The sequence below is a fragment of the Hibiscus syriacus genome, unplaced genomic scaffold, assembly GCF_006381635.1.
Source record: "Hibiscus syriacus cultivar Baekdansim isolate YM2019G1 unplaced genomic scaffold, ASM638163v2 tig00117034_pilon, whole genome shotgun sequence".
Taxonomy (NCBI): Eukaryota; Viridiplantae; Streptophyta; class Magnoliopsida; order Malvales; family Malvaceae; genus Hibiscus; species Hibiscus syriacus.
Window position 1 is genome coordinate 9,038,918 of NW_024063533.1, and position 144,179 is coordinate 9,183,096.

A 144,179-nucleotide genomic window follows, 5' to 3' on the forward strand; every position below is an offset into this window, starting at 1 on the left:
ACTTTTCAGAGATAGGACCAATCACCCGTGATATCCGGACATTGGCGAGGACCTTCACTCTTTGTTCCTTTCGGTTCTGTGCCAGGAGCTGTAATAGGGCAGTGCGTGCAATGGCGACGGAAGGGCTTTATCGTTCAGCTGACTATTTTTGGGTAGAAGACGCTCCGATTTCCGTTCGACTTATAGCCGCAGATGACAGGTGGTTTCTTGATCCACCGTAGACTTATTGGATCATCTTGTTTGGGGATTCACTTTTCCATTGCTGCTGTGCATATCCCTGTGTTTTTTCTTCTATCATGGTCCTTCATCGTTCATTCTATCATGCAAGATAGAAACTAGTTGGCTGTGTTACTTGCTTTTATCCTTTACGGGCCCCTTCTGATTTTATTGTTTGTTGCCCTTCTTTTATTTTAGAAAATATGATTGTTGTTTCTTTGTCTAATAAAACACAGCCGACTTTTAATCAAAAATAATTATTGAAAACTTGTAAAAAAAATAACATTTCAATAATAACTATATAAACAATATTTACTAATTATTATATATACTAAACACAAAACCATGTTGATTTATATTTTAATAATATATGTTACCACCAAAACATTATTAATATAAAATTAAACCTAAGATCTGTCAAGTTAATCATCAAGAATAAAATACTAAACGCAAAAGTATACCTTAATCATTGATTGAGATCGCTTATAATATGGTCGTGATCTTCTAAGAAGATACATTTGCTCTTTATAAGAGTAATACAAGTTAACATATTTATCGGGGACTACTACCTTTTTATATAAACTAAATACTAAATTAGTATATAAGTATTTATAATTCTACTCCTCATGAAATTATAAATACAACTTAAAAAATCAACACTATTATTTTTATGACACTTTAATACCTATGACAAATGTAACATAATTGATCATTTAATTTTGTGTCATACTTTGTAAAAGCATCATACATTATACATATATATCCACAATTACGAACAATAATCCAACAATATATATAACGATATTATTATTTTAATAATAAATAATGATATTATTTATTGTTTTAATAAAAATATTTAATACTGTAATATTATTCCATATATTATAAAAATATATAATTATCTAATAATAAATGATATTCTTAGTATTTATATTTGAAAATTGTAATAGATAATATTTTCAAAATAATTATATTGATACCAAAATGTATATTAACCCCAAATCTTAATTCAAAATGTAATCAATTTTAAGTATATATTAAAAAAAGTAAAGTACATAAATGATCCTCCGAGTATAGGATGTTATTTGTTGAGTTTCTACATTATTAAAAGTTATAAAACTGTCTTTTGATTATAGTTGTTACTTTGTTGAGTACTTCGACTATTAAAAGTTACAAAATAGTTACTCGACTATTCATTATTTTCCAAACTCGTCCTTTTTTGTTAAAAAAATAAAGGTTGTCTGAGCTGGGCGTTAACATGTTGATTGAGATATAATAGTCGTTTACGGTTATGAGATAAGATTTTATTATATCTCAGTCAGCATGTTAACGTCCAGATCAGATTGTCGTCAATTTTTAACGAAAAATGATGAGTTTGAAATATATAAATAGTTGAGTGATCATTTTGTAACTTTTAATTGTCGGGGACTCAACCAATAGCGGAACACAAGAGGACTAGTGGGAGCCATGGCCCCCAAAATTTAAAAAAATATATATAATTTAGACATTAAATATTTCAAAAATTTTAATTTGACTCCTTCAAAATTTTTAGAAATTCATATTAAACTTAAAAAATTTTAATGTTCTTAATGAAACCTCCTCCCTTGTTTTTTAAAAATTCTCATTAAGCCTCTTAAAATTTTAAAACTTTTAGTTAGACCCTATTTTTTTAAAGGAAAAAAAATAAACTAAACCTCTGAATTTTTTAAAATTTTAAATTATTCTTTAAACTCTATCATCAAGTTCTGTCACTGAACTCAACAAAAAATATCTTTTAATTGGCAAACTATTTGTTTACTTTACCCTTAAGAAAATTAGAAGTAAAAAAAATAAAGTGAACAAATGAGAAGCAAATAGAAAAGTGGACCTTTTTAAAGTATACCAGAACCATGCCTTTCTGATGCAAGGAAGCTCCCTTTCCATGTGGGATTCGAGTTTTTCTCTCTTTATGGGCGGTTAAAGTTGTTCAAATCCATAGCTTTTCTTCAGAATATTCTCTCCATTCTTAAATAAATGGCCTTGTTAGCCGTCGTCATTTCTTGCTTATGTTATACAAACAATTACAATGGCATCTTCGCTTTCATCAATACCCTTCCAAGCACAAGCAGCAACCGGAAGCAGTGCTCCGTCGACGTCGGGGTCTATAAGACCTTTCTTTGCAGTTATCTCGGTTCTGACGTTTCTTGCTGTCCTTTCTTGCATTGTTGGTAGGATTTATAGCCAACGTCGGGCGATGGCGGGGGCGGCGGTGACACCATTGGATACAATCAAGCATGGAGGATGTTTGGGTTTGTTGAAGTTGAAGTGTCGGCGTTGTATGACTGGTGAGGTGGTGGAAATGGGTGCCGAAGTTATGTCGTTTGGTGATGATAAAAGTAATGATACCCATCCCCCTGCACCACCGGTTTGAAATTCAAATGATCTTAATCACAGCTTTATTTGTACAAGATAACATAAATGTATTCATTTTCGTTAATTTAGTTGAGATTTAGTGTTAATTTATGCACATTGTTGTTTTTAAATGTGTTTTTCTAAAATATGTAAATTAAGAATTTTTTTGCCCTCCCGAGTTCTAAGGCTTCACCTTTACTAATCCGAATTTACCCACATCGCGTACTTGTTTTGGTGGGTAAATCTTCTAGCAAAAAATTTCTGCATAAACAATTATTTAAATTCGAGACCTTACTTAAGTGATATCAAATTGTTTACCACTTAAATCAACATCTCTTAATTAAATTAAGAAAATTTTATTCATTATTAAAATTTACCATGCTTAAATGAATACTCAATAAATATATACATAGAAACATTAAAATGCGATAATAATAATTTTATTTTATTTTATAAATTCATCAACTAGTCTCAACAATAAAATAGAATATTATTTTTTCTTATAAGATTTGTGTTTGAACATTTATATATATAGAGTATGTGCATTTCAATATTTGATAAAAAAATATTTAACATATATTATCTTATAATCACTCGAACTACTAGATAAAAGTATTTTTATTTGCAAACAAAACAATCGTAGAAGCTACAATTAATTAAAATTATTATATGACAAGTTCAAATCTCTATGTTTTGTATTATTTTTTTCAAATTCAATCGTTCCTTCATTAATTAAAATTAGTGTTGGAAGCTACAATTGTTAGAATTAAATTATAATAAATATGAAAAAAATCAATCAAGATTTAATCATGTTAAATCATTAAGAATACAAATAAATTAGATTTACGAAAGTGTATCTGAATTAATTGATAGGTTAAAATATTTGAATTTTTATTTGGTTGTGATATTCTAAGAAGATAAAATTCTCTTAAGTATAAACTATCTGACAGGATAATAGTAATACGAGATTATCTATTTCTTGGGGACTATAACTAGTTGATTTAAGAATCAGTTATTGTATGTACTTATAACTATGGCTCTCATCAAATTATAAATACAACTTTAATAGTATTTATACATTTATTTTTATGATACTTCTAATACCTTATGATTTTATAATATAATTGATTACTTAATTTTTTGTCATATCTTATGATAACAATATGTGATTATAATTATGGATTTTAATCAAACAACAATGTAGGAAGAAACTACATTATCAAAATATAAAGGCACAGAAGTGTTCGCAACATGTTAGCTAGAGCGTGGATTGCGCCATTAGCCTAACGATAAATATAGCGAACAGTCACCCTTGGATGCGCATCAAGTGACCAACGTGCCTCGGTCAAGTAGAATCCCAAAACCAATTATCCAAATGGTGATTCTCAAACTGCTTATCCACATTTAAAAAGTCACTCTCGACCACATCACTTGGAAACTCATCTCAATCGTCATACGAACTCCGTGACAGAGCTACTAGAAAGCTTGTATTGCACAAACCAAGAATCGGTAGAGCACGACAGACGAGCACATAACTAGAGCTGTTGCGCACTATAACATCCACATTCGGAGAGCCCAGTCATTTCGGACAAGCACCATCAACGTTTATCTTGATAGTGTCGTGGGGGAGGATTTAACCAGCGACACACCTGCATCACTGAAGTTGAAGCTGCAACTGCATACAAGATAAATGAAATGGCATTTAGGTATGTTAACTGCAATGCCTCACCGGAAGCGATTGTCAGCCAGGCAATCTACAAGACTTGTGGTATAACACATTGCAGCGATATCATATCTTCCAAAGGAGAACCAAAAGGGTTGTGAATCGGGAAATGGACAATAAACCATAAGGTGCTCCAGCCAAGAGCCGAATGAATTGAAGTGTTGCAAGTCATCACCCACAATGAACCCGACACAGGTAAGGATGAAGCGTACTTCAACACAATCATGTAATGCATGGGAATCAGTTTCCTTCGTTGAACCACAAAGACAACAACCATCAAATATACCGGTAAGGAACAAACGACTATCAACAGAGAGCGCCTCATGGGACGCTCACCACCCAAACATGTGAACTTGAGACAGGGTCAGCAACGTGATAAGAAGAGCCACAATCGAGACGTTGGGAGCAGACTAAACTAACTGCGTAGAAACCAATTATACCTCGATCTCACTGAATAAGAACCTAATGAGTGGCCACTCCAAATTAGGGTGTCGGCTTCCACCGTGGAGATAAGGCACTACAAAATAACTTGTGTATCAACCACGAAAAATACCGCTGAACCTGCAAAGAATTCCATCAGGGAAAGCTACGTAGCATGTAATCACCGCAAAGGTTCGGTGGGGAAACAATATCATAAAAGGGTCCCCAAAGTGTAGAGGCGATGTACAACCCCAACCCCTGATAGACAGGAACCTAAATATTGCTGTCGATACACCGGAAAAAGCTATCACGCAACTCTTGGAGAGTGTAGACGCGATGTACCACCCCAACCCCCCATAGATAGGAACCTAACTATTGATGCCGATACACCGGAAAGAACCCTCACGCAACTCTTGGAGAGTAGTGAAAATACTTTACCAAGCAAAAGATGGACGATCACCAAGTAAGACATCAAAAGCATTACCCGATTTGTAATAATTTTATTCCACGGACATTTTAAAACAATTTATAATATTCTAATATATATATATATATATATATATATATATATATATATATATATATATATAATAAAATTAGTAATCAAGTTAGACATCAATCCGAGGCTAAAGCGTTATTTTAATCAATTTAAAAAACATTTTGAAACTATTAGTGGTGAAGACTTGAAGGCTGATTATATGGTCAGGTTTTGTAGCATAAAACATTTCCATTTTCAATATATAACTTTGTTTTAGGTGCACAATAGAGTTTTCTTATAGCCCTTTTTTGCTTCACTTTAACAGATGATTGAATCTACATTATTATAACATTCATTCGTACGAGTCTTACCAAAACAATCCTAATATAGTTCAAACATTTGAGATAGAATTTAGCCCAAATAAGTAAGTCAAGATTAAATATTTGAATATTGTACATTCTATTTTATGCTATAGACACCATTCGTGAATCACTATACTGATGAATACCGACATCCCAATCCAATGCAGACTTCCTTAGACATCCAACCTAAAGCTAATTAACAATGACTGAAGGACTCAATTTGAATATATATATGAATAAAATTATGTTACATAATATAAAACTCTTTTAATTTTACATAAATTTAAAACCGTTGGATGAGTGAAAATAAATGACTAAGACTAACTATAAGAAATAAGAAAATATTCACTAAAAAAATAAGAAATCAATCTCAACCATCTATTTTCACTCATCCAAAACTCCTAAATTTGTGTAAAATTAAAGAATTTTATATTATGTAACTAAATTATAACCCTTATATATATACAGGGACGGTTATTGAACCGAGGGATGAAATCACGATTTACTTGGGGTCCATTTAACTCCCGAACTAGAGAAGCAACCAACCACCACTTTCTGGGATGTTATCGTAAAACATCATTCACAGGAAATGATGACCCTCGAACTAGAATCCATATTGTACCTTAAGATATGATTAACCTAGGAGGAAGTGAAACCAAATAATGCATGCATGCTAATGCCAGCAAATGGTTCATAGATTCATTGACCAGTTGATTTCAAATGTAGAACCGAAAAGATGCCTTCATACAGCATCAGCATCGTTTCTAAAAGTTCATAAACTGTATGTATGCCTCCGCAGATCATAACTCAGTCACAACAACATCTGGACGCGAAAAGGGCAGCCCTGACATAAGCACCATACTACTTAAGGATCTCTATCAACATTTCATGGTGAGAACCTTCCCCAAAACAAAAACAAACTAATGATCAGTCAAATTTCGGGTGTTGGGTCGATGAAGCTGTATGGAGATGGGAATGGAAACAAGTTATAGAGGCTTAAGTTCAATTCCTCCGTTTGCTTTTTTCTTTCCTGACTTCTGAATGTTTCCTCTCCAAACCACGATGGGACCTGCTGGGAGAGTCCCTGCTGGGAGAGTCCCTGCTTCGGTGCTTATGATGTTTCGAGTGTTTTCTGCTGGAACTACTCTTTCCCTTGGATGATCTTCTCTCTTTTCCTTTTGACCTAGAACGGTAGTGTTCACGGTCATCACTGGACGGATCACTATATGAATCACTGCTTCTATATCGATGTCGTTTAGAATGTTTTCTACTCCTTTCATCTTCTGATGAGGAACTGCTGCTCCAATTTCTCTTACGGCTGGAGGGTGATTTGACTTTCTTATCCTCTTCAGCAAACTTATCTTTGTTGACTTTAGCAGACATGTTCTCAGATAAGCCAACAGTATGCTTGCTACCATAACCCACAGACCAGCCAGGAACGGATTCATTTTCTGGGGATTCAATGTCCTGAGCAGTTCCATTTCCAGGGTTTAGAGAAGTTCCACTGCTGAGTTTAGGATTTCCAGAATCACTGTTTGGTGTTTCTATCCGAGGAACGTCGACTTTATTAGTTGAGTAGGGCGTGTCAGGGGGGACCTCAAAACCCAGTTCTTTTCCAAGCGATTCTAGAAAGTCACCTGCTATCAAACGGTTCAGTGTTGTAGTTGCCACTTCAGTCTTCTTCTCCGGATCCTCCACTTTTTTGGTGTTCGAGTCTTCTACATCATCATCAGAATCATCAGAAAAAATTGCCTGCATAGAACGAAGATCAGTGCAACAGAATAAGTAGGCGGTTCAGTCATTTAAAGATATTAAAGATTCTGTATGTATGAATAATAGTACACCTGCCAATTGTTAGCCACATGCAAACATAAAAAGCATTACGGTAAAACAGGAAGGACATGCACATACTCTAGTGGTACAAACAAAAAATATATAAAAAATAATTGCAGCACAAGAGCCAACTTCCACTCAGGTAAAACAAGGCTTCATGATTTAGAAGATAAATAAAGACAGTGAATGATGAGCAGAGGCAGCAATTTATCGAACATTCTTCAGCAACCAGCCAAGGATATCCTTGTAGCATAAAGTTCCATTACGAATGCAGAATATAAAAATTTGTTAAAATGGGAAAAGAGAAACTCTAACTATTCAGCAAAACAAATTCATACAAGAGACAACACTTATGACTAACTCTTTAAACTCAAATAAGAACAAAGAAAGCGGTATGGTAGCATTCTGCTAGCTTTTCTGAACACTAGATGCAACAAAAGTGACAAATTTTGAAGAGCTCCAAACTAAAAACCTAAAATATAATTTTTGGACTTTCTGTTAAAAAGGAATTTCCACTTGAAACCGACTGTACAAAATTGTGGCAAAGAACATCGTAGCCCACAACTAACAGTATAAAGCCTCGGTGATTAAAAAGAAAGTAGTGAAAATGAGGTCAGCTGGATAAATAAGTTCATTACAAATTCTGAGATTAACCATTTCTAGTTGAAATATCTAGTTTGTCTCATGGAGCAAGGGCTACAACAAGAGACGATTAACTGGCACTAGAATCAAAAAGAGATGTATACACCGACTTTGAATTGAAAACAAATAAAATCACAAATAGATTTCAACTGAACAAAGAATACCTTATAGAGATCAACAGGCCTTTCAACATTTTCAGCTACGATTTCAATTTCCTTTTCAGCTGCATCTTCAATAGTCATTTGAGCACCAGTTTGAGGAGCAGGAACATCTCTATTTGTAACAGTATCTTCTTCCGGTTTAGCACCTTTAACAGAATCTGGAATGAAAAGTAGAGAATCAATCTTACTTCTCATGCGTGGAGCTGGTGGTGGCTGCAAACAGAAATATTTATTTTTAGAACAGAAATTGCAATTAATATATTGAAAATTTTGCACTAACCCCTCATTTCTAGGAGAGAACAATAATCAGAGTAAACCTCTTAGAAAATAAGTAAAACCAGCAAAGGTTTCTCACCACAAATTTCAGATAGGATGGGTGGGAAGATGGAGAACCACACCCATGTTTGTGCATACAAACATGTTCATACATCATAAAATCTTCATAAACTGTTTCTACCAACTCCGGTTTATGAAAAGAAAACAGCAGAAGAGAAGCAAGAATCTAAGACTACCTTCCCCATAAAAGGATCAATGAGATCAAAGCGTTTGCATAAAACAGGTGAAGGTCGCCATTGGAACTCCTCCCTTTTCGGATACTTTTTCTTTGTCGCCAAATCCTCAGCATGAACATCTTTAACTTCCTGTTAAATTTATCGATATGTCAAAATCCTGCATAAAGATTCAGTAACTAAAAAGTCACCACCTTAAATATACCTCTAGTCCACCAGAAGTGAACTGCATTCCACTAGCTAAAATGTCCAATCGCTGCGTTGAAACCATGCTTTCCTTTCCCCGTTTTCCTTTAGCTATTGCTTCAGCAACTGCCTCGAAGTCCAGTTTTTCACGAGCACGAACTGCTTCTGACATATTACTAGCAGCAGTAAACCCTGCAGAGCGAAGCCCTCCTTCATACTTTTCCTTGAGAAACTGCTCAAATCTTTCTTGCTTTGCAGGGTCATCTTTGAATGGTTTTGCAACTTCTGGCAACTTACTCTATAATAGAAAGAGAGCAGAAGTCTGAATTATGCAGTCTGTATAAACGATATGGTGAAGTGTAAAAGATAGAAAACTGAGATATAAGAAAATGAAAAAATTGAAAGAACCTGTAGAAAAAAGAAAATCTGGGATACTTTATCTGTATCACTTAGATGAAAACAGGGATAAGCAGAGAAGTATGGTACTTACAAATGAATTAGAATTTTGAAATGTATCAGAAAGGTTGAATTGAAACTGAAACTCCCCAGAAGCGACTGATGAGCTTGTGGTCTCTCTTGAGCTTCTTTCCAAAGGTTTTTCTCCTAATAATTTTCCACGGCTCTCTGCCGTCATCTTCTGCATACTTGGGGAAAGTTTTCCATCCAATAACAGTTTGGCTTGATCACCAAATTTCTGATGCTCCTCCCACAGTCTCCTTTCATAATAATCATGTCCATTTCCTCCAGAAAGAAAACTGAACAATGGATTTGACTGATTCTTCTTTCTGGAGAGATCCTCAAATAATTTACCACATCGAGCTACTAATTTTGCAACCCCCTCAATTAAGAGCTTCAGATTACAATCATCTGGGGGAAGAACCTCAGGTGGAGAGGGAACATCGAGCTTCTTCAGAGTCTCAAGAGGTCCAGGAAATTTGTGGTGTGGAACAAAATCCTTTGGGATTACGGGAGGATCAAACCTGAATAACAATTTGCAAACTGGTATTAACAATTCTGTTAAAGAAAAATACAAAGAAATATGACAATTTTTTTTTAAATCTCTACCAAACAGGATTGCAAGGAAATAGAATTGGTAAGGGTATGTACTAAATGAGACACAAAAGTTGAGCTACAAGCAAATTAACATAAATATTTATATGGTACATATTACACACTTCAAGTATGTGTACTATCATTATTTAAACAAGTATCTTTATTTCTTTTGGTTTTATTGACATTTCATTATACGATTAATGTGATACGGAAAAACCTAACTATTGATGTAGGAGACCCTACGTCCAAATAAACCCCACAAGGAAACCCATATTTTTCCCATGTGGGATCCAAGTCCCATACCTTGCAATTGGACACATCAATCCACCGTGCTCCGCAGTCCTAGTGTCCACGTGGGCTGGCTTTGCGCTAGCTTAATCTAGCCCTGGACGAACACTACAATATCGACACCAGCACCACACAATCGCAACTGTGAGACATGATGATTGGCTCTTATACCAATTGATACGGACCTTTGGAGAACCACTTCCCAAAAGTTAGCTATTGAAATAGCCTAGGTCCATACAAGCCCCACAAGAAAACTCATATTTTTCCCATGGGCATCTAAGTCGCATAGCTTGCAATTGGACACATATAATAACGAGTTCCACTTAAAAAATAATATTTTTTTTGATAGGAAAAGTAGGTCTCATAAAAACCTCCTTCTAAGTAGCCCTTACCATGAGGTCAGAACCTACTAGGGGAAGGAGGAATAGAGAACCTTAATATATTGATAATGTAAAAATTACATAAAACTAGAACCACTCCTTTAAGATACATAAAACTTAAGCACACTCTTATAACGCCTTGATTAAAAACCTCCGAACTCAGTACTAAAAAAGTGACCCACTACCCAATCCCCTCCTTTGCAAGCAAATCTGCCTCGCAATTACATCTTCTCGGAATCCACCTCACAATGACCTCATACTCAGAAACCGCATCCGCAATATCCTTGACAAAATTTAAAAGAAAAGGAGGAACTGACTCCTGATATTTCAACCACTCCACAGCTAGCTTGCAATCAGATTCAATAATAAGCCTTCCCTTCAATACCCATTCTGATGACACAAAGATGTCTATTCCTCTTTTGATAGCTTTTAACTCTGCTAAAATAATAGGAGTAGGCCCTATTTTTTCTGAAAACGACATCAATTTAATCCGATTCCAATCTCTAAGAATGCCCCAATTCCTGCTAACAACCCAACCCTACTAACTGCTCCATCCACGTTAAACTTAAAAAAATCGACTGGAGGAGGACTCCAGTAAACCACAGGCCTGTTCGAATCAAGAGAAGCTGAAATATTATCAGCCAATGAAGGATCACCAATTAGAGAGTCCACTTGAATAGAGGATAAAGGATACTTAGCTAGGAACCATTTCGCAAGCCTTAACCTGACTGTGAAAAACAATGAGGATGTGTCCAGCTTGCCTCTTTCAAAAACAATTTCGTTTCTCATCTTCCAAATCGACCATAAAACAGCCCCCGGAATAAACTTCCACATATTAGAAAATGGCCTAAGAACAGACCATGAAATTAGAATTGATGAAGGATCAGTAGGTAAGGCTAACTTGATACCCCAGTAGGCTATGATTCTGTTCCATAGTACCCAGGAAAACTGGCAGTAATAAACAGATGCTGAACTGATTCCTCTGCTTGATTGCAAAAGGGGCATAGAGAGTCCTCCCCTAAGTGAACCCCCCTTTTCTTCAATTCCCCTCTAACCGCTACTTTATTAAGTGATAGTTGCCAAAGGAAAACCTCTACTCTAGGAGGAACCAGACCTTGCCAAACACATTTGTTCCACCTAAAGTTATCCTCATCCACTGAGTAGAAAGATTTCGTGCAAGCTTTAACGGAATACAAACCCTCGCCCGCACCAACCCAAAGCATGCAATCCTCCAAAGATTCATTTAATTTGATAACATTGAGCTTGTCCAATAGATCAACCAGCTGAGCCACTTCCCAATCGCATAGATTCCTCCTAGTCTTAATATTCCACTCCCAACCATTCAAATCAAAACTACCAAATTCAGCAACCTTACCCCCTTGATTTGTTGACAGAGCAAAAATCCTAGGAAAAAGAACTTTCAATGGAAAATCCCCCAACCATGTATCTTTCCAAAAGAAAATCGAATTGCCATTCCCAACTTGTAACCTCGCATGAGATCTAATGCATCCTCCAAAGAAATCATCCTTCATGTAGCTATTCACAATACCTCTCCAAATCCAAGAGTCCTTATGGGAGGAGACTTTATTGACATCCATAGAAAGACAACTAACACTATGTTTAGAACATAAGAACTTTTTCCACAAAGATTCTTTTTCGTTGGCAAACTTCCACACCCACTTTCCCAATAGTGCTCTATTAATAAGCTTCAAATCAACAACTCCTAGACCACCTCCACACTTCGGTTTACAAATTTTATTCCAACTCACCCAATGCATTTTCTTCTTTTCTTCTCCTCCACCCCATAAAAATTCGCCATCAAAGAGTTTAATTTTTGACAGATTTTAGCTGGAATCTTGAAAATAGCGAGATAAAAGATAGGTAAAGAGGATAAAACCGACTTAATAAGCACCAATCTACCGGCCATAGACAAAGAAGAAGCTTTCCATCCCGCCAATTTCTTATCAAAGTTAGCTAGGACTGGCTCCCACAGTTTCTCACAGTTTCTTTTAGCCCCTAGCGGAAGGCCTAAATAGACTGTCGGAAATGAACCAATAGAGCAGCCAATGTCCCTAGCCCAAATTCTCAGTGTGTCCTCCTCCACATTAATACCATACAATTTACTCTTAACTAAATTAAGATGAAGCCCCGTCATAAAACTAAAAATCATCAACACTCGTCTAACGTTTTTAATTTGAGTGATGGAGGCTCGACAAAAAATAATTAGGTCATCCGCAAACTGAAGATGGGTCAAATTGAAACTGTTTTGCACATTTCCAAAAGAAAACCCTTGAAATAATCCTAATTCCACAGCTTTATTTAACATCATATGAAGGAGTTCACCAACCACATTAAACAAAAGAGGAGAAAGACTACATCCTTGTCGCAAACCTTTAGCAATATGAAACTCTTTTGTAGGAGACCCATTCAGTAGAATAGATATAGAAGCTGTAGAAATACACTTATTTATCCAAGAACACCACCTTAAAAAATAATATTTAATTTAATGTCCACGTTAATGTCGTCCCTTTTATTATTTTTCTTAGCATAAATATATAAATGAAGAATTCACACCTTTAAGAAAACACAAGTTCCACCAGCAAGCTATTAAAATATCCATCACCTATCCTTCTAATTCTTTCCTGTTTAATTAGCATTATTTTCACATACTATATTTTTCATTTGCCAAGTACTCCAGCATTATCCGCAGATCAATGACATAAGCACCAAGACCATTCTTAAAACTCAATTTTACCTACCACACTCGACAAATCCTACAAGATTTCCAAATAATTTCAGACTTAAACCCTTACCTGCATAATCCCCACCTTTCAAAAAATAAATAACTTACTTCATTTCTTCAGTATCAGTATTAAATTAAAGATTTTGGTAATGCATCATAACCCCCACTACCAAGGAAGAGGATATGTGAATGAAGAATTTACTCAGTTCCATAATGTGCTACAGGAATTACAGATGGCATATTACTTCTCCAAATAAAAAAGGCAAATTACAAATTCTATACAATGAGAAAAATGTGGCATCAAGCATGCAGCATCAACTACTTTACAAGTACCTTTCTAACTGGCAGACAGAAACTGATGCAATTTTGAAACCAGGCAGAACACCCTCATCTCTTGCAACCACCTTTTGTTTACTCTCTATGCTCAATCTTGATGGTTGTTTACTCTCTATGCTCAAACTTGATGGCTCTTCATCCTCTTCCATGCATGTTTCTTGAAAGTCGTAACCTAAGATAGGCAAATTAAACTAATAACCTCAGGATAAATAGGCAAATTAATGATACAATTAGTCCCCATGAATACCAGCAACTAATGAAATTTTTTGGCAGTCGTTATATTAACATCAAGAAGAGAAACATCAGTTTTCATCACAGTATGAAAAATAAGAAACATTCCACCAAGAGAACCTTATAGCTATAAGAAAAGGATTTCAGAATAGTTTTGAACACAAAAGCACAGATAGAGAAGGAATGTAATAGCACATTCTGAAGAAACATCTCCAATGAATGCATGCAGCTCCAAACCCTTCATTTGGAAAGGAGAAAAAAATGAAAAATGAAAACAGAAATGAGTTATTGACTCCCACATTGACCAATATAACTGATTTCTTCATATGGTAGCATTGGCGACCAGTTTTTCTAAGGGGAATAAAAGAAGACATGTGATTACAAGATGGAGGCTCACAAAAAGTGAACTTACCAGCAGCATAGATATCCTCATCTTCAGCATCATATTCTTCAAGTGCACCAATTCCAAATCCAGGAGCAGCTTTTCCTGCTGGTGTAGAATTAAATTCTATTAAGACATAATTCATGCATGCAAGGAAATATGGAGAAAGGTGAATCATTATAAAAATGCATGCACAAGGACTTTAAAAGACATGCTCGTTAGAAATTAGAACCTACACTTGGAACCAAAGAGACTATCTTTTAATGACATAGCTTTCCTGTACCCATGCTGCTTATCATTCGACAAGTCCAATCTCTTCTTTTCTGAAAGCATTTGCAAACAAAAGAAATAAAAATCCAGTAAGAAATAATTCCTCTTAGAATGATAGAAATGGTTAATAAACAGCGGTCTTTCAAGAAATCACATACCCCTGAATTCAGGAGCATGCTTGAATGGATCATACCCTAAACCATGCAAGTCCTGCTTAGGGTTGCACACAAAAGCCTGCAGCACAAAATAATTACAGAAAAATAACTTGATTGATTTCAAGGTGTCAAAAAACCGATCTCTCTCTCTAGATGTGTTTTTTTTTTTTTGGGGGGTGGGGGGGAGGAACAGTTGCAAATGAATAGAATTAGGACTGAACAAACGGGTAAGAAAGATGGAACTTCAGAAAACATAGGGTTATCTATTTACTCAGGAAAATAATAAGAATAATCATGTTGGCTATAAAGCCTAAAGCTTATTTATACAAGCTTTCTTTCTTGCAATTAAAGTTAGTAGGCTTTCTTGCAACTAAAGTTAGTAGGCTTTCTTGCACATAAAGTTTTTAATTCAAACCCTAGATTTGAACCCTAAAGATAACTAATAACATGAAAATATTTAATAGTTCTAACCTTATCTGTCTATGTCAAATAATTAATAAATATTATAAAATGAAACTGAAATAATAAAATATTATAACATAAATAAAGCTCCTACATCATTCTCCCAGGCTAGGAAAACTCAACTTCGACGATAAAAGTTCCACCGCTTCAGCATAATTTTTTTTTATCACACACTTTCAACTCTCCAACCACCCAAGAACTTTGACCAACTGTTTTGCCTACCTGCGTAACCAAAAATTTATTATATTGATTCCCCTTCTAAACCTAGCTTCTTTAACATTGACCACATCTTCCATAACCTCTGTCTTAGCTTTAGGAAGCTGCTGCACCCAGTCAGAAATTTCAGCAACATCATATGGACCCTTCATCACAGAAGCAGTATACTAAAATCTTTCTAGGCCCCTTTTGTTTAAGACAGGAAGGATAGTTGACTTAGTTTGCTTATATTTTTCTAACTCATTCTGTGGAAGGTCACCAAAAATAGAATCTGGGGGAGTCTCCTAAGAGATGCAAATGTTTAATAGTCCGAGAAACTTAGGTTGAACAACATTTTCCAAGACCATGAAAACAATCACAGAAAAAAAAACTCCAATCTCTACTTTCAGGCCAACTCGAATCCTTGACACCAAATTAATTGAAATGGAGCAAGAAAACTGAAAAACAATCATAAGAGTTGAAGAACTGTTCCTCAATAGCACTAGAGATGAATATTGCTTTATGGAACCTAAAAACCACACACAAGTGTTGTCTCAGAGTGAAAATGTCATTCAAACCACTTTCATGAATTTCATCCACTAGCAACTGACTTTCTTGAAAAACAAATAGAACTCAATTTACAGCAAAAACTTTCATGTTGTTTGCTGGTAGTTTTCTCTAAAAGACTGCATCGTCTTCTCATCATTATTAGCCTTCAAGTATTCTTGCTCTTTTTATTCCACAATCATCATCTGACATTGTGTCCTTTGAGATATCAAAAAGATTTCAGACTCACTTCCAATCCTCCCCTTCTTTTGAGGCTTTGGTTGTCGTCACTCTATGAAAAACCAAAAAACTCTCTTTAAACCAGATACACATCAACTTCTTCAGTTTCCTCAAGATATTCATCATAGATTGGTACTAACATATCATAATCTTTCTCGTCCAGATGCATCTTGCCATGAAAAGCATTAACTTCAATGTTAATTGCACACTCTCTTAATTCAAGGTCATGCACCAATTGCCCCTCCAATCCACCTCAAACTGCACGATTGCAGGTACAACATCATGGAAGGGGTTTTCTACATCATCACAATTAGATTTATAAACAAGCCTCCCTTCCAGTATGTTAAACTGGTTGTGGGCTGCTCCTACTTGTTCATGCCACAGTCGAGCATAAATTGCATACAACAATTCCTCATTAGTACATTGTACTGCAGCCAATTCTATTTCCTGAGTCCTGACACTAATTTCCTCTTCCTCAACCACTAACACATCCAATAATGGCTTAAAAGCAAACCCAAGGATCTAATTAGGCTATAAAATTACTAGGCTTTCTTCCAAATAAAGTTTTAATCCTAGCAATAGATTTAAACCCTACATCAATAACCCTAAAAATATTTAATAGTCCTGGCCTTAGTCATCTATCATATGTCCAATAATTAATAAATCTTATAAGCTTAAACTGAAAGAATAAAATAAATAAAGCTCATGCATCATCTCTTATTCAAGCCCACAAAAGCAAGCATATTAATAGCAATTTTAACCTCCAAAGCTTAGGAAGATGGTAGTTGCAAATTCTAGTATATATACATATGTACCAAACTTAAACACTACATATATTCTCCCCCAGCATTACAAATGAAAAAATAAATAAAATATCCTTCCACTATTTCAACATTCCCACAAATGAAGCAAGATTTAATGGGCCAAGAGAATCTACTTATAAGCTTGTTATAACACAACCCCCCTCCCAACACACATTATTATAAACCACTTTCACGGTTAGGTAAAGGGTCATAAAGATCAAAGCAAGAGTAATGATACTGGTAACAAGGAGAACTTCTCACAGGTAAGCTTTGAGAAGACCGTGTATCATTGTCAGCAGGCTGTACAGTGAAGCTTTCAGGTTCTTCAACAGGCTCATCAGCAGGATTTGGTGCCTTCGCATCCTCAGAAGAAAATGCTAGAAAAGCTTTTCTAGCTTCTCTACGAGCACCTGTAGTAAATATAAAGATAAGAATATTCAGCCAGAAATTTATCCCCTCAAATACAAAAGTCTCACACAAAGAAAAGCATATAAACATCGATCTTTGCTATATAACATAATGGAATCAGCAAGTACATGAAGAGGGTCCCATCAATAAATAGATCGAAGTCAATATAGTTATTTTTTTAAGAGGTGTGAAGATAGGATAGCAGCTTAAGACTGAAAAATGGTAAAGAACAAACAGTTGAAAATCTAATAATTCATCGTATTATCATGGAACATGTAGGTCTTAATACATTTAAATTGTATGTTTAACCTATGTTGCTCGGACTCAAATATGCATCTAGGTGTCCAACTCGTCAATTGAATTAAACTCAAGTCAAAGGAATACGACACAAAAGGAATCGAGAGGAAACAGGTACAAGGACTCCTTTTATATGTACTGAAATATGAAATATGTCTATAATACATCAATATTTTATATATAAAACTACTTCTAAATAATGGAGTGTATTTAATTAACAATTTTTTTTATACTTTATATACTACTTTCCACTTCAAAAACCAAGACTTCAACCTATTCTTATCTCTTCTCGCCCAGTCACCAAGAGTCCAACAGATCCAACCCATATCCCATACCCTTATCTTATCCTTTTTGTGTTGTGTCAACAACTCGACATGGGTGAGGCTCCCATTTTGTCGAGTCCAAGCAGCAGAGGGTTTAACATAAAGCTTCTCAAAATAATTCTGCCAGAAGAGCTAGAAATCGGACAATATGAATTAAATACAATGTGAACATAAACCAAATTACCATATAATGAAGTAGCATGCGAGTCATTGATTGCACGGCCATGTCGCCATCCCATCTTCCGTAGTAATTTTAAACCTTATCAGAAAAGTAAGATGAGCTCTAAGTTGCTGATTTCTCGGCTAAACTACTTGGTCGCTAAGCATTCATAAATTCATAAATCACAGCAAACCTATAGACTCAGAAGCTGGAAGGACAAGTTCGTCGGGAACAGGACCAGGAATTGCAGATGGCCTACAGGAAACACAGAGAACTAAGAAGCCAGTATATAATTGAAAATATTTATGTAAGTACAAAGGACATGCAAATCAAACAGTTTGCAGATGCATGATTGCACATGCCATGAGATGCAAATTCATGAGCACACATGTCCACAGTGAAGAAGAAGAATTGATAATAAAGGTGGTCTTGAGGATGTTGAACAATGATAATAATGATTATGGTAATGAAAAAAGATGTCATCAAGAGACCGATACCAAATAACATGAATATTGGTGTGATATGAGACATTGGCTGCCTTAAGTCAGGAATAATAGTTTTTTTTTTTTGATAAAAAGGAAGGCCTCATTAAAAACCCCCTTCATAACCGTCAAGCAACAAAGACTCAACGGACATTGGAAGGAGGAAAAGTGTCTTTGAAGTTTTATTGCATATTAACCAAGTACGATAAGATCACACTACCATCCAAAAACGATGGTATTCCACTTAACACAATGCAAAACAACACTTCCTACGCAAATAAGTTTATACCCTACAACAAAACAACCTCATAGGTTAATCAACCAATTACAAACAAATATAATTCCCTAATGATCCCGATATACCAATAATAGACAAACAACAACCCAATTTAATCCCCATCATTTAACCAATCCCTTGTTTGGCAAATTCATCCGCTTCACAATTAGCTGCTCTCGCCACATGACGGATAATGACCCCTTTATTGACCACAATGTCTTCTATATCTTTAACAATTGATAGAAAGATTGGAGTGGAGCTTGCTTGATTTTTTATCCACTTCACCGCCATAGCACTATCAGACTCCAAAATAAGCCTTCGATTTAGCAACAAATCCGACTCCAGGAACAGGTTCAAGCCTCTCCTCACTGCCATCAATTCTGCCATAATAGGAGGATCGGATCCCACTTTTTCTGAGAATGAACCCAACATCACTCCTTTCTCATCTCTGATAAGACCACCAATTCCTCCCTTCGACCAACACCTGTCCATAGCACCATCTACATTCAATTTAACAAAACCAATTGGAGGAGGAGACCTACTGACTACCTTTTGTGATATTCTTTCAGCAGACATAACACGATCAGCTAGCACCAGATCCCCCACAAGACTATCAAAAGAGACCATCAATTTAGGAAATTTTGAAGAAAATCATGATGCCACTCTCTACCTTGTTAGAAAGGATAACAAAGTGCAATCTAATTTCCCTTTATTAAAAATAATATCGTTCCGCATTTTCCAAATTGACTACAAAACCGCTCCTGGTATGAAGGTCCAAACGCATGAGCGAGGCACAAGATCAAACCAAACAAAAAATAATGCTATAGGGCAGTCTGGAATTGCAAAGGAAACATCCCACCGGTGCAAAAAGCTAGACCATAACCCCCAAGACACTTTGTATGAAATGAATAGATGAAAAACCGTTTCTTGAACCAGCCCACAGAACGGACAATAAGGATCTCCTATACCTTGCACCCCACGTTTTATTAGCTCTACCTTGACCGCAACCTTCTTGTGAACCACTTGCCAAATAAAATATTCAACCTTAGGAGGAGCTACACCGGCCCAAACATTTCATTCCCAGGGAAAACTAGAGAACGAGTTCCCAAGGAATATTTCAAGACAAGATTTCACTGAAAACCTCCCATCTCCTTCTCCCACCCATACGAGACTATCATCCATCGTAGACGAAGGATTTAAATTATACAGCAATGCCATAAGCTCATTTCATTGCATCAACTCCCAATTGGCAAGATTTCTCCTCATGGCAATATCCCAGAAATAGCCTGACGAATTAATTTTCCTGAAATCGACGATCTTCCCCTCCTTGTTGATTAATAATGTAAACAAACGAGGAAAACGTACTCTCAATGAAACACCGTCCAACCAAGCGTCATGCCAGAATCTTATTGAGTCCCCATTGCCCGCCTTCAGCAGATAGTTGCTTCGCAAACATACCCCAAACTCGTCATCGGAACAACAATTCTTCACAACCCCTTTCCATATCCAAGAAGCTTTGTAAGAGGCCGAACCATCCACCCCTATAGTATTCGGATGAATATTGTTTTTGCAACAGATGATCCTTTTCCACCAGGAGTTTTTCTCGTTTGCAAACTTCCAGGTCCATTTTCCTAATAAAGCTCTATTCATAAGCTCAAGATTTGGAGCCCCAATCCCTCCCAACGCCTTAGGCTTGCAGACAATCTCCCAATTAACCCAATGAATTTTGTTTTTAATACTCTACTTCCCCCAAAGAAAATTTGCCATAATTGAGTTGAGCCTCTTCAGAACACACCTCGGTAATATAAAAATCGACATGAAGTATATTGGTAAGGAGCAAAGGACCGACTTAATCAACACCACTCTACTAGCAATGGACAGGGAGGTAGACTTCCCTCCGGTTAATTTTTTGTAAAACTTTTGAATAATCGGATCCCAAAGAGAAACTGAGTATTTCTTCGGCCCAAGAGGAAGCCCCAAGTATTCCGTTGGAAGAGAACCCACTGTGCACCCTATTGTAGTTGCCCACTCTGAAATAATCTCGTCATTGACGTTGATACTGAATAACCTGCTCTTTGAAAGATTAATCTTCAATCCTGACATCAACTCAAAAATCAGAAACACCCTTCTCACATTTTTCAATTCCCCAATAGATGCATTACAAAAAATCAACAAATCATCTGCGAATTGAAGCTAAGATACCTGAAAAGAATCTCCTGGACTCCCAATCTCAAAACCTCTAAACAAGCCTAACTTCACAACTTTCGACAACATCAAGCTCAACAGTTCGGCAACTAAATTGAAAAGGAGTGGTGAAAGAGAGCACCCTGACGAAGACCCCTCGCAATCCGAAATTCATCTGAAGGAGAACCATTTACCAACACCGAAATGGAAGCAGTAGAAACACACATATTCATCCAAGATCTCCATCTCTGACCAAACCCCATGCAATCCATTAATTTCAATAGCAAATTCCAGTCAATTGATACATACGCTCTTCTAAAGTCGACCTTAAACGCTACTCCTTGAAGACCATTCCTTCTCCAACAGTCGATTCCCTCATTCGCGATAAAGGAACAATCCGTGATTTGCCAACCCGGAATGAAAGCAATTTGGGAAGGGCCAACTACTGCATCCATACATTGGCTTAATCTTCTAGATAACACCTTTGAAAAGATCTTATTTAGTCCACCCACAAGGCTTATTGGTCTAAAATCCTCAACATTTTCCGAATTCGATTTTTTCGGGATTAAGGTAATGAATGAATGATTAGCCCCTTTTTCCCAAATTTTCTCTGCATAAAAATCACAAAAAAACTTCATGATGTCATCTTTTAGTTCCTGCCAAAACTTTTTGAAGAACCCCATTGTCAATCCATCTGGTCTCGTTGCCTTATTGCTATCCGACGACGAAATTGCATCCCAAACTTCTTCCACTGAGAAGGGTCTTTCTAGAAACAAATTATGATCCGTTGATATCCTGGAGAAATTAAACTCCAACGCCTCCACCTCCACTATAGTGTTCTTATTGAACGCTTCTTTGAAATATATAACCACATTAGCTTTAATCTCATCCAGATCCGAAGTCAAACGTCCCCCCACTTTAAGCACTTTAATAGCATTCACCCTTCCTCTGTTTGTGGAAACACATATGGAAAAATCTAGTGCTACGATCACCCTCCAAGCACCACCTAACACGTGGTTTCTGTAACCACACTGCCTCTTCTTTTTTGTATAGATCCCAAAGCTTCCTTCTAGCTGGAACCAAAGATTCCATAGAGATAGTAGTGGAACCTTGTTGCATTTGCAGCTCCGATTCGTGAATTATTTTTTCCAACTCCACAATTGATCGTTGCGTATTGCTGAAACCATAGTCACAGAAATCGCTCAACAGCCCACGATCTACGTACCGTACGCTGCGATCCAAAACATGGTACAAACGCGTCAAAATCGCAATTCGGTACGACGATCCAAAATTGACTATGGAATGAGCTATTCATCGTTTTTTTTAGATTTCGAAGGTATTAAGTGTGTGTGTGTGTGTGTGTGTTTATTTTGAAAGAAAGGAAAAGAAAAAACCGCAAACGAGATTCACCCATCAACCATTATTTTGCAGCAAAAATAAAAAAAAAATACGAGAGAAAAAAAAGAGAAAGGAAAAGAGAAAGATGAAAGCTTATCTGCTTTAGGCGTCAGAAAACTCGAAGGTCGCCGCATTCAAAAGGGGTCGAGAGGTAATTTCTTAGATCTAAAGTTCTTTTTCTTGGTTTTTGGGGAAAAGGGTTGTAGATCCAAGTTTAGGAGGTTGAGAGGGTTGTTTTGGGCCTTTTATGTCAAGTTCCGACCGTCGTGGATCACGCCGTTGAGTGGCGGTGCTCTCTCTATCGATAGAGAATGCAGAGAACTCCCAAGTTCTTTTTTTATGGTTTGTTGAACAAAATGAAGGCTTATGGTTTTCTGAAACCCAAAAAAATGATTTATATTACTATGGATACATCTTTTAGAACCTGATTCTAATAGGGGTTTAATCACGTAAAGGCTCCCTTTAGTTTCAAGTTGTGTTTTGGTCCTTGCTCAGAGGTTCTGTAACTTTCCAATATGGTTCTTAAGTTTTACATGCATTTCATTTCGATCCCAAGTTTTTTTTTTATTTATGTTGTTTCAGGCATTTGACCTTCAAGTTTTGCATGTTCTATTTTAGTTATCTTTATACATTAGGTGGCAATATATACACACACTTAATACCTTCGAAATCGTGTTCTAGAGCGATCCGAAAGTAGTCTACCCCACCTCGTACCGAATTTTAGGGACCTAGCGAATTGCGATCCCGTTCCACGTTCCCGTACCGAGCGTACCGCGATCCATGTGACTATGGCTGAAACTGTCTTTTGACCATTCCTTCATTACCGGTTTGGAGCTTTTAAGAATATTGTATATTCCTTTCCTTTTACTACCAAGCCTTGCTCTCTGGAATTCCTCGACCATTCTATCTTTGAAGCCATCTTCGTCCAGCACGTAATTGAACAATCTGAAAGGTTTCAGCCCCCAATCCACGCCTTTACTTTCCAAACTAATTGCATTGTGGTCCGATAATGATCTCATGAGCAAAATCTAATTCACAACTGGGAACACCGACAAGAAGTTAATATCCACTAAAAACCTGTCCAATCTGACAAATGTTGGACAATCCCTATTATTGCTACAAGTAAAGTTACCACCCGCCATAGGGAGATCATTCAGGTTAGCCTTTTGAACAAACTCATTAAAGATTGTCATCGATAACCTGTTATGACCTCTCTCAATTTTCTCTTCTTCTGAGAGGTATGCATTAAAATCTCCTCCCAAACAAATAGGACCTTCCAATTGCCACACAAAGGCTAACAATGCCTCAAAAAAAGATTAATTTTCCATATCAACAGACGCTCCATAGACGTTAATGAACCAACAAGAAATAGACATTTCTTTCAGATTACCTTTAACTGCAATAAACCTGTCCTGTACATATTCAATCTCCACCTCCAATTGACTTTCAGCCCAAAGCATTAACAATCCACCTGATGACTCGACTGTCGGAGAATTTACAAACCCGTTCCTCCTCCTTAAGGAAGGAATGATACTCTCCAACTTCGTTCCTTGTATGAACATAAGCGTTGGCCTCTTCCCTACGATGATATTCCTCACAGCCCTAGACTTTTCTTTCCTGCCCAACCCCCGCACATTCCATGTTATCATACTAAAACTCGACATAAAAAGAAAAGAAAAAACACCGACTTCCCACAGAACATCAGAGTCCATCCGATATCCTCTCTTCCTCAAACACTGCCTTTGTTTTTTCCATGAAAGCTTTTTTTCCTCCTCGGAATGTAACACCCATCAAGTTGCTTACTTCCCAACTAGCCCGAGCTTTTTCCTCCTCATCTGAACAATGCCCTAAGGACTTTGATTTTTCCTTCATTTTCTCTCTCGAATTTCTCATTCCCCTGCTTCTACTATATACTCTGTTATAGGATTTATTTCCGATTCTGCTGGATGACGCCTTCCTTTCTATTGATCGACCACGATTTGGAGGAGAGCCCACTGACCTAAAATTCCAGCGAGCATCAAGCTAAATCGAACCTCCTTCTATGTATCCTAGAGCAGTCCGCAAGTTGGAAGTATTTTTGATAGGAGAATTATATCTGATAGACGCGATCTCACAATCTCGAGTATGCTCGTTATTCTCCTTATTTGAACCCGACAATTTCTGCATCATTAGGTTTTCACAATTGTCCTGCTTAGTAATATCCACCTCCATCGAATTTTGATTTCTCGGAACCAGTTCCTCAATATTACCGGAAATAAAAGCAAGGACGCCACCTGTCAACAAATCTGGATCACACAGAACCATACTCGCCTTGTTCATCACTCCAACCTCTTGGGCAACAAAGTCCCTCAAAACCCCCTCAACATCACACCGATTATCCGGTGATTCTTCAACTCATTCATCAGAAAAGTCTCCATCGCTCTCCTCATTCGTTACCTCTGAATAACCATCAGTCGGCAGCTCAACTCGAACTTTTATCACGTATATCCTACCATTGGTGTTTATTGAAATTGACTCTGGGAGATCAAACGGACTACCCACTGTAATCACCATCTTTGTTATTGTGCAGTCCAGCATCATCAAAGTTTTCTTCCTATTCTCTATTAACTCCCCCCACCGTGATGCTAGGCTTGAAAAGAAGACCTCATTCCAGCAATTTAGAGGAACTCCAATTAACGAAACTTCACAAAAGGCCAAAGGGCCTCCTCCTTCCGATAATACTGGTCTCAACCAATCGAACCAATAGTTAAGCTCCAAGGCATTTTCACTCAGGGCCTTCAACTTGTCCTCCTCCAACAGAAAAGTAACTAGGCAGGAGTTCCTGGCGTACCCCACTTCGCAACATTAACGACAATGCCTTCACTGTGTAACGCTCTCTGTATTAATTCCACGTCGTACGATTGCTTATGAATACCTGTCATCGACCTCCTTAACCATTTTCTTTCTTCCACCGAAATGAAAACATATGGCTCTTTCGCATATCTCCCCTCATTTGCTTGTTCGGCACCAAAATATCTTTGTTCGATCTATTATCCCTGTAGCTTCCTGAATACTCTCGTGTTTTCCTCGAATTTCCTACCGTGTCACCACCATTCTTCTCTGCAATCCTCTGAACGTTTCGGTTAACCTCTACCTCCTTCCTAAATCTCTGATATTTGGCGACCCCCACAGAAACTCTCAAACCATCAATCCAGGTTCCATTGATTTTCTCAATGGCATTCCTCATTCCATTTTCAGTCGCAAGCTGGACGAACGCAAATGTAGACGTTTTATATCTTGGTTTATTTAAGACATTCGGGATAAAGATCCTAACAACAACACCATGACACAGGAACAGATCCCTTAAATCTCTTCTAGTTACTCTCTTGGAAAGGTTGTTGACAAAAATTGTCCATTCTTCAGATGAGGAAGAACGACTTTTCATATGCCATACCACTCTTTCTCGATTCTGCTCACTCATATTGAAACGCAGCAACCAAATCTTAGACTAATCCACCACCCAACGTACAAACAGCAGCAAAGAAATCCTATGCGCTTCCAACCACCGACAATAATGTCTGACGATGAAACCGGCTGCAATGGACTACCGTTTCAGACAGATTCTAAGCGGACAGCCATGAGAAAATATAATGCAATAAGTTTGTGCTGAAAAAGTCAGTTGAAAGATCGAAAAAACAGAGGAAACAGAGTGGCAGCTAAGGTTTCGACAAGGCTTGAACGGCTTTTGTCCGGCAGACGACGGTTCTTTTCTACAAATCAACAGAGGGGTTTTTGTCGGAATGCACCGGCGGTTCAAATGGGAAGGGAGGTGAAGAGCACCACTGGCCGGGGCAAGGAGGATCGGCTCCGATGGGAAATGGTCGGTAATAGGCTTTCTAGGGCAGATCTGCGCAGATTTAGTGATTATCTTGAAAAAATAATCTCGGAAATGGATTCAGTGAGACCAAGCGAAGTTCCCTGTTAAAAACAGTAGCAAAAGGTTGTCGAAATGTGGTGGCGGACGGTGGACGGCGGACCAAAATATGATATCAACAGTTGAGTGTTCAGTCAAACCCACGTGACTTTTTTTTAAAAAAAACTAGAATCTAGAGAGAAGCGAGACATTCTCTCACTAAAGAACCAAACATGGAATTGAAGCACCATAATAATAGTCAGGAATAATAGTAATCATATGAAATGTTTTCATATCCAACCAAATGAATTCAAAAGTCTTCTTCAGAAAAAGTAGGAGCAAAATGGAACAAGAGATATTGGGTTGGACTCAATAAAATGAAAAATTAATTCATTTGAAGCCAAAAAATAAGTCTTGATAATGGCAAAAACAAACAGTATTTTACGAGCACTTAATTTTCAAAATATGGATTTCTATTGAGAACCAAGACCCTGAACAAGTTGCAATTTTAAGACTCATATTTAATGCTAATATTATTACTGATAAGATGCACATACAAACATTTGACAGACCTTTGTTTTTGCTCCTTATCAGCTTGTTTGCGAGCATACTCAGCTGTTGTAAATCCAAATGTGTCAAACTGTGAAGATGTGCCCAAAGCACCTTCCAATTCCTAAAATACAAAAGCATGAACTATCGTAAACTAAAAAATAATCAGCATCGTCGTAATAATAATAACAATAATAATTCTAACAGGTAGAAAAAAAATGAAAACATCTTATCAAACCCTTATCATCTATCTATAAATGTAGATGAGAGGATGATGTAATTAATAAACTGATTCTTGTTCAAACACCAACAATGTCTTAAAAGACAAAATATTGAGAGGCACATATAACAATAATCAGTGAACACATTGAATAGGTAGTAAAACTACTTTCAAAGACTTGTATATGGAAAAAGCATGAAATGACCATCCAGCTCAGTTGGTAGAGCACAAGGTTCTTAACCTTAAGGTCGTGGGATCGAGTCCCATGGAGGGCATTTCATAATTCGGAGGTCTCCTACGGAAGCTGCACTCAACCTAGTGTTGGGGGCAGCCTACTATCTTACCTCCCCCTTACCCCATTACATATTGGAACAAGGGACAATCATCATTATGAGCTACACAAAATATCATGTAAATATCTCTGTTAGAGAACTTTTCATTAATGAATGCACAAAACGGATGTTTTAAAACATATATGTGAATTGGAAAGATGCTTTAGCATTTATCCCTTCTTTCGATGCATATGAAAGGTTTAAGCAGCAATTTAGTAGATAGCAGGAAACATTGATAACCATGAAACCATGTCAGAGTTGTAAAAGTACATAAAGAGAAAAAACTTTAAAGATATACTAGAAGTAGGTGCACCATACTGGCAAATATGCATTAAATCTCAGGCACATATGAATTATAAAGAAATCGTGCAACTCAATCTATGCAAATATCAGACCAATATATATGCATATAAATTCTTCACAGTGAAATAACAAATTATCCTAAATAAAAGTACAAACATAAGTATTGCTGAAAATTAATAGGACAGACATGTTTCCATAGCTAAACTTCAAAATCATGAAGGTCTAAAACTTTATTGGATGCCACACGTCAGAGTTTGACTTTGGAATTTCTGATTTAGCAAAGGCAGCAAGAATTTTTCAAAAAAAAATCTAAACTAGATTGTAAAGTATTAAGGAAATAACCAATCAAATGTAATTTTGGCATAGAGCATGTCAAAACCTAACAGAAACAGTAACGCCCCTATCTGCAGTAAGAAAATCATAAAAAATGGGAAAATTAAATAGAACATACAGTTTTCTCATCTTCATCTAAAAAGCTGAAAATGCTCTGCTGTTTGACTTCAGCTCTGTTCTTCCGGGATGATGTAAATGATTGTGGGGCCCAACCTGCAAATAAGTTTCAAAACCCATTGGGCATGCTAGATGATTTCATTGCAAGTGAATGGAAGAAATCTAGTTAAAATGAATAAAGAGACATACCCTCTTTCGTGCCCACTGTATTGAAGTAACCAGCAGAAAATCCACCTGTAAATGCACCATGGAATCTTCTACGTCCTTCTTCATCTCTAACCTGGAAAATTATAATTCAAAGATGATAGAAAGGCTTTCGACCATGTATAACTAATAAACACTTACATGATTACATAATATACCTTATCTATATTATTTTATAATGGAAGTCAAAGATTTATTGAAGTATGGATAACGCCACAAGAGTAACACATAAATGTTCTCTTCATTTTAAAGCAATTCCAAGACAGTTTGTTTAGAATCAACTGGAAGGAATGCGAAATCCATAAAAGGCTTCCAGTCTGTCAAGGAACTGATTTAGCTTCAAATACAACCTAAAAGGGAACAATTCTCTTTGATAATGATATGTATCCAATTAATACAAAGAAACCTAAAAAAAAGCAAGCAGGTATAGATACATATATAACACTTATTTATAAAGAAAAAGTAAAAAGTCAAGTTTCATCCGCTTTCATCCCTGATTTCTTAAATTTTTTCCCCAAAATTTTCACGGATTCCAAACAGTGTCTGAAAGTCACAACTTCTGCCTTATGGGAAAAAAGGATAAAAAACCGGGGATAGGTTCTAGGAAAGTTCAAATTCCTCACTTATAATCTCAACAAGAAAATTTTACCAAAAAACCAAAAGGAGGATGAAATTTGTACCTCTTGCTTCCAGGGAGGGAGGGCGCGGAGGTTACCAGAAGCTTCAGCGGCGGCTTTTTTCCGACGGTTGGTGATCTCTTCCTCCCGCTGAATGGGTGTACCAAAGAACACGAAATCCTCCTCGTCTGAATCCATAGTTTCTTTTCCTAATCGATTGATTTAAGTGTCTAAATGAGAGAGAGAGAGTAAAAAAATATGGGCAAATGGCGGTTGATTGATTAAAAAGGGAATTATTTTGAGGGATTGCTGAGCTCCTGAAAACTCAGATTGCAGTAGGGGCCCGGTATCCCTTCCCAGATTATGAAAGGCCGGGCCCTGGCACCAAGACCCAATTCAGAGGGAACCAGACAACAAGCAGGTTGAGTCGGAGTTTTTGTTAATTTAATCTGACCTAAAATATATATATTTTCATTTGAATTTAAAATTAATCCGAATATAATATTTTTTTCTATCCGAACTCAATTCGATCCGATTTTTTAAAGTATAAATTCGACCTGATCCAATCCAACATAAAATAAACACCTAATTATAAAAAATTATAGAGAGAAGGGAATTATAACAATTATCCATACATTTATATGAAATAATTATAATATTAATCTCGGGTCGGGTTAAATAATTTTCACTCTCCACTCGAACTTAACCCAACCTTTCCGCCCCTATATAAATTCAATCCAACCTAGCCCGATTTTTTTTTTAAATCCAATCCTATTAAATTAGATCATAGATTAAATTACCTATCTCTGGCAACAATGGCTCATAGTGGAATGTTTCCTTGGGCAGTAACATCTCAGTAGCAAAATCAATTTTACTCACTTGGGCCTGACATACACGACCAACACATGTGTTTCTAGAGTGTCTTGTATATCAGTTATATTATACGATAACTAATTTAAAGTTGGTTTCAAAACGATTTTCAATCTAAAATATTTTTATATTTAACTTAAAAGATTATATAAATTTATAATATTTTCGGTTGTAACTGAAAAATTACATTACGGAATTTAAAGCTTATAATCGAAAATATTATGAAGTATAAAATTTTCAGTTACAACTGAAAATGTTACTATGTACAATCTAAAAAGTTACGCTCTTGATAAGAAACCAATTGTTTTGTCGTATTTTAGCTTTATATTAACAAGTTGTATTTTAGAATTTTCATTATTTATGACATGACTTTGTAAGGGTAACAATGATGAAGATACCAAAATAGGAATACAATCATAATTCAATGATTAAATATATAATTTATTATTTTTAATTAACATGTATATTTGTTTGGAACTTTAGATCATATATTCTCTTTAAGTAGGTTGATTTAAAACTCAAATTATTTTGGATTAATCGGTCAATATATCAGATATCAATGATTAATTCAAAAAAAATCATATTATTTGTTTAAGTTCTAAAATATTTAATATGGCTTGCATCTCACTTAAAAATGTTATTTAATATAAAAATATAGAAAATCTCATTTCAAGTCAGATTAAAATTGATATTGACACAAACTTTAGATTATTTAAGTATGACATAATAATTGTGAAATAATTATTCTAGGAAAATCATTGTTATCAAGGTTTCATGCAAATTACAAATGTGAATATTGTCTTGAAAGGGTGGAATGGAACATCCCATTATCATATATTTTTGGGTAAACTATAATGGAATTCATTTTTATTTGGGGTTCTTTTGAGTTTGAACACTAAATTTTGAAAAGTAACATTTCAGTTACTTACGTGATCGACTTGTTACACTTTGATCATTGAATCGTTAACTCATGTTACATTGATGATTTGTTGTGTTAACAAAAATAGTTAATATATAATTTAACCACTGAACTTTAAATAAAATATCAACTTGGCCCTGTCATCTTTCTTCACCTCATCGCGCCTTCTACATCATCAATAATCACTTCCTTCAATCATTGACGATGTCAAACCAATTCTCTCGTCATCCACTTTTTTTATAGATTGTATTAACTCGAAACCATTTGAAAATCCGTAAAAGTAAACCTAAAGTTTGTACTTCTCATTTTCCAAATCTAACTCGACAATCCAGATTAAAATCAGAGTCGACTCTAATATTTTTCTCATCAAACAAATGATGTCTCTAAGCCTCTTAACTGGGTTAGGCTAAAGCTTGCCTTATTCTTCCTCTTCTCTACTCTTTTTTTTATTTGTTTCTTTATTTTGATGTTAAATCTTTATTTGTTTGTTGAGTTTATTGAATTTGATTGTGTGCAAATTTAATTTGGTTTTTATCACCACCGTCAATTGATCAACGAACCTACAAAACTCACCCCACAATCAACATAACATCATCAGTTCCCATTCTTCTCCATTTTCAATCATCAAATCTTTCATCATATACCATTTTCTAAACCATAACCAAAAACATCCCCAAAACCATCACCAATACCTCTTCTAGAAAACCAAATAATCCTTCTTACTTGAAACTCAAACCTACCCTAAACCTAAATATAAGACAGAGAAACAAAAAAGAAAGAGAACAACTCGTTATCTTTACCTCGTTAGAGTATTAAATTTCAGAGACTTTCATCGTGAATTCGAATGGTGAGACGATGGAAGATGTCATAGAGAAAAACATAGTTTTGATGGGGTCCCATCGAACTATCAACCATAATAGATTGATCATGTTGGCTTTTGTTTTTTAGGTGGATTTTTGTAGGCTTTGACGATTCTTTATTTAGATCATAAATCGTGCATTAGAAAGAGGTTGAGAAAAGAAATATTTTGGTGTCATAAGTAGCCAAAGGAAATACTAAACGACAGTAGGTTTAATAATGTTAATGAAAAGTGACGATTAGGATTCTTGGGAGAGAATGAAACAAAGAGAAAGAAGAGAAGACAAAGAGGTTGAGAGAGTAATGAAAAAAATGGAAGAGATAGATTTTGTTGGTTCCATCATCAGTAGGAAAAGGTGGTTGAAGAAACATCGACAGTAAACAACGATAACGTTACTTTTAAACATTTAATAATCAACCTCTGTCACAACCTATCATATCAAATATAACAAATCGACAATGTAAATGCCCGAACATTACTTTTAAACATTTAATAATCAAGACATGAGAAAATCCAAACAAAAGTAACCTCTGTCACAACCTATCATATAGTTTTTATAATTATTATTTTTATCATATAAGGATTCAAATAAGTTTCATAAACGATGAGTAAGCATATTTGATCAGTTAGTCAAGCTGCTCATATTTGTTCTCTCGTATTTCCTTAAGTCACGAGTTGTAGATCCACCTAATTTAAATATTTCAAAGCTCGTTACAAGTAGTTCACAAACTTAATTAATATTCTTTTGATATATATATTTTATTTAAATTAATACTAAATGAATTCTAACTCGAATTCGAACTCAATCACCTCAAACAACTAGGTTGTATTAGTTCCCGAAAAAGATAATTATCAAGGGGAATAATCTTTTCCGAAATTGCATTTCCATGTTTGGTTCATGAAAAATATAATTACCAGATAATAACTTATTACCGATAGTAGCAATTTTTGGTTAAAATTGTGTAAATGTTATTACCTCCAAATTCCTAGGTATTACACAATGTGCAACTTTGCACAATAATACCCTCGAAATAAGGATTTTTTTTCTTCATATGGATCATTATCAATTCTATTATTCGTGTTTTACTCAAAACTATAAATATAATAATAATAATATATAAAAAGTTTGATTTAATAAAATATTAATAAATTTGAGTTAACCTTATTTTATATTTTTAATATTTAATATATTAATTATTTATAATTTTATAAGGTAAAAAGTGATATTATTGTAAAATATGTAATTATTTAAAATAATATCTAACTTTGAGTTATTAAAAAAATAGATCTTATACGTTAAAAAATAATATCTTTGACCACTCGAGACTATGATAATTATTTTTTTCATATTATATTATATTTTATTTAAGTAAATATCATACTTAAAATTTAAAAATATAAATTTGATATACTAATTATATGCTAAATGTATTTTTTTTCTCAAAAATTAGATAGTATAACAATTAAAATATTTTATAGTTTTTCATTCAAATATTTATAAGTTAATATTAAAGTTTAACTTGTTGGAAAAAACATATATCGCAAGGATAATTTGATAAAATATAAATACAAACAATCTTATATTTCTTTAATCAAATACTACAATCTTACATTTATGCTAAATAAACCAAACAATGTAATATAATATTCCTAAATAATATTGCATTTAAATAATTTTATTCACAAAGATAAACTTATGTTTCGTGAACCAAACACCCCTATTTATATGTATTTCCCAGGCCTTTTATGAAGCCCAACCTTCACTGCAGGCCGAAGGCCGAATAATACGTTACAAAAATGTCAAAATCTCTAACATCAACTCGGCCGAGTCAGTCCATCAACTTAAATAGATTAGGGTTTAAGGATATCAAGTCGCAGCAACCCCAGAAGAAGCTAAGAAGCCTAGAACTCCTAAATTTTTTGGTCAATCTTAGTCTGGGTTCATCAACAATGGCGGTGACAGAAGAGAAAACCCCCAAATCTCCCTCTCTTGAAGATAGCAAGAAGAAAATGAAGCGAAAGCGAAACCGAGTTAAGAGTTTGGAGCCCAAAAACCCTGATAACAACACGGATAGAGAAGGAGAAGGAGAAGAAGAAGCAAATGAAGAACTTGAAGAGGATGAAGTACACGCGAGAGAAGTTGAAGTTGACGCGAAAAAGAAAGAGAAGAAGAAGAGGAAGAAAAAGAAGAAGGTGAAGGGTGAAGATGATGAGAAACTATTAGGAAAGCAAACTGATGACGGAGAAGAAGAAAAGGAAACTAATGAAGAAGGAGAGAAGGAAAAGGGGAGAATACAGGATGGGGGAAGTGGGATAATGAGCATCGAGTCATTTGAGTCCGTAGGATTGTCTGAATCAACTTTTAAGGCTATCAAAGAAATGGGTTTTCAGTATATGACTCAGGTATCCTTTTTTACCCACTATTTTTCTTTTAGCTTAGTCATTTGTATCGAATTAGATTGGGTAGTTTTCTAAATGCGTTCTTCTGTAGTTGGTTTAGTTCAATTCAGAGTTCCGTCACACGTGATTGTCTAACAAGCAGAGGGATATGGTGGGGATTTTCTAGAAGGGACAATTATCTGTTATTTTGCTTTGTAGCATTTAACCATAGGCAATGACTTAAAAAAGAACAACGGATTTGTAACTAATGCTTTCCACTATGTCACTCTTGTCTCTTCATATTTTTGAACCGTGCCTCATCCAGATATGAGTCCGAAGATTTGATTAATCCCAGTACATGAAAACTCAACGTCGAACACATCCTCATATCCAAACATCACATGCAAGTCTGGATAACATAGGCCTTTTGACAATGTGTATACTAAGTTTCCCTTATATATTTTTACCCAAATGCATTTGATGGTTTTTAGGCTATGTATTAAGCTTGTTTTAGATTTATATGCTACTATATTTTCATTTGGTTATTTTATGTAAGACTTATGATCTTAAAATTTACCTGTCAAACTAAAAAACACAGATTCAAGCCAGAGCAATTCCACCACTTATGATTGGCAAAAATGTTCTTGGGGCTGCAAGGACGGGTTCTGGGAAAACCCTTGCATTCTTGGTACCTGCTGTTGAGTTGTTATATAATGTCCGATTCACTCCCCGTAATGGAACAGGTGTTATTGTTATTTGTCCCACAAGGGAGCTTGCCATTCAGGTAAAAATGTAAAATTCTTGTCGCTATCAATGTTCTTCTTTGGGTCAAAACTTATTTTCTTTTCCTGTAATTTCCACAGACTTCTCATCAGAGCAATAGTATAACCTTGCTTCACTATTATGCCGCCTACAGCTAATACTGATTGTTCTAAGTGTGGGGTTCATTTTGTCTATTAAGATATTATATTTCTGTTTGAGCTGAAAATCAGTTCTTGAAAGAAAAGAATGTAGCTAACCTATTTTTAGTAGATATGCAGTATGGTGTTCTGAATTGTAAGTTGATAAATCACTTATTAGGAAGATGCTTAGAGTGAAAAGATAATGAATTTCTAATGGCTGTTTCTTTGGTATAAATATCTATAATTTCAAATGGTATTGAATGCTCAGCTTTTCTTAGTAGCATGTACTATCTGCAACCTAATCTTATTATATGGGAATAAAATTATTTAAGAAAACTATTTTAATAGATATTGAGCATTGAGTTAATGGAATAAGTTGGTAAATCATATAGTTAGAAGGTGTACCATGGAAAAAGTATGTATTTTTTAATGGCTGGTTGAAGCAGGTGCATTGAGTTTAATTTAATTATTTGAAGTTTGATTTTTACAATAGTTTAAGTCTAGGGTTTGCGCTCTTTTTATATTATTATTAAATTTTTATGTGATTAGCATAGATTCTCAGTAACAGTTTTAGTATAACTGTTCTACAAGAGTTTTAAGTTTTAAGGGGACTGTTGGCTAGAGTTCTTATAAATACTCTACTAGTTATTAAGATTAAATTTATTATTATTATTGGAGAGTTTTAGTGCAAAAGGTTGCTGGAAAATTCCAGAACCAAGAGTTTCAATTTTCTTTGCCGTTTCAGATTTTTCTGTCCTTCACTTGTTTTTGGCATTAATTTTGTATGATCTGAATGTTCTGCTTTTCTTAATAGTATGGTACTATCTGACCCACTCTCATTATATGGGAATGGAAGAATTTGATTAAGGACTTGTTTTAGTTTCTTTTTTCTCTTTTGATGTCAGCAAAATCGATTTCTGTAAGATTTGGTCTTTGATATTTGAACTACTCCGTTCATGACTAAGCAATGGAACCTTCAAAATTTTCAGACTCATGCAGTAGCAAAGGATCTTCTCAAATACCACTCTCAAACCCTTGGATTAGTTATTGGTGGTTCAGCCAGAAGAGGAGAAGCGGAGCGGATTGTTAAGGGAGTAAATTTGTTAGTGGCTACTCCTGGTCGGCTTCTTGACCATCTTCAAAATACGAAGGGATTCATTTATAAAAATCTGAAGGTAACATGAACATTTCTGAACTTCTGTAATATATTTGTTTTTGTTTTCTGTTTTTCCTGGCTGACATTGTCATTTGTAATGTCATCTGATTAAGATTTATAATCTATTTACTTAAACTCAATTCCCTTGATTTTAATTTCTTCTTGGTTTATTAGCTTTTTGGGACTATTATTAACTAGAATGTTTGGTAATTTGCCGAAGCCACCTTTATTACTTAGAAGCATGTGGTTTCTTCCATGTATTACTTTCTTTGGAAGCAACAGAGAGGTGACATCATACTACCTTAGTTTTCAAAAGCGCGCCTAAGGAGTAGGCAAAACATAATATATTAAATTTTTAGATATTTTAAATTAAACTATTAATAATATTAACATTTATATGTTGTTCTTTTTTTAAAAATATAATATAAGACTTTCATTTACTTAAGGTTCAGATTCAAGCTCGAGTTTGAGCTTTAGTCAAGCTAAGTATGAGAACATTTCGAATTTAAGTTTTTTCGATCAAGCTTCAATTTTTCATTTCGAGTTGAGCTTGAAAATTTTAAGCTCGTGAGCTTTCAAGTCGAGTTGAGCTTCAATTTTTTATTTCGAGTTCGAGTTGAGCTTGACTGTTAAACTCGTGAGTTTTCGAGTTGACTTGAGCTCGGTTTTACACTTTTCGAGTCGAATCGAGCTCAACAATGCTCGTGTTTGACTCGGCTTGTTTACAGTCCTACGAGCCAACCAGCCCACCCCTAGCCCGAAATGCATAGAGCCCCAGCGTTAAGACTTGCAGATTGAATAATTGAATTTCCTAAAATTTCACGAGTCAAAATTCAGTTATTCACCGCCCAAATTAAGCCAAAATCCCGGAATTTCCATCTAAATTTATATAGGCAGAAGCCAGCAATTGTTGTGCACAGCAGTACCTATGATTGTTGTTCTCTTATGCATGAGGTTATATAATGTTTGTTAGTTAAATGCTACTAATTGAAGATATTGAACTGTAGGCAGTTTGCTAAGTTTATATTGTTCTGGTGTTCTAGGCATTAATATCTATTATTGATTTCTTGTTCTTCCTTTTTCAACTTTTAGATTATATGATTTCCAAGCCTTGAAATGACACATCAAGAGCTTGTCTTGGAATTGTTCAAATATGTTTTGATAAATATATATAGTAGAGGTATAGAATATGTTGCATAAAGTCACAAAATATAAAATCTAAATCTGATTTTTTTTGTCAAATTAAAGTTTGTATTCCGATCCGGATATCCGATCCGAAATTTCAGATATCCGGTTTTTCGGATTGGATACGGATCACAATTTTAGTGGCCCAAATTTTCAGATATTAAAAAATTTGGATCGGATAATATTCGATATCCAAAAATGCACACCCCTAATTCACGATGCAATTGTTGGAAGAAGAATTTTGGTAGTTATTATGATTTGGTTATAGTAGCCGGTGCTCTTTAACCTATGTTCATTTTGAATTTATTTCTGGTGAATTGTTATTTAATGCATAAACCAATATAGAAATGCATTAGCTTACAGTTACTTCATGTAGATAACTTGAAAACCCTCTACTCCCTGACAAGATTAAATCAGATTCAGACTTGTAGTTATACATCATGTAAATTAATTTTTTTTTTGGGGAGAAATTCTCCATCTGCAGTGTCTTATTATTGATGAAGCCGACAGGATATTGGAAGCGAACTTTGAGGAAGAAATGAAACAAATTATCAAGCATCTTCCTAAGGTGAATCTCTTAGCCCTTTATATTGTAGATTATAATTACATGAGGAATTTTATAACTTCGAATTATTTGAATTAAATCATCTCTATGATTTCTGAAGATGAAATGGATGGAAACCAAAATAGTGGTAGTAATAGTTTTATTCAGTGATATTGCTTTTGAATGTTAAAAAATACTTTGTGAAGTAGTACATGACTGGGGTTAAAAGCTTAGCTTTCTGAAGAACTAGGTCCAGTCGCTCAACTTTTCTTAAAAGTTATGAAGGATAACCAAATTAATTAGCTTAATGGTTGAATGGAAGGGGTTTGAACTATAGAATGTATATTGCAATTTGCAGAATAATGTGTATATCTGGGAGTAACAGACTTTGCTCTTTTGAATAATATTATTAAGCTCAGTAGCATACATATTTTTTATTGCAACTGCAACCTGTAATAAATTATTCCAAAAATGTTAGCAAGCTCGCAAACTTTGGTGCATTTATCTACAAGAAAAATGATGATAGTAGATTGTTGATTATGACATTAGACCGATATCGATGCCTCTTACTTGAATTGCAGTATTTGGTTTCTCCCTCCAGTAGAAATCAATCAGTCTTAGATTTGGCAACTCCTAAGGTGTTTAAAGCTTACTAAATTCCTCTTTGATGAGCAGGAAAACAGGCAAACAGCTTTATTTTCAGCTACCCAAACTAAGAAGGTTTGTCCTTCACTCTTGTTTTTTTACCATTTTTATCTTGTCTTGCTATTTATTGATGATCACATTTATGCTAGCTTTCTTCAGAAAGTTGTTTATCAAGCTTATATTTTCTCACGTTGAAAGTCGCAACTGTCTTCACTTTTTGGAGTGAAATTCTGGGTATTTTTGTGTGACCATCTGACGGTTCCCTGAATTTGTAGGTTGAGGACCTTGCTCGTTTGTCATTTCAGACAAGTCCTATTTATATTGATGTAGATGATGGGAGAAAGAAGGTGGGCACAGTCCAAATTTAATCTATAGATACACTCTCAAGTGTACTGGCTGCCTATCCTTTGACTTAACAAGATGCTTTCATCATTATAGGTCACCAATGAAGGTCTGCAGCAAGGCTATTGTGTTGTGCATAGTTCCAAAAGATTTATCCTTTTGTATTCATTTTTGAAGAGGAATCTGTCCAAGAAAGTGATGGTCTTTTTCTCTTCTTGCAACTCAGTCACGTTTCATGCTGAACTTCTTAGATATATTCATGTGGATTGCCTTGATATCCATGGAAAGCAGAATCAGCAAAAGCGAACCACTACCTTCTTTGACTTCTGCAAAGCAGAAAAGGGAATTTTGCTTAGCACTGATGTTGCTGCTCGTGGACTTGATATTCCTGCTGTGGTATGTTCCTAGTTTTAATTGGGTTGCCTATGGTATTTGGTATTTGTGACTTATGTTTATGTTTTCTGCTTCTTGTTGGAACATCTATACTATAATGTTAGTGTAGTTATGGTTTAAGCTTAACTGACTATCCATTAGGAATTTTCCCCCATTTTAATAAAAATTCTGTACATGGTTGTGTTACTTGTGTATAGGTCAATGTTGAGTACTTCATTCAATTTAAACTTGAGAAAAAATCATTTTGACTGAATTTTCCCTTTCTATTCTCACCTGTAGGATTGGATTCTGCAGTATGATCCTCCTGATGAACCCAAGGTGCATGCTGTATATATATATATATATATATATAATTGCTATTCATGTATTTTACTGTTTTCCCATCCATGTTGACTGTTGAGTAAACATTTGGCTTCGGAATGTTGCTTTCAGGAATATATTCATAGGGTTGGTCGAACTGCCCGTGGGGAAGGTGCAAAAGGAAATGCTCTTCTTTTCCTGATCCCCGAGGAACTGCAATTTCTTCGCTATCTCAAGGTGCATTATTTTTTCCGAATAACCAGGAAGAAAGTGGCAGCATGGAGATAAGGCTATGTTTCCCTGTCTTTTCAATTTCTTGAGGTATCCGTGTAGGATACCTGTGTCTGACCAATATCTGGACATATGAGGATATTGCTTTTCAATGACCCTCTAAATACATTTGAAAACTTCAAAAAATTTGAATATACCTTTATCCGACAATAACACAGTCCGAGTATCATAGGGTTGAGGACCTTAATATGCCTTTGCAAGAGATTGGAGTACAAATAACAAGCCTCCTAGAAATTTCTGGCTAGCAGTCAGTTGAAATGATTCTAATTTGATTCTTTCTTGTCTATATTTTTCTAATGACAGGCTGCGAAAGTCCCAGTTAAGGAATACGAATTTGATCAGAAAAAGCTGGCGAATGTGCACTCTCATCTGGTATCCTTTCTACTCTGTTCCATATAACTCGCTTGAACTAATGAAGTTTGGAGGAGCTTAGAGTGTTTGCTTGGAATGATGCAGGAGAAATTGGTGGCGAACAACTATTATCTAAACAAGTCAGCTAAAGATGCGTATCGATCTTACATTCTAGCATACAATTCACACTCGATGAAAGATATATTTAATGTGCATCGCCTTGATCTGCAGGTACAACCTTTCTTCCGTCCTACTAAAGTGGAATCTCTACTCTATTCTTTCCATGTTTCTGGAATGTGTTAGAATCTTAATAAAATTTTATCCGGAAATAGAATGTGTTAGATATGGAATTTTCTACATAACTATGTGTATTTAGCTGACCTGCAAGAAACTGGAAATCGTGTTTTCAAGCAGGCTGTTGCTGCATCCTTCTGTTTTTCATGCCCTCCGAAGGTTAATCTGAACATAGACAGCAATGCATCCAAGTTTAGAAAGAAAATGCGTAAAGTTGAAGGAGCACGGAACAATTTCAGCGAAAGCAATCCGTATGGGAGGCAGATAAGTGAAGAGGATAAACGGCATCTTGTAAGGTTTTAATGAATTGAATGCAGGGGTCTGCTACAATTTTGAATCTGTACAATTTGTTCTTGAAAGAAAATGCTAATCAGCTGAGGATTTAGATGCAAGTTTTGATGTGCTTACAATGAATGTTGAGATCCTTGGTTGGAGGCTGAATCACTGTTGTTTACTTTGAATTTAAATTTTAATTAAAGAATTAACGGAATGGTTAATAGACATGTTATTGCCTGAACTGAGTAAAGATGGGACAACATATTTTCCTAATTGTGGTTGAACCAACTTGGATTACAATTTGGCCAAATAATTTTATCTCAGCCAAGAGAAAACACTGAATCAAACAAGATAATCAGAAGAATTTCTGTGCCAAATGATTTTGATCCCCAACTATTTCTTTTACAATGGGGAAAATTTTGAAATATGCAAGTCCTTGAAAATTATCTTGGGATTTAAGTCACTTATTACGCTTGAAATTCGTCATGAGGTCAGAGAATGATGAGTTCTATAAAATATAATAAATAATTAGAATTTGTTATTCTCTTTTCCGGTTCATATGATGAGATCTATTCTTTTTAATGTATTTTACGACATTCTTTCATGACAATTTTCGTGAGTACTATAACAAATGATCTAAATCTCAAAATAATTTTTAAACACCTGTAATTTTTTTAAAAAAGTTTCGTACCTATCTTATTTTCAAATTTTATTGACACGTTATTTCTTCTTTTATATAAAATATAAATATACAAAAGATTATATGAGAGCATTCATATTGTTTCTTATATAGTAAAGCTTGGCTCTTCTTACTTTTTTATTGTCCGCAACTTTTTTGTCATTTATATTAGGGGAAACCTTTTGTTAGGATTTGTGAGTAGTTTGAATTTGATTCTTTTAAAGATTGATCAATACTTGATTCGAGTTGATTCGATTTAAGTTTAAGTTTAACTCGAAACTTTAACGAGTCAAGTCGAATAAGATTTAACTACTCGATAAGTTTGTGAGTAGGACAAATTTTTTTTGAATAATGATGTTGAAATTTTTTTCTCAAATAATGCTGCCAGACAATTATTTGCTCGAATAAGACGATCGCTACAGTGGGAGGCTAAGACACTCTGCGTCGGGCGACATTGGTGTGCCACATGAAACACTATGCGACTTTGGGGGTTTCAAATAGGGGGACACATGGCTTCTAATGCGTCTTTGAGGGGTTTTGGTGAATATCACCTGGCTTTCCATGCGTCTCCCGGCTAACATACCTGCATACCCCATGCATTCGTATCATGTAGCTGTAGCTGGCCATTGATTCCTATAACTACATCTATATTGATATTCCCCATATCATAATTCATATCATGCCAACTACAACTTGAACATAATTTTTTTCGAATTATATATATGTATAAATAAACGGGAATGATCATCACAAAACTAAAGAAAGGAGCATCAATTATAAGTAGTACAATTGATAGAGAGCAATTGCAAAGAAAATTAATAGAGAGAGCATTTCAGAAAATTCGGTACGTATTTTCTTCCATTATTCTGATTTGATTATGTATTATATGGTTGATTTGTTTAAATTCTTATTGTTTTGTCTAAATTCTTATTATTTTGTCTAAATTATTTAGTTTTTGCAAGGCAAAGATAGAAAGATTTTTTTTCTTCAAATCAAGTTGTTAAAAGAAACGATAAAGTAAGTCTAAAGAAATTTTATTTGAAGTATTTTACGATTTATTGTTATGTTAATATTATTTTTATAATATTTGTAGTTGTGTTTTACTTTTACGAATTTATTATTGTTATGTTAATATTATTTTTAATTTTTATATTGTATAATATCATTTTTTATTCTAAATACAAATTTTAAATTTGTAGAGAAAATGAGAAACAACATTTTCACGATAATCCACTATAATGGACATATTATAGAAAATGAGGTCGGAGTTATTTTCAGTCTGAAAGGCCTATAAATATGATGTTAAAAAGGGAGATTACATTTGTATAAATGAAGCAGAGGATAGAAAGAAAAATTTGAGCTGCAGTTGATAGTTTGAAGTACAGGTTTATGGTATGTCCCAATCCAGTTAGCTATGTTGCAATACCAATTGAAGATGATGATGATTTTAGAACCATGATTGGATTACACGAGTTAACAAATATTGCAGTTATTGAGTTATTTGTTGATGTGCGTAAGATATCTGATGTTCCTAGGTCATCAAGAAATGTGGTCGGAAGTGAGTTTGAGGACCCGACATACATGTCGATAAACAGTTTTGTGACGTTATTGAAATGTGGAAATGAAATTAGTGGGACATTCGCAACAGAGTATGGAGTGAGAAGCATAAATGATGCGGAATTGATTGTTGATGTTGATGCTGAAAATCAATGAGGAGAAAAACATGATGATTCCAGTGAAGATGAAGAAACCGATGAACATGTTTTGGCCGGTGATGATAATTTTTACGGTGGGGTGCACCTAACTTGGTTGTTGATGAAGTTTTGACACTGTATCAACCTACCCCTCACATGTACGAGATAGATTATGATATGATGAGGGCATTAGGATTCCCAGACATGCCACATTTACCTCCATACCACATGGTTGAATCATTCGGAAACTATGGTGAATTTTCAGTTAGGATGCAATTTAGAGGAAAAAATGAAACTATGTTGGCGAATAAAGAGTATTGCATCAAAGGCCATATTGATGTCCATGTTGCAGAGTCCAACCAGAAAACCATATATGTGAAGTGTGTTAAATATGGCCCAGAGTGCAAGTGGAAGATCAGATTGTTGAAAATTCATAGGCACGATGCTTGGGTCATCACAAGGTACAATGGTCCTCGCACATGTTTGCGAAACTCCATCAAACAAGACCACCAACTATTGAACTCTGATGTAATATGCAAATACGTGAAGGTGTTGGTTGAAAAGAATCCAAGTATCCCTTATTCAGTGTTAGCTGTGTCTATTCAAAGCAAATTTGGACACCATGTAAAATATGACAAGGTTTGGAATACGAAGATGAAGGCAATGAAGCTGACATGTAGAGATTGGGATACATCATACAATGAGCTACCATATTTGTTACAAGCAATGAAGCGGTTCATCTTGAGAACCATAGTGAAGTCTCAAACCATGCCTGCATATGACGAAGAAGGTCAATGTAATACCCCAAACATCGGGTCAGTGATGAAAATGTAATAATTTAAAATTTAGTTGTTTAAGTTGAATAAATTGAAAAGTTCAATGACTAATTTTGAAAATTATACTTAGGACTTAATTGCAAAGATGAGAGAATGGAAAGGCAAAGAGGTCTTTTACCATGATATGAATTTAAAATTCATTTTAAAAGATATTTAAGCCTATGAAGATGGGAAAAGAAGAAGTATCCGGAAAAGTTTGGCTCATTTCTCTTCTTCTTCTTTCTTTTTGTGTTGTGAACCTCCATTTCCAAGGTGAGTGATTTATAATTTGATTGTTTCTTGAATTTTGAAGTTTGTTTTTGGTCTTTGGGTGATACATAAGCTTAAGGAAAGCTTTAGGTTGATTAAAACTAAGAGATGAGTGAATTAATGATGAATTTGAAAAATGGATCTTTAATGGATTTGTTGATATGGTTTAGTATTTAGATTTCTAATGATAAATTTGACTTGTCAAGGGTCTAATTAAGGAGTTAGAAGTATTAGAAATGATTAAGATCATGTTTGAATAATTGGTGTGATCGTTAGTTCTAAGTATTCTAAGGAGAAATTTGGGTGTTATAAGAGAAATTATGGAGGTAAGTTAGCTAGGATAAGAAATAATGAGTTTGAGAGTATGAATGAGGTTTAAAGCTTGATATTTAGGTGAAGAGTGAGTAAAATTTAAATTAAAATAAGGGAAATCTAGGTAAGAGTATCGGTACGGGAAGAACAGTACCGATACTAGAAGGGTAAACTGAAGAAAAAACGTATGAATCTGATGAACAATATCAATACTGACTGAAGAAGTATCGATACTGAGGTGGAGGTATCGATACCAAGAGGAAGGCATCGATACTATTTTTTAAATGAAATTCCAGAATGCCAAAATGGCATCGATACCGAAGTGGGTATCGATACCATAGAAAAGAAGTATCGGTACTATAGGAGGGGTATCGATACTATTTAGCCTGAAATGTTGAATTAGGCGTTTCATTTCCAGTTATGTTTATGTAAATTGGTTATTCATTATTGGGAAGTTGGTATTGATCTTAGATATATTGATGTGTAGATTTGGAATGAAAACGTATTAATCGAAGCAATATAGCAAGAGACTGAACAAAAGTTAAAAAGGATTTTGTTTAGGACTTCAGTAAGGCAAAGGTGAGTGTAACTCATTTGTTTTATATTAGATTCGAGGGCGGCTTGTGATAAGCCAACCTCAGAGTTTTCGATCAAAAACCATTCTATTTCTTTTATGCAATGTTTTTACAATGTTTTATTCAAGTTGTAATTCTTAAACTATGTTTTGATTGGTATATGTACATGATTATGAATATGTGATGCGTGAATATGCTTGATGTGAAAGTGCCTATGTGAACAAGACACACTCTGAATAATGAAATGAAAAATAATTATGTGGTTAAAAGCCCAAGGTATATGTATGAGAATTATAGGTATAGTTGGCATGCCAAGAGTCGAGGGTTCTATGTGGTCTTTCGGGACAAAACTATGTAGTCCTTCGGGACAAAACTATGTGGTCATTTAGGACAAATATGTGGCACTTCGGTGCAATTTATGTGAGTAGTGGCGACTACATCAGTGCACAATCTCAATGTACTCAAATACCTATAGTTTTCAGTAGTATGCATTGGGCTATTAAAAAAAAGTTATATAAACCGAACTGTAACATCCTCAATACCGGGTTAGTGACCAAAATGTGAAATTTTAAAATTTTAGTGACCAAATTAAATAAATTGAGAAATTCAAGGATTTAATTGAAGTATTTGGTGTAGGATGAATTAACAAATGAAGGAGAAGTAAAAAGGTAAAAAGGTCATTGATCAAATGATAGCATAAAATAATAATTGTGGGGTTATTTTATAACCCACATGGATCATGTTTTGGGAAACATAGTTTCCAGATAACTCTTCTCTCTTCTTTCTTCATCTCCTTCTCCTTCTTCACCGTGAAGCATACAAGCAAAGGTGAGTTTCTTAATTAGTTGATTCTTTGTTGAACTAAAGGTTGGGTTATGATCCTTAGGTGACACTTAAGCTTAAGGAAAGCTTAAGTTGTCTTATAATCAAAAGATGAAGAAGTTATGAAAGATTAAATAGAATGGGTTTTAAAGTGAAATTTTGAATAAGAGTGTTTAAATGAATTTGGAGGTTGAATTTGACTTGTTATCTATGAGAATAAGAAGTTATAAGTGTAAGAATTAAGTTTGGATAACATGGAAAATTTGGTATGATTATTAGCCTTAAGAATTTGGATGAAATATGAGAGATTATAAAGTGTTGGAATGATAAAAGTTAGCTAAAATGGTTGTAGTTGAGTTTAGTGGTATGAAAGGAGTTTTATATAAGGAAATTTAATGAAAAGTTATGGAATTTTCGGGTGAAACCAATTTATTATTGACAGGTGCATCGATATATTATGAATGGGTACCGATGCACTAAGACTAATTTTGAAGGTGCATTGATACATTAAGGGGTGCATCGATGCATGGAAAATTCGAAGCTATTTTGGGTATCGATACACCCATAGTGCATCGGTACACTACTAAAGGAAAATAGGAATTTTAGCTCATTCAATTAGTTTAAGCTGTTAGTATCAAATTACAAGGTTTAGGCATTTGATAATCATCTTGAAAATTATATTTATGTAGATACAGAGCCTAAATGAATTCCGGAATAATCGAAGGATTAGGATTTATTCAAAGCAAGCAAGGCTAAGGTGAGTGCAATTTTAATTGTACTTATGTTATTGAACGAATATTGGCTTACGATGAGCCTGTGATAGAGTTACTATGGTAAGAAGTGACTCCTAAAATGTTATTTGATTTTTGATTCTTATATGTGCATGAATACATGAAAATGGGTATAGTATATTATATGTGACATGATATACATGCTTACATGAATATGTGATATGTATTACATGTTATATGAAATGACATAGATATTTACACATACATGTGGTATGTGACAGAAGAAAAATGTATATGTGATCACAAGAGAAATGACATGAGTACATGAGCATATGAAACATAAAAATAATGCCCATGGTATATGATACGAGAGCTATATGTATAGTTGGCATGCCAAGAGTAGAGGGTCTACGCGGTCCTTCGGGACATATACAGAGGTCCTTCGGGACAAATACATAGGTCATTCGGGAAAAATTTCACATGCCCCTAGTGGGACCCCATATGAGCTGTGGTGACAGTAATAGTGCACAACCTCAATGTACTCGAATACCTTGAGTTCTCAGTAATGTACATGGGCTTACAAAAGGTATAAAAAGTGTTTGCATTATTATATGTTAGCATGTTATTATTATTTACATGGAATCATATATGACATGATTGAATAAGTAGATGATATGTTAATATGTATATGAAATGCATTATTATTATTATATGTTATGCCTCACTAAGTCTATGACTTAGCGTGAAAGTGATTTACACGTAGGTACTGAAAAGCGAGAGGATCAAAGCTAAACAACAGAATAACATATCTCTACTTGAAGATCAGATCAGAAGTAAAGTACACAGTATGTATTATCATGTTATAAATAGGTTGACATGTAAACAAAGTCACTAAATTAAGTATTTACGCTATGATTGAGTTTTGTAATGTTTTAAACATATTTATGTAAATGGTAACTGTATAGTGATGAACGATTAAATTTTTATGAGTTTTATATAATTTGAGCTGAAGTTACTGTAGTAGCACTGTAATAGTGCATCGGTACACTGTAGCAGTGCATAAAAATGTATTTTCCTTAAATTTGTTGTAACGAACATAATTCAATGATATATTATCATATTTTCTTAATATAAGTCGAAACATTTTGTTATTTTGTAAGAATATTGCTTTAAAAAGTCAATGTGATATCTCGGACTCGTATCCGGGTTGGGTATGGGTTGAGGGCGTTACAAATGTATAAAAGTATACATTCTTGTTATGAAATGAAAATTTGAACCCCTTACGAAATGTTTCTATGAAGTGAATAAGAATGTATTTTATAATGTTTTATTTTACTCGTGCTTGCCCCACTAAGTCAACGACTTAGCGTGTGATTGTTTCATACGTAGGTTTGAAGAAAACATAAGAGTAAAGCTAGGAGAGGACAACATACTCCTGAAGAGGATCAGATCAGAACAATTTGAACGTAGGTTCTTTATTTTGAAATTTTGTTGGCATGTATTATAAAATTTTAAATTGTAATGCTCTGATCCATTTTGTAATCATATACCTTTATATTTATGCAAATTATTGAATGATGTATTTTTAGTTTGAACTTTTAAATAAAAATTTTATTAGAAGGATTCCACCACTAAATTACAATTTAGAGTTTAAATTTTTATACATTTTTCAAGAGCAAATGTTTTGAAAAGTTGATGTGACACCTCAGATTCGTATCAGAGTCGGGTACGGGTTAGGGGTGTTACAATCAACTTGTTCTAGGGAAGAAAATATTTCATAGACTTTTTTTGGGCATTTAAGTCATGCATAGAAGGATTTCCATTTTGCAAACGTATGGTCCAAGTAGATGGTACGTGGTTGTATGATCAATATAAACATGTATTGTTGATAGCAGCTGCGTAGGATGGTGAACAAAATATATTCCCAATTGCATTCATCATTGTTAAATGAGGGACAACTGAGGCTTATGATTTCTTTTTAACCAATCTATGTCAATATGTCGTTCGAGAAGGTGGAGTTTGCTTGATATCTGATCGAGGAACGGGCATTTTGGCAATAATTGAATGATTAGGAAGTCGTTGGATACCTCCGCATGCATATCTCACATTTTGTATTCATCGATTTCATAATGCCCGCATTCGTAGCGAAATAGTATGCATGAGTAAGTTTTATTTTCAACATGTGTGTATTGATTTATATGGTTTTTAAATTGATGTTTAACAATATATATATTATGAAACATAATACGAACTACGCCGACCAAATTTTCATAAGATGTTGGAGAATTTGAAGGTATTTTATGATGATCAGCGTGTTTAGAAGTGGGCTTCAAAAATACCGTGGGTAAAATGGTCGCAAGCTTACGATGAGGGTCGGCGATACAGACACATGACAACAAACCTTGCTAAGGCTATTAATCCAGTACTAAAAGGTACACATCATCTCTCAATAGTGAGTGTAGTGAAAGAGACGTACTTTAGGTTGGTTAAGGTTTGGTCTAATAAAGGGAAGGAGATCGAGTGTCTCATAAATAAAGGTAAAACTTGGGCTCTTATAGTGATGGAAGCGATGTAAACAAACGAGCGATTGTCAACCTCAATGCTTGTTCATAATTTTGACCGAATTGGTTATACTTTTTTTGTGTCATGCATATGATGCAACGAAGAAGGAGAAGACCAAACATTTAGAGTTGATTTACGACACATACATTGTGATTGTGGTCGCTTTCAGGTATGGAGATATTTCTATGCTCATGCAATCGCTAAATGTATGTATACTGGTGTAAGCACATTCACTTATGTTGATGAGTGTTTTCACCTACATATGATATTAAATATCTACAACAATGCATTCAGACAGATCCCAAATGAATCATCATGATGAATGATTGTCAAATCCAATGCTTTGTAGAAGTCCTAAAGGTCGACCCGAGTCTAGTCGTATTTATACCAATAAGAATTTCCATGGTAGAGAGAAAGGTCAACCAAAGAGAAGCGGATTGTGTAGGAGTGAAGGTCATTCATAAAAAAAGTGTCCAAATCTACCAAGATATACACCTTATCAGTAATCATATATGTATTTGTATTTCAACGAATACTTGAATTTCTTTTTTATTTCAATTTGAATGAGTGTTATAAACTAAAATATTTTAATATTATTTAGATAATATTTAGATAATATCAAAATAATTTTATTTTTAATATTTAATAACAAAAGAAATATTAAAAATAATATTTAGATAAATTTAAATACTAAAATATTTAGATAAATTTAAATTATTTAGATAAATTTAAAAGTCAAAAAATAATTAAAACTTAAAATAATAATAAATTTTTTAAATAAACTAAAATATTTTATTTTTCGCGTTAATGTTATAAATATTTAAACTACACGTGTCACCAACCTGATTAGAAAAAAACTTGGGGGAAAATGCCCTCAGGAGAGATTTGCTTTTGCTTGGATTCAAACCCAGCACACTTGGCGGTAGGCTTAGCGCTAAACCATCTAAGCAAGGAAATCATTAGTTCTAAATTCCCAAAGTATATATTTAATTTATATTAAACTACCATTATAAAATACAAGAAATTGATTTTATTACTAATAAGGTGGTTGAATAAAATTAATTTAATAATAATATACATAATGATTTAAGAATTAAAAATAATAATAAAATCAATTAAATAATAGTATATATTTAATAAAAAGTAATATAATTAATTTAAAAAAAAAATTCTGATGTGTCATCCATGTGGACATCACACATCAGCATTTCAATCCACATGGATATTCCATGTCAGCATTTCAATCCTATTTATTTATTTTTGAAACAATGTGATTGATTTCCATATTTTTTATTGAGTGTGATAAATTAAACAAAATTAAATCACTTAATTTGAATAAATATATTTAATATTATTTTTTTATACAAATAACAATGAACTTTATAGTTATTGTATATATTGAATTTATATTAAACTACCACTATAAAATACAAGAAATTGGTTAGATCTACGATTTAAACGGACATCTCAGAAAAATATTCAAATATTTAACCACTAAATCAGATTAAGAATTAATTTAATACATATTAAAATTATTATTAATTTATATAAATATTAAATTTAAATTAAATAATTTCTCATTTGATTTAAAAATAAGAAATTAATTACATAACTATTTAAAATTATCATTTATATTTAATTAATCAATTAAAAATTAATTAAATTTCATATTGAAATTAATATTCTATTCTTGATCTCGAAATTATTTTAATAATTTTTAATATAATTTTATAAATAATTATAAAATATAATTGTATATTTAAATTTTAATAATTCAATAAATATTAAATTTTAAAAATATAATTGATATAATTGTATATTGATTTGAATAATTTTAAACTATATTTATTTAAAATTTGAAAAATTAAATAAATATAATTTAAAACTTATTCACTTAGTACTATAAGGTAAATATAAACTTTTGGTTGAGCGTTGTCTCTTCTAACCGCAGACCTAGGTTTGAGACCATGGAGGTGTCTCTTTAGGTAAAATTTTCTTAATTTTATTACTAATAAGGTGGTGACACTAATTACTTGAATAACATTAATTAAATAATAATTTAAAAATTTAAAAATTAAACAAAATTAAACAAAATTAGTTAACACATGGTTATGAATGTTTTGTTTGTTTGTTTGTTTGTTTTTGAATCAGTGTGATGAATTTCTACATCTTATTTAATATTAATTTTTATACAAATAACAACAGACTTTATAGTTCTTGTCGATGTTGGGGTGTTGTGGAATAATAATGTTGAAGCGGACGTCTAGTGCATTGTGGCCGTTTTGGTTGCTTAGGAGTGTAGTAGTCATCATCCTCATTCATTGTGGGCATATGACCCGGCGTTGTAAATATATGCCAACCACTATGCTTTCCCATCCCACCACTTTGCTCTCTAATCTCTACTAGAAACGTAGACGGACAAATAGTCGTATTTGACATCATGGACGTCATGTGCTCAAAATCTTACGTTGATTCAAACATTGGAGAGTATACGGGTGTCTGAGGAAGCATAAACTCGGGTATGCATCCGGAACAGCAGAACCATCAAACATTTGATGAAACTAACCCACATCGCATGTCGGTTGTGTTGGGCTATCATCCACATGTGTTGTTTTCGCTTCATGTTGTTGAGATGAACTCCCACTCGGTATAGATTTTTCGTATTTTCCAAATTTTTTCTTAAATTTTAAAATTGTCGTCTTTCTCCCAACGTTGTCAAGTACGACTTTCCATTATCTCAATAATAATGAAGGTAAGCCGAAGCCTGAGAATCAAAGTCATCACCTTGAATGAGATCAAGAGTTGGCAAGTATGAAGCTCTGTTGTTCCAAGCTTTAATGTAGTTTACATGCTTCACAACCCAGTACACGTTGTGCTTACCACGTCCATCTAATCTATGGAGGTGGTAATGATCCCATGGAATATGAGGAATTGGCTGGTGAAAGTCGAACTACCTCAACACTCTATTCAAAAACTGCATCTCAACAAAATCAAAATGAATCAATGGTGTAATAGCACACCAATATTGACAACCATCCGAAATATATTTCGGCACACACGCAATAAATTTTTCCTCTATGTACGATCTCCAATTAAACTATAAAATTAAAATTTATCAAAATTAATTAGGCGAAATTATAAATAAATAAATAAATTTAAATAAAATAAAATAATTATAATAATATAGTATATTATAATATATTCCTCCTTTTTGCTATAAATGTCGATTTTCAGCCTAAACTCTTTAATATTATTGTGCACTAACCCCATTTTTTCTATTTTATGCCTTCATCTATATATCAATCAAAACATATTTGTTAATTATTTTTAATCAAAAGAAATAAATTCTAATTAAGATTTAAAATTAAAATAGAGAAATATTACCTTCTGGCAAGAGGAAAGTCAATCGCAGTTTGACTAATCGGTGTTAAAAATGGAAGTTTGTGCCAAGCCCATGATTGTAGCAACATTAGACATCCATTGATTTCTGCTGTATTAATATTATTTACAATTAATGACGCCTTGCACATCTCACGGTACAAGAATGCCAATATCGCATATCTCCAACTATATTGACGTGTATTCTGAAAATTTCTCAAAAACGGAAAATACTACGTATGAACCAGATTACCGGATTTATTCGACATCAAAACTCCTCCAATCAACTGCAATATATATGCTCGAGTTACATATATAATTTCTTGTTGGGTACTATTTTGTTAGAGCTTAAATTGATTCTTCAACCACGTTAGCCTCAAACGCCACCCTTTTAAATTGGGCTTACTGTTGTATGCCCAAGAAACTCATTGCAAAGTATTTCCACATTATTGTAATCATTTCTCATCACCACAGACATCAAATTTTTGGGACCCCGAGTTGCAAGGCCACATTCTCTAGAGTTATCGTGCATTCTCCGCACGAAAAATGAAATGTATGTGTTTCTGGCCTCCAACGTTGAATCAACGCACTAATCAAACCCATGACCAACTTGTACTCACGAACAAATGTGACATAATACAATCCATCCTCTTGCAGGTAATCTTTAATCAAAGAGAAAATAACCTCAGTGACCAAAAATCCCAGATAATATACGATTTTGACCAACTTTTTTTGGATTTGCGAAAATGACCAACAAAATCGCAATGCGATCTCTAATTCGCATTGCGATCTCCACTATCGCAAATTCGCGTTGCATTTCGCGTTGCGATAGTTGAAAATCGCGTTGCGATTTTCCATTTCGTGTTGCGATTTTCCATTTCGCGTTGCGATAGTTGAAAATCGCGTTGCGATAGTTGAAAATCGCGTTGCGATTTTCCATTTCGCGTTGCGATAGTTGAAATTCGCGTTGCGATAGTCTACAGTTGTCGTTGCGATAGTCTACAGTTGTCGTTGCGATTTTCCAAATTCGTTGTGATAGTTAAAAAAAAAGATTTTGTTTCTTAAGAATTTTCTCTAAAAAGATAGTATCCGCGCGGACGTGTCGAAGACACGTATTACCACGACCACGACCACGACCCGACCCGACCCGACCCGAGACGAGACGGACGGCGGCGGCGGCGCACGAGAGTCTCCCTTGTTCTCTATCACTCAACAAGGAAGTGGGAAAGCCAAGCCTTAAATACCATTCCCAATAGTGTTTCCAATACTATGTGGGATTTGAGCATTACCAACACTTGTTCCCAATACTATGTGGGATTAAGCCTTAAATAGTGATATTATTTTTGAATGTTTTTCTTAAAATTGCAATAATCGCGATTGATTGTAGATTGACTTTTAATTATGACATATTTAATCGTATAATACTAATGCAATTGGTTGCTGATTCAGTTGTTTTAAGGTGCATGATTGTTAATTATTTCCTGAATATTCACATTGTATTGGAAACAAGTGTTGGTAATGCTCAATCCCACATTGTATTGGAAACACTATTGGGAATGGTATTTAAGGCTTGGCTTTCCCACTTCCTTGTTGAGTGATAGAGAACAAGGGGGACTCTCGCGCACCGCCGCCGCCGTCCGTCTCGTCTCGTCTCGTGGTCGTGGTCGTGGTCGTGGTCGTGGTCGTGGTCGTGGTCGTGGTCGTGGTAATACGTGTCTTCGACACGTCCGCGCGGATACTATCTTTTTAGAGAAACAAAATCTTTTTTTTCAACGAATTTGGAAAATCGCAACGACAATTGTAGACTGTCGCAACGCGATTTTCAACTATCGCAACGCGAATTTGCGATAGTGGAGATCGCGTTGCGATTTCAACTATCGCAACGCGATTTTCAACTATCGCAACGCGAAATGGAAAAACGCAACGCGATTTTCAACTATCGCAATACGAAATGCAACGTGAATTTGAGATAGTGGAGATCGCAATGCGAATTAGAGATCGCATTGCGATTTTCTTGGTCATTTTCGCAAATCCAAAAAAAGTTGGTCAAAATCGTATATTATCTAGGATTTTTGGTCACTGAGGTTATTTTCTCTTAATCAAAGGGTGTGACTTATCAGGAATATTGAGCCGATGACGAAAAGACTCGCTGCTCGTCTTCTTACAATTATAATATTCATGAAATTAATCAATTAATCATAAAATAAACCTCTACCATTTAATAATAATAATTCATTCTCAAATAATAACATTTTATTAAATAATAATAACACCATCGATACCAAATTGCTAGAAATATGTTGAGCATCAAGATGAAGTAGTTAATTTTGTTATGCCATTTGAACGAATCTATAGAAAAAATAATTTTAATAACATTAATAATTTAATATACACATGAATGTAAACAAAATAATTTAATCTAAACTAGCTAGCAGATTAAAACAACAACAAAAAAAAATTAAAATTAAAATTTACCTAATTATTTCTTTCCTTCTTCTTCCTTTCTTTTTTCTTCTTCCTTTCGTTCTTCTCCTCTTCTTCTTTACTCCTGGTGATAACCCTCCCATAACCCATATATATTACAAACCCAACCAACCCCATTATTGCTGCAATTATTGCATCCAATATTACTGCCCATTGCAGCTATATTATTGCCCCTATGCAAGGAGCAGACTGTCATGCAGGGAGCAGTTTCACGGGTGAGCATTCACGGGGGAGCAGGCATGCATGCATGCAAATGGGAGACACATGGAAATCTATGCGACTCCTTGGTTGAAACACGCATGGAACACCATGTGACTCTGATGGTGAAAAACGCATGGAACACCATGTGTGGAACACCGTGCGACTTACCCGGGTTTTGCTTAGACGTAGGGAGTACAATGCGTCTTCAATTTTTACTGTAGCATTTGTCTTATTCGAGCAATTAATCCACGGGTACCATTATTTTATAATTTATTCCATATGCATTATTCAAAAAATTTGCCCGTGAGCAGTTTTTTAATTTTTTAAAATATATTTTAAGATATAATTTGTATTAATTTTAAGATTGATTATGTATTTTTGAACTTTTTTTTAAAGAATGATTTATAATACGTTAGTTTGGTGTATTTTTGGACTATTACTTTGGAGTTTAAACTTTGGAATTGTTTTACACATTATCTTGATAATTGTTTTTGTTAAAATTTTTAATTTATGTTTATATTGAGCTCTATATAATATTATTAGATTTTACATATATTAAAAAAAGCTAAAAATTTTGACGAGAAATGAGTCATACAACAATTTTTTCCAACATGCATTAGTTGAATAAAATTTTATTAAACTTATCAAATATCGAATCGAGTATGAGTCAAATAATTTTTGAGTCGAAATATATTACAAGGCGATAAGTGATGTGATTTTTACCGCCTTATCCTACAGGTTGTCCCATGAGAGTAATATGCTTTCTTTCCTGTTTGATTCGTCAAAAGTTAACATGCAAAACTCATACTTCATAACTTTACTCATGGGTCAGTAGCGGAACACAAGAGAGATTAACGAGTAATACCTCAAAATTTTTTAAAAATATATTTTAAATCTTTAAAGATTTTAGTTTGATTCCCCCAAAATTTTTAGAAATTCAGATTAGATTTTAAATTTTTTAAATGTTCTTAATTATACCCCTTCCATAATTTTTAAAATTTCTTATTAAGTCTCTCAAAATTTTAAAAATTTTAGTAAGATCTTAATTTTGGAAAAAAATATAAACTAAACCTTTCAAAAATTTTAATTTAAATCTCTGAATATTTTAAAGTTTTAAGTTAGCCCCCTAAAACTCTATCATTAAGTTTCGTCACTAACTTTATTTTTGTCCTCCATTTACAACTCTCTTTTAATTCACTTAGACGCAATTAAGATATACAACTCGTGCACGCATATATAAACACACTAATAACGAACGTAATAATGTTTCTGCCAACACAAACATATTTTTCATGTGATTTCTACATAAAATTTATACATCAATCTAAGCCACCCTACTTTTGTTAACTTAAAAGTTCAAATTTAGTTTGAAAGATAATTAAGAGTTTGAGTTAAATTTAAACTTCAATACTTCATGCCATAAAAGTTGACTTAAGACTTAAATTAAATTCAATCTTCATTTCTTCAACCACACGTATGAATCAGAAGTTAAATTATATGAAAATCCTTCAATTGTAAAAATATTATACAACTTTAGTAAATTTAATCTAATCCAGAATCACTTAAGATATAAGGGATTTAAATCAAAATAAATTATTGGTTAATTTAATACTTTACAATAAAAATTAAATAAAATATAACCTATCAAGTGGTTATAATAATTTTTTCTTTAAAAGTATTAAGGTCGAGTAGTTGCATCTGCAACATGGTCGGTCCTGGGCCAGGGCAAAAGGGGCATCCGCCCAGGGCCCAAAAATTAAAATATATTATTAGTATAAAAATAAAATAGTTCAACTTCCCAAAAAAACTCTAATTAAAATTTTATATTACATATTTTTATATGTAATATAAAAATAAAATAGTTCAACTTCCCAAAAACTCTAATTAAAATATATTATTAGTATAAAAATAAAATAGTTCAACTTCCCAAAAAAACTCTAATTAAAATATATTAAAATTTTATATTATTAGTATAAAAATAAAATAGTTCAACTTCCCAAAAAAAACTCTAAATAAAATAGTTCAACATGGCCGGTCCTGGGCCAGGTCAAAAGGGGCATCCGCCCATGGCCCAAAAATTAAAATATATTATTAGTATAAAAATAAAATAATTTTTGATAAGAAATTTAAAAAAAATTATAAAAATAAAATAATATTTAAAAAACTGTAAAATAAAATAATAGAGCCTATAAATTTATTAAGGCGTCAATTGTAATTATATAATTTTTATATTAATGTTAATAAATAGTTCAACTTCCCAAAAAAACTCTAATTAAAATTTTATATTACATATTTTTTAATTAAGTGCCCAGTTTTTTAGTTTTGTCCCGGGCTAAAAATAGTCAGGACTGACCCTGGTCTGTAGGATGTATGTATTGCTAATTATTTAAAATTTTAAACAAATACTATCTTATAATCATCTTAGACTATTAAAAAATTAAATAAAAAAAATGATAAGTTAGATCATATATAATATATAAATAAATACATATTCCACCCTGTCTACTGGTAAAAGAAAGGGAAGTTGAATGAATTTTCAAATTAAACCAATCGCTTAACATCCGAGCCTTGCCACTCCCATGATCTAAGAGATGGGTCCACATTCATCTTACAACCCTTAACTTGGATCTGAAACAGATCTCCTCAATTATATATATATATATATATATATATATATATATATATATATATATATATATAAGGTTTTGTTACCTAATGTAAAACACTTTTAGTTTTACACAGGTTTAGTATCGTTAAATGAGTGAAAATAGATGACTGAGATTAACAGTAGAAAATAAGAATATATTCATTAAAAAAAGAGTCAACCTCAATCATCTATTTTCACTCATCCAATGATCCTAAATATATGTAAAACTAAAGAATTTTGTATTGTGGAAGTAAATCCTTACTCATATACATTGTGTAAGTGAAGCAACTTCAGTGATAGTCTTGGAGTCTCCAGTTCGAGCATCATGTATGTAAGGATATGTGAGCATTCAATGTTAAATGGTTGAGTCTTTAAATATATATTATTTTGTGTTCACCCTAGACTAATCATTTGACATTAAACGTTCAAACAACTATGCACACGTGGTCTCCGATCTCGAGAGCTTAAGATATAACAATAATCCCTTAATTAATGGTCAAATTTGAGGTCTAATCCCTCTATTATGATCCGATTTGAAATCTAATATATATATATATATATATATATATATATATTTAATTTGATTTGTTTTATCCTCTATTCTAATGATGTCCTTAATTAATTTTAAAAAATACACTATTGTTTATCAAACTTTATTTTTCGAGCATTATGTTGTCGTGGATTTCCCCCATTAAAAACATCTCTCCAAAAATTAAATTAGTTGAGAATGTATTTTTTAGGATAATTACATATTTAGTCACCTAATCATTCTTATGATTTCGTTTTAGTCATCCAACTATTTTTTTAAATCATACATAAAATTATGTTTTTGTTCCATTTTAGTTACACACCGTTGAAAAATAAATAGAACTCTTGACGTGGTAATTTTTTTGATATTATCTTATGGTGACACTTTAGCATCACCGTTAATTTTTTAACGGAAAGTGACAAAATAGAATCGAAACGTACTTTAGCTATGATTTTTTTTTTAAAAAGTTTGGTGATCAAAACGAAATCGTGAAATTAGTTGAATGACTAAATATGTAGTTTACCCTTTTTAAACTAACTAATGACATTACATACATAAAAAGTAAAATTAATGGTAAAGTACACAAATAATCCCCAAAATATAGGACGTTGCTTTGTTAAGTCCATCGACTATTAAAAGTTACAAAATGATATCTCGACTGTCTAACTTTGACGACCATCAATTTTTAATGGAAAAAGATCGAGTTTGGAACATATGAATATTCGAGTGATCATTTTGTACCTTTTAATAGTCGGGGGACTCAACAAAATAACGCCTTATAGCCAAATGATAATTTTGTAACTTTTCGGGCAACTCAATACAGAGGAACTCTATAATCTGAGGACCATTTGTGTAATTTGCCCTCAAATTAAATATATAAGGACTAAATGTAAAATTTAGAAGACCAAATCCCGGACAATTGAGATTCTCTCTTCCTAAAATTCATTTTTAAAATCAAAAGTCCAATATCCATGTGATTTTTGAGTTGTGTGCAGATCATAGTGCAGAAATTTTACTTCTTTTTCTCTATCATGTTCAAGCTATAACAGCAAAATAATCGGTGTTAATTGTATTATATGTAGTCAAACTAAAACTTTCATTGTAAATTAATCTTTAAACTTTTGAATATTTTAAATTTCATCCTAAAACTATGACTTTTATTCTAAATTAATCCTTAAGCTTATGAGCATTCTAATTTCATCCCTAAACTAGGACTCTCTTTTTAAATTGGTCCTCAAACTTTTAAATATTTCAATTTTATCCCTAAATTCATCCAAATATGTAATTAGTTTCAACCGTAATTTAACCTAATTTTTTTCAAACATACAATAACATAACTTGGTCTAATGTTTTTATTAACAAGGGATGTGATTAGTATATACTTATAGTATGGGGTGAATTTGGAATATTCAAAATGTTTAGGGACCAATTAAAAATGAAGGTCATAGTTTGGGGATGAAATTGAAATGTTCAAAAGTTTGTTGACTAATTTAAAATGATAGTCATAGTTTAAGAATAAAATTGTAATATTTAAATGTTTAAGGACCAATTTAAAATAAAGATCATAATTTGAGGACATGTTATGCAATTAACTCAAATAATCGTCTCCCTTCCTTTCTTCATTGATTCCAAGAATACAAATGCTAAATCTGCTTTCTTTAGAGCAGAAAAGCAATCATGAACCCATCAATGTTATTGCAGCAATGGTGGCAACAATTCGATCCTGTCATCTTCTTTACTTTTCTCTTCGCCATTCTTTATCTCTTCAAGTTTTCAAGATCCTGGAATCGCAATCTGCCGCCATCTCCACCAAAGCTTCCCATCATTGGCAACATTCACCAAGTTGGGAAATTGCCCCACCGATCTTTCCGAGCCTTGTCTGAGAAATATGGCCCTTTGATGCTTTTACACATGGGGCAAACTCCAACACTCGTGGTCTCATCTGCTGAATTAGGCAGGGAGGTCATTGTTGAACACGATGTGTTCGTAGAAAGGCCTCAAATAAGAGTTACTCATACTCTCTTCTGTGGCTGCACCGACATTGCGTTTTCTAGTTACGGTGATTACTGGAGACAAGCAAAGAAAATCTGTGTTGTTGAACTTCTGAGCCAGAGGAGGGTTAAAATGTTTCAGCTCGTGAGAGAACAAGAGGTTTCGAGAATGATTGAGAATATAACAGAGTGTTGTCACAATGGGTCTGAAATTGCTGCTTGTGAAATGTTTGAAACCATTGCGAACAACATCATCAGCAGATCTGTTCTTGGTCAAGTATATGAAAGAGAACATGGGAATAAAGGGTTTGGGGAGCTATCAAGGAAGGCAATGGATCTTATAGGATCCTTTTGCTTTGAAGATTTCTTTCCATATTTGGGATGGGTTGATGCTCTTACAGGCTTGACTTCAGAACTGGAAAAGGTTTCCAGTGAACTACATGCTTTTATTGATCAAATAATAGAAGATCGCCTGGTTATGATGAATGATGGAGATAATTATACATCGGATAACAAAAGTTTCGTTGATATTCTTCTTCATCTTCAGCTGGATGGCAAGCTTGACATCAGTCTAACTCAAGATAACCTCAGGGCTATCCTACTGGTATACTTCTCTTCTCCTCCCCTTTCTCTCTCAAATGCATAAATCCGGATTTATGTTGTTCCAACACTAATTTTACTCGAAATATCCTTTTCGATGTTTATGTCAGATAAAAATTTGGATATGAACTGCTAAAAAAACCCTTTAAGGAATGAACATACACACTTACTCATATCTAACATTGAGTATCATCCTATTACAGGACATGTTTATTGGCGGAACCGATAATATAGCTGCCACACTGGAATGGGCAATGGCAGAACTTATGAAAAACCCCGACATAATGAAGAAAGCTCAAGAAGAGGTAAGAACAGTAGTGGGTAGAATGAAGAAAGCTCAAGAAGAGGTAAGAACAGTGGTGGGTAGAAAACCAAGTGTGATTGGGATGGATGTCAATGAAATGCACTACTTGAAATGTGTTGTGAAAGAGACTCTGAGACTCCATGCTCCTGTTATGGTCTCAAGACAAAATCCCACAGCTACTAAATTGGCAGGTTACGATATTCCTGCTAAAACAATAGTATTGGTGAATACATGGGCAATTCAGAGGGATCCCAAGTTGTGGGACAAGGCTGAAGAGTTCATCCCAGACAGGTTTTTGAACAGTTCAGTTGAATTCAAGGGCCAACATATTGAGTTTATGCCATTTGGTGCCGGTAGAAGAGGTTGTCCCGGGATTACGTTTGCAGTTGCCGGAGCTGAATATGTTTTGGCCAATCTTTTGTACTGGTTTGATTGGGAGTTGCCTGATTCGCAAAGGTGTGAAGATTTAGACATGAGTGATTATTATGCTCTCGTCGTTCGCAAGAAGGTACCCCTTCGTCTTGTACCAGTACTGCATTCTTTTTCAAAAACCTGCAATCCATTTGTGTGCTCTTCAGGATCTTAGGGTAGATGTAATGTTTTGCTATTCATATAAATGCTGCTGAAGTTCATGAAAACTTGTTACCATTTATTGAAGAGTGATAAACAACTAAATTCCTCTCTGTAATGCTATGAGCTTGTTTGTACGACAGATTCAACGCAATGTTGCGTTCTCGTTTCGGTCTTTTCCTTTAAGATCACTTTAACTTAAACATTTACTCAAAAATTCAGATCGTTACATTAACATTCCCAAGAAAGGATGACATGAGCATTCTTGGCCACTCGGTCAATTAATTAATAGATAAAATAAAAAATAATTACTACAAAAATATAATTAATCATTTTTCGTTGATGAAGGCTTGTCAGTTGCCACCACATTATATTTTCATAAGCAATTACAATATCGCTGAAAGGATCCCATTTACTCTTTATTCGAGCTGTGGTTCTATATCTGTAAATGCATCTACATCATATATGAGTAACATAGTCAACATATCATCTTCAAACTTACTATTCTGAGACTTCAGATCTTGATATATCAAATTATGTAAGTCGCATACACGTAATCCTTATTTCTGATTAACGTAAATATATTTTAAATATCACAAGTAATCTAATATTTAAGCATATTTAAGATCTTAATTCATCTAGGATCCAGTCTAATGATTTGTCAGTCTAGACTAACACATCTATGCCTATACTCGGGAGTCAACCATTCCGACAACCAAGACAAATTATTTCTACATTTGGACTTTAGACAATGTAATAATTCTTTAGAATTATTTGTTCATGATAATTCTATGAACTACGTACATGTTTGGATTACTAACTAATATAAATTATTTTCTATAATATAATCAAACTTATAATACATTTCTATTCAATTAAATTCAGGTGATGAATAAGGTATAACATGATGCATAACCAAACATGAATGTATTGATATAATCTTGTATTCAAAATACCTAATAAATATCTTGTTAATCATAATTATATTAGACATTCATGTTGTTAATCATAATTATATTAGACATTCATGTTTAAATCCAAATAACAGAAGATGAAGTTCTTAGTAAGTTTATTTGCTTGATCTGATTTGGCTTGTGTATATATGCATCAACTACTGTTGAGCCTTTCTTCCCTTTCTTTTCTCGGCAAAAAAGAAGCCCATCAAGGCAACAATTGAGAAAACGCTGAAGCAAATGGATGCGATATCGAGGGAGACATGGCGTCCGATGACGGCCTGGATTTCAAAGAGGTTGGTAGTTTTCTTGGCATCGGTAGTTTGACCGTAGGCCCACTTGTTGGTCGCCGGCATCTAATGCGTAGGCTCGGACGAAGTAGGTGGCGATTGGCACTTCTTGCTCTATTTTCCATTCGAAAGTTTGGGTGGCGGTGGTGATGTAGGGTCTTTTCACGATCTTGAATTGGCATGTTTTGTCTTTGGAAAGATTGTCCTCGGTTTTGCTCCAAGCTCGGTCAACTTGGCTGATTGGTGCGTAGCATAACTGAACCTTGATGGTTTTATAGGCTGAATCGGTCCCTGCTGGGAAACTTTGATTCAACCCCCATGTCACTGTGATTTTGTCTTCTCTGGCTTTCAAAACTGCACAATTTAATCAATCAAACCTTTTTAATATCTTTAAAGTCACATTGAGCTTTCCCAATAATTTGAAGTTGAACTAGGTTCGGATGTTTGAATCTCAACGTTATATTAATCCATCAATAAATTTGGTATTAATGGTAAAGAAATTAAATAAACATTTAGGGAAAATTACATGTTTAGTATCTTAATTATCACTGTTATTATGTTTTTGTCATCAACTTATTTTCTCTCCAAAATCATACCTAATGTTAGGTTTTGCTAACCCACCATTAAAAACATTAACAGAACTATTGATATAATATTTTTTTTATTTTGTATTTCAATAATGATTTGACATTACTTTACTATGATATATCAACATTAATTTTTAACGGCGGGTGACTAAAATGAAACTATAATAAAACATTAAGTATGATTTTGGAATAGTTGAATGACCAAAATAAAATAAAAGTGATAGTTAAGGTACTAAATGTATAGTTTATCCAAAAATTATTAAGAAAACTTAACACCCTTTGTTCTGAGTTTCGAAATTTTTACATCTCTAATTTTCAATTATGTAATATATTATTTAATTTATATGGTACGAAAATATAACAATATATTACAACATTATTTATATTTTAAAAAGAAAAAATATTAAAGATGAATTAAAAATATATATTTCTAAAAATATTAGGGTAAAGTACATAAATGATCCCCCAATTATAGGATACTACTTTGTTGAGTTCCTCGACTATTAAAAGTCGTAAAATGATCTCCTGGCCATAAGCTATAGCTTTGTTGAGTCCCTAGACTATTAAAAATGGTAATCCGACTATTCATATGTTTCAAACTCATCATTTTTCGTTAAAAAATTAACGACAATCTAGGCTAGATGTTATCGTGCTGACTGATATATAATAAAATCCGATCTTATAATCTCAAACGACTGTCATATCTTAGTCAACATGTTAACGTATAACTCATACAACCATTAATTTTTTAACGAAAAATGATTGAGTTTGGAACATAATAAATAGTCAGGTGACCATCATGTAACTTTTAATAATTGAGGGACTCAACAAAGCAACGCTATAGTTGAGAGATCATTTTGTAATTTTTAATCGTCGATGGACTCAACAAAGTAATATTCTATAATCGGGGGACCATTTATGTGCTTTACGCAAAAAATAATGAATTGTATAAACATATTTATTTCAAAAATAAAATCTGGAGCTGATGAATCTACGATATTAAGTTAATACTTAAACCTAACTCAACCCCATCTCCCCCCGAAAAATAAGAACACATAAACAAAAAGTAAAAGTATAAATTATTTAGTACATAAACTATCAATTTTAGTCCGTTTTAGTATTTAAACTTTTAATTTTTTCAATATCATACTAATGTTTAGTTTTTGTTTCATTTTAGTATCTTACCGTTAAAAACTTAACAACACTGCATTTTTATGGGTAAATCACATAATTCATCACTCAACTATCTTCTCACTCCTATTTTGGTACAAATTTGAAAAATATTCAATTTAACTACTCAACTTTCAAATTTCTCCTATTTTAATCACTCTAATTTATTTTATTACTAATATTTTTTGTGACATGACATTTTTTTATATTTTTTATCACTATATAATTAAAAATAAAATATTTGAAAGTTAGAGTGATTAAATCAGAAGTAATTTAAAAATTAAGTAATTAAATTAAAAAAATTAAACTTTAGTGACCAAAATAAGAGTGAGAAGATAATTGAATGATGAATGATGTAATTTACCCACAAAAAAGGTGCCACGTGCAAATCACCAGTTAAGTTTTTAACGGCGAGATACTAAAACGAAACAAAAACTAAACGTTAAGTATAGTTTTGAAAAAAATTAAGAGTTTAGGTATTAAAACAGGCTAAACTGATAGTTTAAGTACTAAATACGTAATTTATCCAAAATAAAATCACAGAGTAAGATTAATTAAAAGATTTTCTCTTTTATTTTCTAATGGATAATCCATAACTTACAGAAGTATATGAATAGAAATGGAGACAAAATATGGAAAAACAGGGAATTTGATTTACTCGCGTCGTTGTGGATGAGCAGTGACAACAAGTGCTCTTTGCAGCAAAGAGAAAGTGATGAACGCAAAGCAAGTTTCTGAAAAGCAAGCGAAACCAACAATTAAACCCAGAAGAAGATCTCCTCCTGCCATTGATGATTCTTCTGCTTGCTTTCTCAGAGGCTATGGATTCTCCTTGACGATGAACAATGCCATTGGTCTTATATAGAAAACTCCGTTTGTTTAATAAATGCTTCTAGGAAAAGTCAAAAAGCCTTCTTAAGAATAGGAGGAGATATTATTAACGCGGTTAATTTAAGTGATAATTGTTTGATATCGTTTAAGTATATATTAAGTTTAAGGTTTTGTATACATATAAAATTTATGTCGGAGACTCATCTATTAAAATCAGATGTATGACGCGGGATGATCTAAATTAATTAGAGCAAAACTATGAAACTGGGAAGGGAAAAAGGAAAAAGAATTGGAAGAGATATTATTAATTTATTATTACTAATTTGAATTAATAAATAAGATTGTAATGGCCCTTGTACTTTGATTAAGAGCTTTTTGGACTTTTGGATTCATTGACTTTGTTTTAAGTAGTTGGCATGTGGAAACATTGCTCGGCAATGTTTTCTTTTCTTTTTCTTTTGGTAAATTGCTTTTTTTTATAGCATTGTTTTAAAATGGTTAAACTACATGTTTAGTCACTAAATTGGGTAAGCTACATAAATGGTCCCCTGATTATAGGGTATTGCTTTGTTGAGTCTCTTGACTATTAAAAGTTACAAAATGGTCCTTTAACTATTGGGTGTTACTTTGTTTAGTCCCTCGACTACAATAATTATTTTATGATTTTTAAAAATTTATGAATGAGACAAAATTTAGTGGGATAAAGTATACAAACGATCTCTCAATTATAGTGTATTTCGTTGTTGAGTCCCCGATTATTAAAAGTTACAAAATGGTCATCCAATTATTCATATGTTCCAAACTCTCCCTTTTCGTTAAAAAGTTGATAGTCGACTAAGCTGGACGTTAACATGTTGATTGAGATATGATATTCATTTGAGATTCTGAGATCATATTTTTATCATATCCCATTTAGCAGGTTAACATCCAACTCAGGCTGTCATCAATTTTTTAATGGAAAAGGATGATAACATATGAATAGTCAGTTGACCATTTTGTAACTTTTAATAATCAGGTACTCAACAACGAAATACCCAATAATTGGGGAACCGTTTGTGTACTTTATCCCACTAAATTTTGTTTCAATCATAAATTTTTTAAAATTATAAAATAATTATTAAAGTTATTGAAAAGTTGTGTTTTAGTCACTTAACAACTACCTCATCAGTCTCACGCCTATTCAAATAAGTTCAATCGTCTTTTTTATTTATTGAATTATAAATTTAGGACTAAAATTGGATAAAAATTAAATTTTTGGGGATGCTTTTTTTTTTGGAAAATATAGAAGTTTTTTTTGTGTTAACTCATGAATCCTAGTTTATTTTGGGGACCGAAGGGTTAATTTTCCCTATTCGAATTATATATATAATATTTTATTTCTAGCCTAACCCTAGGTTATCATCCGCCGTTTCCAGAAGCCCCGCGCGGCGCCGCCTCATGTTTCCAGAAGAGCTCAGCTGCCACCTCCAGGTGTTCCACCCCGCTGTAGCCATGACATCACCGCCTCTTCGAAGACTCCAGAAACATCACGTCGGCCGTCCACGTTTCAGCTATGGGGTGAGTCACCACATAGTTTGGTGACTCACCAAATTTCCACTCTTTAACCAGTAAGAGAGGAGCACCGTGGTGGCTATAAAAGCCACCGTTACCTGCAAAATAAAGGAGGGGGCAACAGAGACGAGCCACGAACCCACAACCAGCAGTAAACCAAAACAGAAAACAAAGAAAGAAGAAAGAAACTTACCCTTGGAGCCTTGACCATCGCCGGAAGCACTAAACATCGCCGGAGAACAGAAAATATTGAAGGTATTTTCGTAGATTTACTCCGATTAGGAGTCTTTTTGGGGAAACAAAGGCCGGACTCGACCTTGGGGAAATTAGGGCTGTATTTTAGTGTAAAATATTTTTCCCGGCCACCGAAGGCGGTGGCCGGCGGTGGAGTTCACGGCAGCGTGTGGCTGCCGGAATTCCCTCAGATGAGGGAAATACAGAGAAAAACGAGAGGTTCTCTCTCTGAAGAGAGAGAACCAAAAAGAAAAAAGAGAAAAGAATGGCCCTTTGGGCGGTTTAATGGGTATATATAACCTCACCAAAACGACGTCGTTTTGGTGAGGGTGTTTCTGTAATTTCTCATAGGGGTAAACCCTATCCGCAGTACTTCATGTCTGTACACTTTGCAATTTAGTCACTGAAATTAATTTCTGATTATTTTAATTTAGTCTTTTAATTTTATTTTATTTTAATTTAGTCTTTATCAGCATATATATATTTAAGGTAAATATCAAATTTAGTCCCTCATAGTTTAGTAATTTTTATTTTAATCCCGTATTATGAATTATGGTTAAATCACACTGTTAGCACTCAAGTTTTATAATATTTCGAATTAGGACTTTAGTTTTATAATCTTACATTTTAATTATTAATTTCATTAGTTTTTATTTTTTTACTATGATTTTTAATATTTTACATTTTAATACTATATTTTTATTTCCTTTTATTTTAATCATTATTTATTTTATTATTATTATTATTTTTTATTGTTTTAATTATTATTTCATTATTATTTTATTATTTATAAAAATAAATAAATATATATATATATATATATAAATAAATAATATATATATTTTTTATTAAAATCCTATATTTCATAAATTACTTTTAATAATTATGTTTTAATATATATTTATTTATTTTTCAATATTAAGAAATTGCAGTATTAAAATAATTGGATGTCCATTTTCTGATATTTTTAAATAAATAAATATCCTATTGTTTTAAAATTATATATTAATTGTTATTTTATTTTTTAATATCGAAGAAAAGAGCTGTCTTAAGGCACCTAGAAGTCATTTTCTGATATTTCTAAATAAATAAATATTTTATATATAAATATATTTTTATAACTTTGAAATAATAGGATTATAAATTAAATATATTTTTGAACTTTTAATTTTCTAATAATAGAGACAATTTATAATTAATAAAGTACCAATTTTGGGCGTTGTAGGGGTGCTAATCCTTCCCTAAACGTAACCGACCACGAATCCCTTTTTATTTCTAAAAAGAATGAATTTTTGGTTAAAACGCAGATCAGTTTATCTTTTAACTGATGTTTTCTTAAAAACTCTTTTAAAAGATAATTTTTAGGTAATCGACCTACCTGACCCAAAAGGCCGATGGCGACTCCCAAATCATTTATTCACATTATTTTCCCGCCGAGTATTTAAAATTTGTGCCCGGACGAAAAACGGTTACGACAGCTTGGCGACTCCGCTGGGGACTCAGTCATGCTTTGAAATTAATTATAAATTGTCTCTATTAATTAGAAATTAAAAAAAAATCATTTATTTAATTTTTAATTCTTTTATTTCAAAATTTTTTATTACATACTATTTTCATATACTTATCATTAATTTTTTTATTTTATTTATCTGTTAGAAGTTTGAACATTTCTCCTCACACACAACACTTGCATTGCATAACATAAAGCTCTATAATTGAGTTTGTCCCTTTTAAGTGGGAGTGAAAGCGACGTCTTCGTGAGAATTTATTCTCCGTGTCAGACCTAGCAAGTAACTTTCGGGGTTCATATGCTCTATGTCTCTGTGAGAATTTATTCTCCGTGTCAGGTATAGAGAAATGTATCCCCTCGAATTGAACTCGATCCACTTAAATCTGTAATGGACTAGGATTGAGGGTTGACAGCCCAAGGGGGCACTAACAAGGACAATTCGAGTACCTTTACTCCTAGAACTAAAACCCTACATGTAATAAACCTTAGAACTTCTCCTGATCTAAGACAGTACTGAACCTCTGTCCTTAGGTGTACACAAAAGAGAAATAAGCTTTAGCTTTTAATTTTTTAATTTATTATTTTTTCTGAATAAATGCCTGCGAACTAAAAATCATGCGGTTAGGTTAAATTTTCCAAACAAAGCATGGAACTAGAAAGCATGAGGTTAAGATTTATACCTTGATAGATAGATTTTTTTCATTAGTTGATACTAACTATTTTATTTTTTTTCTCATTTTTTTTGTTTGCATTACATGATCATAGCATAACCAAAAGGTGTTTACTTGAAAGACTGTTCATCATATTGGAAAGAAATTGTAAATTGACAAAAAGTTTTATGATCAAACAAAATATGATGCGGCCAAAGAAAGACATCCTGAGGAAACTCTGAGGATAGAAGCAAGCTATGCACCCAAAGATCGTATGACCATTGAAGAGCAAAAGGAGATACGAGAAATAAGAGAGCAGATGACCAAGATGATGGATAGAATATCTGTTTTGGCCAAAGGAAAAGAGATTCCAGCACAGAAAGAGAGAGAGCTCAATAAACCTAACTCTGCAGTTTTAGATACGCAAGGGACTTCGATTCTTAACCAATTTGAGAAATTACAGACAGTCATCATTCGTATTCACAAATCGTCTGGAGATACCAAAGAAATGGTGACGACTGTACAAGCTCCCAGAGAAGAGAAGAAATCATGTAATCAGAAATCATCAAAGTTTGGTCTGCTCCCGATGTCTAAAACTCAGGTTCAATCCAAGACAAAAGGTGGTTCTCATCTTGATACTATCCCCATATCATATAAAGAGTTGTATGAAAAGCTACTTGAAGCACGAGAAGTGGATCCATATTATATAAAACCGTTCCAACCTCTGTATCCAAATTGGTATGACATCAACGTTCATTGTGAATATCATGCCGGAGCTCAAGGACATACCATCGAGAATTGTCTTGCCTTCAAACGCCGAGTCCAAAGTCTTTTGGATCATGGAACCTTATAATTTATGGTAAATGATCGACCTAGTTTGGTAACCGAGGGTCCTGATAGATTAATACCAAAAGTCTTCAAAGGTAAGAATATCAGTAGGGGCGCCCAGAGAGAAGAAGATTTGCTGAGGTTTGAAGCTCAAATACGTCATTTGAAGATTGAAAATGATAAATTGAGCACCAAAATGGAAACCATACATGAAGACTTCCAGAAGGTCAGTCAAGCCTTTCAAAATGCTGGTATAGGAAACACCCCAGAAGAGTGGATAGCAGGGGCCACCAAACTGAAAAAGAGTTGCAACATACATGAAGATCTTGTCCAAAAACTTTTTGAACACAAATGTTCTCTCACAAAGGAAAATGATCAACTCCAAGAATTGACATAGGAGATGAAAGAACATCAGAATGTCATGGAAGAAGCTGCAGTCCAGACAAGCAATATGGCCCATAAGCTGATAAACTAACTTGGTTTTAGAGAAGAAAATGGGAAAGTTATTCCCTATATGTAAAGTTTTTTTGAAGTTAGGACTGAAAGTTGTCCCCTACATGTAAAAGTTTTGTTTGATGTACTGAAGCTTTTGTGTTCAATGAAATCTGTTCTAAGATGATCACTCTTAAGTAACACCTTTTCATACATGCATTTACATTTTGTATCTGTGCATTTTCATTTTGTATTTTTATTTTTTATCTTTGAATTGCACATTTTGCATTCTTATTTTTCCATTTATGCATTTTTCAAATTTTTATTTAAGTACTGTCATGTACTTTAATTATAAAAACATGTTAATAATTAATGAAAGGTTTTGTAACAATAAAACCAAGGTCATTCATTCATATTACTTTACTGTCATCATGAAAACAATGGAGCAATCTTATAAGGGACTACAAGACCAGTGGCTAGAACAATTGACAGGGTTACCTCCGGATATAAGGAAAGAAACATCAGATTCAGTACCAGATGGATCAAATCAAATTATTCAGTATGTGACATCTGATAAAGAAGAGATAATTGATAAAGAGCAACCATGCTGTCAGATTGAAGAGTCGAAAATGGTAAAACCCTCTGGGGCATCCTAATTGAATCCAAAGAATAGCCTTGTTCATTATTCACAATATGAGGAAAGATTCAAGAAGATGGATGAAGCAATCAAAAATATGAAATGTGTTGATACTTCCCACAAAGAATTAGAAGCAAGAGAGCTTAGCTTGGTTCCAGATTTGATTATTCCCCATGAATTCAAAATGCATGATTTTGAGAAATATGATGGCACAAGTTGTCCCCTAATCCACCTGAGAATGTTTTGCAGAAAAATGGGAGGATATTTAAATTCTGATGACCTTTTAATTCACTCTTTCCATGATAGCCTTGTTAACCCAGCAGTAGTCTGGTACAATCAGTTGACCCAAGAACAAATCAAGAAATGGGTAGATTTAGCTGATGCATTTTTGGGACAATATCGGTATGTTAAAGGCTTAGCTCCAACACGTATGGATCTTCGAAGAGTAAAGAAGAAAACCAATGAAAGATTTCAAGAATATGCCTTAAGATGGAGAAGAGTGGCAGCACAAGTTCAACCTCCCATGTTAGAAGAAGAGATATCACGTATGTTTCGTGATTCCCTTCCAGCGCCTTTCTTCGAGTTAATGCAGGCAAATCCGACAAAGGAATTCGAGAATCTTGTGACAAGTGGAGATTTAATTGAGAATGTAATCAATGAAGAAAACTCAAAAGTCACATCCAAGAGCCCAACGGATCAAAAAGCGAAAGCTGATGATGTGAATGTATGTCGCATCCAGAATCCCCGAAACTGCAAAAGAAAAAGAGCAAGTAACTGTTCGGATCGACCAAAGAAAGTCATGCGATCAAGAAAAACTTTGGAAGTGTTCCAAACTTCTATTTCAGACTTATACCCTCATTTGGTTAAAGGTCAGTACATCACACCAAGACCAATGAAAATGTCACCAAACCCTTATGCTCATAGCTATGATCAAAGTAGTGTTTGTGATTTTCACTTGGGAGTATTTGGGCATTCCACGGGCAATTGTAGGCAACTGTTAAAAGAAATAGAGATGCTTGTTGACAAAAGAGTCTTGACACAAAAAATGATCAAGAAATGGGGGGCAAATGAAGACAATGACTCTGATCTTATTACACAACCGACATTAAAGGAGTGATGATGCATGAACAAGTGGAAGTGTTATCTACCACTGTAGTACCTTTCTATTTTCAGCATCTTGTTTGAACTTGTTTTTTGTTCCTTTCTCCGCTTTTTATGCAATAAATAAATGTGTGTTGCTTATTAAGGTTATGAGCAAGGAATCAAGTTTTAACCTTAAGATTATTGAGTATCGAGTAGATTAAATATTCTTTTAAATTTGCAAGAGTTATAGATCTATTGGCAAGTGATAAAATTATATCTTCCATATCCCATCCAACACCAATTACTCAACCCTTACCAAAACCAAATCCTGACACTGCATTTATCTGAGACTCTGAAGAAATGTCTCTACCTGTTTTTGAGACACCAACTCTAGATGTTTACCTTATCGGATAGAGTTGATTGATGATATTACCTTCCACCATATATACATTACTTTAAAAGTCACACATTTATCCTTCCAAACAAAAAACCATCATAAACCAAAAGACCTCAAAAGAACCAAACTTTCAATTATCCGTGAATCTTACTGCAAGAAGAGACGAGATGAGGCATCATGGACCAACTTATTGAAGATAATTTCGAGTGATTAGGTCATACTTAAAGAAGAAGGGAAGAGTGATTGATTGAAATAAATATATCATGCATTAATTACATTTTTCATGTAAGTAAAATTGATCTTGAATATTCATCCCCTGGAGATATCGCTTTTTACAAGGACTTCTATGAGATGACTAAACTTCGCGCACAAATCAAGCATGCCAACTCAGTGACATATCGCCCTAAGATGAATGGGGCTTTTGCATGAGCAAATAAGAACCTTAAGAGGATCATTACAAAGACCACTAAAGCTTACAAGGATTGACACGAGAAGCTACCTTTTGCCTTATATGCATATTGAATTACTGTGCGAACATCTACTGGGGCAACACCTTATTGTTTAGTCTATGGGATGGTAGCAATATTACCAATTGAAGTTGAGATCCCATTATTTTGTATCCTCAAGGAGGAAAAATTGGAGAAGACTGAATGTATCCAATTTCGATTTGATTAATTAAACCTTATTGATAAGAACCAATTGAAAGCTATTTGCCATAGGCAGATGTATCAGAAATAGACGATGAAAGGTCACGAACAGAAATCCGCGAGAGTTCCAAAAGGGTGATCTAATGCTGAAAATGATCTTGTTTGTACATAAAGATTTCCGTGGGAAATAGGCCTTTTCCAGAGAAGCATTGATTTTGGCATAAATGAATAAGAAAGTTATGAGAAACCAAATAAACTCAGATTCTGTCAAGAAATATTATACTTGAAAAAAAAACAACAAAAAGAAAAAAGAAAGAAAAAAGGAAAAAAAGGGGGAGAAATTGAATCAAGATAAGTGACTCGTGGAGCCTCAAGTTACACAATGGATCGAGTACAATTAATTTGAAGATTCATATTCAATAAGAAGAGCAAGAAATGATGAAGATATGAGAAAATGGAAATGAATCCAAAATTTGGCAGTCTAGAGGGATCCAGTTGATGGAAAATTCCCCAGCAAGGCAGATCTAAGTCAAACAAAACAAGATTGATGGCATCAGAATGAATTGATCCTTGGTTTGATGACCCTTAAACACTTATTTGGGCCTTTTTATCCCTTTTTTTCATAACCATAAGCCATGGCCTACGTTACGTACCTGAAAAGTCCATTTTAATCGTACATGGATTTCTAAGTAAAAGAGAATTTCTTCAGAATTCATTCCGCCTCTCAAGATTGATTTTTATTTGCAAAAATTGGTTTTTTAAAATCTTTAATGCATGATATGAAAAATGATAAAAAGAGGGTTCAAGATATAAATTTTTTTTTAAAAAAAAAACATCTTTGAAACCAAAGGAGGATTCGAGTTGAAAACATGAAAAGGCGGCTCGAATATTGAATGGTGCAACAACGACATAAGAGACGATCTTAAGCTCTTAATGAATCACCACACATCTCAAAAACGTTCCTGAGATTCTGGAAACGAGAAGCATCTCTACAAGATGAGCATAACAACCATTTCTTCAAGTTAGTGGAAGCCCGAAGCGACATACTGAACCAACTTGAAAGAACCTACTTTACCAAAATCAACCTACACTTCAAATCAGTCAATAATTTTGACACTTGCCATAGAACTATGATTTTTGAATGATTTAAAAGTGTAGTTGATTTATTTGATATTCATTAAACTCATTGTTTATGATTCGATTATATTGTGAACCTGAAAGGGGTAATACTTTGCAAAATTCTTTCATTCTTCAATAAAGAAAGGAGAAAAAACATTTTCAAATAGTACAGTCTCAAATGAGGAAGGTCCTTAAAGCAATTGTTGCTTATTCTACCTCTGTTGTAGAAAAAAAAGAATGAACGAGGCTAGAATAATGAAGCACTTCACATTTTTGAAGGCAAGTGGTCCAAAAAGCCAGAAAGTCTGGAGAATTGAAATTATGACACTCTCCTATGACATTATTAGCAGCTCATCAAGAAAGATTATCGTTTATCTCATGCTGAGGGCAATAAGCGTCACCAGACAGATTATTTTCCCCAACCATCAATTCATGTTCTCTAAAAGATTACATCATAGAGCCATGAACAAGCCACTACCTGCACTCTGGTGTTGGCTCAAGTCTTGATACATCATTGCTACTTTTTCTATGATGATCATTTTCTTTGTCAAGATGATATCCATTATGTCCTTCAGAAGATTGCTGAATTTGAATTGGAGGACTTAGGGCACAGAACAAGACATTGGAATAGAATCTACCCTTATAGGACTTTTATATAGGGTAACATTGGTTACAAGATTCCAAAAGTTAAAGATGACCAGTTTTACTGTCAACTAAACCGTTCCATAATTTGAAAAGAGTGGGATATATTGGAGCAGCAGAAGAGATAGTTGTCATAGCATTCATTGCAAGAAAATTCACCAACAAAAATCTTCTATTTCATCCTGATGATGTTTATTTCTTCAAGTAAGGTTGTTACGCTGGATGCCACCGACAACAAGGTCGAATTCGACAAATCTACTCATCAATTGCTCCAACCGATCATCATTTAGTTCTTGCACATCTGTTTTCAAAGATATGCCAAGACAGTAGAAGACAACCTCTGCATCACTGATCCCAGAAGAAAAAAAGACAGGACATGGATATCACCGGAGAACATGTCTCTAGCAGCTCCTTGTGTATGGGTTTTAGGGAAACCTAGAAGCATTTCCACCTCATCAGGTTCAAGTGGAGTAACTTTATTCCTTCCAACCCATACCAGATTCCATTTTCAGCACTCATCAAGAACATACTTTTGGACACTCGAAGGTGGCTCATCGTCATAAGCTTCAAGAACCTTGCGGATCCTTTCTGTCAATTTGGCACTTCCTGTACATGTTTGTAAACAGTTCAACTTTGTTCTTGGATCCCAGGAAGGCCATTATTTCTTTGTCAATGGAAAAATATCATGTCTAGTGCGTGGAGAAAACATGATAAGAGTAAATCTATTCTCAATTGGCAGATTATGAATATAGCCCTTTTTAGTGTAGTAGCATGAAAATGCATCGAATCTACAAATTCTGGCTCTACATCGAATAAGTACTGTGATATTCCAGTCCAAACATTAACTGGAGCAAGTGCCATGTGATCATAGTTAGAAATAAGAAGACTCAATAGCATCTTTTGGAAGTGTTCTTTGAGTTATCTGATCTGATTTGGTATGAACCCCAAAACCAATCATTGAATTTGAAAGATGAAGTTGCTCATAGTAGAAATAAGGAGACCCAATAGCATCTTCTGGAAATGTTCTTTGAGTTATCTGATCTGGTTCGGTAGGAACCCCATAACCAATCATTGGAATTGAAAGATGAACTGCATGATCGTCTTTATTAAGAAGCTTCTTTTCAAACTTCCTATGCTTCTTCCTTTTCCACAAATCATAGCCCAAGTTTCGCCTTTGCTTGTAATTAGGATCATTGCATAATGGTTTCCTATCTTCTACCAGAAGAAGTGCGTCAGCAGCCTTTGATATTTGAGCAGCACATATAAAATCTGTTAACTCTATAATTGATAAATTCAGACCACATATATCCATGGTTATTGAAGCCTTAGCCTCTGAGTATCCCATTTTTGTCAAGTATAACAGTTTAATCTTCTCATCAGAATCAGAATTCATGATTTCCTCGATATCAGAAGAACTATCAATATCTGTGAAATTATCCTGAAAGATCGCTTCATAATCAGATGAGTTGTTATCAGAATCAACATGTTGCATGGGTGCGAATTTTTGATGAGCTTGTACCATTGTATATATAGTCTTGCCATTGCATCAGATTACTGTTCGCGTAAATTGGTTTCTCTCCCACATAAAAGTATATTTCAGAGATGGCCTTCACTGAAAGATGATAAGCCACTGTGTCAGCCTGGAATGGATTACCAAGTAATTTATACTGCTCTGTCTGACTAAATCCCTCCAGATACAAAAAATGGTTACCTCATTCAGAAGACACATATCTCAGACATTTTTGTCAGAATGATTGAATACTTCTTAAGTTTGTGACAACATGAAGAGAATTCCTCCAGTTACTAGACAACACTGCTGTTTAGTGATACCATAATGAGAGCATTCAAGATAAACAGATTTGGGGCACGAATAAATCCACACAATGCATTGTCAAAATTGGACCTCATAGGGATCATGAGATTCAAGTCAAACAGACATTGAAAATAAACCAGAATTAAAATGTTGGTGGCATTTTGAAAGTCCAAGTCAGACAGATCCATGTGGGGCATTTTGAAGGCTCAGATTAACAAGAAATAAATGTTGGGGCATGCTGAAAACCCTTGTCAATCAGAATCAGGAATGTTGATGTATCCTGGACGTTTATATCAGCAAAATGCTAGGGCATGCTGAAAGCCCCTTTCAATCAGAATGAAGAATGTTGATGTATTTTGAACGCTCATATCAGCCAATATTGGGTCATGCTGAAGGCCCACAACATCCTGTGTCAAGATCATTGATTTGAACAAATATTTCCAATGAGACAGAAAGATATGAAAAATGAAAATGATAAAATAGTGACAGTCGAGCTGACTATACATAATTGCTTCGTTCATCAAGCAGTTGCATCAGAATCTTTTTGTTGAACAAATATATACTCTTCAAGTATGGTTTCAAATACCCAATCTTCTTAAACCATATATCACATGACAGTGTGTTAAACTACAAAGATGGTCCCTTTGTAGACCATTCGATCCAAGGATCAGTTCATCGAGACCTCAAACTCTGAATTTGGCCTTTTGTGTGTCGGTGATAATTAAAAATATTTCTTTGAGGTTCCTGGCAGTTAGTTTCAACCATACTATTGAGGTTATGAAGCTGTTTTTCACATCAGTTTTTGTTTACTTGATGACATTGAAGAGAGAAGCTCGACTTACACATATTACCCATTCCCGCTGTTACTAGGGTTATCATTTTCAAGCCAGGCTGAACTGAATTTTTATCTATTTTGGGGTTTTATCATATGTGTTTCATCCCCAGCATCAAGAATTCTACGGATATCTTTCCATACATGGCTCTTATAGTGGGTCTGTTTCTAATTCCTACAACGCTCATTACAGAAGAAAATGTGATCGATATCACACTTACCCTTGCCTGAGACAATATCAAGATCAGTTAGTATTTCCTATTCAATTCAACACCAGCACATTTTGTGAATTTGACCAACTTTTTGGTCATACCAACATATCACTTGTATCCCCATTGAGTTTTGTTCTCAAATGGTCTTGTGACATCATACAAAAGCTTTGAACACTAGGCAAAGAGCTTCAATAATTGAGAAATCTTGGCAGAAGCCACAAAAAAGGATGAATGTGTTGTCAAATGCTTCATTGACCAATAATCCGAGCAGAAACCACAGGAAAAGATGAATGTATTGTCAAATGTTTTACGAACCAGTGATTATGGTGCTGAACCAATGTTGCAATCATATGGTTTCCATTTATTGATCCAAGATGAAGTTTGTTTTCTTCAACCCCAAGATTAAAAGTGAGATATAATGAAGATTTCTTTCCAAGGAAAGTTGAAATTTTAAACAAGAAACTAATGGGGTCAACTAAGGTTGAACTATAGGTTGTTGTTAAGCATCTCGACATGATATTGGTCCAAGTTGCCTTATTCGAGATCTGATTATATGTGGAGACATGAAAGGAATTGGAATAAATCTTCCTTGTGATGTTTCAAGAGTTAAATTAGAACAGACTCTACTCTCCTAATTAATCCATGCTGAGTCAGATGATAGATTCTCTTTTCAAAGATGAAAGCTTTATGGGATTTCTACACAAGTCCAAGCAAAGAAAATTGGTTTTATCCAAGACAAAATGGGACATCAAGGTCATAGTTCTGACTACGGCAAGAGTTCCACAAATGAAACATTTCTTCTGAGACCTTCATGAAGCAAAGAAGACAGCAAAGATACAAGTTGATCAGATGATTCTGCAGAAATGCAAGCTTGATAGCATAAATTGCTACACTGATATCCAGAGGTAACCCTGGCAATAAATGATAAACTAGAGGAAGACCAAGTTCACCACTTTGAAGACAAATAAATATTGCATCAACATTCATGCATTCATAAAATCATCATTTACACAATAAACAATGCATTACATTGATACATTTGAGTGCATTCAAACATGAAGTTTTACAGATCTTCGGAATAACAAGAAGATTCATGGTAAGAAATACCTTACAAGAAGAAGGTATTCAAAACCGCAAATACAGGAATCATGCAAACATCTGAAGAAGTGATGGATGCAATCCACAAGAATGAAAATTATCTTGAGATTGGGGCATGTTACCCAATCAACATGTTATTTCAAAAAAAAAAATAATAATAATGAGAAAACGATTTCCATAGTTTCTCATTTTATCTTTTCTAAAATGAAATTGTTGAAAAGTAAGAAAACGATTTCCTTAGTTTTTTTACTTAGTAAACTATTTCCAACCCTTATCTTGAGATTGGGGCATGTTACCCAATCAACATATTATTTTGAAACATAATGAGAAAACGATTTCCATAGTTTCTCATTCAATCTTTTTTAAAAATAAAATTGTTGAAAAGTAAGAAAACGATTTCCTTAGTTTTTTACTTAGTAAACTATTTCCCACATCTGTAAGTCCTGCAGTGCATGATGTCTCCAAAAAGCCTTCGGGAGCTTTTTGATGTTTTCAAACCCTCAAGGTCATCTGTAAGTCCTGCAGTGCATGATGTCTCCAAAAAGCCTTCGGGAGCTTTTTGATGTTTTCAAACCCTCAGGGTCATCTGTAAGTCCTGCAGTGCATGATGTCTCCAAAAAGCCTTCGGGAGCTTTTTGACGTTTTCAAACCCTCAGGGTCATCTGTAAGTCCTGCAGTGCATGATGTTTTCAAAAAGCCTTCGGGAGCTTTTTGATGTTCTCAAAGCCTCAGGGTCATCTGTAAGTCCTACAGTGCATGATGTTTTCAAAAAGCCTTCGGGAGCTTTTTGATGTTTTCAAACCCTCAGGGTCATCTGTAAGTCCTACAGTGCATGATGTTTTCAAAAATCCTTCGGGAGCTTTTTAATGTTTTCAAACCCCCAGGGTCATCTGTAAGTCCTACAGTGCATGATGTTTCCAAAAAGCCTTCGGGAGCTTTTTGATGTTTTCAAACCCTCAGGGTCATTCATAAGACCTCTGGGCAGAATGTTTTCAACATTTCCATATTACTCAAAATAAGCTAAATGAAAAAATTATTGTCTTTTTCGTCTTTGCTCTATTCTTGTTAACACAAGAATGAGCAAAGAGGGGCATCTGTAGACACTAATTTTTCAATTTCATTAAAATTATTTTTAATTATTATTATTATTAAAATTATTTTTATTATTATTATTAATATATATATATTACAAGCCCAAAGGACCCGGAGGCCCATTTTACAAGCCCAAAACCCGAAGCACGTTTACAATTCCAATCAGAAATGGCCTAACAGAAACCCTAAACCCAATTAGGGTTTCATTCTTCTCAGCCAGCCGCCAATGATCTCAGCCGTTGGATCTGAGAGATCCAATGGTCCACAGATGGTTCCAGCAAAGGAAACCATAGGGTTTCCTAACCCTAGGTTATCATCCGCCATTTCCAGAAGCCCCGCGCGACGCCGCCTCATGTTTCCAGAAGAGCTCAGCTGCCACCTCCAGGTGTTCCACCCCGCTGTAGCCATGACATCACCGCCTCTTCGAAGACTCCAGAAACATCACGCCGGCCGTCCACGTTTCAGCTATGGGGTGAGTCACCACATAGTTTGGTGACTCACCAAAGTTTCCACTCTTTAACCAGTAAGAGAGGAGCACCATGGTGGCTATAAAAGCCACCGTTACCTGCAAAATAAAGGAGGGGGCAACAGAGACGAGCCACGAACCCACAACCAGCAGTAAACCAAAACAGAAAACAAAGAAAGAAGAAAGAAACTTACCCTTAGAGCCTTGACCATCGCCGGAAGCACTAAACATCGCCGGAGAACAGAAAATACCGAAGGTATTTTCGTAGATTTACTCCGATTAGGAGTCTTTTTGGGGAAACAAAGGTCGAACTCGACCTTGGGGAAATTAGGGCTGTATTTTAGTGTAAAAAATTTTTCCCGGCCACCGAAGGCGGTGGCCGGCGGTGGAGTTCGCGGCAGCGTGTGGCTGCCGGAATTCCCTCAGATGAGGGAAATACAGAGAAAAACGAGAGGTTCTCTCTCTGAAGAGAGAGAACCAAAAAGAAAAATGAGAAAAGAATGGCCCTTTAGGCCGGTTTAATGGGTATATATAACCTCACCAAAACGACGTCGTTTTGGTGAGGATGTTTATGTAATTTCTCATAGGGGTAAACCCTATCCGCAGTACTTCATGTCTGTACACTTTGCAATTTAGTCACTGAAATTAATTTCTGATTATTTTAATTTAGTCTTTTAATTTTATTTTATTTTAATTTAGTCTTTATCAGCATATATATATTTAAGGTAAATATCAAATTTAGTCCCTCATAGTTTAGTAATTTTTATTTTAATCCCGTATTATGAATTATGGTTAAATCACACTGTTAGCACTCAAGTTTTATAATATTTCGAATTAGGACTTTAGTTTTATAATCTTACATTTTAATTATTAATTTCATTAGTTTTTATTTTTTTACTATGATTTTTAATATTTTACATTTTAATACTATATTTTTATTTCCTTTTATTTTAATCATTATTTATTTTATTATTATTATTTTTTATTGTTTTAATTATTATTTTATTATTTATAAATATATATATATATATATATATATATATAATAAATAATATATATTTTTTTTTATTAAAATCCTATATTTCATAAATTACTTTTAATAATTATGTTTTAATATATATTTATTTATTTTTCAATATTAAGAAATTGTATTATTAAAATAATTGGATGTCCATTTTCTGATATTTTTAAATAAATAAATATCCTATTGTTTTAAAATTATATATTAATTGTTATTTTATTTTTTAATATCAAAGAAAAGAGCTGTCTTAAGGCACCTAGAAGTCTTTTTCTGATATTTCTAAATAAATAAATATTTTATATATAAATATATTTTTATAACTTTGAAATAATAGGATTATAAATTAAATATATTTTTGAACTTTTAATTTTCTAATAATAGAGACAATTTATAATTAATAAAGTACCAATTTTGGGCGTTGTAGGGGTGCTAATCCTTCCCTAAACGTAACCGACCACGAATCCCTTTTTATTTCTAAAAAGAATGAATTTTTGGTTAAAACGCAGATCAGTTTATCTTTTAACTGATGTTTTCTTAAAAACTCTTTTAAAAGATAATTTTTAGGTAATCGACCTACCTGACCCAAAAGGCCGATGGCGACTCCCAAATCATTTATTCACATTATTTTCCCACCGAGTATTTAAAATTCGTGCCCGGACGAAAAACGGTTACGACAAGGTGCATACATGTGATATGTTTTACAAGGAAATGATACATAATTTTACATGAATTTCCAGCAGTGAATTGGTGAATCTAAAATTGGATTTAAACGTGTTAAACATGTATCTATTAGCTATTGATTCCTTTGAGACACTTTGGATATATTAATATGCCATAAGATATCGAGTATACTCTACATGTACAGGTACGAGATTATATGTTTGGAGACATAAGGTGAATCTTTTTGTGTGCATCGTTCTGCCGGATTTTATAGTCATATCGGACTCTTCGTATCATATTGGTGGCTATTAATTATTTTTAATAATAAAATACGCAAACTCATTTGGGTACTTATTTTATTATAATAAAAACTTTGAGTAAAATAAGAAATCTTACATTCACATGTGTATTCAATTTATATTAAAAACATTTAAAACTGTTTCTATATTCTCAACATTCTATGGTGTATATGTTTAAAAGTTCTCACACATCTTATTTTCTCTAGGTTGTGAATTTAATATCCATTAAGAACTAAATTTTCCTTCCCCTTCCCTAAGTAGAAATTGTTCAAAAAAATGTTTCTATATTTTATATAAATTTAAATTCGAATCGATATATTAAATTAAAAATCATTGTTGTAAAGGTTTAAAAACAATAATGTATAATCAATATCAATAAATTGAATTACATCCATCCCAATATATATATATATATATATATATGTATATATGACATGTTATCAATAATAAAAAAGATATATATATATATATATATATATATATGTATATATGACATGTTATCAATAATAAAAAAGGTAAATTTGCTGAATAAAGTAGTGAGAAAATAAATTTGTTGACAAAATTATTATTTTTAAATAGGATGAATGTTACAGTGTCAAATGAAAGTTGCGTAAATTATTTGACATCTTTGAGAAGACGCACGAAGGACACAATATCTTATCGCATTAGTTCTTGTGTTTGTTTTTTTATCTTTCCAAACTCTATGTAGAAAACGTCAAATCTTTTGTGTGTCTTTATAAAGATGTTAAACGTACCATACATTTGTCATTGTACACCGTAAAATTCATCAAATTTAAGAAAATAAATTAAATTGGTCATTATATGAGGAATTATTGCAGTAGTTTTGCCAATAAAAAATAAGTTGATATGCCACTGCCGTTTATTTTTGATTAGTTATTTTTTTTATTATTAATATGAGAATACGATATAACATATGTTCAAAGATAACTCTAAATTATTTGATATTGAATATTCATACTCCTGACATTCTTTATGCTCGAATCTAAGACTTTAAAGAATAACAATAATTCATTTACCACCAATATCGGTGCGTGGGCTTCTTTATAGTAACAAAAAATATATAATTAACTCATAATAAACATGTAATCAATACATTAAATATAATTTATATATGTAATATAAAAAAATTTAATCTTGAAAAGAAAGTACATAAACGTTCCTTTTTCTTTTTAAATATAAAATAAATTGATATTCTGGAAAAGTCTAGAATATATAGAGCTAAATATGAATCGATAGGTGTGGTGAGGGATTTAAATAGAAGTTTGCTATCGCAATAGCGTTTGTTATATAACGTTAACGGTATCATTCAATTATCTTATGATCGTAATATTTGTAATTACCTTAATAGCGTCGGTTATGTAATTACGATAAACATAATACAACCGAAAATATTGAGTTGGGGAAATGCAAAGAATAGGAAGGGTTTGCCGATTGCCGTCGATGGCTGTCAACCTGGATATCACAACACAAAAGACAAGTCCTATTAGTTACTCCAACAAAAAAGACATCATCTGAAAGTGCCGGCCAACATTGTTGCCTAATGATATTACCAACGCTTAGCTAGCTTTTTAAAACCAACACTTCAACATTACACCCTCTTTTTCATCGGTACCGAATCTATCCCAGCTCTGGCGTTGCCCCCATGGATCACAGGAAACTCAGCAGAGACTCATCGTTGCAAAAGAAAGCATTTGAGAATCGACGCAAAGCCGAAGAGAATCAGCAACATGTCCCCGACCTCACTGATTTCATCAACGACATGTTCTTTGGCACTGTCAACGACGACAAGAAAACTTTTTATAATTTAACTGGTAATGCTGGTGGTGGTAGTGGTGTTGTTGGTAAGTTAATGGATGAAGATGATGACGATTTTGATTCCAGCACTAGGAGTAATAGCAGCAAGTTAACCGAGGAATGGCTTGAAGAAGCTAGGCGTATGGTGGCTTCATCTCCTCGGTGTGGTTCTCCTTCTAGCTTAAATGGTTCCCCTCGGTTCGCCGCCACTCAACCAGGTCGGCTTTCCCTGTCATCATCATTTGAACGCCGCGACCCTCTCTCTAGGTCTGCTAGAAGGTATTTCTTTTCTTCACGTTTCCTTTACAATTATATATATGCGTATATACTATATATACATGTATGTGTATCTTAATTACAGGCACAGGCAGTTGGAAGGAATCAGTGGAGAAATTCTATCAAAATCAGCAAAACACAGCCGCAACAAATCAGAAACACTAGACACAGACAATTCACCTGCTGCTGATCAAATATCGCCAGCAGAGACCGGCCGTAAATGGTTCTCCAACATCCTTAAACCAACCAATCACACACCACCGTCTAATGGACCACCTTCCCCGACAGCCGGACATGATGTAACCGCATCCCCAGCCTCCACTTTGCCGCCTAGGCAATCAACCTTTCGCAGATCACGGTTCCAAGCAGACCCATCTGCACAAGGATTCCAAGTCCCAGCCCCCTCCTTTAGAACTACTCTCAAACCTCAGCCTCCATTGGAAGAAACCCAGTTTCTTTCTCCCCCAAAAAACCTCATTGAATCGTCTCAAAGGAGGTCGATATCGTCTTCCACGTGTTTCTTTCAGCAGAACAAACCTCTTTCCCCTCCAAGGAACTTGGTGGAGTCTGCTCAGAGGAGATCTATATCCAAATCCACGTGTTCTTTAGAGAAAATTCAACCGAGTAATGAAAATGGATGGTCAAGGGAAGATGATGAAACTCGAGAAATCAGCCTTAATGGATTTCTAAAAGATCAGAGAGCTAAGTTTGAGGTGATCTTGAGTGGAGAGGGTGAATCCAAGGCCAAGATTATCCTCTCTGGACCTTCTAACAGTTAAGTATCCAATGTCTTATGCTCCAACTTTATGAACTGCAGGAAAATTTATGGGTTTTTTTTGTTGCAGGTACGAGTTCAATGGTGGCAGCTATATGCTATGCATGGCTATTAGATAAGAGAGGTAAGAAAAGTAAAGGAGGAGATGAAGTTATTGTACCAGTGATGAATGTTAGAAGGGAAAGAATGTGGAAACATAGGCAGGCGGCTTGGCTCTTTCACCATGTTGGCCTTGATGCTACCTCACTTCTCTTTGCCGATGAGGTACTCTTGAACTTGCAAGTTTCAATGGGAGGAACTTGTAAATACATTTCAGGGGAAAGAAAATAAATTTTTAATAAAAAATATATAAAAATTAAAATATATATGATAATTTTAAATTTTTAAGGGACGACTGTCCTACCCACTCCTTCGATCCTACCTTATATATGTAGTTAGTTTTAATTTGAAATCATGTCACCAAAACAAAAAATGGTGGACTATGAATCAAACGGCCTTTATGGACTCATGAATTGATGTAGTTAACAAGAAATAGTCTTGTCAGGTGGATGTGGAGACTCTAATGATGGCTGGGCAGTTAAGCATCCTTGTAGTTGGCCAAGATGTTCTCAAAACAAATGGGGAGGTCAGTAATATTAACCATGGATATATGCTTAAAACCCTCATTTCTTTGAAATTGCACAAATTTAAGATGTCAAAAAAATCCTTGATTAATTTTTTTTTAGAATATTTTGACCCTCCAACAATTCATTTTAAGCAAAAAAAACTTTTATGCGGATGGAAACTAATAGTTAACAAATGACTAACGCTCTAAAATAAGAGTTTTTTTTAGTTTAAAATGAAACGTTGAGGGCCAAAATACTCCAAAAAAAAGGAATAAGAATCAAAGTGACTATTCAATCAAATATTAGGTGTCTTTTTGTCCTAAAATAAAACGTTAGGGTCAAAATGCTCCAAAAAAGAATAGAGGCTAAAATGATCATTTTAATAAACGTTGGTGGCTAATTTTAGTATTACGCCTTTTATTTATAGGTTGGATCTCAGTGTACGCTTCTAACAGATAATTATTGTGAAGACGCATATGAACTACTGCAAACCACAATGCTGAAAAAGCTTTTGGTAAACTTACATTCACCATATCCTTCATACAACTTTGTTAAACTGAAGAGCATAAATTATAAATTTGATAATTAAACTTTATTCTCTTTCTTATTTCACTCTTTGTACTTTAAATCTTTTTAATTTCCTCGCTCAACTTAATATATTGAGGTTTTTTTTTCTTCACACAACTGTTGTTTCACTAACAACATTATAAATTAGCTGTTATTTAGATGCAAAACGACGTCGCTTTGATGAAAATTTTGTTTTTTTTAAACGTCATCGTTTTAACGCCGTTAACTATTTAACGACGGAGTGACAAAAAAAATCAATATATTAAGTTTAATGAGGAAATTGAGATTTTTTAAACTCTAGTGAGCAAAATAGGAGAGAGAATAAAGTTTAGTGATGAAATTTGTAATTCACCCAACTGAAACTTCTAGTCAGGGATTCTAAACTTGTTTTCCCCCCAGCTTTCTGGCATCCTTTTAGATACACAAAATCTGAATGCTTATGCTAAACAGTCCATAGCTAGAGATGCCGAGGCAATTCAACTTCTTATAGTCGGTTCGGCCCCGAATTATCGACATGCACTTTTCGATCAATGTAAGAGCTTTCATATTCTATCATCGTACATAACATCAGTGACTGAAATCATCTAATGTATGGGCTGTTTTCTTAGTAATGCAAGATGAAAGGGACAGTTCCTTCACTGAAGCATTGCAACATAACTATGGAAAGCCTCCTAATGATGGTAATTAAGGCAATCTGTGTATGTAGTTAAAGTCCTTAAACAACATCGTTCTAAAATTGGTGGTGGTGATCATATAGGTGATGGTGATAATAGACCAGGAGCAGAGAGCACGCCCTCTAATTCGCGTCTTGAAGCTTCTGCAACAAATTCTGATAAGAATTTTAATCATGCAAGGACCGGAAAAGTTAACAAGTCTCCAAGACCAGGTTATGGTTTGTTTTTACACATGTTGGATCATGTTACAAGCTTACAAGTTATATCATGTTCAGTGTTTTCCTTGGTGTTTTTGTTGTTCGAATGAAATGAAGCCATTAACATCATGTTTAAACCTTTGCAGCAAAACCTGGTGCATCGCCAGCACCTGAAGCATCTCGCGGAAAAAGCAAGTTCTTTCTGGCAAAATGGTTCGGTTTTGGATCGAAATGAAAACTGTCTTCGTGTTTTTTTGGCATATATTTCCAATGATCCACACATAGTCTTGTTCTTAGGTTATATTCTTTGACTCGCTTGTCAATCGAGAGCTTTTAACTATTTATTTTAAAATTATTGATATTGAAAGGAATTCTTTTATATGTTAATCAAGTTTATGATTTTAAGAGTGTTTATGATTTACATGATATGTTGTATTATCGGTACGGAAAGGATTATTGGAGTTTAAAATTATTTGATAAGTTATTGGAGATGATATATCATCTTATTTGGTTATTTAGTTGGAATGCAGTTAAAAATAGACTTAAAAATATGAATGAATTGAAGAAATAAAAAAAATTATACAAGTTGAGAGACTACACTAAAAAAAGATACTTGTTACCAAAAAAGGAATTGAAAATACATAAGTATTGTATGATAGTTTAGGATTATATGTTTAAATTTAATAAAAAAAATTTAAAATGAAGGAGGAATTGAATAAACAAAGAAATCAGGGTCTAAATCATAAATCTGTCAAAATATTCAACCAAATGTTCGATTTTTTTAATGATTCGAAATTTTCATATATAAACTAAACCCGAACTCAAAAACTAACTCGATAATTCAAATTAACTCAGATAATTCGAAATTAAAAAAAATCGATTTTTCAAGTTAATAGAATCCTAATCCACTGCATTAATTTGATCTGCTTGCGCCAAAAATAACTTTTAGCATCGAGAAACTCATCATAATTGCGATTTTGTGCAAGGAGATTGTCTTTTTGTAAGAAATTGACGTGCTTATTTTCGGTATATGGAACGCATAGCTTTTAAAAATATATATATAGTGCACGAATCAAAGTAACCTCAATGATAAACAAATTTTTGTTATTTCTTGTGATCCAAGTTCGAATATCAAGAATGTCAGAGTACGAGCATTCTATGTCAAATGACTGAAAGTTATATTTAAACATATATTACTTTATACTTACCCCGATTAATAAAAAAAATGTACAACGTCATCACCAATGGGAAAGCATTTACCACTATTCAAGATTAGCTGTTTCTTATCAAAGACATTCAGGAATTATAGTCCTTTCTTTGACCTTTCTCATAATATTCCTAAGCATATCCAACATGTTTATGTACTTCTCTGATTGTTCAAAGAGTTGATGTGTTGTCTTGGTGCTTCTTTACATGCATGTAAAGCAAGGGGAAGAAGAAGCTGTTGCAAAATCTAGAGTATGGAATCTATCCTTTCAAATACCACACATGCTGATTATTAACTATAGTCGGTTTGCATGGATGACCTTGATTTCATTATGCAGAAAGTTCACAATTTCCTGATATATTAATATCACTCATCATGTTATGCATCATTTGGAAAATCAAATCCATAATGTGCATTTCCATTCCTTTACAGAGCTTGGCTATAAGTACCCATACCCAGCTACCCCCTTTTTCTTGCCTTATAAACACTGTTCAATGTTTTTTCTTCTTATTTTTTTCCTAATTATTTTGTATGCCTAAGCTTGGATCCTTTCGAGCTCCTCCACGACCATATTCATATTCAACCTCTGTTTTCCAGGAAAACACATGCATTTTAGTTGTCAGCTTGATCAAATCCTTAAAGCTATCTGTCGACACCGATTTTCGCCCGAGAGGGGAAAAACTTTAGTACGACTTGGGGTTTTCTTTGAAAATGTTTTGGAATTGTCATCGACCTTTTGAGTTAGGTAGGTCGAATATATAAACATTTTCTTTTAAAAGAGTTTTTAATAATACATCATTTTAAAAGATAAATCATTTTAAAAGATAAATCAGTCTACGTGTAACCAAAAATTCATTCTTTTTTTGTAATAAAAAGGGGTTTGGGGATCAATTACGCGTGGGGAAGGATAAGCACCTCCACAACGCCCAAAAAGTGGTATCCCATCGATTATAAATTGTCTCTAATAGCGGAAATCTAATAATTCAAATACAAATTTATATTACGATCCAATTATTCCAAATTCAACCATGCAATGTTTATTGAACGAAAAATTCTAAGAAGGAATAGAAAATATTTCAATATTTCCAATCGAAGAGAAAATAATCACCAAAATACTTTAGGACAAATATTTCTCTTTCCAACTGAAATAAAAGGAATATAACAATTTCTCCCAAGAATTCGAGATTAAAATAATTTGATTCGACCAAATAAAAATCAATTAATCCAAATTACAAATTTAATTCGAAAAGATAAGGGATGTTCAATTATTTAAAAATATTGAGACTTAATCCCTAATAAAATTAGGCGAATTGTCTCGATAAGTTTAAATAAAAGAACATTTCATTTTCCATGTAATCTTGATTAAATTAAGCAAACTCTATTTTTTAGGTTATTTTAGTAGGGTATTTATTTATTTTAAAATATCAAAATAGGACATCTAATTACTTTAAGACGGTCATTTCTTAATATTTTAAAATAAATAAATACTACCTTTAATCTTGTTATGAAATCAGTCGAGTTATGCTTATGAGGCTTTCATACATATTTGAAATGTAGATCTAAATGCACAAAAAAATTTACATGGAAAAGGAGGAAAATTAAGTATTAGCAAATTAAATGTAATATTACAATATATCTACTATGAACATAACTAAAGTGAAATCCAAATTTCTAAGCTTGATTCGAATGTTAATCTAATTTAAAACTAAAATCTAAGAATTAAAGCTATGGAAAAAAATAATAAACTTAATTAAAATAATTGACACAACAAATAAATATAAAAAAAATAAAAATAGTAAAAAACAATATAAAATAAAAAAATAAAATAAAATATTACAAAGACCTAATTACAATAAAATCTAATTACATTGATTAAAATGCAATAAAATAAAAGTTAGTATTTAAATCCTAAATTAAAAATTGACTAAAATGAATAAATCGTAAATATCACATCCAAATCATAATAAAATAAGAAGCATAATCAAAATAGTGACCAAAATGAATAAATGTAAAATTCAGTGACTAAATTTGAACAAATCAGAATAATAATATTGACTAAATTAAAATAAAATAAAACAGAATGATAAGCGTGCAATAAATTATAAACAAAAGGTACAGTGACCAAAATACTACAGATAATAAAAAAACAACTAAATTATAATGAATAAAATAGCAAATGTAACCCTCTAGACCCGGTCTATGCGTTTCGACTAAGTCTAGTGGATCACATTCATGATTCTTAAAGATATTGTTCCGAAACCATTATTCAATCATGATAAAATCACATTATAAATGACGTTTATGAAATTATAATAATTTATACAATAAAAATACAAATTAATTTAAACATGTCTTAAAAATCCAAATTTACGATAAACCAAATATAAATAGCAAAGGAGTAATCATTATAAAATCCAATACTTTAAAATAAGGCCCATGTTACCAAACTAGTGTCAACTTAAAAGATAAAACATTAAAATACGATATACTTCAAGAGATATGTTGATCCTCCAAGTGCTTGATCCGAGTATCTAACCAACAGTATCCGAAAGGAGAAAATATTTTCGAAAAGTGAGCTAGGCTCAGTGTGTCCCAATAGTACAATAAAATTTTAGTAGGTACAGTAATTGAGTAATAGTTCAGAAATTCATCATCAAACCATAATGAAGTTTAGCTTTTGAAACTCGTAATTTAAAACCCTTCTCCTGTACACCATCCGCAATTCCCCAGAACTGCGTCCATAGGGCTTACCTTAAGCACACAATAGAAAAGAAGCCAACTTAAAGATAGGGTTTGAGGCATGTATCCTTAAGTCCGTAAGTCCGTAGGGCTTACCCTAAGCACACAACAAAGGGAGCCAACCTAACGAAGCATCTTGAGGCTCGTGGGCCTACCCAAGAGTCGCATTAGGTCCATAAGGTTTACCAGCGTGATTAAAGTTGTACCTCCGTAATGCAATCCAACCCAAAATCAGTATTTCAAAAATACTATTTATGCAATAAGCATAATTTCCATAATTTCATAATCAATATTATCATATACCAATGAAAACCAATCATATATCAGTCATATTCCATAAACCATCACTAGTAAATAGGTGGATTAATAAAACATTAAACCATAGCTTTCAATGTACCATATTTCAAAACATATAAAACAATCAAGTAGTACACAGGGAACACACCTCGACAATAGGTTCAAATAGTAGATCTAGTGATTGCTGGTCTCGTCACGCTCTGCTACTGTTTTCGAACCTAATCCATAATAACATTATATTACTAATCGGTAACAAAATTAATTTCTGAAATCATAAAATTTACGGGTCTTACGGGTGAATATTGGCACACGTGGTTTAACTGATCTAGAAGAGATGGGTCGAGCTGTCGAACGATCCGGAGAGTCTCTTGTACCTTCAAACAATAATAATTTATCAACTCCAAGTCTTACTTAATTGATCAAAGCTAAAATTCTTAAGTATATAAGCATTTTCCGGGTTTGACTATCAATCTGGAGGCTTTCGAGTCTGAATTTGATCAAACAAAGTGCGGAATCGGAATCAGGGCGTCGAACAACATAAAGTATCACTTTTCAAATATTTAAATTCTTGGTCAAAATTAAAGTCAACAGGTTTGACTGATGATTTGGAGGCTTTCGGGTTTGAATTTGGAAAAACAGACTTCGGAAACGGATTCGGCACGTCGAAAAATATCAGAATAGGTATACTCGAACAAAATCAAAGGTCGTTTAATGGCCGTTTAAAGCCGGTCAAAGTTATGGTCAAAGGGGTTCAATAGTCCACATTCAAAAATTCCCAAAATGTCACATTTTTCAAAATAATTCCCAGAATGTCACATTTTTTAAATAATTCCCAGAATATCACCTTTTTCAAAATATTTCCCCGAATGTCACATTTTTCAAAATATTTCCCAAAATGTCACCTTTTCAAAATATTTCCCAGAATGTCATCATTTTTAAAATAATTCTCAAAATGTCACCGGGTCGTGTCAACGGGTCGAGTCGGTCAACGGTCGGGTCGGGTCAGATCGGTTCGGACCGTTCAAACCGGTTAAGTCGGTTTAGACCGGTCAAGCCGACCAACTATAATAAACCCCATTTCGAATCTTCCCCACGCGCAGGGGCGGCGCGTGGGGGCGTGTGAGTCGTCTTCCGGTATCCAAAAATTCCTGCAAAAATTTCCAAAAATTATTTTAAGCGATTTTGAGTCACTTACCAACCTCGGTTCAAATTTTTGAACGATGGAGAGCTCAATTTCAACTTGGACGAATCTTTGACCGCTCCACCTCCCACACGCGCCGCCGCCTACGGAGACAAGGACGACACCGTCAGACTCAGAACGACACCAGGAACACGATGGTGCGGGAGGTGTCGAAAACCGATCAACGATCAGAGATGAATTTAAGATTTTCCCGGCTGTGGTGCTAAAAAAATGTCGATACTTTGACTCGAAATTCACGGCGTTTGGCAGCGTTTCGCTAAAATTGGTTTACTGGGTTTTGTTCACGGGTCGACGATGAACACGATGGTGGTTTCAATTTTACGATTGGAAGTCGGACGGCGTCGGAATTGAGCTTGAAAGTTGAGGTACGGGAGGAAGAAATTTTTTGTAAATAAAGCAAGTGTTTTCTGATTTCAATCAGAAAACACGCTTATAATGCAAGCCTGTCGACACTCCTTGGAGGAATTCAGGGCTTGGTCCCTGAATTTCCTTCAACTTCTAAAATGGTCTATAATTTTGAAAACTTTTAATTTAGTCACCAAATTTCACCAAATTACACCGATTTAAATATTTTTTTTTTCGAGTTGTTACAGCAAAAATAATGACCAAATCGAAAGTTAATAACATCAATATGCATATTCGAAACAAATAACAAAGTACATAAACATAGTGCAAAAGAATATAAAATACAGGGAGTTTAAAGATAATTTTACCCTGATAGTGACCAAAGCGTAAAACACGCTGAAACTGGGAGGACCTGGGCTACAATTAACCTCCTAAAATAGATGAACAAAACAGAAAACTCCTAGAAATCGGGGACCTTATACGTGATTAACCCAAGAAATAGGTGAACAAAGCAGGAATTGCACTGGAATATGAGGACCTGACGCGTGATTTCCTCAAAAAAGTTTAAAATTTAAACCCCCATTTGCTTTTCCAAAAACACGTGAAGGCCAAACAGAAAAATAAAGCTATGTATTTCTTTCATTTTTTTAAGAACCAAACTCTCCTTCCCACGTCCATGGCTCGGCCGAGAGCCACTCCAAGCTAGACGCCGGCCACCATATACTAGTTGTGAAACGAAACTACTACAATCCTCCGATCACCCCAACGACGATCAACTTAACCACTAGCTAGACCTAAACCAAAAGAAATTCTTTTCACTTAAAACCCAAAAATCAAAAGCTTAAAAGCCCAAACCGACCCCCTTTTCGACTGGCTCATCAACATCCAACGACCCAACGACCTCGACGAAGGACTCACCTGACTCAGGTAACCAACCTCTCATCCCTACTATTTTTCTTTGATTCGAAAATCACTAGAAATAGGCTGCTAAAAATGTTAAAAAAAACCTTTCGTTTGAAATGTTGTGTTGTATTGTTTCTTCTTACTATTACAAAGTATTCTCTCATTTGCCGAGAGAGAAGAGGAAACCCCGGGGACAAATTCTCTGTTTTTTCCCAAAAGGACAAGAGAAAGCCAAGAATCCCCCGTTACATTCCTTTTTGGTTGGGTTATATAACCCATTTACATAAAAAAGAAACTGTTATTGATGGTTGATGCATTTAGTGAGGAAATGATATTGCTGCATAGGATGGTAGGGGTTGGTGTGCAGCAACAGGGTATGGCAGCGTGTTGGTGTTACTTGGAGTGTTGGATAACACAGTATGGGGCTGTTGTAACCAGGAACGGTTGATGGCGTGGAAGGTGGGATATCAGGGCATGATAGTCTGTTGGTAGTGGCAGGGTGGTTCACGTGGGTGATGTCCCTAACTGGGTCCGGGTCACGTTGCAACCGGATAGAACTTGGGCTGCTAAGTCACTGATTGAGCTTGTAGTGGGTTGAAAATTGGTGATTACAGCTACCCTTCTTTTCTCGTTGTTGTAAAACAAGAATAAAGAAAAGACGTAAAGCACCAATTTTCATATGTTTGGCCCATCAGTGAAATTTAGAGTTCCAAGTTCTTCTTATTATGAACTTTTCACTTTTCTGTTCGGATGAGTTATTCTCATTATGAACCCTTCCATTGAAATGTTGATTTACTCCCTTTGTGATGGTTGTGCCAAGGTGATACTGATCCAACTCTTTATGTGAGGGACTAGCAAAATGATTATGTTGATCCAACTCCTTATGTGATGGATGAGCAAAAGTCAGTGATGTTCCAACTCCTTATACGATGGAAACAAGATAAGGTTGAACAAGTTCTTCTCATTATGAACTTCTTCTCCCTTATTGGATGAGTTGTTCTCATTATGAACTCTCAATTGAAAAGGTTGATCCCTCGAGTGAGGTGTTGCTGATTCAACTCCAAATGTGACGAATCGAGCTAAAGTTGAACAAGTTCTTCTCATTATGAACTTCTTCTTCTTCATCGGATGAGTTCTTCTCATTATGAACTCTCCATTGGAAATGTTGATCCCTCGAGTGAGGTGTTGCTGATTTAACTCCATATGTGATGAATCGAGCTAAGGTTGAACAAGTTCTTCTTATTATGAACTTCTTCTCCCTCATCGAATGAGTTCTTCTCATTATGAACTCTCCATTTGAAATATTGATCCCTCAAGTGAGGCATCACTGATTCGAAATGTTGTGAATCGAGTGATAGGTCAAACAAGCTCTTCTCATTATGAACTTCTTCTCCCTCTATTGGATGAGTTCTTCTCATTATAAACTTTCCTTTGGAAATGTTGATTGGGTTTCCCTCTCTTTGAAGAGTTTTAAACCTGCAAAAGAATATCATATGTCAGTAATAATGGCGTTTGAAGTACCTAAAGGTCTTAACCCAAAGGCCCTCGAATTTTGCTGAGATCCATTTCTTTCAATGTTGAAAAATATGGATTGATTCTTTGCTGAAGTCGTGAAATGAAATCTTTATTGGCTCTTTGAAATCCTTAATATTGCAGATTGCTGAGTTTTTTCCTTTCTTGGGTCCATTGATAACTCCGTAAAAAGACTTAATTTATAGTCTTTTAAATTAAGTTATTGCTCGTCTAAACAAAGTATGCATTGAATTTTTAGTTGCATTTAGTTGCATATAGGTTATATTTGTTTGTCGTGGATAAGTTTTGCCTAGGCAAGATTTATTTGGCTTAACTGATGCTGCTGAGGAGAAGGGGTTGTTTGAGTTGTGTTTGTGAAGGAACTCTACAGAGGAAGAACATTTCAGTCGTGACAATGAAAAGTTGTAAAGGCCAATGGAGCAGATGAAAGCATGAGGAGCAGATTTATCTCGCCAAGGCAAGATTTATCTGAAGAAGTTTGAAGCACATGTGGCGAAACCGCCTATGTCACATACTAGATGGATGACTTACTTCACGTGCAAGCAAGCCTTGATTATTCTGACAGTCGCCAGCCGCCTTTCCTTTTTAAGTTTGGGAAATTAATAACGGCTAGTTAAGGAAACTCCAAAATCATGCAAAGCCCTAGGATATTCTCCCTATAATTACCAGCCGTAGCCGAAAAAAGAAGGAGGCAAGGAAGAAGAAATAAGAGCTTTACCTTAGGCGTGAGCAAGCAGCTGTAGTGCTTTCCCTCCGTCTACCCCCCAGTCTTCCTTGGTGTCATCCATAGCCAGACGATAGCAGAGCGCTGATCAGGCCTCGAGAGAGGGTGATCACCGAGGCAGGCGTGGTGCTGATCAGGATTGTAGTGACAGAGCCCCGACTTTGGGAGTCATTCTTTTTTTGTTCCTAAACTCTAATTCTATTTGGGGTTGTATTAAACGGTTTAATCTTGGATGATCTTTGATAACATCATGAATGCTTTACTTGGTGTTAAACTTTGTTTGCCTGAACAATATTTTTATGTTTATGAATGATGAATTATGTTTGCTTATGACTGTTTTGCTCATAGTTTAAATATTTTGCCTTAACACGGTAAGAGCATCAAGAGATCGCCTGGGGTTTCGGTAAAACATGCATGGGCATTGTAAGAGCATCAAGAGATAGCCTTTTGTCTAGAAAGTGATTCTTAAATTCGAGAGAATTAAGATAGATCAACGTGAGCAAATGAATGAATCTGGGATGGTGAAGTTCTAACTTGTCTACCTTAGAGATAAGGAGTGAGTTTCAAATGACTAAAAGGGATAAAGGCTAGAGTAGGTTAAGACAACGTCTATAGTTAATGCCGAGAGGTATTGCCATAGCAACCATCTAAGAATACCTAGTAATCCTGTCGGGTTGTTTAGTGAGTCATAATAATTTATTTTAGGCTTAAAATAATTGTTACCGAGACAATAATTTAGCATCAGTTCTTTGTGACACGTCTGAATATGTGAGGTTGTTTGCATTATATTTAATCAATACTTGTTTTGTTTTGTTTTATCTGTCTGCATATTTTCTTTGTCTCGACCACACTTGTCTTCAATCATTGAATCATTATTCTTAGCTCCTTAATATTAGTTCTTAGCTTTAATACTTAGTAGGATTAATTTGTGGCATTAGTTCTAGTTGTGGTGAAATGATATTTCTAATCCAATCCATGTGGAGACGATACTCACTCACTACTATATTACTTGCATCGATTGTGTATACTTGCACAGATTAGCTTGCCTTAGCATATACATTCACAAGCGATCAAGTTTTTGGCGCCGTTGCCAGGGTTTGACAACTGACGAAATTTCTAGCCATAACAAGTTCTTTGTGTCACTTTATAATTATTTAGTCCAACGTAGTTTATTATTTTCTTTTATAGGTTTTTATTATTGCATGACTTTGAGATCTGCTGGTAAGCCTTTGGAACCATTCGACCCCGAAGTTGTGCAATCGTTCAGACAAAGGTTGCGTGCCCAAAGAACCAGAGAACAATTGAATCAAATGCAAAACGACATGGGAGATTTACGAGATCAAGTTGCAAGACCAAGAGCTATACGAGATCACTTGAAACCAATTCTCGATGACCTCAATCCTGGCATAGTGGCACCTGAGATACAAGCCACTCATTTTGAACTCAAACCAATGATGTTTAATATGCTGAACTCTATCAGCCAATTTGGTGGTACACCTAATGAATACTCTAGACAACATGTGCGTGCTTTCCTTGAAGTATGCGATTTATTTAGACAACAAGGAGTACATGAAGATGTGCTTAAATTGAAGCTTTTTCCTTACTCCTTACGTGATAGAGCAAGAGCTTTGCTCAGTGGAGTTCCTTCCGGATCAATGGAGTCATGGGCAGATTTATGCAAGAGTTTCTTACTCTGAAATAATCCGCCCAATATGAATACACAGCTTCAGAATGACATTGCAAGTTTTCGCCAAAGCGATGATGAATCAATGTACGAATATTGGGATAGATATAAAAGTTTACTTCGTAAATGTGTTAATCATGGATTTCATGATTCGACGCAAGTGGTGATGTTTTACAATGGAGTCAATGCACCAACTCGAATGATGCTGGATGCCTCAACAAATGGCACCCTACTAGATAAATTACCCAAGGAAGCTTTTGAAATCCTCGACAGGATAGAGAATAATGACTATCAATTTCTAAGTGCAAGATTGGGAATCAGCAGAAAAACCTCTGGAGCATATGAATTATAAAGCAAAGATTCGGTAGCAGCCCAACTTTCTGCCATAACCAATATGTTGAAAAATTTGCAACGTCCTAATGAGGTAAGAGAAGTCAAGGCGACCAATAATATGTGTCTATTCTATCACAGCAACCATCATTAGAGTGAATGTCCTAAAAACCATAAGTCAACTAATTTTGTGGGCAACTATAATCGAAATAACAATAATCTCTATTCCAACACGTACAACCCTGGTTGGAGACATCATTCAAATTTTTCATGGAATAATCAAGGGAACAACAACAATCAAGCCACAAATTACAGGCCACAGTAAAATATTTCGGACCATCAATATATTCAGAATCAGCATCATCATCAGCCTTGGCAGAACAATAAAGGTATAGCTTCTTCCTCTAACACTCATTTCAATACTAACTCATTGGAATTATGCTTGCAGGAATTCATGGCCTCGATAAAAGATTTCATGGCGTCTACAAAGACCTTGATGCACGAACATTCTGCAACAATACAAAATCAAGGAAATTTGTTACAAAGCCATAGTTCATCTCTCAGAGCATTGGAGAATCAAGTGGGACAGATTGCCACGTCATTACATTCTCGCCCACACAGAAATCTCCCTAGTGATACTGAAATCACTAAGCATCACGGAAAGAAGAAATGCAATGTACTTAAGCTAAGGAGTGGAAAACAAGTTGATCAAGATGACAAGTTTGGGGGGAGAACATCTGAACAATTCTCTCCAAGGCGTAACACAACCGAAGGAGGAATCTGAGAATGCTGAACAAAAGAAAGCGCATGAAGAGAAGGAAAGAAGTGAAGGCTCAGAAAAACATCAACTGGATAACAAGAAATTCATGGTCAAGGCCAACGATTACCCTGCACCATCAATAGTTATTGTAAGACCTCCACCACCGTTCCCTCAACGGTTGAAGAAACATGATGATGACATCCAGTTCAAGAAATTCGTTGATGTTCTAGACCAGTTGTGTATCAGTGTGCCCCTACTCGAAGCCATCGAGCAAATGCCTTCCTATGCCAAGTATATGAAAGAAATTGTTACAAAGAAAAGAAATGTAGAACGTGTCACCACGGCAACAGAAATCTACTCAGCAGTGATCAAACTCCCACCAAAGCAAAAAGACCTTGGCAGCTATGTAATACCATGTTCCATTGGTAATGACTTCATCGGACGAGCTCTCATTGACTTAGGATCAAATGTAAACTTGATACCAAAATTGATATTTATGAAACTAGACGGGCATCATGCCCATCCCACCTCGGTCATTCTACAGTTAGCTGATCGATCTTATGTGTGACCCGAGGCCAAAATTGAAGACGTTGCAGTAAAGGTGGATAAATTTATATTTCCAGTGGATTTTCTCATTCTGGATTGCGAAGCCGATGAAAATGCATCAATCATTTTAGGACGCCAATTCTTAGCCACCGAGAGAATTTTAATAGATTGTGAAAAGGGAGAATTCACCATGAAAGTTGGCAAGCAAAGCGTCACGATCAATGTTTTCAACTCTATGAAATACGCAGATGATCTAGAGGAATGTCAATGCATTAGTAAGATTGAAGAAAAGGCAATCCTTGGGCGAGGTGAATCCCTAAGGCTCAATGAGTACAGTACTTTGTACCATGAACCTACAACCGAGATGCATAAAGCAAAACTTTGGCCCAGACGAACTATTTTCAGAAGATGGTTATGAAAATCATTGCCACGACTACAAAATTCTGCACAATGAACACCCTGAAAGCGATGACAATGTAAAACACGGAGGAAAGACAAATGACCAATTGGGATTTCTTCATAGGTCAGGTATGAAATTCGAACCTTTAGATTATGATGAAGTTAAATCTTAAGAGTCATTTTCACAATATGCACCGAAATTGGAGCTTAAGACTTTACCATCACATTTGAAATATGCTTATCTAGGAGTTGATAAAACTTTACCAGTGATAATCTCTGCCAACCTAACCTCCGAAATGAGAAGAGTTTGTTGCATGTTTTTTCATAGCACAAAAAAGCTATAGGATAGACGATGAATGACTTGAAAGGAATCAGTCCAACCATATGCATGCACAAATTCAATCTTGAAGATAGCCATAGCACCTCGATGGAACCCCAAATACGGCTCAACCCGATCATGAAGAAGGTTGTCATGAAAGAAATAATAAAATGGCTGGATGTGGGAGTGATTTATCCTATATCTGATAGTTCATGGGTTAGCCCAGTCCAATGCGTGCCAAAGAAAGGTGGTGTAACCGTGGTTAAAAGTGAGCATGATGAGTTAGTCACCACGAGAACAGTCACGGGCTAGCGCATATGCATGGATTATAGGAAGCTCAACAAAGCCACAAAGAATGATCATTTTCCCCTCCCTTTCATCGATCAAATGTTGGATAGATTAGCAGGAAATGCATTTTATTACTTCCTCGATGGATACTCGGGGTATAATCAAATTGCCATAGCACCCGAAGACCAAGATAAAACAACGTTCACATACCTGTATGGTACCTATGCATTTAGGCGAATGCTGTTTGGATTGTGTAACGCTCCAGCTACGTTCCAACTATGCATGATGACAATCTTTTCAGAAATGGTGGAAGAGTACATGGAAATATTTATGGACGACTTCTCCGTTTCAGGTGATGACTTTGACCGATGCCTCGGTAATTTATCCAAGGTGTTGAAACGTTGTGAAGAAGCCAACCTAGTACTTAATTGGGAAAAATGCCATTTTATGGTAACTGAAGGAATAGTATTGGGACACAAAATTTCAAGCCATGGCATCGAAGTCGACAAAGCCAAGGTGGATGTAATTGTAAATCTTCCCCCACCCACTAATGTACGAGGTGTATGCAGTTTCCTTAGACATGCAGGATTCTATAGGCGGTTCATAAAAGACTTTTCTCAAATCTCTAAACCTTTATGTCTTTTGCTTAAACAAAATCATCCATTTAAGTTTACTAATGATTGTTTGAATGCCTTCACAGGTTTAAAGAAAAAGTTTTCAGCAGCGCCAATAGTTATCCCACCAGACTGGAATGAACCATATGTGTGACGCTAGTGACTATGCAGTCGGAGCAGTGATGGGTCAACGAAAAAGTAAAATTTTTCATGTTATCTTCTATGCAAGCCGAACGCTTAATGATGCTCAAGTGAACTATACCACCACTGAAAAGGAACTCTTAGCAGTAGTATTTGCATTCGATAAGTTTAGGCCATATCTAATAGGCACTAAGGTAATTGTGCACACATATCACTCAGTTATTAAATATCTAATTAATAAAAAAGATGCAAAGCCTAGATTAATTCGGTGGATATTATTACTGCAAGAATTTGATTTAAAGATCAATGATAGAAAAGGTATACAAAATCAAGTAGCATACTATTTGTATAGGCTAGATAACAAACATGATTATCCTGACATCACAGATATTAAAAAGGATTTCCCTGATGAAAAAATATTATTTGTCACGGCTTCACCGTTGTATGCTAACATCGTTAATTTTCTTGTTAGTGGTACTGTTCCTCTTGATTTATCTAGCCAGGGAAAACGGAAATTTCGACACGATGTGCGACATTACTAATGAGACGAACCACTTCTATTCAAGCAGTGCGGAGACCAAATAATCCGAAGGTGCATTCCAGAAGAAGAGCAGTAAGATATCATACTTCAATGCCACTCGTCACCATATGGAGGGCATTTTGGTGGGATGAGAACAGCAGCAAAAGTTCTTTAGTCAGGATTTTATTAGACAACCTTGTTCAAAGACACGCATGAATTCTATAAGTCATGTGATAGATGCCAACGAATAGGATACATCTCGAAATGGCATGAGATGCCATGGCAAAACATTATGGAGATCGAACCTTTCGACGTATAGGGCATAGATTTCATGGGACCTTTTCCAACATCATTCGGAGATATGCACATTCTCTTAGCAGTGGATTACGTATCAAAATGGGTTTAAGCCATTGCAATACCTAAGAACAATTCCAAGACGGTGTTAAATTTTTTGCACAAAAATATATTCATCCGTTTTGGGACACCATGAGTTCTCATTAGCGATGAAGGGACACATTTTGATAATAAATTGATTGCCAAGGAAATGAAAAGATATGGAGTACGACATAGAATTACTATGGCGTATCACCCTTAGACGAATGGACAAGCCGAAGTATCTAACCAAGAAATCAAGCAGATCATCGAAAAAGTGGTCAACCCAAGTCGAAAAGTTGGTCACCGAAGCTAGATGAAGCATTATGGGCCTATCGCACAACATTCAAGACACCGCTAGGAATGTCCCCGTTCAAGCTAGTCTATGGAAAGGAATGTCATCTACATATTGAACTCGAACACAAAGCTTATTGGGCCATCAAAAAGATAAACATGGATGCTCAGCTTGCTTGAGAAAGAAGACTATTGGAACTAAATGAGATGGATGAATTTAGAGCACATACATACGAGAATGCCCTCCTTTACAAGGAGAAAACAAAACGATGGCATGATAGAAAAACACTGCCGAGACAATTTTATTCTGGACAACAAGTACTGCTCTACAATTCATGCCTTAAGTTATTCCCAGGCAAGCTAAAATCACGATGATCATGACCATTTATCATACACCAAGTCCATGACAATGGAGCTATTGAAATTCAGAACCAAAATGATGGTTCCATCTTCAAAGTGAATGGGCAGAGACTCAAGGAGTACAAAGGAGCCCAGTCATGCGCGACAAACCGGCATCGTTAGCACACGATGCCCAAGAGTTTGCTTCTCTTAATTGAGGAAATATTCGTTGCCTAGGCAACGAAAATCTGAATTCTGTACATAAATAAGTTAAGTTATTTTATGCTTTAATCCATTTTATTTTATTATTCTATTCTCTCATATTGTAGGCAAACAAGGAACACGTGGCAGCATGGGGAGTTGAAGCATGCATGAAGGAGAAAGAACGAACTAGGGCAAAAGGTTTTGGCTGCAGAACAAAAGGGAAAGAAATCTTTTCCCCTCCTTTACATCAAATCACATATTTCTCATTTAATGAGAAATCTTTTCCCCACCGAGAAAAGACGTAAATACCCTGAAACCAACCATCACTATCCAAGAAAAAAAACTACCCACTATTTTTCTTCTTCTTCATCGTGTTTCCCTCTTTCTCTACAAACCATAAAATTTGTTTTATTTCTCTAAAAAATACCTCCCCATCGCCACTACTAAAATTAGCCAAGAAAAATGATGAGCTCGAGACTGACCCCACCTCCAGACAGAGTTTTGAACGTTTTCAAACAGCCAAAGTAGAGGCACGCTTCAAAACCATTCAGCAACGCCAAGTCTATTTGGAAGATGGATTCATTTTTCCAGCCGAGTTAGAATAGCAGTTTGGCCTTGAGGTGATGGACGTCATAAAGAAACATAACTGGGAGAAGTTTTCTCGTAATCCTAACGCCGTAGCACCGACAATGGTAAGGGAGTTTTATGCCCACCTCGCAGACACTTCAAACCATACTGTATATGTTTGAGGAAACCTCATTCATTTTTCCCTTCCGCACTTAACAAATACTTTAAGTTGGGGAAGGTGAATGATCAATACAACAAATTTGTGGCTGAGGTAGATCAAGAAACGTACAGTGGAGTTCTACAGGATTTATGTTTTGGGTGGGCCAAGTTCGAAGGGAATGCCCCCACAAGAAAGCGAGTAGATCGCCGAGCCCTTAAGCCATATGTGAAACTGTGGAACTATTTTCTTAAAGGCAAGTTGATGCCAACATCCCACAATACCACTGTCCTCGTCAAGAGGCTGATGCTGTTGTACTCGATCATATACGATAGGACGATCAATGTGGGTGAAATCATCTTTGAGCAGATCCATGACTGTGCCAAGAGGAACCGTGGTAACATACTGTTCCCAAACCTTATAATCGCGCTGTGCAAAAACAAAAAGGTTCCTGAGGACCCATTCGAAGACTTCATCAAACCCAAGGAGGGTATTACAAAGAAAAAGGTCCCCGAGTTAATGAGTTTCAATGATAACGACCCAAAGAAGGGTCTGGAGCGAGGAGAAAAATCGGTTACCGTGGCTAGAATGGTCGCTGTGGTAACACACGCGTGAGATGCGTGAAAAGATCGGGTGCCTGGAGGACCACGTGAAAATTCACTTTGAATACGCCAAGGCAAGGGACATGAAACTCAACGTCTTCATCAAGGAGTTGCTCCCAACCACAATGATTAGACTGCCAACCTTCCCCAGTGTCATCCTCAACTACAATACGGGCGACAGCAAATTCCATGCCTCGACATCTTATGTCCCTCCAGATGTTCCACCAGGAGTACCCACTGATGTGCCACCATTGGCAACCCATGTCTCACCCGTACCAGAAGAAAGCACGGTGACACAGAGGAGTTCCTCAGTTCCTCATCCTTCTCCACCACCGAAAGTAACAGTGATACTCGACCCCACTTCTTCGCTGATGAAGATTTCACACCAGCACCGAAGCAGCCTGAGCAGGATCTCATTCCATCCCCAGTTCAATCGACACCACCAGCCCCAACAGAAGCTCCTAGTCGACCACCAGTTCCAGCACAAACGACTCCCGCGACCAAGCAGTCCACTCCAGCTTGCGCTTCGACCATCAAGAAGTGATACAAGAGAACGATGGGCCGTATAATTCAACCATCTTCTTCTCGGCCAGAATCAGTAGACTCGGGATCCGAGAACCCTTCCCCTCCCAAACGACACCGTATGAGGGTATCAAGTCAAGCCGTACGAGGGCGTCAGGTCAAGCCAAACCACCACAATAAGTTTTTTTAGTCTTCATTTTTTTTTATTTTCGTATTTGCATATAATAACATTTAGTGTAGTTTTCATGCATTGAGGATAATGCATCCCTCAAGTTTAGGGGAGGTGTTGTCCATTCTGCCATACTTTGTTAAATAATAATTGATGTTAATTGGTTGAAAATTTTGGTTGTCATGACATAAGCATGTTAATATTATTGTTAGGAATGAATTAGGGATGCCCAATGATGAATGCAAAATTCTATTGCGTATGTCAGAATTATTGTAAAGACTGTCTGAAGAAGAGAACCAACCATAGGCTTGATCCTTTGAAACTTATAAACACGATTGTAGGTTGTCTTTGCTCTAGGTAATCTGTAAAAGTTTAGGGAAAGAACTTTCTAATTGCTGAGACTTTAAAAATATTCTAAGGTTAAGGTAAAAACTCTCTAGTGTTTAAAAACTTGAAAACTCGAAAAATACAAAGGGACACTCCTCTGTGCAAAGGCATGAATAATAAAAAAAACTCCAAAAGAAATTAAGAGTAGCCAAGGCATATGAGTGAATGAAAGTAGTCACAGGATGACTCTGCCCGACTAGCTTGGGGGTGAAAGGTATGCTCCCTTTCACCTAGATTCTGGAACGGTAGTTGTGATGAGCTGACTCCCCTATAACAAATGTAAATAAAGAGAATAAAAGTTGATAAATAACTAGGAGTATAAACTAAGCCTGATGAATAATTTGTTGCCTTGACAACCTAGAAGTGCTTACTTTAAGTTTTCTAATTACCTCTATGCATAGACTGGTTACAATCACGCATACGCAATAGAAAAGGATCCTGACTAGGGAGGGGACTTAACTAATATGATTGTCGAACATGTTGAGACCACATATTTTTACTGAGGGCTGAAATCTCAAACCTGATGATGTTCTTGATACTGCTTTGTATGACAATTTTAATTTTCTTCTAGCTATTATCCATTGCTTGAGGACAAGCAATAGCTTAAGTTTGGGGGTGTGATAACTCCGTAAAAAGACTTAATTTATAGTATTTTCACTTAAGTTATTGCTCGTCTAAACAAAGTATGCATTGCATTTTTAGATGCATTTAGTTACATATATGTTATATTTGCTTGTGGTGGATAAGTTTTGCCTAGGCAAGATTTATTTGGCTTAACTGATGCTGCTGAGAAGAATGGGTTGTTTGAGTTGTGTTTGTGCAGGAACTCTACAAAGGAAGAACATTTCAGTCGTGACAATGAAAAGTTACAAAGGCCAATGGAGCAGATGAGAACGTGAGAAGCAGATTTATCTCGCCGAGGTAAGGTTTATCTGAAGAAGTATGAAGCACATGTGGTGAAACCGCCTATTTCACATACCAGCTGGATGACCTACTTCATGTGCAAGAAAGCCTTGATTATTCTGAAAGCTACCAGCCGCCTTTCCTTTTTAAGTTTGGGAAATTAATAACGACTAATTAAGGAAACTCCAAAAGCATTCAAAGCCCTAGGACATTCTCCTTATAATTACCAGCCGTAGCCGCGAAAAGAAGGAGGCAAGGAAGAAGAAATAAGAGCTTTACCTTAGGCGTGAGCAAGCAGATGCAGTGCTTTCCCTCCGTCTACCCCCAGTCTTCCTTGGTGTCCTCCATAGCCAGACGATAGCATAGCGGTGATCAAGCCTCGAGAAAGGGTGATCACCAAGGCAGGCGTGGTGCTGATCAGGATTATCGTGACAGAGCCCCAACTTTGGGAGTTGTTCTTCCTTTGTTCTTAAACTCTAATTCTATTCGAGGTTGTTTTAAACGGTTTAATCTTGGATGATCTTTGATAACAACATGAATGCTTTACTTCGTGTTAAACTTTGTTTGCCTGAACAATATTTTTATGTTTATGAATGATGAATTATGTTTTCTTATGACTGTTTTTCTCATAGTTTAAATAATTTGCCTTAACACTATAAGAGCATCAAGAGATCGCCTGGGGTTTCGGTAAAACATGTCTGGGCATTGTAAGAGATATCATTTTGTCTAGAAAGTGATTCTTGAATTTGAGAGAATTAAGAGAGATCAACGTGAGCAAATGAATGAATCCGGGATGGTAAAGTTCTAACTTGTCTACCTTAGAGATAAGGAGTGAGTTTCAAACAACTAAAAGGGATAATGGCTAGAGTAGGTTAAGACAACGTCTATAGTTAACGCCGAGAGATATTGCCATAGCAACCGTCTAAGAATACCTAGTAATCCTGTCGGGTAGTTTAGTGAGTCATAATAATTCATTTTGGGCTTAAAATAATTGTTGTTGAGACAATAGTTTAGCATCAGTGCTCTGTGACACGTCTGAATATGTGAGGTTGTTTGCATTATATTTAATCCAATACTTGTTTTGTTTTGTTTTATCTGTCTCTATATTTTCTTTATCTCGACCACACTTGTATGCAATAATTGAATCATTATTCTTAGCTCCTTAATATTAGTTCTTAGCTTTAATACTTAGTAGGATTAATTTGTGGCATTAGTTCTAGTTGTGGTGAAAAGATATTTCTAATCCAATCCCTGTGGATACGATACTCACTCACTACTATATTACTTGCATCGATTGTGTATACTTACACAGATTAGCTTGCCTTAGCATATACATTCACAAGTAATCATCCATCCTAGAAACGACACTGTTCATTCTCATTGAAGTGACCTAGAAGATTCAAGTTAGAAGAAAGGCATAATTGAAAATGCTTATAGGGAAAAATCTTAAGAAAGACTCGTGCGATATCCCAGAAAAACGGTTATAAGAAGGACTCAAACAATCCTGTAGAAAAATGATCCTAAGAAGGACAAAATAGTTTTTTTTCAAAATAGACTTTACAGGTATCCTCATGAGAGGGAAATCAAAATTTATTATTTGTATGAAATGATGAAATGTATGATGTAAAGATGCTAGTTCATTTATGAATGATGGTTTTTTTGATTTGTTAGAAATTGTTGCAAGAGCAGTTTTCATTCCTAGAGCAATCTTCATTTTTTTTTGGTTTGGTTGTTTTCTTTACCTATTGCACCTGAGTGTATTCTTGTGGATCTTGACTTGTGAATGGTGCATCCTGCCCCAGTAAAAAAAAATTCAAAAAGATTCATTTACAGTTATCAAGAAACCCCTAAAATTAGGCTTAGCTTCTTTCAAAAATTCATTTAAAAACATTAAGAAACCCCTAAAAATCAGGCTTAGCTTCTTTGAAAGTTCATTTAGAAATAATCAAGAAACTTTCAAAAATCGGACTTAGTTTATTTAAAAACTCATTTGAAATCATCAGGAAACTTATGAAAATTAGACTTAGTTCCTAAAAAACACATTTGTTGGGTAACATGCCCCACTTCAAAAATGATGATTGTTCTGTGTATTGGGTTCATCAATTTTTGAGGTTCTGCTACTATTAATATAATTCCCTCCATTTGTGGCTTGAATTCTATTTTTTTCTTATCTTTCTCTTATTTTTTTGGAGAACCTGTAAGAATTATGTATGTATGTATGAATGCACTTAAATGAATCTAAATATAATGCCTGACTTTCTTGTATGCAGAAATGTTAATTAGTAACCCTCTTTTGACTTTAAAATAGAGATCTCGATCTTCGTTCACTTGATCACTCTTGTATGGAGTCTACCCCTAATATCAGCATAGTCAGACTAATCATCTATAACCATCATGTCTCTCCCATGTTCTATCTTTTGTCTTGTTTCTTCAATATGATTTTAGAAGAAATATTTCCTCCCTTGAATCCTCATTACGATCAGGTAGATGACTGGGCTCCTTACACGTCTTTGACTCTATTTTCATTCAAAATTATTTCTCGAGAGTCCTTCCCCAGCTGTAGCGTGAATGGTTTAATTCAAGGTGAGCTCTTTTTTTGTTCATCTTTCGACCCTGTCACTCCAAGAGACGAGGGTCATTCACCATGTCTGCTTGATTTAAATATTGTGATCTTAATGAAATCTGGTTTAGGTAATGCTCCAATGTGGGTACTCGTGGCTTTCTTCGTGCTAAAATCTTAATCTCGTATGGTCTTGCTCTTGTATCTCTAATTAGTAATGTTAAGGAATAGCTTGAGGGCTCCTCTTCATGATGCCACAACTAGTAGACACTTAAGAAGTGACTATAACTGTCTTTCATTTTTTCATGAGCTGGGATATAAGTTGTCTTCAATTAAGGTGATCATCTGCCTCTTAACAGCGTCACAATGAAGTGTTAGAAGTTCTTTCCTCTAGTCTTTATGATCTCTCAGACTATTTGCTTTTAAGAAATGCTTCATTGTTCTGGTATCGATAGCTATTCTTCTTCGATAGAGACAGAATGAGCCTCACCAGCTTCAAGGACCTTTTTCACTTGAGATTGTCCTGTTTGAAAAATGTTTCTTTTCTTTCCTTTTATTTTAGAAATGTGAAAAAATATTGAATAAAATTAAAAAGTGTTGTCATTTTCTTCTAGCTCACAATCAAAACAAATTGTAAAACAAGAGTTCATTAAATATCAAATAAGTCAAATTTTCTTTTAATCCTTCAAAAATTATATACATTTGAAAAGAGTAAAGATTAATGCTGATATAAAGCTTAGGCTGACTTGGGAAGGTAATGTGTTTCAAGTTAATCTGGGGAGGTAATGTATTTCAGGTTGGCTTCTTGCGTTCTTGATTCTGGTGTGTTCATTGATCTGATGAATCAACCATCATGCTTCTATTCTGGAAATGTTTACTGGTTCTCAGCCTTCGTGAGCGCCTTTGGACTGTGCAATGCTTTATCAAGAGACGTATAAGATCGTCTTCTGTGCAGTGGTTAACAATCTTCGCATTCGAGCCACCTTTTCAGGTTTTCAACTCGAATTCTCATTTGGTTTCAAGGCATCATTTAAAATTTTAAGTCTTGAACCCTCCTTTTATTTTTTTCTATCATGCATTAAAAATTTTAGAAAACTAATTTTTGCAAATAAAATTAACCCTAGGGGCGGAATGAAATCTGGAGATAGTCTCTCCACTTAGAAACCCATTTATGATTATAATGGACTTTTCAGGTACGTAGCGTAGGCTAGGGCTCATGGTTATGAAAGAAATGGATAAATAGGCTCAAATAAGTGTTTAAGGGTTAACGAACCAAGGATCAATTCGTCTTGTTGTCTTCAATCTTGTCTTGCTCGACTTGAATCTTCTCGCGTGTCTTTTATTTTATTTTATTTTATTTTGGTGTTCTCTGATCTTCTGGAAGATTGATTCTAGATCTTTGAATCGCTCGTCTTGAAGTGTTGGATCTGTCTATTTTCTTCTTTCTTCTTTTTTATTTTTCTCTTTTTCTTCTTTCTTTCTTCTTTTTCTTTTTTTTTCTTTTTTTTCTTTTTGCTTTTTGTGTGTGTGTTTTTTTCTATATCTCTTCTTTTTCTCTCTGTTTTGTCAACTCGATTTGATCTTTGAGCGCTTTGTATTTAGTCCACATTATGATATCTTGTTATTTCTTCCTATGACTTGCCTTTGTAGCAAAATCTAGATTGATGATGTTCACTCATGCGAGCAAATGTCCTTCATCTTTGCCCCCTAGAGTGGAGGGTGGTCCTTGGTTAAGGTTGAATCAGAAGAAACAATATTATAGACTCAAAAGGGGATAACAAGGGATATATATATATATATATATATACATATACATATTTTTGAAAGGATAAATGAAACAAAGTCGTTCATCATCTCATATATGGAAGTCTTTGTAAAAGAGGTATCATAGGGGGACGAGTATTCAGGATTAATCTTATTTACATGAAAAGAATGTAATTAATGCATGATAGAATTATTTCAATGATTCTCTTTATTTCTTCTTCTTCCATTCACTCCCAGTATGCTCTAATTATTCAAATTCTCAAAAACTTGATCCGCAACACTCCATCTTGTCTTTCTTTCAGGAAAGGTCCTCGTCATGCCCCCAGGATTTATTGAGGTTGGGAAATGAATGTTGGTTTTGTGTCTAGAAAGGGAAATGTGTGACTTTAAAATCATGATTCTATAAAAAAAGGTAATGTTATGGAAATGTTAGCTCTGTATGGGAAGGTAAAAGTACTGATTTTGGGGCCTCGAGGAGGATAAGAGAATGACTTTACTGTTTCAAAGAGAAGTGATGTCAAAGTTCGATCTTTTGGGAGTAAATGTGTGTTATTTTGGGTAAGGAACCCATTAATGGTTATTTCGACTTTGGATGGGGTATGGAAGGTCTAATCTTGCTCCTTATCAAAGATATATAATTAATGAAGTAGTAAAATAACATTTAATTCATTCAATATTCAAATAATTACAAGATTAAAACTTGATTTATTGCTCATAATGATATCTTGTTATTTCTTCCTATGACTTGCCTTTGTAGCAAAATCCAGATTGATGATGTTCACTCATGCGAGCAGATGTCCTTCATCTTTGCCCCCTAGAGTGGAGGGTGGTCCTTGGTTAAGGTTGAATCAGAAGAAACAATATTATAGACTCAAAAGGGGACAACAAGGGATATATATATATATATACATATACATATTTTTGAAAGGATAAATGAAACAAAGTCGTTCATCATCTCATATATGGAAGTCTTTGTAAAAGAGGTATCATAGGGGGACGAGTATTCAGGATTAATCTTATTTACATGAAAAGAATGTAATTAATGCATGATAGAATTATTTCAATGATTCTCTTTATTTCTTCTTCTTCCATTCACTCCCAGTATGCTCCAATTATTCAAATTCTCAAAAACTTGATCCGCAACACTCCATCTTGTCTTTCTTTCAGGAAAGGTCCTCATCATGCCCCCAGGATTTATTGAGGTTGGGAAATGAATGTTGGTTTTGTGTCTAGAAAGGGAAATGTGTGACTTTAAAATCATGATTCTATAAAAAAAGGTAATGTTATGGAAATGTTAGCTCTGTATGGGAAGGTAAAAGTACTGATTTTGGGGCCTCGAGGAGGATAAGGGAATGACTTTACTGTTTCAAAGAGAAGTGATGTCAAAGTTCGATCTTTTGGGAGTAAATGTGTGTTATTTTGGGTAAGGAACCCATTAATGGTTATTTCGGCTTTGGATGGGGTATGGAAGGTCTAATCTTGCTCCTTGTCAAAGATATATAATTAATGAAGTAGTAAAATAACATTTAATTCATTCAATATTCAAATAATTACAAGATTAAAACTTGATTTATTGCTCATAACCTTAGAAAACGACATAAGTTCAATCAAAAAAATATTTATTGAGTATACAAAGAAAAACAAAAACACGTTCGAACAGGACAATGCAGTGCAATAAGGTTTCACGGTGGATGAAAGAACTTTTTCTTGATCGACACCAAAGTGTCTCATGACACGTTAAAGGTCAATATCCCTGGGTCAAACAAATTCTGGACCATGCTCTTCGGTGCCCCACATATCTCAATGATGTGCCTTGAACTTTAGACGACACTAAAACCACATCTTTAGCTCTTAATTCTTTTCTATGTACGAAGGGTGACTTCAATTTACCTCAAAAGATTCAGTGGGTTACTCCCAGGATCCGTGATTAATGTATGTTGAGATGCAATGTATATCATGCAATGCACGATGTATAGATGCTAATGCAAAGATGCAAAGCAAATGTAAAGCAAATGAAAAGATACGAAAATGGGAATGCAAAATGTAAATGCAAAAAAGGAATTGATCCCAAATTAATTGTCATAAAACAACTTCCAAAGAACACACAATGTCTCAATATACCAAGGCAGATAGAAACTACAAATCACGTCATATTGCTCAATTCCATACATTTTCATCGAATGTGCAAGGAAACATTCTTCTTCTATTTCCCGGCTTGATGGAAAATTCCAATGATTTGACTTCTTTTCCAAAAATGCATTTGTTGAGCAACTATATGCGACTGACATCATCCACTGTCTCGTGTTGGTTATCATTATTGCTTGATGACTTTGAACATATTACTTCTTTTTGGCTAGTTGTATCAACATCATTGTATCACCCTTGAAAAGCTTTTTTTACTGCATCATTTGAGCTTCATGTATTCCAGCTTGATGTAGCTTTTCAGTTGTTTCCTGGAGCACCCTTCTGGACCATCGATGTGTTTTTGCATTTCTATTCTACCTCTTCAAGTGATATTGTCGTATTGAAAGCCTTCTAATGCGACTATTAACTATGGAATCAATACCTTCTATGACATGATATGTATGAAACATGTGTTAATTCCAAGGTAATTATCCTAGAACAACTTTCAAAGACCTCACAACGTCCCAACATGTCAAAGCAGATAAAAAATATTTACGCCTTCGTGTGGCGTTTTCTTTTTAAAAGCCTTCTAATTTTGATAAATACCTTGGGTATTAACAACATGTTTATGCATAAAATTAAGCAACGGAACAAGTAAAGGTTGTTAGCAAAAATAATAATCAAAGAGAGGAAATATATGTTAGTGGGATATGAAAATATTATTCAACTGGTAAATGAACCATAAAATATAGTGGATAAAACACATAGAGGAAATTAAAACCCTAACCGCATAATTTATAGTTCACATGCATTTATTCAAAAAATACTCCATTAAAAGAGAATGTTAGAGTTCATTTCTCCTTTGTGTACACTTATTTGGGTACCTATGGACATAGTTTTAGCATTGCCTCAGATCGGGTGAGTTTCTAAGGTTTATTATATGCAAAGTTTTGGTTCTAGGAGTAAATGTACTTGAATTGTCTTTGTCGGTGCCCCTTGGGTGAGCCAGACACTCAATCTTCACCCATTATAAGTTTAAACGGATCGAGTTCAATTCGAGAGGGCGCATTTCTCTTTGCCTGACACGGAGAATAAATCATCACGAATACATAGGGCATATGAACCCCGGAAGCTACTTGCTAGGTCTGACACGGAGAATAAATTCTCACGAAGACGTCACTTTCACTCCCACTTAAAGGTGAAAGAGCTCACACTTAAAGGTGAAAGAGCTCGAGTATAAAGCTTATGTTATGCAATGAAGTGTCGTGTGTGAGGAGAAATTCTCAAACCTTTAACAAACAACCACACTAAAATCAAGCCAAAACGAATTCAAAATTTCAATATCAGAAAATCAATCAAATACAAACATTAGTATACAAGGATATAAAATAAAATAAAATAAAAAAATGAAAGAAATAAAAAGAATCGTAAATTAAATAAAACTGAATTCTCAATTTCTAATTATAGAGACAATATATAATCGATTTAGGGCTTGATCCACGAGATCTCCAACGGAGTCGCCAAATTGTCGACACCGTTTTTCTTCCGGGCGGGGAAAAATTTTAGTACGACTTGGGGTTTTCTTTAAAAATGTTTTAGAATCGCTATCGACCTTTAGAGTTAGTTAAGTCGAATACCTAAAAATTTTCTTTTAAAAGTATTTTTAAGAATACATCATTTTAAAAGATAAATCAGTCTATGTGTAACTAGAGATTTATTCTTTGTAACTAGAGATTTATTCTTTTTTGTAATAAAAAAGGGGTTCGGGGATCGATTACGTGTGAGAAAAGATAATCACCCTCACAATGCCCAAATATTGGTACCCCATCGATTATAAATTGTCTCTAATAATAAAAATCTAAGAATTCAAATACAAATTTAAATTACGATCTAATTATTCCAAATTCAACCATGCAATATTTATTGAATGAAAAATTCTAAGAATGAATAAAAATTATTCCAATATTTCCAATCGAAAAGAAAATAATCCCCAAAATACTTTAAGACTAATATTTCTCTTTCCTCCGAGATTAAAATAATTTGATTTGACCAAATAAAAATCAATTAATCTAAATTACAAATTTAATTCGAAAAGATAAAGAATGTTCAATTATTTAAAAATATCAAGACTTAATCCCTAATAAAATTAGACGAATTGTCTCGATAAGTTTAAATAAAAAAACATTTCTTTTTCCGTTAATAGGATATTTATTTATTTTAAAGTATCAAAATAAGACATTTAGTTACTTTAAGACGGGTATTTCTTAATATTTTAAAATAAATAAATACTACCTTTAATCCAATTATGAAATCAGACGAGTTATGCTTATGAGACTTTTATACATATTCGAAATGTCTAGATCTAAATGCACAAACAAATTTACATGAAAAAGGAGGAAAATTAAGTATTAGCAAATTATATGTAATATTACAATATATCTACTATGAACATAATTAAAGTGATACTAATTTTTAAGCTTAATTCGAATATTAATATAATTTAAAACTAAAATCTAAGAATTAAAGATATGGAAAAACATTTAATAAACTTAATTAAAATAATTGAAACAACAAATTAATATAAAAAATAAAAATAGTAAAAAGCAACATAAAATAAAAAATAAAATAAAATAATTACAAAGACCTAATTACAATAAAATATAATTAAATTGATTAAAATGCAAAAAAATAAAAGTTAGTATTTAAATACTAAATTAAAAATTGACTAAAATGAATAAATAGTAAATATCACATCCAAATCATAATAAAATAAAAAGCAGAATCAAAATAGTGGCCAAAATGAATAAACGTAAAATTCAGTGACTAAATTTGAACAAAACAAAATAATAATATTGACTAAATTAAAATAAAATAAAACAGAATGATAAACGTGTAATCAATTATAAACAAAAGGTACAATGACCAAATACAACAAATAATAAAACAACAGCTAAATTATAATGAATAAAATAGAAAAATAATGACTAAATTGGATGTTAGTAACATTAATATGTATATTCGAAACAAATAATAAAGTATATAACCATAGTGTAAAAGAATATAAAATACGGGAAGTTTAAACATAATTTTATCCTCATATTGACCAAAGCGTAAAATAAATTGACATTAGAACCTAGACTGCAATTAATCCCCTAAAATAAATGAACAAAATAGAAACTCCTAGAAACAGGGGATCTTATACGTGATTAACCCATGAAATAGGTGATCAAAGCAGAAATTACACTGGAATTGGGGACCTGACGCGTGATTTCCTCAAAAAGGTTTGAAATTTAAATCCCATTTGCTTTTCCAGAAGCACTTGAAGGCCAAATAGAAAAAAAAAACTGTGTCCATTTTTTTAAGAACCAAACTCTCCTTCCCACGTCCATGGCTCGGCCGAGAGCCACCACATACTAGCCGTGAAACTGCACTACTACAAGCCTCCGACCACTCCCAACGGCGATGGAATTGACCGCTACTTAGACCTAAACCAAAAGAAATTCTTTTCACTTAAAACCCAAAAATCAAAAGCTTAAAAGCCCAAACCGACCCCCTTTTCGACTGGCTCCTCAACACCCGGCGACCCAACGACCCCGGCGAAGGACTCACCCTACTCAGGTAACCAACCTCTCCTCCCTACTATTTTGCTTTGATTCGAAAATCACTAGAAATAGGCTGCTGAAAATTTTAAAAAAAAATCTTTCGTTTGAAATGTTGTGTTGTATTGCTTCTTCTTACTATTACAAAGTATTCTCTCCTTTGCCGAGAGAGAAGAGGAAACCCCGGGGACAAATTCTCTGATTCTTTCCCAAAAGGACAAGAGAAAGCCAAGAATCCCCCCGTTACATTCCTTTTCGTTTGGGTTATAGAACTCATTTACATAAAAAATAAACTGTTGTTGATGGTTGATGCATTTGGTAATGAAATGATGTTGTTGCAGAGCATGGTGGGGGTTGGTGTGCAGCAACAGGGTATGGCAGCGTGTTGGTGTTGCGTGGAGTGTTGGATGACACAGTATGGGGCTGCTGTAACCAGGCATGGCTGATGGCGTGGAAGGTGGGATGTCTGCTGGCAGTGGCAGGGTGGTTCACGTGATGTCCCTAATTGGATCCGGGTCGGGTTACAACCGGGTCGAACTTGGGCTGCTGAGTCACTGATTGGGCTTGTAGTGGGCTGAAAATCGGTGATTACACCATCCATGGTAAAGCTTCCAGCAAGTCGACGGTTCACCGATTCATTGGAAGTCGGCCGTGATTGTACCTTCAATAGGTAAGTGGAAACAGTTGAACAAAAGCTTCATCATCCAGGTGATGAATGCTTGAAAGAGTAAAAATATGATATATATCATACTTTAGGGATTCTCCTAGTAAATCATGGGACTAGTCTGCTTACCAACGGAATTAAGCTCTCATTGGATCGTAGCTAATCGATGTGCACAGCCTCGTCCCTTCCAGTTATGAGCTCCAAAAGAAACACCCTGAAGCTGTAGACGTCACTCATTTCGGTGAAACTTCCCAATGCTTCCACCCTGACATCGATGCACAGGATGAACTAGGTATAGGTGAAGGTTTCTCTTTCCACAACATTAACACAAATTGCATCAGAAGAAATGAATTTACTCCGAATCTCGGAAAACATTGATGCTAGAACTGTGAGATGGACCTGCTTCTTCTATCTTTTCTAGTAACATTGCGATCCCTGCATCTGCAACCTCATCAGTGAAGTTCTCGTCAACCAAGACATTGGCCTTTTTGAAATTCTTATGGATCAAAGGAGGTATCAGGCTATGCAAATGGCATAAACCTACATTGAGAAAACACAATTTCCTCAGTTTGAAACTAGTATTACTATAGTATTCCTCCAAATATTTTTTTTCAGATTTACCTCTAGCAGCCACCAGAGCAATTGATAACCTCTGCTTGAACTCTAGTCTGGTAGAAGCCTCTCGTCCAGTATCCGCCAGAACAAAGGACGAGTGTAGCATTAAAATTGATGATCACGAAAAACTATGTTGTTAATGAGTAATACCGTACAGATGATTGCACATACTTCCATTAGGTATACATTCATAAACCAACATTTGAGATCCTCTTTCTTGACAGTACCCTGGAAGAGTAACCAAATTTTGATGTCGAATCTCTGACAGATAGATTACCTGTTTGACACTCTTAACAAGTCATTTTCTTTTTTAATTGTCTGACTTCAGACCTATCAGAGATAAATAAAGGAAGCATTAACAGTTTAAATCATCTTCATGAAGTGTGCAAGTAACATATTCATAAATCTCAACTTATATCATTACCTAGGAAATGACTTTCTGGATCAAATTGTTGACATAAAGAACCATTTGAAAAAGTTAAATTAATTTCATAGGGGATTAGGGATTTCCAAGTTGTAATGTAGTTGACACAGATATCTATTAGATACAACATATGTAAATTAGAACTGGTTTTACCCCAGCATTGTACTCCTCTCTTGGACCACCTTGATGTATTTTGATAGCCACAACATTGTCATGAATCCGACCTTTATAGACCGGACCGAAGCTTCCAAATCCGATGAGATTACTATCGGCAAATTGCTTGGTAGCTTGTTCCAACTCTTCCAGCCTGAACTGCCTTGCTCCTTGAGGTCCAGCCCCTTTATTCCACTCAACTGCAATGTTGGAGCCGTAGTTAATGAAAATATCAACTCAAAAACTGTAGCATGAACCACAGTGATTACTGCAAGTTCGTTGCATTGAAACCTTACTGAAGAAGGATCCGAGGAGTCTGCCTCCGAATTTCTTATAGGGAAGTTCTTACATGATTTGTAAAACCCTATGAATCCTATGATTACAGCCACAAATACAAGCGACCCTGCAGCTCCATTGATTATAATCACAATTATGGACATCTTCCTTACTTACCATTGAATCTGTGAATAAAAATAACAATAGAACAACCAGTCAAATTGTCGAATTTGCAATTATGAAGAACAATAGAATTGTGAAATTGAATACTTTGGTTTAGGAACTCAATATTGTTTACCTGCCGCAGAAATCGGAGATCAATTGGTCCTTATGACTGAACTTCTTTATTGACATCGACAATTAAGCATTGCTGATAGTACTTTCAGTGCTGACAAGTATTCAGAAAGCAAACTGGCTGGTATTTTATGTTTGGTAAGGTTCAATGCTCTGCTGAAATATGAATGGCAGATCATAAGACAACTCATTTGCTTTCAAGTACCCACATTTGAGTTCAATATCAAGCATCTCATCGAAGTGACAACGAAAAAGCAATATCACTGAAGATCATCTTGTCCTTAAAACCTTTTTTTTAAAAAAAATCTGTTTGCTTTTGTAGCAATCAAATCCCCTGCTTGGTTCTCCTCTGAACTTCAAAGCATTTTACACTAGGCAAACCCAAGCCTAGGGAATTTGATTAATCCTTCAATATTTAAGTTGTTCCATTTTACCAGACCATCGGTGCCCCGAGGAACGGTCAATGATTGACCATAACAAGCTCATCTCTTGGGCCACAGGTACAGTATGCCAGCATGTGGAAGGTGGGGGATTTTCTCAGTTAAAAAAAAAGTTGTAAGCCCCTACTCCAACTGTCTATACTCGACTACTGCATCTATGTTTCCATGGTAAAAGAACTCTCTATGAAGCATCTTAAATAAATTTTCTTAAAAGTTGAAAAATAACAATGAGTAGCATAAGCAACAAAATATCATCACAAGCAACTAACAGAAGTTAAAGAATGCAAACAGGAAAAAAGAACATTCAGTAAATGTGCACCACTCACCTCAGTTCATGCCAAAACATGTCGGATCGGTCGTGCAATAAAGGTTCCAAAGGAGTAAGAAAGTTATCGTCAATACCAAGCTGTCTTGAAGAGGTGGAAGTAGAGCCATCAAACTTTCATGTCCAGAAAAAAAAGAAATGGGGACACATCAGGGAGAATGATTGATGGATCCCCAAGGATAGCCTGAAGCTCCCTTCGAATCCATGCTTTTATTCTTTGCATAATTTTCTCTTTATCAAAAGCATTTCTGGGTACACTCTGAAAGCAATGAGAGAACACATCAAGATCATATACTAAACTAATCTGCTGATTCATGTTATCTTCGTTCTTTGTTTTTCTTCTAGAGTGCCTTTGCCTCGTATCTATGTTCATCAAGATAGGACTTAAGGATATGAAACTTCAAATATATATGAAAAAAAAATACTTCAAAAACCAAATAAAATAGGTGACAATATGCAAAAATTGCCAACCTTAAACCATGTAAACATGCCTGCTGAGAACTAATCCCATGAGACAGGCACAGCTTGCAATCTTCAATTATACACACTACAAAAAAGAACCCCCAAAAATTTCCCCATCAGCAAATTTCTTTTTCTTCTTTTTCAACACCATAAAACATAAGAATAATAATATAGCTAAGCTGATCAGCACAAAGCACCTGGCACGCCATTGAAGCTTCCTTTCAACGATAACATGAAGTGACACAGTCCCAGCTCGCCCAAATGATGGCCGCCAAGTCAATGGCCTCAATCTCCAATTAACACTGTTAATTTCTCGCCTTGTTCTTTCAATAATCCTAAACAAATAAATAAAAAAAGAATTAACTTAAATAATCAATTCTTTACTCCATTTAATGTGTCAGAAAATAGCTAAAAAAAAAACCCACAGTCGATGATCAGTTACGGTGGACCGAGATTGATGAATAACCGATCTGCACTCCGGTAGAGCGGGTAGTTGCTGTTTGAGGAATCTTAGAGAGGATAGATCGATTTTGTAGAATCAAGAACTGAAGGTGGAATTTCACAGAGGGCATTTCCTCTTCAAATCACTCCACCTGTGAATGCAATCCAAGCAGTAAGCGTGGGAACAAACCGTGAGAACATCCGCTCCAGGCACAATATGATTTAAACTGAAACATGCCTTACAAGTTACAATATTTTCTTCTTCCCTCCTTATTGCTTAAAAGTAGATCAAACTAAAACTCAAAATACACCTTATAACTCATGCTAGTTTACAACAACTTCTAACTTATCCCAGCCGTATGAACACACTGCTTCACATTCACAACTGTCTATCTTTATACTACCACTTGAAACAATTCATATTAAAATCGGTCTGTCAGATCTTAAGATGAGATCCACAAAAAATGTGGCAGTCCATAAATCTGCAGAAAAACCCTTATCGACCATTTCCGTCAGAAGATGTACTGCATTTGAGGTGTAGTTGTTTTGAAGAAACACTCGGATCATCACATTATAACAGCAGCTACTAGGCAAACCATCATTATCTCCCATGCTTAACAACTGGTATGCTACATCTGGCAATCTCTCTTTACATAAACCATTGATAATTATAACATATGTGCAAACATCAGGTTTCAAACCATTGACCGAGAGTTCACGAAATAATTCCTTTGCTGTTTCGATATGGCCAGCTTCGCACAAGCCGTCAATTAGGATATTATAACAGACAATATTGAGTTCCAACCCACTGTTCTGCATTTTACGAAAAATTTCCAATGCCTCTTCAAGTCTATCATTTTTGCAGCAACCATCCAGCAGAATCGAATAAGTCACTAGGTCTGGAACTAGTCCAAAAGCAAGCACCTTTCTCCAAATTTTGCATGCAATAGAAACTCTCCCTAATTGACACATGCCTCGCATAAGAGTGCTGTATGTGACAACATTAGGCTCAATCCCTTGATTTATCATTGTGTCAACAATACCTTTAGCTTTGTAAACCGCTCCCTCCTTGCAATGGGCATCCACCAGCATGGTATATGTGACAACATTAGGCTCAACGCCTTGCTTTCTCATTGTGTCAATGATATCTTCAGCTTTGGAAACCATCCCCTTCTTGCAAAGTGCATCGATCAATATGCTATACAAGACAACATCGGGCTCAATGCCTTGCTTTCTCATTGTGTCAACGACATATTCAGCTTTGGAAACCATCCCCTTCTTACACATAGCATGAATTAAGCAACTGTAAGTAACAGTAGTTGGTCTAATATCCTTAAACTCCACTTCTGAGAAGAGATTGAGAGCCTCCTCTATCAAATCATTCTTACAAAGAAGGTCAATGACAGTGTTATATGCTACAATATTGGGTTCAAAACCTCTTTCTCCCATCATCCTTAAAAACCTAAGGGCTCTTTCGGTGTTTCCAATCTTACACAACACATTAAGTATCATATTGCAAGCAATTAAGCTAGGTTGATGCCCCTTTTCAATCATTTTATTAAACAAACTCACAGCTTGAGAAATCTTTATTTGCTTACAAAGTCCTTTAATCAAAGTGTTAAAAGTCACAACATCAGGTTCAATACCAAACTTTAGCATTTTCCCCAAAACAGAAAATCCCAAATCAATTTGATCTAATTGACAAAAGCAATTAATCAAGATGTTGAAAGAATAAACATCAAGGGGAACTCCTAATAATTCCACCAGGCGATACATAGAAACCACAGTGGCATAATGTTTCATTCTAACAATGGCTCCTAATAACATGTTGAATTCAACAATGGAAGGCTTTGGATACTCACCAATCATCTTATGAAACAAAGTCAAAGCATTGTCAACATTATCGAAGCAATCATACTTTTGTAGCTTTTGCTTCACAAACATAGAATTCTTACTTGATGTTTCAATGAGGGTAGTAACAGTCTTTAAATAACGTGAAAAACAAGGGTGGGAAATAGAAAGATTAACCGATGAATGAAGAAGAAATAAAGAAATAAGCTTACCCATATCTTGAATTTAACCAAAAATGCTTTTGAAATTCGAGTAATAAAAAACGAGAGTACAAGGACACGATAGAAATTGGTCCTTGGGTGATGGGAGTTCAAATTTTTAGTACTGTGTGGAGAGATGTGGATGATACAGGTCGGTTAGGGTGTTGGGGTATAAGGGGTCTGGTAGAGCAGAGAAGAAGAGCAGATGGGCGGTGGTGTGGCCGGCTGAGGTGTGGGAGGGTGCTGTCGGGTTTGGCTTAAGCTAGGTGATGGAGAGGGCATTGGTGAGGTGAAAGGCTGCTCAAAGGAAGGGCGACAGTGGTGCAAAATGGTAGACGCGAGGAGGTCTAGCTAATGGTCGGAACTTGAAGCGACGGCCGGCGGTTAAGACTACCGGAAGATGGAAATAGAGTGGGACGACTAGGGTTTCTTTTTAAGAACATTAGCCGGCTAAATATAACTGGAAAAGTGATGAAACAGTCCTTATACTTTTAATATTTTCTGAAAAGGACAATAACTTTCATTTTCTTCTGAATATCACCCTAAACCTTGTAATCTTTCACATTTATTCCCAAATTTACAACATAATCACAACATGTAATCCTACTCATGGAGAATTTACAGGATCGAAGAAGCAAAGAAATACATATTGTCGTGACAGTCATTCGGGTGGGATCGAAATCGGATTTCGACTTGAATTAATGTGTTAGAGCTACCACCAGTCATTCAAAATTAGGTTGACCAGATACCTTCACTTACCATTTGTTTGATCTTCGTTTTACCAGAAATTAATCAGATTAGGGAGTCGATTACAATCAAGGAAGGATTAGCATCCTTGTACTGCCCTTTCGGTACCAATTTGATTTTCCAGCTGTCTTAATTGCAAAAATTAAAAGTTAAATTAAAATTTAAAAGTTTGATCCAAATTACTTACCTTTGAAGAATTTTAAAATTGACCTAAAAAATAAATCAAATTAATGTTAAATAATAAAATAAATAAATAAATATTAAATAAATAAAAGAATAAAAAAGGAAAATTCAAATAAAAATGGACTAAATCGAAAAGAATTAAAAATCAAGGATCAATTTGATGTTAATTAAAAGCTGTAAGGAAAAACAAAGTTAGGGGGTTAAATTACAAAAATATAAAAAATATTATAGGGATTAAATTGAATTAATTCAAAATTCCAAGGCCAAATTACAACAGGTGACCAAAATGAATTATGCATCAAAATTAGAGGGAATGCAGAAATAATTTAAAAATCTTGTAATTACAAGGTGGCCCCCTATAAATACCCCTAAAAACTTAAAAAAAATCATTTTATACCATTTCATAAAAAAAATCTCCTTCACCCTCCCTACCGGCCAATAGTCGGCCCCTTACCGATGAAGTCGTCACCGTCCGGACCTCCGTCCCGACTATTGCCTCCTATGGCCAGGGACCTAAAATCTACCCCTTTAAAAGATCTCAACCCCCCGAGGCTGGAACCGACTCTCGAACACCAAAATAACGCCTCTATTGGCGTAAATCTAGGAAAAAGATTTTCCTGATTTACTTGTGTTCGACGTGACTCTTTGTTATCCCAGTGATCGTTTCAAGTTCCGGCGATGACCTTCCTCCGAGCCAAAAAACCGATGCTAGCTTTGATTTTCCTTGCTATTTTCAATTTTTTTGTTGTTGGATTTTTTGCTCTAATTTGCGATGCTTCTTGTTCGATTTCTCTTGATGTGTTTTAGTTTTTCTCCATGGTTGATGTGTGTTTTGCTTGGCTTCATCAGACTTTTTTATAGCCTCAAATCTGGTCGTTGTAGCTCCGAAAGGGGTGAGATTTTGTCCAATTTCTTCGTTGGACATTCGACCGAGTGTTGTTCATGCAAGTTGTTACCCCGATCTTGTGATTTTTCGACCGAAAATATAGCCCCATTTTTCGAACCGTGCTGGCGTGTGGCCTCCACGCGCGCTACTACCAATAGCTTGGTTTCTCCGTACGGCTCTAGTGCTAAAGTTTGTAACCCTAATTTAACTTGGGTCGGGTCAAGCTCTCTCATTCCAACCGAGCCTACTTTGTTGGGTCAGGCTGACATGGTTCGGTTGGGTTCCATTTCTGGACCCGAACCTCTGGACTTTTATTGGACCTAAAAACCTAATAAAATAAAATAATATTGATATAATATAATAAATACATAATACTACATATAATATATATATATATACTAAATATATTAATATATATATAATATATACACTATATAATATATGATATATATAATATATAAAATATATTAATATAATATATACTATATAATATATAATATATGATATATAATACATAATAATACTATTATATAATATCTTAATATATAATATAATATCCTAGACGAAAATAGGTGTCTACAGCTACCCCTCTTTGTCCATTTATCGTGTATCGAAAATAGGACAAAGATAAAATGATACAAATTTTCGTTCGGTATGAAGGTGTCTATAAGTCTATTATCCTCCATCGTGGAGTTGAAATTTGACTCAAAGATTTCAGTTAGAAATAGCTCCTTGCTATTAAGTTGAATTACAGATAACTCATTCATCGTGAAGTTGAGTCAATTTTGAAAAGTCTTGAGCATGATATCTTTCGTCATGAAGTTGAAATCGTGATTGACCCCTTCGTCGTGAAGTCGAGTCAATCTTAAATGTCTCGAGCATGATATCATTCACTGTGAAGTTGAAATCTAGCTCGATGCCTGGCATAGGTGATGATTCTTCGTTTTTGTGTTAAGATAGATTGATTGGATCTTCTTCAAGTCAATATCCTCCGTCGTGAAGTTGAAATTTGACTAGATGACCATAATAGAGAAATAGTTCTTCATTGTTGAGTTGAACTATGCTGTAGATAACTCATTTTCCATGAAGTTGAGTCGATCTATTGGGCACAATATCCTTCTTCGTTAAGTTAAAATCGTATGTGAATCATTCGTTGTGAAGTTGAGTCTTGATTGAAAGTTCTTCTGAGCCGGATATCCTTTGTTGTGAAGTTGAAATCCAAGCTGTATTGTTTTTAATCTTGAACGTTCTTTGAGCTCAATATCCTTCATTGTGAAGTTGCAATTGACTTCGACAAAAGTCTACAAAATTATGCGTGTGTGCAATGCTATGGATGTAATGTTCTTATGGATGCTTAAAATGCATATGCAAAATATGTTATTTTAGGATATTAGAGAGAAATCTCAATCTCTTGTTGTCAGTCTTCATTTTTCTGACGTTCCTTGATTCTTGCCAATCTTGATTTTCTGATCATTGGTTCTTGATTTTCTAGTTCTCAACGGACATTGATATGATATATTCTTTGGGATTTTTGTTTCAGGAGGAAGCTTGATTTTTTTTCTGTTCATTTTGATCTTTAATTAATGTCTTGTTTGCCTCTTAGTGTATTTCAAACTAGTATCTGTTCCATTTCTCGAGTAATGTGGAAGAACCTCTATCAGCTTCCAAATACCTGTACTTTTCATGAAATCTTTGTGCAGCAATACACAATGATATTTTTCAAAGCGAATAAATTGATTTTATTTAAATTCAAATCAAGATGCTAAACAATTGATTTCTTTCAGACAAATGGCAATATTTATTTATGTGGAAAAATAAAATACATGGCAAACATCATGAAATCAAAGATATTCGCTGTTAGATAATTTTGAGTGGAGCTTTTGTCAAGAGGACTTCAAAGATGTTACAATGTTTGGAAGATTGCAAAGTCCCTCCTAAGTTATTAAGTCTCTGAATACTTGAATGTTGTGATGATTTATAGCTTTGATTTGGGACCTCCCTATGCGCAGACCTCGGATCATTATCCAAGTCGGCCTTTTGGGTTTTTAGCTTGGATCCTCCCTTGGTTTCAAGACGCCCTTCGCGGGTTTTCATGTTGGACCCACCTTTTATTTTTCTTTTGTTTTTTTCAATTTAAAGCACCCTTTCAGGTTTTCACTCTAAACTTTTTTTTAATCTTCGACATAAGGCGCTCTTTTTGGTTTTCACCCTAAGCGAAATATTTTTTGACCACATCAGAGTTAACATGATTGGGTAGTTCTGGCCCGTCCATTTCAGTCAAGATTAGTGCTCATTCGGAGAAAACCTTTTTTACTACGTAAGGCCCTTCCCAATTTGGCATCAACATTCCTCTAAAGTATTTTTGAATTGGCCAAATCTTTTTCAGTACGAGATCTCCTCCATGAAATATTCTTGGGTGCACATTCTTTTCGTGTTCTCGAATCATTTATTTTTGGTAGATTTGACCACCGTGAATGGCTTTCATCCTCTTTTTTTATTAAGTTCAGTTGATCATAACGAGTTTGCACCCATTTCGCATCATCCAGCTTTACTTCTGATAGAACCTAGACTGATGGGATTTCAACCTCAATGGGAAACAAAACCTCTATCTCACATGCTAAACAAAATGAGGTTGCCCCAGTCGAAGTCCGCATCGAAGTTCGATAAGAAAACAAGGCAAAAGGTAACTTCTCGTGACAGTGTTTGTACGTCTCAGTCATTTTCTCCACTATTTTCTTGATATTTTTGTTTGCTTCCTCTACTGCCATTCATCTTTGGTGTATAAGCAGTAGAGTTATGATGTTTTATATTGAATTGTTCACATGCAACATCCATCATCCTATTTTTTAAGTTGATTGATTGACATTAACGTATGATGCAACTTCCACCCATTTGGTAAAATAGTCGATTGACACAAGGATAAATCGATGACCATTTGAATCTTTTGGATGGATCTGCCCGATAACATCCATGCCCCACATAGACAAAGGCCAGGGAGTCGTCATCACATGAAGAGGACGAGGTGGGAGATTTATTTTATCCACATAGACTTGGCACTTATGATACCGTCTGGAATAGTTAATGCAATCACTCTCTAATGTGGACCAAAAGTATCTGCATCTCATGACTTGTCTTGCCATTATACGCCCATTTGCATGAGTTCCACACACACCATCGTGTACCTCTTCCAAGATCATCTTTGCTTATTCTGCATCTACACATCTTGACAAGACTTGATCATGACTTTTCTTGTACAAGACTTCTCCATCAAAACATATCCGACTGCCATTCTTCTGATCATTCTTTTGTAAGTTTTAGTAACTTTTTCTGGATAGCTTTGATTTTTGATGTACTATAGAATGTCATGGTACCATGGTTTTTTATCTTCACTTCTTCGATGTGATAACAATGAGTCGGGTACTTGTATGATTGCATGTCGATTGGCATCATGTTAGACTCCCCGCCAGTCTTAAATTTTGCTGCCAAGGTAGCTAAAGCATCTGTCATCTGATTCTGTTCTCTAGGCACGTAATGGAAAGTGACTTTATCAAACTCTTTAAGTAGATCCAAAATGAGCTTTATGTACTCCACCAGTTTGGTATCTTTTGTTTCCCATTCTCCTCGGAGCTGATAAATCACTAAGGCAAAATATCCATACACCCTCAAAGTTTTTATGTTCTGTCCAATACCAGCTTGAATCCCCAAAACACAAGCTTCATACTCTTCCATTTTGTTAGTTCAAAGTTCAATCTGTTAGTGAACGGATAATGATTTCCTTTGGGTGAGACCAAGAGAGCCCCAATGTCATGTCCTAATGCATTCGATGCACCATCGAAATGTATTTTCCAAGAGTCAAATATAAAAGTACTTGCTTCTTCTAAAGATATTGCCATCAAATCTTCATCTGGGAAAACAAAGTCCAATGGCTCATAGTTTTCAGAAGTTATGCTTGCTAAGAAATCAAATATATCTCTGCCCTTGATAGCTTTTTTTACTTACAAACTCGATGTCGAATTCTGATAATAGCATATGTCATCGGGCTAACCTTCTGGAGAGAGCGGGTACGCCCATCATGAATTTTAGTGGATCCAACTTGGAAATTAACCAAGTGGTGTGGTATATAATGTATTGTTTGAGTCTTCGAGTAGCCAAGACTAGAGCATAACAAACTTTTTCAATGGGTAGATATCTGGCCTCACAATCAGTGAACTTCTTGCTAATGTAGTAAATGACTCTTTCTTTTCTCCCAGATTCATCATGTTACCCCAGGACCCATCCCATTGAATTCTTAAAGATGGGCATATATTGGAATAAATGTTTCCCCGGGATAAGAGACATTAAAATAGGAGTATGAGACAAACACTCCATTATTTTCTCAAATGCGAGCTGACAATCATCGTCCCATGCCCTAAAATTATTCTTTCGAAGAAGATGAAAAATCGGATCGCACTTATCCGTCAACTGAGATATGAACCAAGCAATGTAATTTAGTCTACCCAAAAAACCTCGAACTTCTTTCTGCGTTCGAGGGGGAGGTAAATTCTGGATAGCTTTGACTTTGTCTGGATCAACCTCAATGTCTTTTCTACTAACAACGAAGTCCAATAGCTTCCCAGATGTTACTCCAAAGGTGCAATTGTATGGATTCGACTTTAATTGAAACTTTCTCAATCTTTAGAAGAGTTTCCTCAGATTCTCAATATGTTCATCTTCAATTTGTGCTTTGATAATCATATCGTCAACATAGACTTCAATCATGTCATGAAACAAGGTTACCATGACTCTTTGTATGTTGCCATAACATTCTTTAATCCGAAGGGCATCACCTTGTAAGAAAATGTTCCCCACATTATGACGAATGTGGTTTTCTCCATATCGCATGGATGTATATTTATCTGGTTGTATCCTGAGAATCCGTTGATAAATGAGAAGAAAGAATTTCATGTTGTATTATCCACCATAGTATCTATGTGTGGCAATGAGAAGTTGTCTTTAGGATTTGCTTTGTTGAGATCTCGATAGTCAACTCACATGTGTACTTTTCCATCATTCTTTGGCACCGACATGATGTTAGCCACTCACTCTGGATACTTGGCTACTTGAAGGAAACCCTGTTGAGTTAATCGAATGACAAAATTGGCCAAGAGGGGGGTGAATTGGCAATAAAAATTTTGTGGAAGCTTTTGCAGAAAATTGAAAGTAATTGCACAGCGATTTACAGTGGTTCGACTTACTCAAACAAAGCCTACATCCACTACCTTAGCTATCCACACTAAGGATTTTCCAACAAATTCACTAATTTGTTCTTTCTTTTGAGGCCAAAGAGATAACCTTACAATTCCCTCAAGAGTATACCCCAACTCTTGAGAACACTCTTTTCTCAAAGAGAAGATTACAAATTTGCAAACTTACAAGAAAACCTCACAAGGTAAGATGTTTGCACAATTCTAGAACAAAGAAAAGAACACTCAAAGATGAATACAATTGAGCACAAAAAAAGTGTTCTTGAAAGCAAAATGAATATTGAATGAAAATACGCTTGAAATGCTCAAACTTGAGGTTTGATGCTTTCTCTTTGATTCTCTCTTGATTCTAGTTGCTTGATGTTTCTTGTTGTTGATCAATGGCTTCTAAGCTTGCTTAAATACACCTTGGATCACTTCTGAACGTTGGGGATGATTAGAGAAGATATTATAGCCGTTTTAGTGTGAAAACATTTAATAAAACAGCTTGGTGTGTGGGGGGAATCGGTTCCCTCTTAAAGGGAATCGGTTCCTAAGTGTAAAATTCAAATATTTCGACCGTTGTACAAGGGGGGAATCGGTACCCCCTTGGGGGGGATCGGTTCCCTCCGAGCATACTGGAATTCTCGGAACAAAACTGTTTAGGGGGGAATCGGTTCCTCCAATGGGGGAATCGGTTCCCTCCGAGCATTCTGGAAATCTCGGAGCCAAACCATTCAGGGGGGAATCGGTTCCTCCTATGGGGGGAATCGGTTCCCTCTGAGCAATCTGGAATTTTTGGCTTTGAATTGGTTCGAAATACTTTGTAAAATTATTTTGAAATTGTTTTATGATTAAAACTTAATTTTACACTTAAGTAAGGATTAAAAATGATTTTTGAAATATTTGGAGTAATGTTTTGATATTCGAATAGTTATATCGAATATACTTAGAAAATCATTTGGAAAATCTTAAAATCCATTTAACTTAATTTGTTATATCGAAATATCAAAATTTTTCAACAATCTCCCCCTTTTTGATATAACAAAACATTTTAGTAATTTTAAGATTTTTGAAATCAAGTTTTGAAATTACTCCCCCTTACTTTAACACTTCTTCAATTTATCAAGTAAAACATTTAACACTTATTCTTCTCCCCCTTTTTGTTAAATCAAAAAGACATTGTAAAACAAGGTTTTGAAATCATTTAGCCAATTGATTTATTAATTATAAGCTTAAGCTGCTAAGATCACAATCAAAAGAGAGGTTAGCCATTAGTTTCATAAATCAATATTCATAAATAATGTGATATGGCAAAATTGGTCATATTGCTAATGATGATGTAAATGATGCAAAAATGAATAAAACACCAAACATATAAGTTCACACCATTCATAAATCCAAAATCCAACAATCCACAAAATCAAACAATCCAAAATATCCAAAATGTTGAAACAATATTCTTTTTGTTCAAAGTTTTAAAACTAAACACATAATCAAACATCCGGATCGGTAGGAGGAAAACGGGCTCGCATAGCGGCCATCTCGTGTGTGAGTTCATTGATACGAGCGTTGGTTGATTCATTGTTTGCACGCATCTCCCGAAGAATCTCTAATTGTTGAGCTCCCATTGTGGATAAATGAGACTCTATAGAGGTAAAGCGCGAGTCCATGGTAGCGTATCGGAAATCGAATGTCTCCATAAAGGATTGAAAATATGGAGGCATTTGATGCGTTTGTTGTGCTTGCTCCTCGGGTTGTTCAGGTTCTTCTTCAGCTTCATCGATATCCCTCATTAATTGTTCAAACTCGGGATCTTCGTCAGCTTCGGGTGGAGCTTGTGAAGAACTAGCTCCCGGAGTAGAAGATCGAACCCATGCACCGGTTTCCTTATTTTTGACCCATCCCGCTCTTGTTAAAGAAAGAAGATTGATTTGTTTCTTAAGAGGAAATGAGGCATCTAGACCAACTCGGAGTTCGGCTTTAGAAAAGAGATTACTAAGGATACAACCGTAAACTAGTGAATAACAGAGTTTCTTATTTGGCACTAAGTTAACGATTTCAACGATCTTAGCAAAGATAATCTCGGAAAGGTTTATTTTTATATTGTTTTCAAAACAATGCAACCACCAAAGGTCTAAAGCTCTAAGAGTAGAATAACGACCCCCGAATGGTCGAAACCACCAAGTGATCATAAGATGAAGAAAACGCTCATGGAGATCTAAAACACTTGCACTATCATTCCGTTTATATCGTGAGCCTAAAACTTGTTTTTTTGATAAACCTTCATTATCCAAGCCTAAGGCATTGGATATGTAATCCGGATCAAGATGGAAATATTGACCTAGGAGGTAGGAACGCACTCCTATGGTTTTGGTTTTGTCACGATTTTTGATACAAACGGCATTACAGTAGAAGATACGAACAAGTTGATGATAGACAATGGGTTCAAGTTCGAAAAGTTTATCAAATTTCCATTCGTGCAAGATAGGGAGATATTTAAAGTTAATGTCAACCATAGTTTGAAGAGATGGGATACGTTCTTCCCTAATCTTATACGAGTCAAAATATTGGTAAAACCAATAACGATAATCTTTAGGACCCGGTTGATTGAAACAAGAATTTTGGATAGTCAAGTTAGGATCAAGATTTGGAATAGGATTTTGAGGGATAGGAGGAGGATTTGAAGGTGGATTTTGACGACTAGAACGACTAGATGAAGACCTAGGACGTTTAGGATTGGACATGGTTTAGGAAATCGGAATAGAATTGATAACCTGTAATTTTAAAAACAAATGTATGCAATTCAATTAATCCCAAAACTCAAATGAGTCCTCAATATTTCAAGATTCTCTAAATCAATCCTAATGGGCAAAGTTTTTGAAAACTTTTGAAAATATGGTTTTGAGAATCAATATATGTATAGTTTTTCATAACAACAACATAATTTAATCAAAACACAATAATTTGAAAAATAACATTTTTTTTCGAAAATTTAAAAAAATTGAAAAATTCTTGTGTTTTTGATGAAATTAGTTGTAACATCTAGTTTCTAATCACTAAATAATCAATGCCCGATCACTATTTCAACCTAGAACTAATTGAAACTAATCCTATGTTCAAAAATAATGAAATAAAGAGTTTAGAAAAATTTACCTTGAAAGATGAAGATTGAGGGGATTTAGATGTTGTTTGCACGATTTTAATGATTCCAACAGGTTTAGAAGATGATATTTGATTCGAATTCCGATTAATATCGATGATTTGAGGCAAGAAAGGAGATTTGAGTGTTTGAGGAGGGTGAGAAACGGTTTGAAGAAAATATAAGGGTTTTGGGAATTTTGGGGTGTTCTGCCCGATTTTAACAGAACCCCAGGGGGGTATCGATTCCCCTGTGGGGGGAATCGGTTCCCCTTCAAAGGGGGAATCGGTTCCCTCATGGGGGGATCGATTCCCTCTGCACAAAAATGCTAAAATCCGATTTTAAACATCCAAAATGCTAAATTAATCTTCTTTAGTGGTATTGGCAACCCATATATTGAAAAATAATCATGTTCAAACAATTAAATTAATTTTTAATCGATTTTTGAACATAAAATTAATTTTCACTAAGAATTATAAACTCCCCCTAACTAATAGCAAGAATGCAATCAAAAATTATTATTATAAGCATTTTTCAAGATTTATTAAAAATGCTAAAATTATTTTAAACACTAAGTGAAGATAGGTCAGTTAAACCTAATTCTCTCCTAAGTGTCCAAAATCTTTCCTTATCTAAGGGTTTTGTAAAGATATCCGCTAATTGGTGCAAAGTATCAACAAATTCTAGAACTACATCTTCCTTAGTGACATGGTCTCTAATGAAGTGATGTCTTATTTCAATGTGTTTAGTTCTAGAGTGTTGGATGGGATTTTTAGTGAGACAAATAGCACTAGTATTGTCACACTTGATAGGAATAGTACCTACTTCAATTCCATAATCAAAAAGTTGTTGTTTCATCCATAAAACTTGTGCACAACAACTACCAGCTGAAATGTATTCGGCTTCAGTGGTAGATAATGCAACACAATTTTGTTTCTTTGAAAACCAAGAAATCAACATTTTTCCAAGGAATTGGCAAGTACCGGAGGTGCTTTTCCTATCTAATTTGCATCCTCCATAATCCGCATCAGAAAAAGCATGCAAGCTAAAGCTAGAGTCTCTAGGATACCAAAGTCCTAAACTAGGAGTGTCCTTAAGGTATCTAAAGATTCTCTTAACAGCTAGTAAATGTGATTCTTTAGGACATGATTGAAACCTAGCACACAAGCAAACACTAAACATAATATCCGGTCTACTTGCGGTTAGATAAAGCAAAGAGCCAATCATTGACCTATATAATTTAACATCTACACATTTACCTCCTTCATCCAAGTCAAGCTTTGTTGAAGAGCTCATTGGAGTGTTATGAGGTTTCCCATTTTCTAGTCCAAACTTCTTGAGCATATCTTTGACGTACTTAGCTTGATTAATGAAGATGCCATCTTTTCTTTGCTTTATTTGGAGTCCCAAGAAAAATGAGAGCTCCCCCATCATGCTCATCTCAAACTCACTTTGCATTAGCTTAGAAAATTCTTGACAAAGAACATCATTAGTAGAACCAAATATTATATCATCAACATAAATTTGAACTACTAATAAATCTTTACCTTTTCTCTTTAAAAACAATGTAGTGTCAACCTTTCCTTTTAAAAAACCTTTTTCAATTAAAAAATTTGACAATCTTTCATACCAAGCTCTAGGAGCTTGTTTTAAACCATAAAGAGCTTTTGTCAATTTTAAAACATGATCCGGAAAATTTGAATCTTCAAAACCAGGAGGTTGTTCCACGTACACTTCTTCTTTTATAAAACCATTTAAAAATGCACTTTTAACATCCATTTGATATAATTTAAATTCATTGAAACATGCAAATGCTAATAACATTCTAATTGCTTCCATCCTAGCTACAGGAGCGTATGTTTCATCATAGTCTATGCCTTCTTCTTGAGTATAGCCTTGAGCAACAAGTCTAGCCTTGTTCCTCACTATATTACCACTTTCATCAAGTTTATTTCTAAAAACCCATCTAGTACCTACAGTAGATTTATTACTAGGCCTTTCAACTAATGTCCATACTTTACTTCTCTCAAATTGATTTAATTCTTCTTGCATAGCCATAATCCAATGTTCATCTTTTAATGCTTCTTTGATGTTCTTAGGCTCTATGCATGAAATAAATGCAACATAATTACAGATATTTCTAAAAGAAGATCGAGTAGTTACCCCTTTTGATGGATCACCTATAATTTCACCATCTTTGACATAGTTGTACTCTCTTGGAAAAGATACTTCCCTTTCTTCAATGGTTGGATTCTCGAGGGGATCATGAGTTTCCTCATCTTTTGTTTCTTCCTTTGATGATGATTCTCCAACGTCATGTCTAACGTCATTTGCTTGTACAATACCTACATCATCATTAACAGAAGAATCCTTCCTCGGAAGGGGATTATCATCGAAAACAACATGTATAGACTCTTCTACAAATAAAGTTCTTTTATTAAATACACGATAAGCTTTAGAATTTAAGGAATAACCCAGAAAAATTCCTTCATCACTTTTAGCATCAAATTTACCAAGATTTTCTTTACCGTTGTTTAAAACAAAACATTTACATCCAAAAGGATGAAAATAACTAATGTTAGGCTTTTTATTTTTGAGAATTTCATATGGAGTTTTCTTTAAAATTGGCCTAATCATTACTCGATTACAACATAACAAGCGGTATTTGTGGCTTCCGCCCAAAAATATTTTGGCAAATTATTTTCACAAAGCATGGTTCTAGCCATTTCTTCTAAAGTTCGATTTTTCCTCTCAACAACTCCATTTTGTTGAGGGGTTCTAGGTGCTGAAAAATTGTGGCTAATACCATTAGAATTACAAAACTCAATAAATCCAAGATTTTCAAATTCAGTTCCATGATCACTTCTAACACTAGTGATAGAGTAACCTTTTTCATTTTGGATTATTTTTGAAAATGTGATGAAATTTTCTAATGCTTCATCTTTAGTACTTAAGAATAGAACCCAAGTGTATCTAGAATAGTCATCTACCAAGACAAATGCATATTGTTTTCCTCCCAAGCTAGTAGTTCTAGTTGGCCCAAAAAGATCTAAATGGATCAATTGTAATACTCTACTAGTTGATACATCATTAATAGATTTAAAAGAAACTCGTTTTTGTTTTCCTTTAGCACAAGCATCACAGATTTTATCATTATCAAATTTAAGCTTAGGCAACCCTCTTACTAAGTCTCCTTGAATTAACCGTTGCAAAACACTCATACTAGCATGACCTAGTCTCTTATGCCATAACCAACTATCATGCTCATCCTTAGCAACTAGGCATAAATTAGTCATATCAATAGAATCTAAATGCACCATGTAAATGTTTCCTATTCTATGACCAACAAGCATAATCCGATTAGATGCAATGTCAATGACTTTACAACCATTAATTTCAATAAGACATTGAATCCTTTATCGCATAATTGACTAATACTCAATAGATTATGCTTTAATCCATTCACATATAAAACATTCTTAATTTGTATGGAAGAGGTATTACCTATTGTACCAATACCTTCAATGTAACCTTTTGAATTGTCTCCAAAAGTCACTTCTCCTCCATTTTTGGCGTTAAGCTCAATGAACCGGCTTTTGTCTCCGGTCATATGTCTTGAGCATCCACTATCAAGGTACCATGAATTTGAATTTGTTTCCCGTGCCTTGTAGCAATGCTCCTTTCCCTACAAACATAGATTAATTTTTGATTTTTGGTACCCAAATTCTTTTGGGTCCATATTCATTAGTTTCCAAAATCCTAGTCCCCTTAGGTATCCATTTGTGTAGGATATCTTTATCTTTAGTAGTAATGAGTCCTTTAGGAACCCATATACTTCTAAAGATTTTACCATTTAAGGTTCGTTGAGGATTTCTATGATTGTAGTTTCTAAAATCTTTTCTAACAAAGTTGGATTTTGAATTTTCTCCTTTTTCAAAACGTTTTGTTCCAACTTTATCAAAAGAAGTTTTAAGATCATCAATTTTCTTTTGATGATCATCATTGACCTTTGAAAGTAAATTTTGCAAATCTAAATTTTTCTTTTCAAACTCTTCTAGTTTGATTTGCAAATCTTTGATTTTACTTTCAAGATCATTGTTGGTTTTGGATATGAGTTTATTTTCATTTTTCAACTTTGAAACATCATTTTTGTATTTTAAAAATAATTTCTCATAATCCGAAGCCAACCCATTATATTCCTCTAATAGCTCATCATAAGATAAATCATCAAAATCAGATGGGTTAGAGGTTACCTTAGAATCTTCCCCAAATGCCATTAAGCACAAGTTTGCTACTTCTTGTTCTTCTTCATTGGAACCTTCTTCATCGCTCCATGTAGCCACATGAGCCTTGTGCTTATTCTTTGATTGACCCTTCTTCTTCAATTGTGGGCAATCATATTTGACATGCCCTGGTTTTTTGCATTCATAGCAAATGATCGGGTCCTTCTCTTTTGGTTCATATTTGAGGCCTTCATTTCGTTTGAATTTTCTTCCTCGGTAAGGTCTCATCATTTTTCTGAACCGTTTGGCAAACAATGCCATTTCCTCGTCATCATCATCATCATTAGAATCACTCTCATCTTTTGTGGATTTAAGAGCAACTCCAATGTTTTTCTTCTTCTCCTTCTCCTTTGGTGTCTCTTCAACTTTATCAAGGTCCACCTCATCTTCAAGCATCATCTCATGAGTGAGGAGTGAACCGATAAGTTCTTCAAGAGTTAAGGACGATAGGTCCTTAGACTCGATGATTGCCGTCTTCTTTGATTGCCATGATTTTGGGAGGGAGTAGACTAACTTCCTCACAAGCTTTTCATTTGAGATGATCTCTCCATATGATTTGAGACCATTGACAATCGTTGAAAATCTATCCGTCATAGCTTTGATGTCTTCATTTGGTTTCATCCTGAAATTTTCATAGCTATGCGTTAGAATACTAATTTTTGATTTCTTTACCTCATCGGTACCTTCATGTGTGACTTGAAGCTTGTCCCATATTTCTTTGGCGGTTGTACACGATGAAACTCTTCCGTATTCATCTGGTCTAAGAGCACAAAAGATAATATGGATGGCTTTGGAGTTGAGCTGGAACATTTTTATATCTCATTCACTCCACAACCTTGGATGAGTGATAGGCTTAATGTATCCTTCTTCTACGGCATTCCATGCTCCCATGTCACTTGCTTGAATGAAGTACATCATTCTATTCTTTCAATAGGCGTAGTTAGCTCCATTGAAGAAAGGAGGCTTGTTGACGGGCATCGAATCGAGACCGGAGTCGTAATTTGAAGTGGAGGCCATTGATGACTTGGTAATCGATGTAACTCTTCCCGGATCGACTCAAGAGGCGATTAAACCTTCAAATGAGTTAGGCTCTGATGCCAATTGTTGAGTTAATCGAATGACAAAATTGGCCAAGAGGGGGGTGAATTGGCAATAAAAATTTTGTGGAAGCTTTTGCAGAAAATTGAAAGTAATTGCACAGCGATTTACAGTGGTTCGACTTTCTCAAACAAAGTCTACGTCCACTACCTTAGCTATCCACACTAAGGATTTTCCAACAAATTCACTAATTTGTTCTTTCTTTTTAGGCCAAAGAGATAACCTTACAATTCCCTCAAGAGTATACCCCAACTCTTGAGAACACTCTTTTCTCAAAGAGAAGATTACAAATTTGCAAACTTACAAGAAAACCTCACAAGGTAAGATGTTTGCACAATTCTAGAACAAAGAAAAGAACACTCAAAGATGAATACAATTGAGCACAAAAAAAGTGTTCTTGAAAGCAAAATGAATATTGAATGAAAATAGGCTTGAAATGCTCAAACTTGAGGTTTGATGCTTTCTCTTTGATTCTCTCTTGATTCTAGTTACTTGATGTTTCTTGTTGTTGATCAATGGCTTCTAAGCTTGCTTAAAAACACCTTGGATCACTTCTGAACGTTGGGGATGATTAGAGAAGATATTATAGCCGTTTTAGTGTGAAAACATTTAATAAAACAGCTTGGTGTGTGGGGGGAATCGGTTCCCCCTTGAAGGGAATCGGTTCCTAAGTGTAAAATTCAAATATTTCGACCGTTGTACAAGGGGGAATCGGTACCCCCTTGGGGGGGATCGGTTCCCTCCGAGCATACTGGAATTCTCGGAACAAAACTGTTTAGGGGGGAATCGGTTCCTCCAATGGGGGAATCGGTTCCCTCCGAGCATTCTGGAAATCTCGGAGCCAAACCATTCAGGGGGGAATCGGTTCCTCCTAAGGGGGGGAATCGGTTCCCTCTGAGCAATCTGGAATTTTTGGCTTTGAATTGGTTCGAAATACTTTGTAAAATTATTTTGAAATTGTTTTATGATTAAAACTTAATTTTACACTTAAGTAAGGATTAAAAATGATTTTTGAAATATTTGGAGTAATGATTTGATATTCGAATAGTTATATCGAATATACTTAGAAAATCATTTGGAAAATCTTAAAATCCATTTAACTTAATTTGTTATATCGAAATATCAAAATGTTTCAACAAACCCACATCAAATTGCTTCTTGGCTTCTTTTATCTTAAGGAGCATTCATGGCCTCATTCTCCTTAGTTTTTGCCGTACAGGTTTGCATTCTAGCTTGATTTGAAGTTTGTGAACCACAATGTCTGTGTCTAGTCCAGGCATGTCTTGATATGACCATGCTAACACATCCTTGTAATCCTGAAGTAAGTCTATAAATATTTTACTTGCTTCAGACTAGAGTGTTGTGCCAATTTTAACCTCTTTCCTTTCCTCTTCAGTGCCCAAATTCAAAATTTCAATTTTCTCTTCATGAGGTAAGATTTGTTTGTCTTCTCTTTCCACCATTCTTAATAGCTCAGGAAGTATGTTGCACTCTTCTTTATTGTCACATTCGTCAATTTCCCCTAAACACTTGGGCTGCTCAAAATCGATATATGGGTCAGAATTATCATTGTCCACATAATTAATATCCAAAGACAAAAAAATGAAAAGAGGGGAATATATATATATACCAGAGGAAAATATCACACATATAATGTAAAAACAAATGTATTATATGGATAGAAAAAGAAGTGAAAGGCAGAAATGTTTTCCAGAAAGAAAAAATGCATCTTTTATTGAAATGTAAATAAAAATAATTAATAACCCTTACAAAAGATCACATATTGCCTCGGGTATAGGCAAATAGGGAAAGTTTAAGTATGTTGGGATTTTCGGAAGCTCGAATCGACAACCGAAAGAGTTCGCTAAGAGGGGTCGGGATGGTTCTTGTGTTTAGGGAGTAAGAAAATTGAAAGATAGAAAATTTGCACAGCAATTTATAGTGGTTCGACTTCTCAACCAAGTCTACATCCACTACCTTAGCTCCTCACCAAGGATTTTCCAACAAATTCACTAATTTGTTCTTTCTTTTTACAGGACAAAGAGATAACCTTTACAACTCCCTAGTTTTTCACGGGCTAAACTAGAACCTTATCCCTAGCTTTTCAAGGGCTCAGCTAGAACCTTTCATTTTACAAAAGGATAAAAGAAGTAAACAATAAAACCTCTCAAAGGTAGGGTGTTTACAAAATTTAAGCTCACAAAAACACAATATTTACAAGAGAATAGAAAAATAATATTGAAAAACTCTTCTCTTGTGTTTGAATGCTTGGATAGGTGTTCTCTTGCTTCTTCAAGTGTCCTCAGCTTGTTTCTATAGGTTGGAATGAGTTTGAAGTCGTATATTTACAAGAGCCGTTGGGGATTCATTTTCTGCAAAATAAAACTGCCCATAACAAGTAGTATCGGTACCCCTTAAATGGGTATCGGTACTACCTTTTATAATTTTTGAATTTTATGATCGTTGGGCTTGAAATGACTGTAGTAGTATCGATATTAGTGTAGAGGTATCGATACCCATTTTGTATTCTGGAATTTTTGAGCATCGGTTCTGTTCAATACTGTTCATACAGTATCGATACTATTCATACAATATAATACTATTTATAAAAACATTTTTGTGCTCAATTCCAAATTACATGGACATGGAATTATTTTTGAAAACTTTGAATAAATTCAATTCAAGTCCAAAAACATTTTGCCATAAATTGTTATATCAAAATATAGTTCAACAGTCTCCCCCTTTTTGATATAACAAAACATTTGAATTTTTTTATTTCAAAAATTAATTTTTTTTAAACATCTTGTGTTTTTGATGAAATTTTTTGTAGTTTTTACTGTAAAACCATAATACGAGCAATGCATGATCATTAATTCAAACTAGAACTAATTAAAACTAGTCATATGTTCAAAAATCAATAAAATAGTATTTTAAAAAAGTTTACCTTGAAAAATCAAAAATTGAGTGAGATTTGTTATTGGTTTCACGAATTTGTTGATGCAAGAAGGATTGAGAGTTGAAAATCGAGTGAAATCCGACTTAAATTTGTTGATTTTGAATAAAATGGAGAGTAAGGGTGAGAGAAGGGTGAACGACTATGGTGTTATGTATTTGGGGGGTTTTTGCCAAAATTTAATTTTTTGGGATTTAAAGTCTAAACCCGACAGGGGGTATCGGTACCCATAGAGGGGTATCGATACATATTTAAAGAGGGTATCAATACATATTCAAGGTGTATTGATACCTAGCAAGGGGGTATCGATACCTGTTTAGGGGGTATCGATACCTTGTGCACAAAAATGTCAAAATTCTGCTTTTAAACACTTAAAATGATGAACTAATGAGCTCTAGTGGTATTGGCAACTCATATTTTGAAAATTAACTATGTCAATCAACTCATATTTCGGATGAATCAGCCAAGAGGGGGTGAATTGGCAATAAAAATTTCGGTGGAAGCTTTGACAGAAAATTGAAAATATTTGCACAACGATTTAGAGCGATTCGAGCTTTCGCAAATCCTAACAGATTATTACTCTAAAAGAAATTTGAAAACCACATGTAGTTCCTCAGTAGTCCAGTTGTTAAGCACAAACCCCAATGGTAATGGATGAATTCCAGATCTATCAACATCCTTAGCGTCATCCGTTGTTATGGCATTGATACTCAAGTCTTTCAGAGGTTTCCCCAGACCAGGTAAGGCCATAATTGTTTCTCCTTCAAACTCATAACCACCAGACATGAATATATTGTGAAGAGGTGGAAAAACCATTAGTTCCCATTGAATTTATTCCCCAGTCAATCTTGCCCTCCTTCTTTCTTGGCATTTTTGAATTTCCTTCATTCTTTATTGATGATTGGGCTGATATCCAAGCCTAAATTGATCTAGCTTGGCAATAGTAAAAATGGGGTTGATTTTTTCTTGTAGAGAACTCTTGAACCCTCTTTCTATCTTTACAACTTTCCCCCAAAGTCTACTTGATTTCTATCTTGGTGCATTATGAGAGTCTAGGTTTGGAAATCTTACCCCTTCAGCCACAAATGTGGCATTGGCAAACTCCAAATATCGAAACAAACATTTTAGAGCTTCCTCGTTCACATCTGTGTAAGGGGTATAAGTGGTCACGCTTGCCACTATATCTTATTCAACATTAATGATTATAGAGTCATGTCGATTACGAACTTGACTTTTTAGTGCATCGTTGATGTTACTACCCTATCGTGATGAATCCATGGCCTTTCTAAAAGGTAATTGTATGAAGGCATAATGTCCATCACTAGGAACTCTATGTTATAAGTGGCAGCCCCAATGGTTAATGGTACTTTTATTTTGCCAAGCACCTCCATTTTTATCCCATCAAATGCTCGAACCACGCTTTGCATGTTCTCATATGGGAGGTATCCATTGGTAGCCTTTTAAGAGTGACCAAATGAATTACATTAAGGGCAGAACCATTTTCAATTAGTATGCTTGGTAAAGTATGCCTCTTGCAATGAGTTGTAATGTGTAATGATTTGGCCCGACATCTTCATTCGGATAAGATCTCATTATCAGAAGATGAGATAAGATTATCGGCTTGGATATTATTAACCAATCTAACAAACTTATTAACTGGCACATCTTTCGGCATAAATGTTTGATTTATGATATTCAGTAGTGCCTCCCTCTATGCTTCCGAACTCAGTAGTAAAGTCATCATTGAGATGCTAGTTGGTAAGCTATGTAACTGTTCCACAACGATGTATTCAATGTGCTTTAGAAACTTTAAGAACTCAACTGCCTCTTTTTCTTTTATTGGTTCGTTCACTGATGGCTCATCCCCTTTGAATGGTGCAAGCGTTATCTGGGGTAAGCTAGATTTTTTGGAGTAGCACTTCCCAATTGGATGCCCTACTTCATTGACGTCTGTTATAGAGCTTACTTGACATCCATACGTCCAAGACACTTGTTTTCTATCTTTATAAAGGAAATGTCTTGGTGCTACAATCACCACTTTTACCGGTACCTTACTTGCCATCCTCGCCTTGGGGGTGATTATCAAATGGTGACCTACGCCGTATCCCTTGTTAGATGAATCTCTAATCGCACATACATATATTTCTGGAGTGTCATTGACTTTCTCATAGAATTACATCTCTTTCCTTTCCATCATGAGTTGGATCAAGGTCTTAAATTTAGAGAATTCTTGCACATCGTGACCTTCTGTATTATGATAACAATACCACCTTCGTATTTTGATGTGCTAGAATGCATTGGAAGAAATCTTGTCTTTACCATTTGACTCTATACCCAAGCCGAAGGAGACTTCACTTTATAAACTTTGGTCTTGAACCTCTTCACTATCTCCTTAATGATTGCATTAACTCTATTTTCTTGGTGGTTAGGTAGAGGGTTTTGTGTGACGTTGGGTGATTCTGAGTTGTTGAAA

General features: G+C 34.7%; 5 protein-coding genes and 1 pseudogene across 8 annotated transcripts; 3 read left to right on the forward strand and 3 right to left on the reverse strand.

The window, feature by feature from the left end:
- Positions 1–2,280: 2,280 nt before the first annotated feature.
- On the forward strand, positions 2,281–2,663 carry LOC120196746. The gene has a single exon (XM_039198475.1). It carries the CDS (start codon positions 2,282–2,284, stop codon positions 2,624–2,626), a length of 345 nt encoding a protein of 114 aa, XP_039054406.1. The 5' UTR covers position 2,281; the 3' UTR covers positions 2,627–2,663.
- Positions 2,664–6,267: 3,604 nt separating this feature from the next.
- Positions 6,268–29,349, reverse strand: LOC120196721 (G patch domain-containing protein TGH). Of its 2 annotated transcripts, XM_039198459.1 has the most exons (16): positions 29,165–29,349; positions 28,470–28,560; positions 28,282–28,376; positions 26,999–27,099; positions 18,387–18,448; positions 18,218–18,292; positions 17,267–17,415; positions 14,763–14,838; positions 14,571–14,657; positions 14,365–14,442; positions 13,719–13,893; positions 9,412–9,901; positions 8,941–9,219; positions 8,739–8,867; positions 8,230–8,439; positions 6,268–7,342 (listed from the first exon to the last, which is right to left on the reverse strand). In XM_039198459.1, exons 1-16 carry the CDS (start codon positions 29,297–29,299, stop codon positions 6,593–6,595), a joined length of 2,982 nt encoding a protein of 993 aa, XP_039054390.1. In that variant the 5' UTR covers positions 29,300–29,349; the 3' UTR covers positions 6,268–6,592. The 2 variants fall into 2 exon arrangements, with proteins under 2 accessions (XP_039054390.1, XP_039054391.1); XM_039198460.1 differs by lacking the exons at positions 18,218–18,292; positions 18,387–18,448; positions 29,165–29,349.
- Positions 29,350–33,613: 4,264 nt separating this feature from the next.
- LOC120196820 (DEAD-box ATP-dependent RNA helicase 51-like) lies at positions 33,614–41,034 on the forward strand. The gene is made up of 12 exons (XM_039198537.1): positions 33,614–34,152; positions 34,727–34,912; positions 36,020–36,205; positions 37,856–37,939; positions 38,591–38,635; positions 38,836–38,907; positions 38,999–39,298; positions 39,575–39,613; positions 39,728–39,832; positions 40,190–40,258; positions 40,343–40,468; positions 40,652–41,034. Exons 1-12 carry the CDS (start codon positions 33,700–33,702, stop codon positions 40,832–40,834), a joined length of 1,848 nt encoding a protein of 615 aa, XP_039054468.1. The 5' UTR covers positions 33,614–33,699; the 3' UTR covers positions 40,835–41,034.
- Positions 41,035–60,177: 19,143 nt separating this feature from the next.
- LOC120196399 (cytochrome P450 71A1-like) lies at positions 60,178–62,143 on the forward strand. Its single transcript, XM_039198210.1, has 3 exons — positions 60,178–61,101; positions 61,301–61,402; positions 61,445–62,143. The coding sequence occupies exons 1-3, from the start codon at positions 60,184–60,186 to the stop codon at positions 61,985–61,987; spliced, it is 1,563 nt and encodes a 520-aa protein (XP_039054141.1). The 5' UTR covers positions 60,178–60,183; the 3' UTR covers positions 61,988–62,143.
- Positions 62,144–63,076: 933 nt separating this feature from the next.
- Positions 63,077–65,760, reverse strand: LOC120196461 (annotated as a pseudogene).
- Positions 65,761–118,436: 52,676 nt separating this feature from the next.
- On the reverse strand, positions 118,437–123,577 carry LOC120196700 (putative pentatricopeptide repeat-containing protein At1g12700, mitochondrial). Of its 3 annotated transcripts, none has more exons than XM_039198442.1 (8): positions 121,126–123,577; positions 120,898–121,035; positions 120,710–120,785; positions 120,240–120,497; positions 119,478–119,626; positions 119,195–119,364; positions 118,904–119,103; positions 118,437–118,603 (listed from the first exon to the last, which is right to left on the reverse strand). In XM_039198442.1, the coding sequence occupies exon 1, from the start codon at positions 123,206–123,208 to the stop codon at positions 121,559–121,561; it is 1,650 nt and encodes a 549-aa protein (XP_039054373.1). In that variant the 5' UTR covers positions 123,209–123,577; the 3' UTR covers positions 118,437–118,603; positions 118,904–119,103; positions 119,195–119,364; positions 119,478–119,626; positions 120,240–120,497; positions 120,710–120,785; positions 120,898–121,035; positions 121,126–121,558. The 3 variants fall into 3 exon arrangements, with proteins under 3 accessions (XP_039054373.1, XP_039054372.1, XP_039054371.1); XM_039198441.1 differs by having other exon boundaries at positions 119,200–119,364; positions 119,478–119,629; XM_039198440.1 differs by having other exon boundaries at positions 119,478–119,629.
- Positions 123,578–144,179: the final 20,602 nt, after the last annotated feature.

Bases quoted from the DNA above. Each gene is read 5' to 3' on its own strand.
- LOC120196399 (XM_039198210.1), top strand. From the start codon at position 60,184: ATGAACCCATCAATGTTATTGCAGCAATGGTGGCAACAATTCGATCCT. The intron at 61,102-61,300 runs GTATACTTCTCT...ATCCTATTACAG, and splicing joins ACCTCAGGGCTATCCTACTG to GACATGTTTATTGGCGGAAC. The intron at 61,403-61,444 runs GTAAGAACAGTA...GCTCAAGAAGAG, and splicing joins TGAAGAAAGCTCAAGAAGAG to GTAAGAACAGTGGTGGGTAG.
- LOC120196820 (XM_039198537.1), top strand. From the start codon at position 33,700: ATGGCGGTGACAGAAGAGAAAACCCCCAAATCTCCCTCTCTTGAAGAT. The intron at 34,153-34,726 runs GTATCCTTTTTT...TAAAAAACACAG, and splicing joins GTTTTCAGTATATGACTCAG to ATTCAAGCCAGAGCAATTCC. The intron at 38,908-38,998 runs GTGGGCACAGTC...TCATCATTATAG, and splicing joins TAGATGATGGGAGAAAGAAG to GTCACCAATGAAGGTCTGCA.
- LOC120196721 (XM_039198459.1), bottom strand. From the start codon at position 29,299: ATGGATTCAGACGAGGAGGATTTCGTGTTCTTTGGTACACCCATTCAG. The intron at 18,293-18,386 runs GTTTGCTGTGAT...TTTTCTGATAAG, and splicing joins TCCAGCTTCTGAGTCTATAG to GTTTAAAATTACTACGGAAG. The intron at 14,658-14,762 runs GTATGTGATTTC...AAATGCTTTCAG, and splicing joins GCATGCTCCTGAATTCAGGG to AAAAGAAGAGATTGGACTTG.
- LOC120196700 (XM_039198442.1), bottom strand. From the start codon at position 123,208: ATGGGTAAGCTTATTTCTTTATTTCTTCTTCATTCATCGGTTAATCTT.
- LOC120196746 (XM_039198475.1), top strand. From the start codon at position 2,282: ATGGCATCTTCGCTTTCATCAATACCCTTCCAAGCACAAGCAGCAACC.